Here is a 131,303-nt window from a genome sequence, read left to right as displayed (position 1 = left end):
AGTTCTGCTTTACTTTTTGGTAGAGAACTGAAAAAAACCTCCACAACTAAACTCAGGAAAGATGTAGTTGCTGATACTGTGATAATTAAAAGGACTGTAACCATTGAGCTAGTATACAGGACCTGCCAGATTTTGCCCTCTGAAGAAAGGCAAAATCTATTATTAGATGCATTGTCAACATTGCTGTCTTAGCAGGACATTTGTTTAATTTTTTTGCCATGTGGATGCATTTTAAGCTATATTCTTTTTTTAAAGAAATATTGCTATTCCTAGGAAGATCTTAAAGTTTCTAAAGCAGGACTTATTTCCTAATGAGAGGATGTATGACCCGGTTAGGTGACTTTCAGTGGTGTGCCCTCTGTTAATCTTCAAAATGAGCTCCAGCTGATCTCTGATTTCTGTGGAAGAGTGAGATTATGAACCACAGTCCTCTGACTCCCTAGTGAAACATCAAGGTTGTGTAGTGAGTGATAACATAGAAATGAATGAAATGGAGAGCAAATGTTGAATATGTGAATAAGAACTATTGCAGAGGCAGTTCAGAAACTGGTAGTCTCTTTCTCTCAAATCCAAAACCATTCAATGGACTCCTGATGCACAGTGGCTAAGTCATCCAAAGCTTTTCCCTCTAGGTTTGATGCTGTTTCAGTCTGTCATTTTATCATTTGCTGAGGGTCTCATTAAGAAAAATAACTGTTAAGAGAAACAGACTGCCATTTTAGAAGTTTTCACATTTTCAGGGATTTGGAATTTCATTCCAGTAGCAGAAGTAAGTGAAAAGAAACACACGGTCTTGACATTTCCTTTTCCAACAGGACCAGTGACAGAACTTTTGTTTTTGAAGAGTTGACACTATTATTGCTGATACTGGACTTTGAGCCAAATCACCTCATGATAATCAAAATCAGACAATGAAGAACCTGGATATGCGGATTTCTGACTGTACTGAAATGTCACTGCAAACATCTCATGCCTTTCTTCTCTTGCAGGAGGCTGGGTACTGTAGTCAAAATGATGACCTTTGCAATTCCACAGGTTTATTAAATGCCCCCTTTTCTCTTACTTGAACGTAAAATTATGCTCCAATGGAAGATTGAAAGAAGGCTGTCTTGCTTGAGCTCAGCCACATAGATTTATGAGTTGAGATAATTTGTTGAATTGAAAGCGTTGCATGATTTGTGTCAAGTAAGCATTGTAACCACCTTGCTAAACCTTTGGGGACTGCATTGGTGTCTCTGGAGAAGGGAAAAAATGTGACTTGACACATTTACCAGAACTGTGAATTGCTGCTGTTATTGTAGATGTGTTTTCTTTCTTTATGAATGGGAAACAATAGGAAGGGGAGAACTGATAACTTCTCCCACAATATATAGCAATCTTTCCTCTAGCTTGAAAACCAACAGAAATACAATTAAGATGGAGCTGCATATGTCCATTTCTACACAAGGATTCCTCTTTGTGAACATTTACAAATAATAACAGTAATAATAATATAAAATCATGGTTGAAAGTATAAGCTGTGTAAGCCATGGTTCTGAGAATGAGTTTGTGCTCTTTTTCATCACTGTATACAATAATGAAGCTTAGAACACCAAACAATGTTGATAGTGCAGAAGGCAGAATAGAACTCATTTAACACTACATGAGTGGAAAACAGTTGGTCATCTTTGTTTGTGTTGTCTTAGTAATCAATGTACAGCAATTCTATTCCATTTCAGAACTGACTAATTGCTTCTGTAACTTGGCTTCCAGTTTCCTGAGGGGACCTGCACATAAAAAAAAAAAAAAATCCTAGAAAAAGACCCAAAAGAGAGAGAGAATAGAATTGTTTACCAGTAGTAGCTAATTCCCTAGTAATATTTCGCCTAATGTTTTTTGTTGATAGTGAGCGGTGAAGACTGTCTTTAACATAATTTATTTGATCTGGAGGATCAGCAATTATGAAAGAAAATTTGGGGTCAGAAAAGTCAGCAGAAAAGATGGGCATGCCAGGTGCTGGAAATATTAAATACATTATGTAAATGCAGAATGCCTACTCTCTTACATCAGGGCATATACAAAGGATATACGCTCTGTCCACATGAACATCAGAAGACGAAGTTATAGGAGACACCAGGAAACACTTTAGCTACTTCAAAGAAACTGTCTCAGATTGGGAAACATCAACGACTGTAGTCACTCAAAGGCAAAGCACTTCAGCTATACTGTGCTGCAGGTGTGGACTGCCTCAGGATTTGCAGCAGTGTGCAGCATTTTCGGATATTGGTATATTCTAAGATTCTGAAATAGTATGGTTCCTCTGTGCTGTTGTGAAGTTTCTTTCCTGTCACTCCTAATGATACTGCAATTATTTCAAGACACACATTCCTTTCCTCATTGAAATGATTGATCTCAAATAATCTTCTAAGCCAGTGAAGTAACTTCTGAGTTTAAGATAATGTATTATGGATGAATGTTTTGATCCAGTTGCTTGAAGAGAAAAGAGAAGTATTTTGCTGAAAATAAAAGTATTAAATATATGGAATGTCCTGTTTGCTTCATTCCTTCTAAAAGTAAGTATTATGGGCCAAATTTTGTGTTTGTTTCTCTTGTAGCAATCATAGACATTAGTTGACAAAATGTCTGGGTCATCACACTTCTGCAATAAAACTTTTATTTTTTTCACTGCAATCTGTTTTGGAAATTCCTGTATACAAAATTAGCACAGTGTGTCAAATACTTATTTCCAGTAGAAAATAAGGACTATCAAGTTTCTTTTTTCTTTTTTAAATCATTGAGTGTTTAGAAAAACTGCAATACAAGCTCTTTGGAGAAGGAGCCATATTTTCATGTAGTTGGAATGAGCTATTTTGGACAGCAGAACAACAGCTCTTGTGGCAGCTGCTTAAAATAAAACAGATGAAGGTACTGGGAATTGTTTCTAGTCATACAGCTGCAAAATCAGATGCAGAAAACCTTGTTTTGTTTTCATAATCATGGTTCTCTGTATTTGATGTTTATATCATCTCTCAAAAAACCATTTGCTGTTATTTCTCTTCCAGCCTAGTTAAGGGCTTTATATGCTGTTACGCATTCAAGTAGCCAGTTTGGAAACATTGTAAGTCTGATTCTAATGGGATGAATCCTGATAGATGAATTTCCACAAACTCCTACTGACATGTATTCTGCATTCTTAACAGACTCAGCTATAACCAAAGGGTCAAGTTCACATCCTGCTTGTTTATTAGATATCAACCACAATTGCTAATGAATTGAAACAGTAGTTTAATTTTGCCTTGTATTTTTCTAGTACTAGTTTTTCTTATTTGCAATAGCTAACTTCAGTCTCAGTAATATGTATTATTTTTTCAGATTTGAACATTCAACATAGTAACAATCCTTATCTATGTCTTGGATGGAAAAAGTTAAAATAAAATGCAAACACAATCCAACAAATACATGGCTTGTATAAGATTAGGACACTATTTAGAACCATTTACTCTTGCCTTTAAGGATGAGGCTGTTTTTATTTTTTTAAATTATAGTATTTTAATCAAGTTCTTGACTGTGCACAGAGAACTCTTGAATAAGAATACTTGAATAAGAACTCTTGGGTAAGGAAAAAGTCTGCAAGTCAAATAAAACAAAAAACCAGTGAAGATGTAAGAATCTCAGAGATAGACCATATGTTAAGCCTGCAGTCTTGCTACTGTTTTATGCTGGGTTGATAACTGCAAAACTTGTTAAGTTCTGCTGCTATTTATTCCACTCTTCTGCCCCCATGGAAAAACACTTTATCATCATCTCTCTGCACACTTGAAAAAAAGGAAGAATGAGGACAGGGAAAGAAGATGCTAATGTTCAATAAGCTCAGCCAGCCTATGGCATCACAATGAATGATTAAAAAAATGTCTAAGCGGTCTTAAGTTGGTTTAGGAGTTTCATATTTAAAATACTAATAAATAGTAATATGCTAGGGGGGATATATCTGCAACACAACCTAATCAACCATATTATTAGTAAAACCAAACTGGACTGACAGCCACTTGGTAAAATCATACTGGGCATTGATTCTGGCTCCACCTCCCTTGGGGTGTAGGAGAGAAAGTTAAAGGGAAAATGGTAGCTTCCTAGACTTTCCAAGGGCATAACTAGTCAAATGAAATGTCAGCAACCAGCTTGAAAGAAAGTGACAGACTTCTTGTCAGAAGTGTTGATTTCTGTGGCATTTTGAAAAGGAAGTTGATGAACTGCCCAGCTGATTAAGCAGAGCATATAAAGCTTTGCCTGAGATGAATGAAGCACTTCACACCTCCTGTAGCTGTAGTTTCAGGCTTCCAGTAGACTCAACCACATGTCAGGGTATTAGTTACTCTCTCCTCACAGTTTCAAGATTATCTCCATAGACAGAAAATTTAGAAAACGTTTTTAATTAGAAAAAGATGACATCTAATTATGCATCAAAAAGAATTTGATGGCAAATTCTATGGGCCATAATGCACAGTCCTGTCTTTCAGGAAATAACAGCAAATTAGGCACAGAAATTGCCCTGTGTTATTGTCCTCTTCTGTTGCAAAATTGTTCTCTGGCTTTCCCCTCTTGCTTCTGAAAAACATTAAAAAATTCACCAGCTTGCCCAGGAAATCTCTTCTAGGAGTAAGTTTTGTTCATTCACCCCTTCTTTCTTGTGTTCAGTGATTGACAAATAAAGTGCTAGAGTTTCACCTAGAGGTGAAATAGACAAAGTCTTCCCACAGATAAATGCTAGTGATTCTGGTCACAAACCAGTGACACCCTCCATGGGAGAATTTTTCAAGTCAGCCTAGGTTTGTAAGTTACAAGAAAAGCAAGTGATTAAAGGAATGGAAGATTGGAAATTATTTTAAGGAGCGTATCTGTTAAGATTTATCCATAGACTCATAGAAGAACTGAATGGAAGGGACATCTGAAATCATCCACTACAATCTGCTGATCAAAGTAGGACTATTACCAACACCAGATTGTGTCAGCCATGACTGTCTATCAGAGACCTGAAAATCATTAAGGTTGGAGACTCCTTCACTCGACTAGGCACCGGCTCCAGTGCTGCACCACCCCTGGCGGGAGAACTTTTTTCTAATGTCCAGTCTGAACTTCCCAAGCCACAATTGATCATTGCCCCTATTTATGAAGTCACGAATAGCCTTGCAAGACACAATCTTTTTTGAATCCTCATTCCCTCTAGAAATGAAGTTTTTAAATAAAAAAAAATTATAAATCCATCTTTACTGTGTCACCTGTCAGATCCTCTTTCCCATCTGGCCTTGTGCCTATATTTTTTCCTCCACAAGGATTTTACTGCATAATATGAATCTGTAAAGTCATAAATACATATACAAGCCTCATTAACTGCTACAGTACTAAAAGATGAGTTTCATTTTTACAGGTGAAAAATTAGAACTAAAAAAAAAAAAAAAAAAAAACCCTAGTACTACACAGCAAATAATATGAAGTAGGACATTCGCTTTAGTGTTTTCTGATCCCCACTATGAACAATAATCTTGTGTCCTCTGGGTTAGGAACATATGTGATGGTGGTATTCAGATAGCCTTAGGAGGCACCTTACAAACTCTAGTTGAAAGAAATTTCATAGATAGCTATTGAAAGACATTTACTGAAGCATGATGAAAGATTTCTGAGGTCATCTAGAGGATATGAGTCTTTATAAAGTTCCTAGTGGGCTTCACACAAAACATTGTATATGGATAGGACCATGGGGAGTTTGGAAAATTGAACTCCTGAGAATCTTGTTTCAAGCACATGGACAAGACAATGAAAGGCTGATTTTGTTTTGTAGACTTAAAAAACAGTCTACAAACTCTGAGGTGCTAAGCTTGCCATATTTTGCAGTGCTCCCTGTTCATGCACTACAGAAGATAAGACTGAATGTTTTGGACTGTCATTAAAGAAAGCATGAGTGTTTCCTTCTAGGTCAGTGAATCTGCACCCCCACCTTGCCTTGGCATCTTTTTCCTACATTGAAGTTCATATGCAATTTTTCATGACTCAGTCTTTTCCTGGCTTCACTGAGCTTACAGTATACATTAGATTTAGTGTCACCACCCCAGGGTCTATGACAAGCTCATTAGCCGTGGTTGAACTTAGACTTATGCAAAGATACCATCTTTGTCAGCTAGGCCTGTATATTCTGGCTAAGAAACTCAGTTTCTGTCTTCAGGGTAGTTTTTTTAAACTTTGTAAACATTGTTTAAAAGCTTTGGGACAACAACAACATCTATAAATGCTGAAGAACAACTATGAAACTCCTGCTTGGTGAGGTCAGGCTTATTGTAATTCTCAGATAATATTTTGTGCTGATATTCTTTTCATGTGACAACACTAGCCACTAATCAGATATGATAGTTTTCAGACCAGGTGTGAAGAGAATTAAGCAGCATAACAGTTCAGTCTCCCTCTGTTGATGGAGGCCAATCTTCTGTTGCAGCAAGTCAGGAATTTAGAAGTGCAGGGAGGAGAAAGGAAAACAGTATTAAGTTGCTCACCATTTTTAAACCTTACCTAACAGCAGGAATGCGTCTTCATGATACTGCAATGTGGCAGTACACTTTTAAAAACTTTGAGATGATATATCTGAAAAAAGAGGAACACTTTCTTGGGTGGAATATGGCTGGAATTTATTGAGCATAAAAAATTAGGCACTGCTGACACAGACAATTGTGGTTGAATGAGGGACAGTTTCAGACATAGGGGTTCAGATGTCAGGGAGTTTGTGATACAATCAAATCATAAAGGGAGGGAGGAAAGAAGGAAGGAAGGAGAGAGGCAGGAAATAAAGGAGGACTATATGACTTATTTTTCATCTAAAGTGTTAAGGCTGAGCTAGTGGACCTTTGCTTCATCAGGGCAAAATAAATCTTTGGTAAATTATGACAGTAGGGACACTTTAACACCACAGAAATTGCCCATGCCTCCTTAAAGGCTTTTTTCCCTCTCTCACTAGAGAAAGACTTTCACAGTATTGCTATAGGTAGAAAAGGGGAAGAGCCACAGACACCGAATTCCTGAAGCAATTTCTATACTAAAGCAATGGGAAATGTGCACTATAGGCTGCAAGTTGTCTCTTAATTATTTAAACTCTTCATAAACTAGTCTTTGAAGAATCCTGCTATAAGTTTTTAGATGTAAATGATAATGATGATTTAGATAGGAAATGCCAGAAATTGAACTAAACTTGACAAATCTGAACATCACTGCAAAAATGAAAAGGCTGAGAGGGATATAGTTCATTTTCTTGCACTGAAATTGGAAGATAATAAAATGTAAGTATAATTTTTAAGGAGGTATAAGGCAGATATAAGCAGAAGATGTTTGAACTATGGTTCTAAGCTTCTGTTTTTTTAAACAAAGAAATGTCATCACAGCTGCTCATAATTTTGCCCACAATTCCACATATGTGCTTCTGAACATAGATGTACATAATGCTTCTACATATTATTCCTTACACCAGTCAAGAAAGAGAACCTAACTGATACAAGTAAGAGTTAGTTCTTTATTCAGATTATGCTCAGGAATACTGCTAGTTTGCTTCATCTCCTGGGGAAAGTGCTTTCAACTGTGCAAGCAGTAGAGACCAGCTTGTTCTAACATGATGCACTAGGGTGATGCTGAGATGCTTGCTGACTCTGGCATGCTCATTCCTCCTATGTCTCAAGGTTTAGGGTGTGCCTCACTGACACCCATTGATAAGATCATATCATTTTCCACATATGAAATGATCAGGAATAGGTTATAAATGTTGAAATGCAAAATGGCATCTTTTCTGCATCATGTCAACAGTCAGCACTAGCTCTGGACAGGCTACACATCCATATCTGGGTGTTGACCACAATCCTAAAGCAAGTGGCCTTTAACTAATACTGATCTCATTAGGGAGGAGCTGATGAAAGGAGTGATTTACTGCTTGCAGATGGTGATCCTAGCTGGGCTTGTAGTGTAACACTTCCACCAATCTCCCTTTCAGCCCATGCTGAAAGAAGGTATGTGGTTAGTCCAGACAGGATACGTGAGATTTTTTGCTGTCATCTTTTCACAAGCCTGGATTTTTGCTCCTATTCTCTGTGGAGGGCAAAGATGGAATATTTTGAAATACTTTTTACATAAGGTAGGAGTGACTTTCTCTCTCTTATGACATTATTCAACAATCCCACCTTCATTAAGAAGCTACCTTGAATACTGCTGAGGTTAGGCATCATTGGAAGTGTTTCAGAAAGTATTTCAAGGGCTTTCTGGTATCAGCAGTTGGTGAATTAGGTATTAGAAGAGCCTGAAGGAGCACTCTGTCAGGAAAGTATAAATCCAGCCACAAGTTCTGTTATTTGCAGAACAAAGCAAGCATTATCTAGTTTCAGAACTACCTCCTCACAATACAAGACAGGTGACTTACTTAAACTTGAAGACATACAAACAGTGAAAAGTGAAGGTATTTTCTAATTGTTGCATAAGACTTTACTGTTAAAAGCAAAAGGATAATTCTGTATAGTCAGAAATTGTATACTCTCTGTGAAAGATTTTTTTTTTTTTAAATTTAACATCACCAATGCCTTTCAAAGGCCTTGCTAAAGATTCTAAAGGCATATGGAAGTAATTAAATGCCAAAGTAATAAGAACTCAGTAAGTAAATGTGTCTGCCTCTGGAGGCCAAATCTCTTTTTGGCTGTTCAGAAGATATTGCTAACAGATAATTTAAAAAAATCTTTCAATAAATTCTGACAGGCCTGGGTTGGGCTGAGTGGTTCTGGTACCCCTAGTGATCTATGCTAAGAAGTATTTCCTCTACATGTGCATCTATCTTTCTTCAGATTTTAACTTCCTGGTTGGCTACATTTTCTTTAGTAGAAAGAAAGAGGTATTTTTCTGTCTATGCCATTCTTCTCTTTGTTCACTACTCAAGCAGTTCCTTCCCTATATACTGCCATACCTTTCTTTGATTATGGAATAGTCCATCAGCTTGTCTTTTAAAATTCTCTATTTTCATCCCAGAGGTCCTCTTGTCGATGAGGAACATTGGGAACACTCCTGGCAGGAAAGGCATGTTAAATTCTTCTTCTAACTTTATTATATGATAGACTTACAAGCTGCTTGAGAGAACTCTGTGGCTTCTGAATTCTGTCACTTTACATATAGATCTCTGTGCATGAGGTCCAGGCAGCCATAATGTACAGTGATTGGAAGAATGAATGAATATACTACTGGTAGTCTAAAAGAATAGTTTGCATGAAATAGATCTTTGCCTCGACTCCAGTGGGCCATACTTCCCACTCAGTAATAAAGGAGACTAAATTCTTGCTCTACTACATTGTGAGGATGAAGTAGAATCCCACTTGAAATGCTTTTCTGGGAAACCCTATAACTGTAGTTTCCTAACTAGTTAGTATTACCTATAAGATGTAGCTGTGATAAATAAGCTGTAAATAAGACAGTCCTGAGAAAAGAGAAATATGGTAAAGACCATCGTATAATTGTTTCAGGAGAGAAGGCAGCTACACAACCTCCAAGACTCAAACCCCCAAAGGACAGGTATAATAAATGAGATGTTCTCAGGAACACACTAGTAAGTCTAATAGATAACTCTGATAGTATTTGGGACTGAAGAAAGAGTAAAAACCTAATGGTAAAAGCAAAAAAAGAGGTTACATCTCTTCCCTGACATCACCAACCAAAACTGCACAGCTGAATTTCACATTATCTTCACCCTACCTAGGTAGCATTCTACGTGTTACCTATGTAAGGAAACACTTGCAGAGCTTTTCCATAAGAGTACTGCAATTGTGCTCTACAGTTCTTTGTCAGCTCGACATGCCAGCTCTCTCTTTTCCTACTTCTTTTTTTTTTCAGCATAATCTAGTAGCTCTAAGCACCTTCACCTTTCCACTCTGGACATGGCTAGCATTCCACCTTCTCACAATGTAATGTTTTTGTCTGCACAAGAATAGAGCAGACTTATAGTGTAAACAGAACAGCCAAGGCAATGCATCTCTTCACTGCCTCCAATCACAGCTTCAGTAATTAGTGTTTTCCACAAACCAAGCACATCAGGTAAAGATGCCTTAATGTCATCACCTTTGTGACCCAGCTCAAGGAAAATTTCCCATGTAACTGTACCACCAAACCTAGGATATCTAAATGACTGAATGCAAAAGCTTACATGGAACTCCTTTTCACTGATTCCCTCCAACGTGCTCAGTAGGTATCAGACCCTAGTAACTCTGCAATGCTCTGTACTGAGCATAAATGTCAGGGTTTTGGTTGCTGGGAGTTGCATGAACGACCTCTGTGGGAAGAGATCATGAGCTGCCCTGTATTAGTCACAGCCAGTTCCAGACAGTTCTGTTATGAATTAAAAACAACAGACCACATGTCAAAACTTAACCAATCAGAGGAGCATGCAATGCCTCTGCTCAAGCCTATTTAAGAAAGGGCAGTAGCTGCTAATGGTAGGAGACATATGAGTTTGCTGTATGCTGGTAGCTGAAAACATTGAGAACAGTTTCTAACTCTACAAAACCAAGAAGTGCACGAGGAAAGCCAGAATAGACTGTAAAGCTTTCAGATACCACTGTATCTGTTTGTTGGGTTCACCTTCTGCAGCTGAGCTAATCTACACAGTAGGATACTCCATTAGGAAAAAAAATCATATGTTTATTTGCTTCTTAGGAAGGTATGGTACTTCCTTTGGGTCTTCTCTTTTTCCTATCTGTAGCTGACATTTAATTTCTACCTCTCTCTTCCATTTTCAAATTAGTATGTTTGCTTTATGAGTTTCTGTCTTCTGAAGTAATATTTCTGAACCTTTGGAGGCACTTGGTTGATCTATTTCTTTTGATAATGGCACACCCACCCAATATACACTAGCAGGAATTTCTTGTTTGTAATCACTCTGCATTTTCTTCACTTACTAATTTAATTTTTCTGTTTGCATTTGCAGCCTGCATGTTTATTTCACTTTTGAAATTGGAAAAGTCTTATCACAGATGCCACATAAAGTTGGCAATGGTGAAAGCCCTGTTTGACCAGTTCTACATGTCACCAAACAAAAGAAAACACATCAAGGACAAGAAAGTTTTTAAAAGGTGATTACATGGAAGACAGAGGCATGAAACAAAACCAGAAGTGATTAACCACTGATATGACCATTCTGTGGGGGATGTGTCCTCCATTATCTTGGCACTGAAAAGCAAGATGAGAAAAGAACTGTAACCAGGTGGAACTATTTAGTAGGAAATAGATCCACATTTGATGATATGGATCATAAAGCTACAAGAGAAGAGTTGACTTAGCTTTCAAAGAGAGTTTGATTTTTCAAGATTAGGAACCTGTTGCCATACGAAGTCAAAAGCAATTGTCCAGAGAAGCCTGTGGATATGACTGAGAATATTCTTTCTGACCATCTTATCCTGTATCTGTAGGAGGTGATACAGAACATAGATAAGAATAGAGTACATTTTTTTTTTTTTTGACATTGTCTCTGTTGGGAAAAATTCCTGTCATTAGAGAACTAAGATCATAAGATTATAAGATAATTCAAGTTGGAAGGAACACCAGGAGGTCGTACTCCTGCTCAAAGAAGGATCAGCTATGAGGTCAGACTAGGTTGCTCAGGGCTTTATCTAACTTGGTCTTGAAAATCTCTGGGGATGGAGACTGCAAAGTCCTGCTGAGAAACCTGTTCCAACATTTGATTATCCCCATAGTGAAAAGTGTTCTTTTTGTATCTATTTGGAGCCTATCTTGTTTTAACCTATATCCATTGCTTTTTGTCCTCCCACTATATACTACCATGAAGAACCTGGCTCCATCTTCTAAATAACCTCCTCGTAGGTGCTGGAAGGATAGTGTTAAGTCCCTTTGAAGCCTTCTCTTTTTCAAGCTGAACAAGCTTGGTTTCTTCAGCCTCTGCTAATAGGGCAAGTGTTCCAGTTCTCAGACCATCTTCATGGCCCTCATCTAATCCTGCTCTAGTCTGGCTTTCTGGTATTGGGTGGCAAAAAAATGGATGCAGTATTGTAGATGTGCTCTGACAAGTGCTGAGTAGAGAGAGACAATCATCTTCCTCAATCTACTTTGTCCTCCCACTATATACTACCATGAAGAACCTGGCTCCATCTTCTAAATAACCTCCTCGTAGGTGCTGGAAGGATAGTGTTAAGTCCCTTTGAAGCCTTCTCTTTTTCAAGCTGAACAAGCTTGGTTTCTTCAGCCTCTGCTAATAGGGCAAGTGTTCCAGTTCTCAGACCATCTTCATGGCCCTCATCTAATCCTGCTCTAGTCTGGCTTTCTGGTATTGGGTGGCAAAAAAATGGATGCAGTATTGTAGATGTGCTCTGACAAGTGCTGAGTAGAGAGAGACAATCATCTTCCTCAATCTACTTGCTATGCTACAGTACAGCCTAGGATACTGTTGTGTTGGCCTTCTTTTCTGCCAGGGTACATGGTCAAAACTCCCCAGCAACTTTTCAGCAGAGCTCTGGCCAGTCAGTTCCCAACCTGCACTGTTCCAAGGATTTCTTCCTTCCCAGGTGAAGGACTTCGAATTTACCCTTTTTGAATTACGTAAGCTTCCTTTTGGCCCATTGCTGCAGCCTGTCTAGGTTCTTCTGGATGTCAGTCTTGCTTTCATGTGTATTCACTGTTTCTCTCAATTTGGCATCATCTGCAAACTTGATGGGCAAGCAGTCTGTCACCTCCCTCAGGACACTGATAAAGATACTGAACAAGACAGGTTCCAGGGCAGACCTCTGCAGTACTCCACCTGGGTAGAATATGACCAATTAACCAGTACCCTCTGAGCCTGACTATTCAACCATTTTTTCCTTATCTGGTTTTCTACCCATCTAGACTGCGATGTCCTAACTTGGACACAAGAATACTAAGGGAGACAGTGTTGAAGGCCTTACTAAATGCAAAGTAAATGACATCCACTGCTCTCCTTTCACCTACAAATCTAGGTATTTTATCACAGAAAACAATCAAACTGGTCATGTATCATTTAACTTTGGTAAATCCATGCTGACTGTTACCAATAACCTTCTTCTTCATGTGCCCAGAAACATGTCCAACGGCAATTTGGACTTGCACCATAATTATCCCGTGAACTAAAGTACGGCTGTCCAGCTTGAAGTTCCCCAGACTGTAATCACTAACTCAATCTTCATCCACTGCTAGTAGTTCTTCTTGAACTCTCCTGCTAAGCCCAGATGCCTGGGAGACTGAGGCAAAGACGACTGAGTCTCTCAGGCTTATTTGTGTCCACTGACAGTATGTGACTCACCTCATTCAATAGCAGGCCAAAATTTCGCTTGTTCAGGCCTTTACTCCCAACATAGCAATAGAAGCTCTTTTTGTTCACATTGATGTCCCTTGTGAGGGTCAACTTCAGTTCAGCTTTGGCTTTCCTAGCATCATTCTTACAGGTTCACACAATATTTCTGACTTCCTGCTTTGTAGCCTGACCCTGTTTCCACTTCCTGTATGCTGTCTTTTTGCATTGGAGCTCCATCATGATTGCTCTGCTTATCCAAGTCAGTCTCCTGAGGTGTCTGCTTCCTGAGGACTGGGATGGACACTTTTGCAATTGGAGGCTGCTGTTTCTTAAAGACCTGCTGGTTTTCCTGAGCTCCTTCACACTTCAGAGCTTCCTGCCTTGGAATTGCATCTACCAATTTCCTGAAAAAGCTGAAATCTGTCCACCTGAAATGCAGAGTCTCTACTCTGCTATGCTTTCTCATAGCCTTCAGTATCTTAACTCCCCTTGACTGTATAATATGACATTGATTATCACATCCCAATGAGTTCTTGCTGCTTATCACACCCTTCTGGAAACATTTTAATTGTCCCTGTATAATAATTTAACAAGACTTTAACTGAAGACTTGCTGATCAGTATCACAAAACAGGGGCACTTTTATGTGGGCAGCAATGGGTATGGGTAGCCCTTCCACTCAATAAATTTTTAAGAATCTCAGAGAAGTCAGTTACTTATGGTGTGCACTCAGCCTGTCATCTGCAAAACACTTACGAGAAACAGCTGAATGCGCTTGCCAGATGTCAGCTTAATCAATGAATCAGTGATGTCACATTGTTTTGACATCACAGTAGTTACTACACATCAGGAACTGTCTAGCAAAGATACATTTTGCTGAACTGGCATCTATTTGTTATTGTTCTTCCTAAACAACATCACAGTCATGCTCAAGATTTTCATCCTGCACAAGTGAGACCTCCAAAAGATAAAGTAAATATCCTCCTTCACTAGGCTTAAAATCATAGCTGTTCCTCATGCAGATACATCCAGGGTAGCACAGATTAATATCTCCCAAATTATTCTACAAGTACAAATCCCCTTAAGAGGCGATTCCTGCCACTACTACTTATTTGAGTACAGTCACAGATGGCAGATACAGTGTTTCCACAATCCTAAGTATTGCACTAAGAGTTTGTCTTTCTGGTCATTGATTTGGCTGGCAATTAACTGTACTTAAAGGCTGTACAGTGATCAGAAACTTTAAATTTGAGTAGTCTAAACTCTCGTGATATTTTGCTATTGCCTTAGCAAAGCCAAGATTGTGTCATTTTTCAAGACTGTGTCTTACTTTTCGAGTAAGAAGATATCCTGTTGCACATCCTTCCATGTTTTATTGCTGTAGTTTATTTGTTGCTGATGGAGATGAGTTGGAAAAGTTTCTGTGAAACTAGTCTGAATTTCTCACTTATGATGGAGGACACTCTGCCTTGCACAGATCTGTCTTGATGGTGCAGTTGTCAGCCTTCTACTTTGCAGCCTAAATTCTTGCTCTTCCTTTGGTACCATCTAGGTTCCGGTACAAAGACTGCTGTGCTTTGGACTGTTGACTGAACTGTATGGGCAAGGAGGAAGAATTCTGCATAAGCGAAGTTTCAGGGCAGCCACTTTGTGCTGAATGGAAGATAAATAACCTTTTGTTTAATTTCTTTGTTTTGTTGCTTCCCACGGAGCTATAATTTAAAGACATTCCTAGGTAATTTGTTGGAGACCACAGAGAAAGCAAAGGGAATTTTTTTCTGTGTTCTTGGGATGCGATTTTGCTCGTTTAGTCTGTGGGCAGGCTTTATGCAAATTCTCCTCTTGACCTACATAACAAAAAGAGTTCGCGTTCCCTAGGGCCTGTGGAAATGATTTAAAGTTTTGGGACCAGATTTCCATAAGTATTTAAGGCTCACATCCTTAAAGCTCTAGGTTGGCATTTGTGTCAACAGCACTTAATTACCTAAGAGATCTGGGGGATTTGATGTCAAGTGAAATAAATAAACACAAGTTGTTGGCATGATCAAGCCATCTCTGTTCTGTCTCCAAACAGTATTCTTTGTTGTTTCTGAACAACTGCTCTAGCCAGAATAGAGGAGTGATAGGTAGGTCACCTTGACTACATCTCTTGTCCAAGATGAGCTAAAGGATGGCTTGTCGCTTGGAGACAGGAATAGATAAATCAAAGATCTATGCCGAAGTACAGCGTGCTCCTACTAATTGTAGGCTGCCCTGTTTGCCTCATACTTTTTCACTGCATACAGCAACTAAGAGGGAGTATCCACAACGTGCATGCACTATTTGCACTATTACCTAGTGCTGAGCAAGGCAAAATATTATGAGATATACTTGGCAGTAGACTTCAACTAAGGAAGGACTGTGTCTGACCAATCCATACTCTAAACAAGGGCATTCTTGGGTCTGTGCTGTCTGCCCTGTACTCTTGCCCAAATTCTCACTGATGGGTTGTCTTCTATGCAAACACTCTGAATGAGCCTGAGGTAAGTCTGTGTCTGAATATGGACTTGGTCATGTGTTCTGAGGACAGGCTAGACTTGGTTGTTAGTGCTACTTACCTTAAACACCTTCTCAGGGGGAAGGGGATAAATAGGATGATGTTTACCTCTTCTTTAAACCTGGTGTTAATTTATCCACAATAAACACACAGCTGGGTAACACAGCATGAGGATTTTATCAGCCTGAGTTTGGTGTAGCTGAATTACTTAAGAATACATTACATAGAGCACATACAGTTAATGTTCCATTAAATTTTTTATAGTTAATTGCAATTATTGTTTAAAATTTTTATAGTTAATTGCAATTGCAATCTATGGTCCTGTATGGATTATGGTAAACTTGGAGCATAAAAAAGTTGTTAGTCCAGTAGCCTATTTCCTTCCACTGAAGAAACCTTAGCTTTAGGAATCCCATTGCCAAAGTCAGCAGAAGGACACAGAGTACCAAAGATGGCAAAAAACATTTTTTTTTTTTAATCTCTGTAATGTACCTGCACTACCCTTTTGATGTATAACACCTTTTATGACTAGAAATAAAACCCAGAGTTTGCCTATGTAGAGCTTTGATACATATTACAAGATTATACTTGGTATAGGATTTATACTGCTATATATTGTGATAGTACTTAAATATGTTATTTTATTTTTAATTGGCAGTTCTATGGAGTACTTCATAAGTCTTTTGCTTTAGATGTCTTTGTTAATATTGCCTATTTAGTTGTTTGCAGTGGTCTGTTTTCTTTGTATTTGTCTATTTCTTCAAGTTTTACAGAGTCACATGTGAGTAGAGGAGTGTGCTGGTGCTGACTGTTCTCACTGTGGTCACTGCAGGCTAACAAAAAGGCAGAAGTCACGTGGCAGATAGCTCAGTGGGGAGAATACAGAAATATTACCAAAATCATTTTAAAATAATTTTATCACGTGATAATACAAAATATTCTGGGATTTTTCTTATCCTTCTGAGCCCTAATTCAGATCCATAAACATGTTAAGTGCTGATGAAATCGGTAGTGTTACATCAAGAATTGTTTGGTACTATTCTTATTAAATAATATTGTAAAAGTTATCCAGAAAGCTATCACAGATAAGTGCATTTGTCATCCAGACTTTTCTACCAGTTTTTTCCTCTTTGATATTGGGGAGCCACAGACTAGCTTCAAAGTTTCTTCAGAAGGTGATGATCAAGTTAGTATCTCTCCTTAGTGGTAAAATGAGGCAATCATTTCAGCCCAGTGTTAATGTCATTTTCCTTAGTCTTTTTTCATTAAAAACAAACAAACAAAAGAAACCACTTTACCGTTACCTCTTCTCTCTCTCTGTCCTTTCCCCCTTTGATGAAAGCAAATTGGAGTTCACAACTCTGTGGCTGTTATTCTGAATACAGATGACACAGAAAATCTGAAAGATACTCCTTCAGAAATTTTAATGTCATCATACTATATGGGTGGGTAATTTTGTCCTGGTTGGTCACTAATGGACGGGTGCACAGTCCATCCTGCTTCAGCACACAAACGTGCTCTTACTTTCTGTTTAACAGATGTGCAAACATTTGAATCACAGTCATTCTACCAGTACATAATAATGGATCGCAAAAGCTAGAAGTCAGCTTTTCTTCAGCATCTTATATGATCAGTAGTGTTTTAGGTCTATTCCAGAGAGAACTTCATCATAGGATCATATGACTATTCCTACCATTGAACATCTGTTTGTAAAATATTAAATGTGTAAGACTAACTGAGAGACCTGGTGAAATTTGAGTAGAAATCAGAAAAACTACAGTCTGGTCTTTATGTAAGAGTGAAAACCTGGAGAATGCAGCAATATAGAACAAGTAGAAATGAATGAAAGCAGGCTGAGCATCCATTTTGCTGGAGCTGTAGAGAGGAAAGATGTCAAGTAGTTGAGAGACAAAATAAAGTTCAGTACAGCTGCAAGATGAGGAGATTACACTTACCATTATCATTCAGACCATGCTAAAGATAGTCCTTTGTTACAGCAACCATGTTACAACCATGAGATTCTACTCACTCTTGACTGATTACAGCAACTACTTATGTTAATGTAATTAATGTAAAGCTGTGTGGAGAGATACAATGTTTTGGATCCACAGCTACGTTAAAAAAAATATTTCTTCCAATAAAACACAGATGAGTTAGAAGTCCACACGCAGTCAAGGAGAACTGTAAATAGTAAGATCTGATAATCATGGGAGGAGGTATACACCATCTATATCAGAGCAGGAAGAGATTCCTTGGACAGGAACTCACAGTTACTAAAACAGCTATGGAAAGATGTCACACCAGACTGTCGGCAGATGTAACACTGTGTTGACCATGCATAGGTAAATTAAAGCAAGGAGAATTTTGTGGAAAATAAGTATTTTTCCAAATATCTTGGGGGAAAAAAAATGTTTTTCCAGATGCTAGTGAGTGCAGAAAACATACTTACAGGAACTGCAGTGAGGGACTGCAACTTCCTAGTAATTAGTTTTTAGATAGTAGTAGAAGTAGAGTCCATGATGAGTTCAGATCCTACTAATGCAGATAGTTTTACAGAGTAAAAATACCACATGTTACTATAATATAAATATTTCTTGAAAATAAGCAGGAAGAAGTACAAGTCCTTTTATACTTTTAGCTGAGGAAGAACATGGAATTATTCTTATAACATGTAACTCTTTTCTGGAGAATTTAGAGCTAACAATATTAATGTTAGGATTTAAATATTGATGCTAACACCTGTTTGTTAGGGCTTATTCAGGCCCTATTTTCCAGCTCCTCCAATAGTCACAGTGGCTAAATCTGAGGCCTCTGACTCACAAGTCCTTTAAATGTACCTGTGATTGTTTAAAACGCTACAGCCTCCAGTAGTTTGTCCTACTCTTTTACCTGTAACTGAAGCATCAGAAACCTGTGTGAAACAGCTCCCAGCTGCTTCAAATCACAGCTGTGCAAAACTAGTAGTTTAAACTAATATACTGGCTTTTGAACTGCATCAGCTGAAAGCTGTTCACACTCTTATGAACCTGCTTTAGGGCCAACAGCCTCTTACAGGTAAAAATGACTTCTAAAACACTATTGCTAGATTCATTGTTGCTTCTAAGCCATCACTGCTTAAAAACCAAACTGAAAGTTGTCTGTAATCACTTGCTGTCATAGTTTAAGTCAGGACAGACTGGACATTTGCATGAGTTACTTTGCAATAACTGAATCCATGTGAAGGAGTTTGGATGTTTATTCTCTCTCTGAAAGACTAATTATTAATGCACAAAGTTGGAGAAACCTTGTTGGCAAGGTGGCAGTGGTTTGCAGAAGTCAGCAGAAATAGGGTATTAAATCTGTCAGGTCAGGCTGCGTGAACTTGATCTCAGGCATTTCTGGAGGTCCTCTACAGTCAGGCACTCCTGAAGATAGAGTCATCCTGTTCCCTGTCATGCTGAGGTGAATGACTTTTTTAAGGTGGAGAGCATCTTTTTATTTGATTTTTGCCAGCTGGTAGACTGCTTCAAGCTGTCACTTCTTAGAGTAGAGCTTTACTAGGAAAATATTCTTGTATAAATTTGATTTTACTGTTTCTGCCAGTTATGAGGATTTTTCATTAATTTCATTAATTATGCTTATCTAGCAGTAACAAAAGTGAATCCTTAACACATACCAAAGGTTAAGATGTTGGCCTCTACCATTAGGTTAACTGCTGAGTTAGCTCAGTAGCTCAACAGGCCAAAACACTTGCCACTAGAAATTATGACTTTGAGTGTGACTGACCAATAACCCCTACAATGGGAGAAGGCTCTGATGGCAAGGTGCCCCATGAAGTTCAGGAGTAGTGTAGGATGTGGCTCATTAACCACAAGTGTTGCACAGAGAACTAACTTTATCTAAACACAAAGAGGACCAGAGGATGATTTCTGTTTCAGATAAACAGTTGTATCTTTTGAGGGAATCAACTGGTGTAAACTTTTCATGAGTTTACCAAATGAATGAGAATTTTCCTGAGACAGCCAGAGCAGCATTTCTGTTCTCTTTGCTCTGGTATATTCCAGCCACAGAACTGTCTTCCCTTCATGACCTTCCAGGACAATATCTTGTGGTCTAGCTTTATTGAGATCTTTCATTTATTTCTCTATAGCCAGTTAATCTAGACTACATTATGACTAAATAGCATATCTATTAGGAAAGTGAGTATTTCTTGTACCACAGCATTTGACTTAACATAGGAATTTGGTACTTGATTTCCAGGAGCTGCAGGTGAGAGTGAGGTCTTTTACTACTGATTTTCCATTCTAACAATGCATTGCTCTCTTCAGTCCATAAATCTCTGAGTACTGTACAACCCACTGTTATTGAAGCATTGTTTTGCATGTTGGACATACAGGGAAATTGAAGTTCTGCTCCTCACAGATATAAGAGAGGCTGGTGCCAAGTTGTGGATAAGAGATTAGCCCAGGCTTCCAGAATAGAGAGGCCCATATACACTGACTATCCTTAGTTGATCTGATGTAGTCTGCTTTCCTCTGAAGAACACTGGGTGGTCCATTTGTTGAGCAATGGTGTCTAATGTAACCTCATTTTTTTTTCATGTTGGTACTACTACTTTGTTGTTAGCACTGGAGATATGGTGCCAAGCTGTAAGTCATGGACACTTTTGCCAGATGTTTTTTAACTGAATCTCCAATGGGTTCTTAATCTCAACGTCTTCAACAGCCACCTTTTTTCATTTTCAGATCCTTTGTTCAAGCAGTTACTGCTCCAGACAAGAACATTATAAATCTTTTCTTATATAGAAAACAACTCTGTCACCACATGCAAACTTAAAAGTATTATTTTCTTCTCAATGGTGGATATAATATGGCCAGAATCATAATTTTTTAGTCCGAAAGTTCAGGCACCAGCTGTACAATGCTAATGATGCACAGATGAGCAGATGTATTTCCATCTGGTAAAAGGTAAAACATTGACATAATAAGCCACTGGAATAGGCTGGTACTATATAACTGAGTTATGTAGAAACCGAGATTCCGCTAAAGGGAGTAAAAGACTTTTCTTTGCACAGAGCCAAATCCAAATACAGTTTGGGGACAGGAAAGGGGGAACATATTATCACAAATTTAGAGTTATCTGATAATAAATTGGAAAATTTTGTATTGCAGACTATATGTTGGTTTGTATATATTAAACCTTATCTTCAGTTACACAGGAAGTCACATCACTGAAACAGATGTAAAACAGGGATTCCACTACTTGTTAATGGTTAACCCATGGTTAACCCCGATGATAATATTAAAATGACTTTGTGGGCCATTATTTTTACATGAATAATGTAGGAAGGTTGATCATGCCAAAAGCTGTGTTTTGGTACTCCGGTTTTATGGCAAGAACTCACAGTGAAGCTAAAAGCTGTTTTGATCTCCTAGGCAAGGAGAATCTAAGCTTCACAGTAGGGGAATGGAAGAGATGCATATCAGGTCTCTGCCCCAACCCAGGTTAACATCCTGGCTGCATCCAAACATTATGTCACATCATAGTCAAGGTATGCACATAGGCATCAGGACTGTGAAGCACACCTTGAAACATACCTGGTTTCTAGTGTGGGTGAAGTAACTGATACTGAAGAAAAGAAGAATGTTAGAGTGCTGAGGCAAAGTGTTTGTCAGGGAAAAGGTAAAGAGAAAAGTATTTATGGAAAGAAATCCATAGATGTAAATCCTACTTACAGGTTCCTATAAATCATCTTATTAGGGACCAAGGCTGCCAGCTCTGTGTAATATTAGCTTCAACTTAGCAGGTAGCTCAGATAAGGGTGATTTTCTCTTCCATACCATACTCTCTGTTCAGAGCAGTGATGACATAACCTAGCAATGCACTCAGTGGATTTTGTTTCCTCCAATAGCCCCTTTGTAATTGCCCTGTCTAAAGCTTTCCCCCCCCTCCCCCCGAGAAGCAGATGTAATTGAAGACCACAATAAAATATTTTTCTTTCATTCCTTATATACAGATTATGTCAAGGTTTGTTCATGTGAGTGTATTCAGAGGTTGTTTTCAAAGCTGAGAGGTATGTTAATTTTTTGTTCAGTGAAGAAAGAGGAAGAATTTCACTGTACGTAACTACATAGCCATAGAAGCTATATGTATTGTGGGCCAGGAAGGGTCACCAAGTTTGATTCCTCACTATCAGAAGACTATGTTACCATATAGACCCTTTCATAAATAACAAGCTTTAAAGAAATCACACACAGATTTAAAAGTAAAGAAATCTCGTAAACCAATGCAGAACAATAAAAAAGCATATTCACCAAACAATTGTAATGGAAAAATTAGATGAATGCCTGGCCAGGGAACATAAGCATATTTCTACACACACAGTCATCTGCATGATTCCAGCTAAAACTACTCAGAAGTCCATTTCTGACATCAGGTGGTTAATTTCCTGCAACTGTGGTTAATTTCCTGCAACTTTAACAACGTAAATATTAGGCAGCTGCTCTGTGTCAGGTTTTCTCGTTGGTCAACAGTGGGAGACTGTCCACTCCAGATGGGAACTCATCCTGTCTTGGAAACCTGTCTTTCTGAATTACAGAGGTAACTGGATGATTATCAGGCTTCTTAATATTTAGATGTCTACCATTAGATTAAATGTATACTTCTGTACTGTATCAAGACCTAATAAGTTGATCTTCTAGCAAGTTTCTTTATTACTCAGGTACTTAGCAGGATTCTACTATGATAAGATACTTAGCTTTTAAAACATAGATGGGAGGCTACTCTAACTAACAGTACTTACTAACAGTAACTGCAGGTTAATGATTACTTAAGACTTCTGAAATTAGCTCAGTTGATTGGAACTTGGTGCTGCTAATGCCAAGGTTGGGGGTTCAGTCCCCATATGGGCTATGCTGAGGTTTGGACTAGATGATCTCCAGAGGTCCCTTCCAACCTTACAATTGTATGATTGTAATTATTGATTTACATTTGAGCTTTGATTGCTCTGTAAGTCATTGACATTTAACAATCATTTCACCAACTTAGGAGATTTTAATTTTTGTAGACAAACATCTAAACATCTATTACAAGTTGGCAGATGCATTTGACCCAGAAATACAATAGCATTGAGAGACTAGGTGAAATTTCAACTTTCATGTTTGCCTTTCAGTTGCCATTTAAAGGAAGTTTATAGTAATTCCGCTATCTAGCTGGAAGTGCAAAACCACTAAATTGATATCACTGCTTTCTTTGGGGGATTATACTGAAAATGTCCATTTGTTTGACAACTAATGTTCACATTTATTTTATAATTGTAGGAAATACAAGGAAGTCAACCTTACTGCCTTTGGAGAGCTACCTTCTGCTTCCAATTTAATAGCCTAGTTTGCAGTATGAGCTGAATGCTTTCAGATCTCAAAAGTTAGTGCTACTTTTCAGTCTGAAATCCAGGGTGGATTTGTAACATGTCAAGGAGGTCTACTGGAAATGACTGAACACATTCCAGCTCTACTCTAATGCAGAATGTTATTCTGAGGAATATGAGGCCCGTATTCTCAAAGAATAACCATCTTTCAAGTAAGACCCAAGTTTAAAATATTGTAAATACCACCACTCTAAAGCATAATTGGGAGACTGTACTTATGTTGACTTCCAGAATGGTTTCTTATTTTTATTCTTGTTTCTTAACTTATTTCTTCAGATTTGCTTTGTTTACTTATTTCTAAATTTTTCTGGGCCGTGTCTTCATTACTGTTTACTCACTGAATGTTTTCCTCATTCTAAAGGGGATTTGTTTTCTTTCTGCCTATTAAAATCCCTCCATTACCAATCTGTTTTTCGTTAGCTCAACGTGCTCTCTTCACCCACAGATTGCTATTAGATTTTACTTTAGCTTGTTCTTCTCATCCTATATTTTAGAGTAGCAAGGCTTGCAAAAATAACTGGCCTTGTTAATGTGGTTAGCACTTCACATTTTTGGGAATACGATGATATAACATCCAGTGATGTTGTCCTGCCTGTTCAATATGGTAGCTAGAGGTGGCTGAATTCCCCAGGCAAGAATTTGTGAATAAACTTCGCATCCATCACTTCGCTGTTACTCCTGGAATTCTATTTTCAGTTAAGAAGATTTTTATAGTCATGCATTTTTAGATTTCTTAAATTTCTAATTTCTTGAATTCTAATTATTAGGGTCTGAAAATTTGCATCAAAAAGATTTGTCTTTTTAGGATATTTGTTATATCAATGTTTAAAAAAACTCAGTAATCCAGTCAGACAACAGAGCTATTACTATATGAATTTGAAGATTCATCAAAATAGGTAATTGTATTTATTTAAAACCATGTAAAATCATTGTCCTCACTGAATGTAAGAGTTGTCATAGTACAATGGTGCTCTATGTTGCTGTTCTAATATCTATCATGTTTTGCAACATTTTATTTTACATCACAGAATCACAGTTCTTCCAGTTATGGGAATATGAAGTAGAGAAGCACTGTTTTTAGGACTGTATCTGCATTCAGTTTTGAGTCCCTAAAGGATGTTACAGAATCACTGAATGGTTGAGGTTGGAAGGGACCTCTGGAGATCATCTAGTCCAACTTCCCTGCTCAAGCAGGGTCACCTAGAGCATATTAGACAGGATCAAGTCCACGTGGGTTTTGACTATCTCCAGAGAAGGAGACTCCACAGCCTCTCTGGGCAACTTGTTCCAGTGCTCTCTCACTCTCACAGTAAAGAAATTCTTCCTTATATTCAGGTGGAAATTCCTGTGTTTCAGTTTGTACCCCTTGTCTCTTGTCCTGTCACTTGGCACCACTGAGAAGAGTCCGGCCGCATCCCCTTGACACCCTCTCTTTTATTTGGTATTTGTAGATATTGATAAGATCCCCTCTCAGTCTTTTCTCCAGGCTCAACAGGCCCAACTCTCGTAGCCTTTCCTCAAAGAAGAAATGCTCCAGTCCCCTTAACAGCTTCATAGCCCTACACTGGATTCTCTCCAATAGTTCCATGTCTCTCTTGTACTAGGGAGCCCAGAAGTGGACACAATACTCACTGGGACTGAGGAGTGAGGATCACTTCCCTCAACCTGCTGGCAACACTCTTCCTAATGCACCCCGGGATACCATTGGTCGTCTTGGCTTCAAGGACACATTGCTGGCTCATGGTCAACTTGTCCACCAAAACTCCCAGGTCCTTCTCTGCAGAACTGCTTTCCAGAAGGTCAGCCCCCAGCCTGTAGTAGTGCACTAGTTTGGTATCATCATCAGACTTACCATGGAGACACTCTGTCCCTTCATCCAGGTCACTGATAAATAAGTTGAACAGGACTGGACCCAGTACTGACCCCTGAGGGACACTACTAGCTACAGGCCTCCAACTAGATTCTGCGCCACTGATGACAACCTCAGTGTCAAAAACCTTCCTGAAGTCAAAGTAGACAACATCCACTGCTCTCCGCTCATCTACCCAGCCAGTCATTCCATCATAGAAAGCTATCAGATTACTTAAGCAGGATTTCCCCTTGGTGAATCCATGCTGACTACTCCTGATATTATTCTTTTCCTTTACATGCTTGGAGATGACATCCAGAAGGAGCTGTTCCATCACCTTTCCGGGGATGGAGGTGAGGCTGACTGGCCTATAGTTGGTTGGGTCCTCCTTCTTGCCCTTTTGGAAGACTGGAGTGACATTGGCTTTCCTCCAGTCCTCAGGCACCTCTCCCGTTCTCCATGACCTTTCAAAGATGATGGAGAGTAGCCTAGCAGTAACATTCACCAGCTCCCTCAGTACTTGTAGGTGCATCCCAGCAAGGCCCATGGATGTCAAGTTTGCCCAAAAGATCTCTAACCTGATCATTCTCGACCAAAGGAAAATCTTCCTTTCTCCAGACTTTCTGAGGAAAGTCTGGCCCTCTTTCCTGAGGACCAGTCTTAGCAGTAAAGACTGAAGTAAAGATGACATTCAGTAACTACACCTTCTCTGTGTCCTTCATCACCAGGGCCCACCTTATTCAGCTGCCAGGAGCTTTTTGCTCATCCATGCATGTCTCCTGCCCCCTTTGCCTGATTTCTTGCTCATAGAGATGCATCATTCTTGAGCTTGGAGGAAATGATGATTCCCCAATAGTATATGCACCAATCTGCTATGAAGATTGTGGCGCCCAAAATGTGTCTTGTTTGTACTCTGTCATGGATAAGTCTGTCCTTTGATTTGATAGCTGCTGAACTGTGGGGAAAGCAATTTCTGTCTATCTGCTGTGTCTGATTTGTCTTTTTCAGATAAAAATAATGGGCCAGTTGTTTCAATGTCAAATGGTTGGTAGGGAGTGAGACAATATTTGTCTTGGGAAGGAAATACAGGATTTTACTCCCTCCCCCAGACCTTCTCCCTGTCATAAGTCAAATCCTTGGTATTAAGCCACTTTTCAAAAGACTATTCACCAGTTAATAGAACTGGGACAAATGCTTTTTGTCTGTTTTTTCTGAACAAGTGTCTGTGGGAATACAAGCATTATAATTGCCCTTAATGGAAAGGAAGGGTTGGTCACAGCTATCAGCAGAGCAGATATGTGTACAGTAGCTTGCTGGTGTGAACATCTGTTCCCATCTTACTTGAACCCACTTACAAAAACCTTCATATGAAAAGGAAGGCAGGAAACTATACAGATTGAGCACATGCATTTTTCCTCCCACCTTAATGCTGTTCATCTGTTTGCACAAGGGTAGCTCTGCCATCCTGATTGACCCTGATGTTAGGAGGAAATAGAGGTTTATGGTCCTGGCCACTAAGGTTCTCACATCTACTAATATAACTCCCCTCCCTCTGGACTTTCTTTAAAAGAAAACAGCCATCTTACATCTGTCAGACTGGTGAAATTTTCTGAGTTCATGGAGTTTAGACTCACACAGTTCAGTAGTGAGGCTGCCCTGAGAGACCACGATCAGGTCAGCCTGTCAAACCTGCAGCAGTTTTATAATCATTCCAACCCATGCTTCAATGCCTTATGGGTCACACCGAGCTTTCTTTGATTTCTGGTCATTATTAGAAAATTAGGCTGCCCTCCATGGTTTATGGTGACAGCTGGACCCTATTATGGCTCTGCTATCTCTGTTTAACAAGAGACCTGTCACCTAACTCATCCTCATATACCTCTTTTAGGTTGGTGTGCTTTTTATGTTCATTACCTCACTTGTCTTGGTAGGGTAAGAGAGAAGAACTGATTATCTGTTCCTAGGTCCTCTTTTGTTTTTATTGCCAATCTAGCATGACCAAATTTTCATCCAGGGATAGCAAGTTCCTGCAAGGATATAAAGGAGGTCTGTATTAAAGGGAGCTTATGGAGAAAAGGCAAATGAGTCCTTTTCAATCCCTTTGCTGCTATGCTTTTGGCTTGACGACTCACAGAGGGGAAATTGAGTAGGCCAGGAGAGCTGTAATGCTTGAGTAGCTGCTCTGCAGGAATAGGTTTTAAGCGGATGAATATAGGCTTGCTTGTGGCAGAAAGGGACTCTAGAGAGAAGTTTGTGCCTGGAACTTAAAGCAAAAATGCTTCAAAGCAAACTTTTCCATTTGTTGTCTCTTCACTATCATTCTCCCCTCTTCTGCAGGCAGGGACAAAATATATCTGAAAGAGAAAGAAAGGAAAAAGGTAAGAGGCAAAAGCAGCCCCTAACATCTTTTGGCACTGTTCTTAAAACTTTATCTGCTGTTTCTCTAAAAAAAAAATATTCTTTGAAATACATACTGGAAGCCCTATGCAGAGTATAAACAAGACTTCAGTGAACACATTAGACTTCATATACCCTCCAGACAAAGCCTTTTCTAATTAAATCAGGAATTAATTTGGAGAAGTGTGTGTTTGCTTTCTTTCACGTATCAAATCTCCATCAGGTTTTATCTGTCTCTTGAACTCTGCCAAGTTGCATGCATTAGCCAAATGCTGCAACTGTCTTGTTCTCTTCTGCACTGACCTTTTCTGCAGACACATCTGTTTTCCATTCAGGTTGCCATATCCCAGGTAGAGTAAAAAGTGTCATTTACAGAAACACATCAGAGGGAGAAAGAGATGGAGGTGATAAGTTGAGTTCAGCTGAGGGAAAGCGGAAGGCACAGGACAATGGAGATGTTCCTGCCTGAGGACCATGCTCTGGAACATCTTGCACAGCTTATAGTGTGAGAGAACTCAGGCTAGGTGCCTGGATGAAATCAACACACTACAGCAAAAAAAGCTATGTCCAAGACTTCTTGTTCCCTTCTGCCTTTTGCTTCAATTATTTTTCTTGCCTGCTGTGGCCGCCTGTTTTTTAAGTTGTTTTCTGCAGTAAGCTTGGATGCGGGGAATAGTAGTTGTTTCCAGGCAGCTTGGAAGCACTTCTTTTCATATATTGTTGGTTATTAGGAAATTGACATTCCAAAAATACTGAGGACAAACTAAAAGATGCTCTGGCAAAATAACTCAGCTGATTTGACAACTGAGGCTTCAGCAGCTTCAAGTTATTGGAGAGAATACATGAGAAATCATAGGAATCTTTTGCCATTGCTTATCTTGGGCAAAGTTTTAGGAGAAGAAAATTAGCTACTGAGAAACTTTATAGTCTCTTCAGTGAGTCAGTGCTACTCTAAATGATATTTAGGAGAGCGGGAGATGCTCAGCAGGATCTGCTGCTCTTCCAACTCATAGTAGGTGATCAGAATACAGCAAGAGATGAAAAAACTTTTTGTCGGAGGAAGAGTTTTAATAATGCTAGCACAGCAGCTGCTGTAAACTATTTTAATGTAAGATATTGAGGAAAACTGAGTAATGCACTGTGGATGATAATTTCCTGTGGTTGGCCAAATAGGTGAATCACATGACTAGATTGATCAGCAATATGTTCTACCATATCCTAGGGTGTGCCACTGTAATTATATTTGGCCAAACAGGGATGGCTGGCATCTGAAGAAATTCACAGAGAGGAAGGCAGTAAAACTGGGCCTGAGATTTGCATTTCCATTTTACAGTTAGTAAAACTGTAATCCAGAGGGCCAGTAATAATACCTATAATTATAATTATTTATAAATGATAGTTTTAATAATGATTATTAATAAGTAGATATTAATACTTTAAAAAATAATAAATAATAGTTCATTATTTAATTAAATAATTTTAATTAATTATTTAAAATTATGTTATAGGTAATTATAATTATTCAGTTATTAACTGAAAGGGTATCAGCTGGATGTCTCTAAGTTATCCTGCTCTATTACCAGATAATTTTCTCAACTACTAATAAAATGAACAGCTAAAAGCTAATAATTACAATAATAAATTGTTTGAAAACAGGAAAGGAGTGAGATATTGGAATATTTCTGCTGTTATTCAGTAATTATTCTGTATCTTAGAATATTTAAAAGTAGGAAGGGAGTAAAAACAAGAATATTCTAATGCTTAGGGCTAGAGGCAGCCACAAGCTGAATGGGAGGAGAGAGCTGTCACAGAGGCATCATTCCTCAGAAAACTTGCTCCCATTCTGAAATGAATGAGAGAACTTTCTACTGCAATGATACGTTCAACCTTGGTTACACCATGAGAAAAAAAAAAAAAAGAAAGAAAGAAAGGAGAAAGAACATCAGATTGGGCACAAAAACCAATTAAAGCATGAAGAATCTGTGATGTGAGACAGAGTTGATTTTTTTTGGTTCAGAGAGAAGATGAATAAGTAGGAGGGTGTTGTACGTGGAGGGAAGATGTCCTAAAATAATCAGTGAGATAGAGAAGGCTATTCCTATTCAACCCTTCATATAATAGAAGAAAAAAAGAGATGTTGCCAGCTAAAAAAGAGTACTTTTTACACAGAGGATAATCAACTTATGGAACTCATGGCTGTAAGATACAGTGATGTAAAAACCACAGCACAATCAAAAAAAGAAGAATAGAGCATCTAGAGTTTTGTTACTTTTTTGCGCCATATTAAATCTATTGCATGCTTAATAGCATAAGCCTACTGTATAGTCTGAGCTGTACCTTCTTGAGGTGAAGCTCTAACAGAAAAGGGAGAGTTAAATCTACTGCAATTCTCCCATCACCAGTGCTGTTATGTTGACTTACATGATACCCCTTTCCCTCTTCCCCCATACAGGTTTATTTAACTAATCACCTCCTATACTTCATGGGTGGATCTGATCCCAATATTGACATTTAAAAGACCTCTAGACATCTTCATCACACATCTTAATGGACACATTCCCTAACAGAGCACTGAGACGGTGGGTTGCCTTGCAACGCAGTATAGCAATGGCTAGATTATCCTATTTTCAGACAATAAAAAAGGAAATAATTTTGTTTGTTGAAAGGAAGTTGTGTTGTCCAAGCGTCATGTAAACCTGAATTTTAATTGTGATATGTGGCCTTGAATAACTTGTTTTATTTCTCCCCATTTTCACTGTCACAGTCTGAAGGTTAGAGCTTTCGTATTTGGCTAATTCATTTCTTCCAGCACGTCAACATTGATTAAAGGCTTTGATTGTATCATATGTTATAACTTACATTGCGAATCTTGGATACATTAGAAATAGGAATGACTTGATCTTCCAAGAACTTTTATTACTTTAAATTTTTATGAAGTGTTAGCTTTTGGCAGAGCATTTTTTCTACAGTACATGAGTTCATGTTGTAGGTGAGGCCAGCTGCTATCAGTGGTGAATTCATGTTTCATGGTACAGTAGTGCTGTTTATTTGGCTATCTAAAAAATGCCCTGCTACCTAGCAGGAACTGGAATTTCATGTAGAACTGTCTGACACATTTTTTAGGTGATTATATAAATAATATGCTGAAGAATGGAGCTCTGCTAATAGAGTTTTAATGACTGTAAATGACTGTAAATGACCATATTTTTAAGAATGACTTTTTCTAGCAAGTTTATCTAAAGGTTTATTATGTAATGCAAACAGCTGAGAGCCATTGCATTTTTTGAGGGGGTTAAATATTACTCTCTGTGGTACTCTGTAACCCCAATGACCTCAGTTAGCCTGTCCAAGTGTATTTGAGAAGAACATTTGAGCTTTTGACCAATATTCACCCTATTCCATTGTCTCATGAGACTACACAGCTGGTTTTTTGTCCTTGTTTGCAATACAGTTTGATTTTTGTTTTAAATTGTATCGAGTAAACAGAAATACATAATAATTATAGTGAATTGAAATAAATGTGGTAAAAAATCTATTCAAACACAGTTCTGTGCTCTATTTGACATAATTGATGTCTTTAGCAGATTTACTTTTTTAACAAAAGCTGAGAGAAAGCTTTATGAATTCTAAAGAGATGAGTTTTCCCTAGCAAACACAGCAGTGGGAGAAACTCAGGTTCTAGTATTCTTTATCCTTGATTCAGAGTAGCAAGACACTGAAAACAGTTTAATATGGAATGTCATGTAGATGTCTGGTCAGAGTCATTTTCTGAGGTTTTGATTTAAATCCTGCTCTGAATCACGTAGTGTATGGTTTTAAATTCAGGGTTACTGAAAAGAAGGTGACTGGATTACACAATAAGATATGGTTATCCTTTTCTTTTTATTCTTTTTCTTTTTTATTGTTTTCCCCTTTCTTTTAAATTTTGTATATGATAGTTCTGTTATCTGTGCCTTAATCTAAAAAACCTAGATGATTCATATTTCTGTGTTTTAAACTAATTATTAAATTGGTTCCAACTTCCTGAATAGCTTTAAGCTAACCCAAACTGCATTTTTCTGTGAATAAAATATTTGCAAAAAATTGCAATACCCTCCCTGATTTTCATTAGCTTAATTGGACTAAACTCAAGTCTGCTTGTTACGACATGCTGAGTATTTTTGGTTATGATGGATTTAAAGATCTGATGTACCTCACACAATCAAGAGGTCCTAGGAAGGGATACCACAGTTATCTGCAAAGATATTCTCTTCATTTGGAAAGCTACCCCTGGTTCTTGCAGTGACATCTCACCAACTTTGCTATAGAAGAAGCTTGTGGCCAAAAGAGAGATAAAACTGAGTCCTAATTTATGAGCATTAGGTCTCAACCTTAACCTAAACTAAGGTTTATTTTTAAAAAAGAAGGAGCTCTCCTGTGTTCCATGTCAAGTATCTGAAGTGTGATACTCTTTTCCTTGACAGCTGTTCACTCCAGAGACATTTTATTCCCTCATCTATGTTCTTTTTCTAAACATAAACATTTTTTCTGTAAACGAAGTATAAAATGTTGCATGAGCCTTATTCTGTGGTAGGTCAAAAATAATGAAGGCTACCTAACAAGAAAGTGTGAAGAAACTTCCTGTAGGAGACATATTTTATGTAGGAATGTCTATGGTATGGCAGTTGCCTAGAATTTGCTAAGCTTTTTGAGCATGTCTTCACACCTATATTGATATTTGTGCTGCCTTTAAAGCTAGCTTTTGTAAATAAGCCTGAAGAAACAGCAGTGACATCAGTTTAAACTCCCCTAGCAGGTTAATATTTTCAACTACTCTGAGCAAAAAGTAGCTGTATTTGCAGTTCAGTTCATAGCTCAGTTGTTTGGAATTGCAGTTAATACACAACAGAGTCATGGAAGTGTTAAGGCTATGCTGCCTGCACAAAGAGCCATGATGCATTTTGTAGTAGGATTTTTATTTTGAAGTTGGACTTTTTTTTTTTTTTTTTTTTTTTTTTTTTAATCCCCGCTGAAAGAGAGAATGCAGTAGGTTTGACGTTCCTGACATTAGTACAGATAGTGCTGTGATGTGTTAAGAAGGCACATATAGCAGTCCCCTTCAGGCAATGGCACTGAGCAGCTCTTCCTTTTCTGGTGAGGCAGCCTGAAATAACCACAACGGTTTCACCAAACTGAGTTTGCATAACTCAGTTCACACAGTGGGAGGATACAATATGGAGAGGAACTCTGTTAAACTTGCAGCATTGTCCTGAATAGGCTGAGAGTTTCAGGTCCTAGAGATTGACAATACAGTACTTTTAATTGGCAGTAAGCTCGTTTAAATGTCCATTGGGGGGTGTTGGGAAATCTTTATTTCTATGTCTGCTCGGTTCTTTACAAATCAGACAGCACACAGCTATTTGTTCAGATGGGGGTCTGTGAGGCACAGGAGGTGCTTAGAATTTTAAATAAAGCTCAAAGTATCCCTCAAGGAAGAAAAAAAAACTCTATTTTTTTATTCTCATCATCTGACAAACTTTTCGTAGTTCATCCTTACGATGCTGGCAGCCTCATAGTTCTGCATGGAGAAGGCAAAAAAGCATTAGAGCTTCCCCTTTCTCCCCTCTCCTCATGCAACACTGAAAAGTTGATTCACTGGTTTCCTGAATCACTGACCACATTATTTAGGAAGAGAGAGAGAAGGGATGTGGAGGAGAGAGATAAATCTGGTCGATTCCCCAGTTGGGTGAATGGAAGCTTCTAAAGAAGCATGTTTCAGATGAAGTGAAATTGCTGATATTCAGCATTCCCTGTTCTACAAATAGCATATTAAGGGAAGTTGTTTCCAGCTCTTTGAGTGGGACAGGTCTATTCGAAACAAATTATCAATTTGTTTCTATTGTAGACATTGATGTCTAGTTTAGAGTATAGGCTTAAACTCTGCTTTCTTGGTTTTCTAATACTTGTTTAGTTCTTTTAATTAGTGTATTTTGGGAAAGCACTTGGGAGCCATTGACATGTGTTGTCTTTAACTTGAATTTCACTAAAATGAGGGTAATTTTGATTGGGATGTGCCTATCAAAGAGAGGAAGACATCACTAATAAAAGGAAAGAAGCTTCCTGGCGTTTGGAATATACTGTCTGCTTAATACCACTTAACACTCAGTTGTTCAGAGTATGAAGTTAGCACAACCAGAGTATAAAACCAAACCAAAAATGTTTAGGTAGCCAAGCTATGTAATCCTTTAGGTTGGAATTTGACTTTGAACACAGAATTTAACTGTTTTTTTCTGCAAAAATAAAGTATATATTTGAACCTGGGAGTCCTGTTTTGTAAGAATTTCCTCATTATTTTCTGCAAAAATAAGCTCCTATGTAAAGCATTAAAGTGTATGTTCTGTTGATGAGAAGGTTAAAAGACAATATAGCTAATGTGATTGTTCAAAACAAAAGGCAATAATTTTCTCATAATTGTTTAGTACATCACTGAAAAATGCATCATCTAAAATTAAATGGGATGTTTGCCAAAGTAGCTTGGCCTGGCTATCCTAAGCTTTAGACAGAAACTTTATTTTACTTGGTCTCAGTCTTTTTGAAAAACTAGTTATGAACATAAACAAATTAAAACTGAGACTGAAAACCGTTTCCCCAATGGTCTTCTTGGGGAACAGGAGAGTAAAGCAATCTATACAATGGTAGATAGAACTGAAAATTATAAACTTGTCCCTCATGCTAAGTCTTCAGGACTTGAGGCCCTTGACTAGCACATCAGCTATCTTTTACCTTCTTACCTTCCTTCAGTTGTTGGCATGACTTGAGCATGCAGCCCAGATCAATTTCTTTAATGCTCAGTGATAGTGTTGGTCTAGGGAAACCAATGTTAGCTGTTGGGACTACATCATTTCTCTTTAGCTGGGATGGCCAGCTGTGGTACAAAGCTTTATGATCAGATTTGTGCTTGAGGTTTCTATGAAGAGCTTGACCAGCACCTTCACTAGTTTCAGGCTTGTACTGAAGACGTTTTTTATTACTGTGCGGTGCTTGACCACCTACAGCTGCTATGAGTATGTCAAGAATGTATTTGAAGTCAACTCTATGTGTGTCTAGTCTACATTTCTATGTGGTCTACATCACTGGTATTCCCCAACTTGTCAGAGGGTTTGCCTGGTGTGCTTTACCCTTCTATACAAACATATGGATAGGCTATCCATAGCTAGGAACCCAGATCTAGTCTTTGACCTGGATGTGGGGTCTACATCTATATTGACTTCAGCATGGCTTTTGACACTGGATCCCAGAACATCCTCCTCGATAAGCTCAGGAAGTGTGGGTTAGATGAGTGGACAGTGAGGTGTATTGAGAACTGGCTGAAAGGCAGAGCTCAGAGGGTTGTGCTCAGTGGTATAGAGTCTAGTTGGAGGCCTGTGGCTAGAGGAGTTCCCCAGGGCTCAGTACTGTGTCCAGTCCTGTTCAACTAACTCATCACTGATCTGGATTAGGGGACAGAGTGCATCCTCAGCAGATTTGCTGATGATCCCAATCTGGGAGGAGTGGCTGATACACCGGAGGGCTTTGCTGCCATTCAGGGAAAAATAACCCTAGGCACCAGTACAAGCTGTGGGCTGACCTTCTCTGGAGCAGCAATGCAGAGAGGGACCTGGGAGTGCTAGCGGATGATGAGTTGACCATGAGCCAGTAATGTGCCCTTGTGGCCAAGAAGGCCAATGGTCTCCTGGGGTCCATTAGGAAGAGTGTTGCCAGGAGGTTGAGGGAGATGATCCTGCCCCTCTACTCAGCCCTGGGGAGGCCTCACCTGGAGTACTGTGTCCAGTCTCAGGCTCCCCAGTACAAGAGAGCCATGGAGGTACTGCAGAGAGCGCAGCACAGGGCTACAAAGATGATCAGAGGGCTGGAGCATGTGCCCTATGAGGAACAGCTGTGAGAGCTGGGCCTGTTGAGCCTGGGGAAGAGAAGACTGAGGGGGGATCTTATCAATTTGTACAAGTACCTGAAGGGAGGGTGTCAAAGGGACGGGGACAAACTCTTTTCAGTTCTCCTGTGTGACAGGACAAGAGGCAATGGGCAGAAACTGAACCACAGCAAGTTCTGCCTGCACGTGAGGAGAAATTTCTTCACTGTGAGAGTGACGGAGCACTAGCACAGGTTGCCCAGAGAGGTTGCGGAGTTTCCTTCTCTGGAGAGATTCAAGGCCTGCCTGGATGAATCCCTGTCTAGCATGCTCTAGGTGACCTGCTTGAGCGGGGCGGGGGTTGGACTAGATGATCTCCAGAGGTGCCTTCCAACCTTACTGATTCTATGATTCTACAGATGAGACCTTAGACTGGGTTAGACTGATCTTTGTAGCTGTATATTTAAAAACTAACACTCAGTCAAATGAGTTATATTTAATTGAGATTATCTCATATATGTCTTCTCTAAACATAAATTTGTATTGATACACTTTAAAGTGAGATTATGTGTTAGTTTTATTAATCCAGTACAAGTGTGTATGGATAATAAAATGTCTTCCCTATTAAATCTGAGATAAATTTCTAGAAACAGTTTTAAGATAAGAATCTGTAGACAAATATTTCAAGGTGTCCAAGAAAACATGTGACATGTACTTTTAAAATAAGTATGAAAATGTTACTGTAAAAATCAGAGTGCTTCTCTGTCAAGACTCAACATCATAGCTGGACTATTTACAAATAAAATCCAAACTTTCCTACATGCCACTTGGATACACTTGTCCTGTACTCTGAGTATAGTTCCAAGCTCTTCTGCTTACTTGTTTTAGATTTAAATCTAATTAAAAATATAATTTCAGATCTATTTTACATGTCAAATGTATGCAAGTTGGCATTTCTTTACAACCTTATTTGTACTCATGTACTGAGCAAGATTTCCATATCAAAAACGTTCATTTTCAGGCAGTCATGAATTTCCTCAAGCCCTTCTTTTTTCTTTTTTCTTTTTTTTTTTTTTTTTTTCCGATGAAGATCTCTGCTGCTACCTTGTGGTCATTTGGTAGGATGGATTTCTTACATTTATATTATATTCTTATCACAAAATTGTCTTGTAGTCTTATAGTAATAATCCACATTGATATTTTGAAGTTCAGAGACACAAAAAGAGGAACTATCTTGACCTGTCATTTGTCATAGAGGCTTTTGTGCTAAATCACACTTGATATTTCTCAGCTCAGCAGGTTCTTTGCAGATTTTATTCTTAAAAATAAAATATATTAAATTATTTTTCTTGTCTCAGACCAATTAATTACATCTGTTCCTTTAAAAAAATCACCTCAAAATCTAACTCTTGAGTCTCTGCATGGAAAATGAAATGCAGGATTACCTTTTGGACAGTTATCAAATTTAGGTAGATTTATTAGTATTAGTTATTCTCACGCACCTGAGTTTTTGCATCTGTCTTTGCATTTCTTGGAAGTTGTATAAAAGGGAGACCTCCCATGCAAGTCAAAAAACATTGTGTCTACCCATGTATGTTGCCCTGGATGCATTTCCTACCTCCTTGGCAACACAGGAGTAACTTAACCTATATACTCTTCTCAGCCCAGAGGGAAGAAAGAAACATAAGTTTTGTGCAAAGTAAGTGTACTCCTGTGAAACTCTCAAATAAATATTTTGTAGTCCAGAGATGTTCACATCTATCTATCCTCATCTGGTACCTTTTCCATCTGGAAACAGATTTGCTTCTGTTTCCATGCTGGGTTTGTTTTCCTAGGGACAGTATTACTAAGGCATACTATTATCACCAATCCTTTGAGGAAACCAAATTAAAGCATTATAATATTAAACTGCTTAGTATATATATCTTGCTGCAAAATCTGGGCAAAATCCAAACTACTGAGCTGCGTGTCCTTACCAACAGTGAACTTGTCAGTTCAGGATGCTGTCAGGCCTGTCCCACCTGACATGGATGTCATGACGCACTTATTTGGTGATGAATGGGTGAATGAAGTGACATGACTTCTAAGACCACCGTTGAACTGTTGTGTAGAAAGATGCAACTTTTCTATCCATAGGGAGTAGATCCCCTGTTTGTTCAAATGAAAACAAGGTTGAGCCATGGGACTTTGGGGGCCTGAAGTTTTATCACTGTGACTTTGTTACAATATTTAAACAAATATACATGGAATGGCAGTCCTCCATTCTGGAAAGGCCATCTGGCAGTGTTCAAGTTACCAAGTCAAAATCAAAGTACAACAGCCTTCAGACTGCAGTTATCACTGCCTGTAAAACTCTATCTTCATCTTCCAATTGTTTGTAACTACATAATGCTTCAAGTGTCCCCTTTCTTCACTCTCAGCAAGGTGTTCATGATGCTAAACAATCTAAAATGAAATTTGAAAGCCTATCATTAAAAATTTGTGAAGATTAAGTAAGTGCAATATCCCTTAATAAAATGTTAATAAAATAGCCATAAAATGTATTACATAGCATTTAGAATAATTCTTAAAGCAATATTCATCTGCTGGTTGGATATGTGCACATAGCGCTGAATGACTATATAGATCTAGGACATTTGTCTGACAGCACTCTGGCAGGGTATGTATGCATGTGCACTACTTACGGCTAGGAATTAAGAACATACTTTCTGTATTAAGAAAGTAAGCTTACTGTTAGAAGGCTGAAGTTAACTCCAGAAGGATCCATCTATCCACTGAAAAGTGTATAACTGGTGGACACCAAACTGAGTATGAGTCAACAGTGTACCTTTGTGACAATGACATTTAACTATATATTGTACTGTATTAGGAAAAGCATAGCCAGCAAGGCAGGGAAAGTAATTATTTCCCTTTAGTCAGCACAGATAAGGCTGCACCTAGAAGCCTATTCCAGTGCTGGCCTCTCCAATGAGCAAGAATGATGAACTAGGTGGAAAAAATACAGTTAAGGACCACTAAGATATATTTAGGAAGCTGGACTGCGTGGTATGTCAGGAGAAGCTGAGGGAAGCTTGAAGAAGCAAAGTTCAGAGAAAATCTATTTTTTTTGATCAAAAACCTAGGGAGGCGTGGAGTTACAGAAAAGGAGGAGTCAGACTCTTCTCAGAACAACTCAGCAAAAGCAGAAGAAAAACCAGGAATCGTCACACTAAGGGAAATTCTGATAGGATATAAAGAAAAATTTATCCCCTCATCAAGGATGGTTCAGCTCTGGAACAGGTGCTCAGAAAGCCTGGGAACTCTCAGCCCTTAGACATGTTCAGAAATCACCTGGACAGGGCCCTGCACAACCCAATCTGGTGTGATTGGGGGTTAATCTTACTTTTCTGAGTGGGTGTTTGGAGTAGAGACCTCCAGAAGTCCCTCCTTCCCTGAATATTTCTATAATTCAAACTAGACAAAATTTCCCAATCCCAGCTTGTCTCTATATCAATTTTATAGGCTTTTTTCCAGTAATCAAAACCTAAATTTGAGAATAGTTAAACAAAATGAATATTTCAATAAAGAAATGCTTTACTTATTTTGATTAAAAATATAATGAAGAGTTTCAAAGAAATGAAAAATATAATTATACTGCCAGTATTTCGTGATAATTTTGACAAGTTTAACTTTAAAATATTATTACCTGGGAAAAATATTGAAAGGCTTTGATCCACTTAAAACCTCAAAAGAATGCAAACCCTTGCAAATATCTTTTTACGGTCTCTTTTTGCTTCATGATATTTTATTTTGTTTTTCTTCTCTTTGCAGATAGCTTTTAGAAAGGATCAGTTCCCTGTCTCTGTATGGATGAATCAATTTTATGAAAATGAGATACACAATTACAAAGAATAGGGAGAAGTAGCTCAGCCAGGTTGTCTGTGCTGACGTCAGTCTATTCCTTTTGTCTTAGGCCAAATCTCTTCCTTCCTATCAAACCACATATTAGGGTGATGCCCATTACTCTTTAATTAAATGACAGACAGAGAGGAGCTCAGGGCTGTCCTCTGTTTCCTTTGACTAGCCTAATTTCATTGGTAAGGTTGTTTTCTTTAGGCAATTCCTGCCTGTGCGAGGAGAAGGTAATACTTCCTCAGCCTTTGGGTCTGAACTGTGTATGGAATTTCCATGCTCCAGAATACTACTGCTAATCTGTAGGGAGGTTGCAGGCAATGGAGGAAGAGGTAGAAGAAGAGAGGGAGAAAATCCCTCCCTTTTTGTCCTTCCTGCTTTTCAAGAGAAGAATTAATCTCAGCTCATGCCTCACTGGACTTACTCTCCTTCCTCCCAGACAGGTTTGACTGATTTATGGATTGACTGACTGATAACATACTGGCAGGTTCACTGGAAATTCGTATAGAGCTGTGTTACTGGCCAATGCTGCCCAATTATTCTTAACAGGATATTAAGATGACTCAAGCAATGGGGTTTTGACACTTCTCTTGGAAGGTTATGCCCTTATGAAAGCTTGTCATTGTTTAATTGTTATTGGTTTTTGTTTGTTTTTTTGTTTTTTTGTTTTTTTGTTTTTTTGTATTTGAAGCTCTGAGAACCAAATCTTCCTAGTTGTTTTCAATACTGGTCTCTGCATGCATTGGAGTCTGCCAGTATTCCATAGAGTAAGAGATTCTAAAACTGTTTATAAGACCAAAGACCATTTGAATGATGCAAGAGGTAATCTGAAAATGTTACAGGGTAAAGGAGAAAAATCATTAGGAAAAAGTGATAGGAGGTGAGGCTGTACTTGGCTTTTCAGTGCATGAAGGATTTTTTAATTATGTTTTAGGCACCACGTTGCTCACTGCTCCAAGTTCCAGGTGGGATATTTTGGTTCTGAATTATTTTGAAGATACAGAGACAGCCTTACAGGACTTGCAGCACTTCGATGTTTCCCTCTGCGAAGCATGGGTGGTAAGAGATTATTCAGGGTCATAAATTTCAGTCATTCTGCCATAATCTGGGTACTGTTGTCTCTCAAGTTTGAAAGTGAAGAAGTTTCTTCGAATGTCACTTGTGAGCAGCACTTCTAGGGTTCTTATAGGAACCTTCCAGGATTCTTGTAGGAGCTAATAATCTATGTGCATGATGACTAAGAGTTCAACATATAAGTGAATGCCTTCTTTGCTTGAGCTAACTCAATAACAGAAACTATGAATGTTCTGCTGTGAGCTTTAGTTTTGTACTTCTGGCAGTGTGGTCATATCTAGCCATTTTATTGCTTCTTGACCAGCGAAAGTACTTCTTGATAGCCCAAATAAATTCTCTCTGAGACTTACTAGACATGTTTTGTCCCCTATTTCTTATTATGTCTACAGTTCTTCAGGTTCTAATTTGTGCTGTAAAAGGAACAGATTGATGTTTTTATGCATTATGACTAATAAATTTATTTGCTTCTATTTCCTTTCCCCACTATATTTTTTGTAGCATAAACACAAACACCTACTTACTTATTTTTGCTGTTTATCTCAGCGAAGCCTGGGAAAGGAAATGCAACTTATATTTGTCAGAATATAACAAAGTTACTACCCAAATCCCTATGCATTGGTATTTGGCAGAAAACAGTGAATTAAAGAGCTATCTGAACTAAAGAGAAATATGTAGAAAGGTCTTTTACCCTAAAAAAGCTCCTAGTACTTTTCAGTAGTTTTTTTCAGAAATATATGTACATGAAATTAGGCTGATTTTTGTAGGCACACACAAATCTTTAGCACTATTTGTTTTTATACCTTTTAATGTTAATGGAAGACATATGTCATTATTTATATACTCCCTTTGCATAAGTGTATATATGTATGTATGCATGTAAAAAGTTAGATGATACGTGCTATGTATATATATGAAAATGCTTATATTAACATATATTATTTCATAAATGTTATACATATATATATGTAAACATACACTTTTCATTAAATAAGTAAAACCAAAAGAGTAGTGCTCAGAATGCACAATAACTATATGGGTATTACTGGGATGTAGAAGAAGCATCAGAAATTGTTTAGAGTGAAAAACTACAACAAAGGGAAATAATTAGACAAAAAGAGAAGATTCAAATGGGATACTGTGAGATCCTTCTGCACAATTACAACTCTATAAGGCTATGGAACAGTTACCTCAAGCTCAGAAGCTCAATCATTTGCAGTATAACTGCACTGGACTTCAGAAATTGCAGGAGGTATGAATGTGGATTATCTATGAGAGGTTTGGGCAGCTGCAGATTACAATGACATGCCATTTTGGAATTTCAGGCTTCCCTGCATATTTTCTTCTCCTGAGAAGGAAAAGAATTTTTCCAGCTTAGCTCTTTAACCATTATTTTCTTCCTGCCACTCTATGTTCAAATATTTAATCATGCTCCATTCAGCCTCGAATGAGCCTGCAGTTTTCTTCTTTATCTCGTATTTAGATCAGACTTTCATAAAGTCATCAGATTCACTCAGTAATCTCAGAGATGTACTGGTTCCATTGTTAAAATTCCAAACTGGTTGGTTGATAGTGAGATTCAGGCCTTCCGTCTTATTCTGAGGCTATTGGGTGGCTATAATTCTTTATAGGGTAATAATATTTTATTTAAGTAAGGAAAAGCAGACGATTTGCTGGCTGAGACTAGGGAATATCTGCTACAGAGGAAAGCTGCTTTCTCGCTTTCTTTCTTTCTTTTTTTTTTTTTCCCTCTCCTTCTCTGCTCTGTGTCTTCACAGAAAGTTGCAGATGACCTGACCCATTTTGAAGACTGGGAATTCCTATTTGGGAGATTAATTAATTTTAGATTATTAGTTTTGCAGAGAATTTACAATGTGCTCATAAAATTTCTAAAGCTATCTGGCTCTTGTAAGGTCTCTCTGCAATTTCTCAGTCTCCTCTGCTAGATGCAGAGTAACCTCCAGTGTTCCCTGGGCCACCTCTCTTCAATACCTTTCGTTAATTCTTTGCTTTTTCTAGGAGAACCAGATGACAAGACTGGTAATTTTTAAGGCTTGATCATCATGCCTGAGGAACATTCCTGAGAAACCTACTAAATTGAGCAATGTTAAAACATTTCATAAATGTCATCTGTTACTGTCATCTGGCAGTGAGTGAAATCACTATTCCTTTTACAGTTACCTGAGGCAACTACAGGTTGAAGGTAAATCCTAAAAAGGTATGTTAAGGGACAACTATTTCTTTTTCAGTCACTGCATATCTTGCCTGCCTTCTGCAGCTACAAGGCTGCAAGCTGCATTTCTGCCTAGAGTTCTAATCTTGATTTGTGGAAGGATGCAACCTACTTGTTTGTTGAAATATTATTCCATGCAGCTGCTGAAGGATGCAGCTATACTTTGCTCTCTTCCGTATATGCATTGCTATTCAATCCTTATCACTGGAGTCACCATGGGTAGAGAGAAGCAGTAAAGCTTTTAGAGCAGTCTCCTTGTCCATGGGGTGCATGGAAACCAAACCAAAACATACAAGGTGAACTTCTAAGATTCAGGTGGAAGGGTTTCTCCCACCTTTTTCTAGGATGCTTGATTAAGATCAGGACCCATTTCCCACAGCTGATTCAAGGGAAATGATGATCCCCATGCCTTCCTTTAGTGTTTCATATACATTAACAAAGCTTGAGACTGGTATCCAACTACACACACACGATTAATCTTGTTTACTTCTGCTCTAAGCAGCAGTAGAATAGAGGTTCTGGACTGTTTGTATTACCCACTGAACAATTTAGGGACTATTACAACCCTTCTAGCCTGTCTTTTTAGTAAAGCAGATATATGGCTCATAAAGCTGAGCAGCTAATAGCACTACGTAAGATGTTATGCAGTGCCAGGTAATGCTGGGCAAGTGTTCACCACAATATATCCAAGCACACTTCAGTCCTGCTCTTCGTTCCTCCTGTTCTTTCATGTTTGGTTTCTACATGTGCTTTTGCAGATGCAGATCAGCAGAGAGATGTTGCCCTTTTCCTAATTTAGTTCTTTGACCTCACACAGCTCCAGTGTAATATCTGTTAGCAAGATTCTTTATTATTCCAACTCCATCTTTTCAGTAGGCCAGTAACTTTAGGCTTGACTTGTCATTTTCTTAAGCACAGCTTGATCCATTAAAAGCAGATAGAGTGGTTTTCATTCTCTCTTTATGAACTGTGATGATGCATGTTGTTAGTACATTTCCTTAGGCTATCACCTTATTTAAGTTAATAAGCTGTTGAAGAGGAACCCTTTTCTTTTTTACATTTTGGCAGACTAAGCTGACTAGGTGCATATAGAAAGAACGCCTGTGGCTCCCAACATCAGAAATAACTACAATGGGCATGCAGCCGACTTTCATTTTTTCTTAAAATTATTTATTGCTATTAACAATGATGTCTTCATTTTCAAACTTTCCAGAAGGACCATTACACATTGTATTCAGCTGAAGCTCCCATGCTGGGATGGAGCAAGATAAAATGTTTGAATAATTAATTATGATGATTTTTCCACCTGGTTAGTTTCTTGGTTAGAGGAGAGGGATGGAAGCAAGGAGAAAGTGTTTTGTTCTGCCAGTATATTTCTATCTGTCAGAAAGAGAGAAGTGTGTTATTGAATTCTGTCGTTTGACAAGAATCAATGAACTAGTCTACATGAGACTAACTGACATGACTGAAATTGGAATGGAAATCCAGAAACAATGCTTGGAATTCATGCAATTCCTGAGTAAAAGCTCATATGTAACCTGCTGGAAAACGTTGAAGCCTAGCAGTAGAAGAACTGAAGGTAATTTGACACTTGACTAGTCTAGTCAAGTATGGTAAATGTTGCACAATTTCCCTGGAATCATAAATCAATATCTGAGTCAGAATTATATTTCCTTTGTGAAATTTTTACCAGCTCTCCAGTTATTTAAAAACTGAACTGTGAATCTCCTGGTTATGAAAAATGTCTGCTCTTTAAAAGCTGGATCATGCATACATGTTTCTTGTTATTTTTCTAAAGTGTCATCTTGAGAACAGAAAACTTTAACCCGTTTTGAAGTCTGTTTTGCTCAGGCAACAAAATTTGCTTCTTCTGAACACTTCATTCATCATAAGGCTATTAATGGGCAATTTGTATTCTTCCAGGATCTGGGAATCACCCCTGCTGCAGACCTCCAAGGATAACAATGTCCAGGCTATTCAAAAACTTAAAATTGGTAAAGCCTGTGGTACTCATCAGAGAGGTAGAGCCCCTTCTTGTGCTAGCCTTGTTGGAAACACTTTTGAGAAGAAAACATCTGGGGCCTGCAGGTTTGGAGAATGGGTATATAGCTGTATCTGTACAGAGTGGAGCGGAGCTGGCTGGAGAATGGAGATTCAATACTGAATTTGTTAATTTGATATTGTCTCCCCAGGAGCATTGGGGGAGACAGACCTTCATGTGGCTACCTTGTATGACATTGTGGAGACTGTTCAGGCTCTGGTGGAGGCAGCCCCCCCAGAGCTCATCAACGAAGTAATGACATCTAAACAGTATGCAGATAAGAATATTGAACTGAAAAGACATAGTCTCAGAACACCCAGATGGTCCAGAATGCTGCAATATCTGGGTCCATTTACAGATGTATCTAGGATCCAAAGCAGCCACTGAAAATGAAGTACACAAGGAAGTTATATTTTATTGTCCTTTGATTTTGATGCACGACAGCTCTGGATACTCTACTTTCACTCCAGGAAGTAAATCTATGCTGATCTGAGATTGAAAAAAGTAAGGAATATCATCTAATAATTTGTGTGGGAAACCTAAGTACTGACAATTTCCCTGTCATTTCCCTGCAAGGCTCTGCATTTTTTTCTTCTGGTGTGTCTCAGTTCCTCCATCTTTAAAATATTATGTTTTTTTCAGCACTATAAATAAAGGCCAATGAAAAATTTGATGAAAAATTTTAACATTTAAAAAATTCTTTTAGATACTTAAATAGAAACTGTTACAGATGTGTAAAGTTTTAGAATTTTATACTTTTACAGAAATGTAAATTTGTTTAAAAAGCATAGAAAAATAACCAGAATAAACAAAACATGAAAACACTTTAATGAGAAATTAATGAGAGTGAATATAGTTCATGGTGAGTGGCAGTTCTTTTCAACATCGTAGTGTCTGTCTTTGGGCCAAGATAAATTAAAGACTGCGTGGATGAAACACTGGGCCAGATCCTGTGCTTCTTCTCATAGGAGAAAATCCAGCATGTCTTCTACTAAGTCACTCCCAGCAAGAGAAGGAGATGAAAATTTTTGCTGAGGATTTCAAGAGAGTAAAGAAATTAGCCACTTCATCTCCACAGTTCCAGGCATATTCGATGTTGTTTCCCACAGAAATCTTTGAAACTCCTGTTTTATTTTCTCAAGCAGCTCTCTTGATTTTTCACTAATAAAATATCCCTGTCTGTATTATGGGTTTCTAATTGTTGAAATACCTTTGGCACCCTTGGTATGATGTGGTGAACATCAAGGAGATTGTCTATGTATTGCAGGGGAGATTGCTCTTCACATTGCTGTAGTGAAAAGGATCTTCAGTCTGGTGAAAGTAATGGTGGAAAAGGAGATTGATCAATAGTCCTCGGGCCACTGGATGTGTTTTCAGGCACAGTAGTTACAGTCTTCTCTATCTGTGGGCCAAACTGTTATGATGTCTTTTTCTTTGACATGCTCAGGGTTTCATAAGGTAGCTGATATCTTTGCATCTATTTTCTTTTTCTTTTTTCTTTCTAGCTATCTCTCTACTGAATAGCATGTCTGTGAGTCTTTTATAATTCCTTGCTTCAGAATTGCCAGGGAAGGCAAATCTTGTCAGAGAATTGTGCTCCAGGAAGTCAAACTTCATTAAAAAAGAAAAGGGAAGAAATACTTAGTCCCTGTACTAAAATTTTCCAAACTGGAACTAATTGTTACTTATGGGCAAATGCCTGTCAGAGCTTGCAGATGGCCTGATACAGCAAAGGGAAGTGCCAAATTTTAATCCTGGGCGTTAACTCCAAAATATAATGATATTGGCAAGAACTGTTAATGACTTCACTTTTGCCCATTATAGCAGCTTCTTAACCAATCCAAAACATCATACCATGTTTTCTCATGTGCCCAAGAGCATCAGCTCTTCCAAACTTCAGCAACCACAACTGTGAATACAGTTACACAATACATAATTCTGAAGCATGTGGAAAGTAACACTAAACGAAAACCAGCTTAATAACGAACAGAAGAACAAAAGAGAAAACTGTGCAAAAGTCTTCTTTTTGTTGAATCATTTCTCTTTCTCAAATAGACCTGTCGTTCTGTGAGCTCACACGTGGTGTAAGGTAATATCTGATGTCAGCCAGAGCTTCATAGTTTGACCCTTAAAATAATGCAGAGAGCTTTGTGTCAATGATAGTATTCATTCAAAATACATCTGTTTTAAGAATATGATATGAAATATCCACCAAATTTCTCTGTACATGGTGAACTTATCACACATGCATGCTAAGTAGGTACATCCACTCAGATTCCATTTCACCCGCTAACAGTGATCGTAAGTAGGAGTTAAGATTATAAATAGGAGTTAAGAGTAGTATAAACCATTCGTCTCCCTTCCTGTTTGTCCTTTCTGATGTCTGTACAGAGTTAAGTCATCTCTTTGTAACCCTTCAGTTCAGCTTTAAGGTTTATATTTTATTATATGAATCAATTGTCCTTTCCATCCCTTTAAAGCAAGGAGGATTGCTTCTTCCACTCCTGTCTCCTTAGCAAGCACAAAGATTAAAGTCTGAGAAAAAATATGTTATAAATTATGTCTCTAGTTGTGCAGACTATCTTCACTGCTGCTTCTATGGCACGCTCTTAACCACAACTGTTTAGTCCTGTTTTTGAGGGCTTTCCTGCATTTTCAGTCATTTTAAAGCTATAGGTCCAGAGCAACTTCTCAATCTCCAAATTCTTTGTGAATTTCTTCCATGCAGTTTCAAATGATTCTTATGTGCTTCCTGCCCATCCTGGAAGGTCTTCGTACTCTCTCTGCCTTCTTCTCTGAAATACATATATTTTTCATTTGCTGTCCTTCACTCTAAGATTCTTGGCAAAACCATTTTCTGTCTTTCTGAGGCAATACCTCAAGATTCCTGTGCTACTTTTGCTTTCAGCAAGTCATTTTGTGATGCTGTTGCAGGAATTTTAAATGAAGTAGTGTTGGGTGGGCGGAGACACTTTTTTGATACGCAAGTTTTTTCTGACTTTTTACACTATTTGTTTAACTTCATGTTACTTTCTCTGTTCTCTTTAACTACTCTTCAGGGGAATACTTCATCTTTTGCTGCCTGTGCTGGGAGTGAGGAAGTTGTATGGTTACTCATTGACATTTGAGCTGATATGAGACCACAACACTCCTTGGGTAAAAGCTGTTCAGTAGCCTCTTTCAGTTTTACTTGAATGATGTGCTATCAACCAGTGTATCCCCTGTTGTCAAACTGTGACTGCAGTCATGTCACTTTAAGACTGTTGAAGCCTGAGATTCAAAAGGTGAAGTGAAAAGCAGTGAAGAGGGATGGACATGACTTATATATAGCATATGGCCCTTCCATAAGAATGTGGTCCATGTCACAGAATCACAGAATCATAGAGTGATTGAGGTTGGAAGGGATATGTGTAGATCATCTAGTCCAACCCCTTTGCTCAAGCAGGGTGACCCAGAACACATTGGCCAGGATTGTTTCCAGATGGCTTACATCAAGGCTTATGGAGACAATCTGAAGGCAAAATTGGGCATCTGAACTCTCCAACTTCCAGAAGTCCAAGGTCTGTTGATGTCCAATGCCTTTGTGAAAGAAATCCTTTAATATTCATTTTGGTTTAGTCAAGGCTGTACCCTATGGCAAGGCCCAACACTGTAAGGATGTGCATGGAAAAAATAATACCAAAGACTGGAATTTCGAAGTTATAAACATAATCTATGCTAGGGAAGCTATGAACCTAGAGCTGTCTCGATAAAGAAATGCTCTACTCCAGATTCCTGTTCCTAAATCAGAAATGAAAGAGGCTTTTTCACTGGTAGCCTATCATACCCATTCCAGTTCAGCAACAAACTACCCTTCTGATAATATATTTTTTGTAAACTGAATGCCTTTAGTTGGCAGTTGCTGTCATCATGTTTTCAAGAGGATGTGTTTGCAGCACACTGGGGGCATACAGAGTGCTACCAAATGACTCTCTCTTACTGGAGCTGAGTGGGGACTAATCAGAGTCTGTCATCTCTGAGAGGAGTTTTGTTTTCTTATTGTTTCACAGATCTCATTTTCTGTCTGATTCCTATAGGGAACACTGTTCTCCACACCCTCATTCTTCAGCCTAATAAGACCTTTGCCTGCTAGATGTACAGTATCATCCTCTCTTATGAGAAATATTACGTAGGGCTGGAAGCCCTAGACCAGATTCCCAGCAACAAGGGAATTCAAACTGGCAGGGATAGAAGGCAACACCATGGTGAGTATGTGCATAGCATCCAGCTTACCTAGAACTATTGTCACCCTATCTCCTCCTTGACTGAAGGAGTTGATTGATTACCTGCATATGGGACCACTTAGCTACTGAAATGCAGCTGTCCAAAGGCAAATGTGATAAGACTGGACTGTGCTGATCCAGAGAGAATTTCTCAGCTGCAGCATCATCGTTAGCAGATATACAAATGGAACATATTGTTCCATCAGGACACAATAGTAGGATGTTGAACTTGGAAGCCTTGAAGACACTAAGAAGGGCTCACTGAAGAGGCTGTAAACATACAAAGGAAGCATGGCTACCTTGTCCTAATGTTTCGACGAAAATCTGATACCGTAGTTTTTAAAGACAATCAGGTTATACTGGTCAGGGCCATGATAACACAGTCTTTGAATTTTTTCCCCCTCCTCTCTTTTTCTGTTAGCTTTTTACAATGTCTTCCAGGCACAGGATCCTGATGAATTGGGTCATTTCTGCAACTGCTCCATGGCCTCCATGGCACTTTTTAGCATCTTTGAGCTCTTTCTCATCATCATTGATGGACCTGCCAACTATGAAGTGAACCTACCTTTCATGTATGGCATTGATTATTCAGTCTTTGCTGTTATTGCCACTCTCCTTACATTCAACTTGCTCATCACTATGATGGGCAAAATCCGCTGGAGGATTGATTGTGAATGGTATGCACTTTGAAGAGCACCAGTGAGGAAACAATCCAGCTACATAACTCAGTGTTGTGAAGAGTGTGTTGGAAAGGACAGAAAGCTTGTCGGGTCAGAAGAGTCAGAGTTGGGGTCCCATTGCATATACGGAATATTTATTTGAGGAGAATTGTGGATTTTCTTATGAAGAGAAGAACTAAATTCTTATGAGCAAAGGTGGAACCTCACCAGATGGGCAGTACATATAGATATTTCATGAATTCAAAGGTGCTTAGAAGGGTATATTGTATCTTGGATACATAGGTCACATTGCAGTTATGAGAACACTCTAACAGTGAGAACAGTAACAGTGCTGTGACCTGTAACAATATCAAAGTTAAAAAAAAACCACAAACTTTTAAGGTCAGAATTATTCAGTTTATAAATGGATCATATAAAATGGTGTTCAAAATAGCAAAAGATTTATTTGGTGATCCAGGAAGTCCTGGTAGCCTTATGTACATATTTAAATTCTATTAAAGAAAAAAAGACCCAAAGCATATCTGCAGCCTTTCTGTGGAGAAGGCATCGTCTCACAGCTATGAGAAAAGGGAGAATACCTAAGTCGGTAGCACTAAAGGCTAACTTTACATTTGATTTGCCTATTGTACTGCACTCTCGTGGGGCATGAGAGAACTCACATGAATAGTTCATTGATTTTAAGACATATATTCTAGCTTAATAACTTACTGTTCCTTCCCAGAAAGATCTAACACGCATCTTAAATTTGAAGAAATCATTTTCAGTAGTCTGGACAATAAACATTATATCCTTACTAAATTCTGTGTGCATGAAGCTAAGCAACTGTTCACATGAAATTAAATACATTTCCTAAACTGACCTTTAGTTACCTAATGGGTAGGTTTGATTGACTGATTTTTCAATTTGCAATAGTATTTCTACAATGAATTAATTAAATTGATTCTCAGGACAAATTACAGCCAGCCCAGCTGTACTGCAGAGTACTGCTATTTTTACTGTAGTTCTCTTCAATGGGGAAAACCATAATTGTTTTTGTTGATGATTAGTATTTTCATTCATTAACATTTTATTTTACTTCTCACTGCATTTGAAAATAGATGCAAAGATTTTTCTCTGTATTCTAAAACAGCTTCCCCCCTACTCAAATTAAACCAAGGCCTGAGAAAATTATACCTGCCCTAAAAGAGAAACCTTTTGAAACGTTATTAGTCTGTAGACATAGCAGATAATAATTAGAAGACTTAGGATTGTTATAAATATTGTTCTTTTAACAAGGCAAAACTAATAGCTCTATTTTTAAATAGCTTCTTTTAGTGCCTTCTCATTCACGTCTGTAAAACTAGCTGATTTTTCTGAATAAAATGTATTTTATTTCTTTTTTTATCTTCTGTTTTCTTGTAAAGTCAGAGTAGTTCAAAAGGGACTAGAGTCTATTCTCATCAATAGAATTGTTTATAAATGGTCAATCTGTTACAGCTGTCCAAATGTATGGACAACCATAGATTTGCAAAGAAGTTAGCAGAACATAATGTGAAGATAAGTGAGTCGTATGGACATAATTAAAAAAATCTAGTTTTAACCTGCAGCATGTCTAATTTCTAATGCCATTGTAGACTAGAAACAGTCCAACTTTACTTAGTTTGGCCTAACTTTAAGGGATTCTTTTTCAGAAGCAAACAGTTCTATCCTTGTTAACTAAGTACAGTTGGTCTGCCATCAGAGACATAATTATCAGCCCAAAATTCATTAACTAGGTGAGGCATAGATGTCAACCCCTTTAACTCGTATTTGGAACAGTACCTGCTCCTAGAGTAGCTGAAGAAAAGGTCATACTACTCTGATTGCTCAAGGAAGGCCAGGACAGAAATTAGAAAGCTTGGTATCATTTCAAGATGCATATATGAACTGAGAATATTTCAGGAAGAGAGTTTTCCTTTTTCATCCCCTAGAAAAAAGAGAGAAGATATATAAGCTAAAGGACTTCTGCAGAGTGGTTAAGCTTTTTCTTCTGTGCCTCAGGTAGCAGGGTACCAAGGGGAGTAATTCCTCTCTAAACAGGTCTAAGAGTTGCAAAATGACAGGCTATAGAAATAGAGCTAATTTCATATTATCTCAGTGCAGCAATTTCATTAATACTAAAGTGGAACTGTTTCATTCAGAGAATATTATGACTGAATGCCAGAGAATAATGTAAATTCCAGGGGAGGTGCCATTTCTTCAGTACTGAGTTGGAAAGCAAAGGATTATACTGTAATTCTTTGGTTTGCCCTACTATGCTCCCTTTTAACGACATTCAAATTCAAAACTACATGTGATCTGCGATCCCTAGGGTTCTCCTTAGTTATGAATGACTAGTAATGTGGGAAGCATGTGAACAGCTCATTGCTTTCCCCCTCTAGCCTCAACTGGTTTCAGGGAAGAGAGAACCAACTATCTTCCGAGCCCAAAGCTATTGCTTAGCTCCACCTGTATGTACAAGAGCTATGTAGTGACTGCAGAGAAATCCTGCCAAAGGCAGGATAGATTCAGACGGTTCCCTTCACTTATATCCCTGAATTAGAGTCACTGGCTGTAATCCCTGACCAAAGGAAATCCAGCAGGAGGGACACCCCCATCTTTGTCTGCTAAGGTAGGCTCCTTGGTGCCGCTCTTCATTTCCCACCATACACAGAGGTTTCATTCAGCTTAATAAAATCTGAATTGTCTCAGACTAGGGGAGCTGCAGCAGCTTCTTTCTTTCTAGATAGTCCTAGATGCTAAAAACATTTATAATAAGGTACAAATACTCTCTCAGGTCTCCATGAGAGCTATGTAGTATTAGTCAGCTGGGGTCCCCCCCCCCGCTGGCCCTAGTATAGTGCTGTCACAGTAAGCACTAACACTACATCATCAAAATTTAAAATCGAAGAAATCAAAAAAAGGATGCTGCAGCCCATGTCATCTGTACATGGACTTAGGAGACATGCATGTCAAAAACACAGAAATCACTGTGTAAGTCATACCACCAATGAGCCTTTCTGTAACATCATTCCAGGTATGAGTGCAAAATCTTAGCTTAAGAGCTTGTCTTCAAATATGCTGGGGCATGGCCTACTTGCAACATGAACAAGCCATGACTCAGTGAGGCAGAGGTGGACTGACAAGTAGCTCCTGGCTCAATTTCATTTGGATATCTAAATACAGTAGGTGTGAACTTACTTGGTTGATGTGCTCTTTGGCAGCATGATACATCAATTGTGACACTGCAACAGATCCAATTGTGTATTTGGGAGGCTGTCTGGTGATAGACACCAAAAAAGTGAGTGCAAGAAACCTCATGACAAGCAATTACGAAACAATATACCCTAAGGGGAAATTTCTTCCTATCTCCAGATAGTAAAAAGTTGGTAGGACAGTTAAAGCAGGAGAGTTCTTAGTCTTTGCAATATTTTCTTTTCTGCTACAGACGTGACTTTTCTGAGTTCCCATGCAAATGCCTGATGCCCTCAGGAAGGTCTAGCCCTTGATACCTCTGCACATTACTTGGTATTCTTACCATATATTGTAAATAGCATGTGGAGTAACTGTGGGCAGTAATTTGTCATTCTGATCTCTCAGCTTCTTATCTGTTAGGCATTTTGAACCTGTAACAGTTCTTTGCATTGTTTATCACTATTATGGTGAAGGCTATATAGACAGATAGCAGGATCTTAGGTGAACCCCACTCCTTTTCCTCCTTATTCTCATCCTCAACCGTTGAGGGTCCTCACATACTACAGGATATCATAGTTGATGTCTATAGGAATAGAAGGTAGGATTTCTGCTTTCACACAGGGTTGAGAAAAGTGAGATAAGGCGATGATAATGCTTTTGCTATGACTGCCTTTTTTCCCCATGCTTGCAGAGTCAAGCAGCAATGTCAAAAAACACCAGATGCATTGCTACACCAGAGTCTTTGCATCCCAGGGTACTGAAGATACTAAGTATTATGAAAGCAGTGAACACTCTGAGAACAGAGGATGGAGAGACTTACAGAAAACAGTCATTCTTTTCACTCCATCTGTGACCCTAAGCCTGTTCCTGTGCAGTTCTACCCAGAGCCAGAACATCTTGAAACTTGACCCTTTAGACCAATTGCAGGGTCATTTCAACCTTGCCTTAGAATTTGAGGAATAGGAGGTTTACAATATCTGATCACTACTTGCTTGCCTCTGTATAGTGAGTAAATCCCTTTCCTGTGATTGCAAAAAATATTTCATACCCTTGGTATGCAATAGTAAATGTCCTATTGCCTGCACTCCCACCAAGCAGCTTATTTCACTGCAGCTCCCTCTCAGAGGATAATAAGCTTCATTGGTATAGGATTCAAACAAGGATTCCATTTTGTCTCCCATTGCATTAATGGCTCCTACATGTACTTTCAGCATATAAGTTTCTACTAGCCTAAAAAGACGCCACAGGACTTGAACTAGGTCACTAGCTTCTTCTCCACTAATCTTGACCACCCAAGATATGGAAAACATGTGTTTCCCTACATTGCCTGTAGTAGCTCATGAACAGATGAACATACATGCCTTGGTCCTCTGGTCAACACATATGGAATACGTACATATAATACATATGATGCTAGAGACTACAGGTTCCCCTCAACATCTTGTGCAGGATGTGCTTTCTGAAGAGGATGACACTTCCTTAGCCAATGATGCTGCAGGTGAAGCTGACAGTCAGCATAAATGTAACTGTGGATTTGTGAGTATACAAGTTCCTAGAAACCCTTTAAAAAGCAACAAACTGATTTTCTAGTGGTGGACAGACTCTAGTCTTTTTTTTTTTTAATCTTCACACTCACTTTCTACTGATACAAATATTTTGTTCTTCCTTCCCTGAATTGTTTTTGTACTAAATTCTTTCATATCTTGAAAGAATGCACTTCTACTCTCCCTCTTCAACTGAAAAAAAAAAAAAAAAAAAAAGTTGTTCTTATGCTGCAATAAAGAATCTGAACTGTGTTGGCTATTCTAGTGCAACTGTTTTGGTGCACCTCCTGTCATATTATGGGAGTCTTCACTAATTATTACGTGTATTTTCTCAGTCTTCAATTGCTGGATTGACTGGGGATTTTTAAATCCATACAGGAGTAGTATCTGCAGAAGTTGTGCTATTCTAACCCTGCCTGGCAGCTGGAGAAACAGAAAACAGTGGATGACTAATTCATAGTGGACCAAAAGATGAGTACAGATCAGAATAACCAGTGTGACTCCCTCTCTAGACACAAGGATGACAGTTTTTTATGCAGTGGCTTCATGGGGTTTTTGGTTAACAACGTAATCTCCATTTCCTTTCATATGGGTTGGTGAGGTAGACAAGTGCATTATTTATGAGTTTTCCTCTCAAGTTCAATTTCATGTTCTTGTACCCCTGCATAGGGACAAAGAAAGTCTCTGCTCTGCTCCTCTGAAACAGATCTTTCCTTAATCAAGTACTAGTCTATCTGAAGAAGGCAAAACCTATGTCCTCTGGTCTTCCTCATACACCACCACCAGAGACCATACTGTATGGTTGATCCAGAGGATATTCTTCTTTTTAAGATCTGAACTGACTGGTCAGACTGGTACCTTTCTCTGTACAAGGTACCAGTGCTTGTGAAAGAGGTTCAACTTTCTTGATCCAATACTGTATTTGGAATTGAGCTCTGCAAGTCTGCATTTTCTTCAAAAACAACCTTCAGCACATAGTCTGTGCTCAATGTTGTTCAGTTCATCAGTATTTTAGGGCACTATCTGGAGAGGGTGAGAAAAGAGGCAAGCATTTTTCAATAGCAAAGGCCTTCAGATTTTTCAGTCACTCTCTTCAGTGTCTGTAATGGGATCAGAAGAGAACAAGAACATCCAATTTCTGGGTGCTTATGATTTGGAGTGTTAGAACTTCTGTCTTTCTTCATAAGTACAGGCTGGATGGAACAAGAACCTTTCTGGTTTCTGTCTCCAATAGCCTACACAAGAAGAATGGATTTTGGGAATCCTTACTGTTTCATTTTGGTTCCAGTCCCAGTCCCATAGAGAGAGCTGCACAACATCAAAGATTTGCCATTCCTTGTCTCAGCACAATGGTGTAGTATACATCCCTCCTGGATCATAGAGGAAATTCAAGAACTGTACATTAAATAGTATGAAATTTTAAGCCCTTTACTCTCAGCCTCTGGAACATTACCAGGTGACATATTTCATCTCTTAGCACGTATTGTGCACTGCCTGGAACTTGAGTTCCCCACCAGCTGTAACAGCAAAAGATAGCCTGATGCTCATCACCATCTGACTAATAATCTCACACACCAGGATAAAATTCTTCTAGGAAAAAATGGCAACTTTTTTGCCTTTATTATGTCTTTGCAACTTTGCTGGGCTTCCAGCCACAGAATAAGCCTACTGAAGGCTTCATAAAGTTGTCTGATCCCCTTTGTTGGCAGAGAAGAGTCAACAGGTGCTTGTGATCTGTTGAAGCTATTATTCCACTCCTCCCCACATTGTTATAACTTTCCCTACCCCAACCCATTCCCAGTGTACAACATCAGCCACATTCTAAATATCCCCAGAGCCTTTCCCAGAGTTTGAGACAGGTGAAATGAGGATGGTGTAAACATCACACTTCAACTGGTTCAAGTTGATTCAAATGGACTCTCATGAGCTGGATACTGTTTAGAATCTTTTTCTGGTGACCGATCAGGGTGATGCCAATTCGCTGGATATCTCTGCAAGAGAATGGGAGGTGTGGAAGGTGTTAAAAAGGAGTTTCTCATTTTGAATAGTCCCAGACCATCTCCCTGTAGCTCCCTATCAGTTTGTGTGAATATCATCTTTGTGTAAGAAACAATTGATAGGTTTCTGCCTTTGCTTTGCAAATGTGAGATGGGGTGGGATAAAAAGAAGCCATTTTAGTCTCAACTTTGTAGGTTATGAAACAATAAGAAGCAGCGGGGTAATGTTCCTTCTCCTCGCTCCAGTCTGCTACATAACATTTCAACCCAGTATATGGCATGGCTGGTTCTACACATTGCCCTGAAAATGGTTTTTACCTATGGCAACTGTCATGAACATTTTGATGTGACAGTCTCTCAGTAACAGTGACAATATGTTTTGTAGTGTGCATGGGATGTCTAACAGTGCTTATGGAAAGAGATTAAAAATGTACAACTGTATGGAGGGTGTCCATAGGTCTAAAGAGACGTAAGAAAGACTTTGCTCTGGATTCCCTCTCCTTTGTCATGTGTGTGTTTTCTCCAGGCAGTTCTTACTCTGTATCTCTCAACCTGCTTTTGCTTTGCAATAGGGTCTTTTCTGCATAGAAAACTCAGTGCCTTATTTCCTGCTGTCTACCCCTCTACTTACTCCAAAGTCATGCGTGATATGACATCAAATGCGATCAGACCAGCCTGGTCAAAATTCTCCTTGTAGCGGCCCATCTTGATGGCATCCAACCACTCATGAGCACTGCTGAGTGAAGGGAAATCTGGAGGAGAGTTGCTCAGCAGAGGCTGAGATGGTCTGAAAAAGAGACAATTTCCAAAAGCCCAAGTTACCAGGATGACCACACCATTAAGCTCAGAATTAAGAGAAAGATAGAATGCAATCTCAGAACAAAACAGAATGGCACAAGGCAATTGTGTTTGTTCTTCATGCCCTGATTTCCAGAGGCCTAGCTTGACGTGTCTGTTTCAGGATACCTGCCTTCCCATTTCTGCTTAAAAAAAGTAACCCAACATAAGGAGCTTATGCTTTCTTCTCATATTTTCTCAGGCATGTTCTCTTCTTGTTGCTCCAGAACCTGTCCACATTTTCTGAGAAAGGGTTGCAATTGGGAGGTTTCCAAGGAAGAGAGAAGAGACCCTGCATCTTTCTGCCTTTGTGACTCATTCCCCCTTTCTAAGATGCTCTGCTTAGACCAAACATAATCTATAAGAGAGGAAGTGGGTCTTCTGGGCTCCAACACCCACTACATTATAACATAACAGTCAGAGGGTAAAGAAACCACTGTTCATAGATGGCATTCTCAGTTTTCCCTGCCCTCTGAATCCAAAGGCTACAACTCTCTTTGTGTTCTAGTTCTTAGTAAACCAAGCACAACTACGCACTTCTCTCCCCAGCTATGAACTGCATTGCAGTAGGTTAGGGTTTTATACCCATTGGAAAAATTCTCTAGGATGACAGGACATACTTTCATCATCAGCCTGACAGCTATCTAATCTTGGTTTTATTTATCCCCCCAAAGACTTTGGCCTCTGGTTTCATGAGGCTGAAAAATACAGATGAGAAAATATGGGATGCAAGCTCTAATGACTGTTCTAGCTACAGATTTCCTTTCCTCCACCAGCTAAGGTCTTCTTTCCCTTGATCACCTCTTTTAATACCTTATGCAGCTATCCCTCCCTCCATCTCCAAGTCCCTCACTTATGTTCATCGTAAGTGCACACCATAATCAGCACTCACAACTCTTAATTCATCCTGATCATCCATTAAGTAAATCAGACTATACAGTTCTTCCAGTCCTCTCCCTCATTTTTTTCTTCCTAATTGGTCTCAGTCTCAGATGAAAGGACTGGATAAAGACTATATAGCTTAATTCACTGTCATCTTTTCCTCATGATGCCTACCCAGAGACCAGCCCTATTATTTTGCACTAAATCCTTATCTTACCTGCTGTTCCCAGTGCCAGTGGCTTTGAGTGCTGATGGCTTGCGAATCATTTTATCTAGGGCACTGACTATTTGCTCAAATTTGGGTCTCTGGACACGCTCCTTCTGCCAGCAGTCAAGCATCAGCAGGTGTAAAACAGTTGGGCAGTCTGGGGGTGGTGGCAGGCGATAGTCCTGGTCAATGGCATTAATGACCTGCAGGAAAGGAAGAACAATGCTTGATCATGGCTTGGAAAATAAATTAAAAAAAAAGAGAGAGAGACAAGCTGCAGTCACTGGGCTGTGCATGACTTTCTGCTACTTAAAATGATACAGAGGACAGACAGATGAACATTCTTACCACTTCCAAAACTTACATCCTGATTGGACATGTCCCAGTAAGGCCTCTCTCCATAGGACATCACCTCCCACATGACAATGCCATAGCTCCACACATCACTGGAGGAGGTAAATTTGCGATACTGGACAGCTTCAGGGGCAGTCCAACGGATGGGGATTTTGCAGCCCTAGAGAGCAGTGGGAGAGCAATCAGAAAGTTAGTGAGATATGGACTATTTGAGGAAGTGACATTACCAAACTGATCAGTGCCAGCAGCATGGCACAACTCTGAGCACAGGATGCAGCTCTATTAACATTGTCATATTGCTGGTTTACATTCAAGCTATTTTTTTAAGGTTTGCACCTTGTTCTATTGAGAGATGCAGATGAAGAACCCTGACTGCTGTAAATTCCATTATATAGTGGAATTTAACCTTTATAAAGGTTAAAGACACACCTGACTTCAACCTCTCCTTCATCCTTTATACTTCCTGTAAGAAACTGATGAAAGAGGAAGATAACACCTACTTCAATTGATGGGGTTTGTCCTATTCATCATTATTCCATGAAGAATTGTACTGACACCTCAGTTAACAGGGCATAATGGATCAAATTTTCAGTTACTCTTTTTCTTTACTGATTTGAAACAGACAGCCCCATGGTGAAAGGCTCCACCTTACTTTTCTCTGGTCTCAGGATGAACAAAAAAGAGTATGCCAAAGAACTCCATACCACAATCTACTGAATGTTCTGTGGGTATGAAGAACACACAAAGACTCTACACAGATCTAATCAAAGAGAAACACAGAGCAAATTTATGCTTGGCAGCACAGAAGTAACTCCTTCCACAGTGGTAACTCACCAAAGCTCCAGTGTAGGTGGGGTTTGAAGCATCATCTTCCAGAAAGCGGGACAGACCAAAGTCGGAGACCTTGCACACAAGGTTGCTGTTGACTAAGATATTACGTGCTGCCAGGTCACGATGCACATAGTTCATGTCTGAAAGATAGCGCATGCCAGCTGCAATCCCTCGCAGCATTCCCACCAGCTGTAATACACTGAACTGTCCTTCCTTCTGCTGCAAGTGAGGAGGCAAATAAAAGGTTTTTATGACTACAGGAAATGAAGCCAACAGGGGATAGCAAAGAGCAATATAATAAGGTGGATTTATAAAGTTAGAGTACATATGTCTTAAATTCAGCCAATCTCTGAAGGTTCAAGGACAGCAAGTAAGAAAGGAAGATGGGCTGCTTAAGGCAAAAAATCTCTGATGAAGTGAGACATCAGCAATCTACTTCTGAAGACAAATCTCATCTTGTAGCTATACTCTCTGTTAGCATTCTGTGCCTAGAAAGTCTGTACCTTGTTACCTAGTGAGCTGGCTAACTGAAGGGGGGCAATCCATTGACAGCTCTGCTCTTTACAATGAGTTCTATGCAAATCCATACAATGGGTTCATGTGCTCTTCCAAATACACTTGCTGAAGTAGTTGTGATTGAATAAGCATTTATTTTAGTAGAGAAAGAAATGAAAGAACTTGCACTACAGAAATATCTATATTATTGTTTCATTTTTAGAAAAAAAAACAACTGGAAACTGAGAGTGCTAAAAAATCTACAGTTAATGGGAAATTTAATTAATTGAAGTCACCTGAAACAATCAGTGGAATAAAGCCCCCAAAACATTACTAGAAAAGCAAGTTTTGGAGCATGCGTATAGTAACTGAAGGGCCATGAGCAAAGGAAAACAATTTAGTATTGATTATCAATAAATATTCGAGTTGGAGAGCTCTATCAGAGTATAGAGATTTTATACGACGAGCAAGCATTATCACATTGTTGGCCCAGCAAACATTTAACCTGATAACTTGCTAATATATCTATTGCCCCTGTAAAGAACATTAGAGATGTTATGGGGACAGGAAGGAAGAGGAAGGACAGATGAAATTAACAGATCTGAGAGTGGCACAGAGCAAGGTGAAGAAGGAACAGTTGTTGGGGACTCCATCTCATGGTACCCTGAGGAAGGAATCCAGCGATCCATTCTCCATGAACTCTGTGACAATCATGACTGGTCGGCTCTTGGTGACCACACCCTCCAGGTGGATGACATTGGGATGCTCAAACTGCCCCATGATGCTGGCCTCGCTCAGGAACTCCCGCCGTTGTTCATCTGTGTAACCTGACTTCAGGGTCTTAATAGCTACTGTGTATTCACGCTTCCCTGGAGGTTTTAGGCGCCCAAAACACACCTCTCCAAACTCTCCTGCCAGGGAGGGAAGAAACACAGCTCAAGTAAGGTAATACAGCAGAGAATTTTAGTTTTGTGCAATAAAATGTTCTAATATGAAAAACTCCAGGCACTACTTGGGAATACGGTTACTAGGCTGTTACTGAAAGCTCTGAATTCAGCCAGCTTGGAGGATACTATGATACATCTTCAGGGTTCAGATGAGGCACTCTGGGTCTTCTCAGGGTGTTTTCAACTTGCCTTGGGGCCAGCATCTTATGTTAATTATTCTAAGGTGGATTTGGATAAAAATGAAGCTTAGCCATCCAGAGAGACTTGATGTGCCAGGAGGGAGGGTGGGATCCATTTCAGGCCAGCAGGGTGTCAGCTTTCAAGGTAGATAAGAAGGCACTTCAGAATCTGTAGTTTCTCACACTACCTGATCCAATGACCTCCTCAATCTTGATTAAGGACACATCAATCTCCTTGGCAAACTCTCTAACAGCTTCATTGGGATCTTCATAGGTTGAAGGGTCAATATAATATTTCACTCCAAGCCCTGCAGTGGAGAAGACAGTCCAAAATATCACAAGAGTCAGTCCTTGAGAGAAATGGGTGCTACTGAGTTCTGAAGAGAAACAGGCCCTTGTCATCTGTTCCTCTGGGACACTTACCTCGTGCACTGATATACTGCTGCAGGCGGTCTGCATATGGAGTCTCTCGTCTTTTACTGCAGAACATATAGGAAAAGAAAGTCAAAACACACACAAGTCTCCGATAGAGTACTGGAGTAGGCTTCTCAATGCAAGACTCAGAGGGTCCTTGAGCTTAGAGATAGAAGATGGGTATTAAGATCCCAGCCTGCCCATCTTTTAATAACCAATGCAATCTTGTTTTCTACATGGTCATTTTTAACAGCACTGAGTGCAATCCCAGTTTAGATATGTCAAATGACAGAGTCTCCAGGACTATCCAGAAAAAAAAAAAAAAAAAAGACCTATGGTTTAGCACTACTATCTTGGAAGCTTTCTTTCTATAGAGGCTAAATTTGCCTCTTAATTTCATTCAACTGCTATGAATTATTCCTTTCAATACCAACCTAAACCCTCTTCTTCAATGCCTTTTAATTTCTTCAGTAACATCTCTTTTTAATAGCCATTTTCTCAAATTTCACATACTTAATGTATTTAATTAACCCCAGAGAGGTTGATTCTTGATCTGTACTCTTTGTCTCTTAACAGCATTTACTTTGGTTAACCTTTTCATAAGTATGGTACCCCAAACCAATTGCACAGAGCCATATGGACAGAAATCTATTCTATGATATGACCTCTGTATGTGCAGCTGAAAATAGGTATGATCTTAATTACTGTAATATTTTTTACAAAGATGCATCTGACTTCCAATCAGCATAGGTGCTTCTCAGCATAGGCTCTTCTCAAATTTTATTATCCCATTAACTGTGTATAATTCAAGCCATTTTTCCCATATGAGCTAGCTGTTTTCCAAGTTTCATCCTATTCTTGGTTTGCTGTTAATATTTTCCATTTTTCATGTCACTTTCTTTATTTCCAACAATGTTCATAGTTCTTTCCAAAAAAGTATAATTTATGTCAGTTTACATGATTTTCTAAATCATATTACTTAGAGTAGATCCTAAATCAAACCTATGGTATCCTGCAGTATCCCTGTGGTGTAAATGGATTCATGTCAACTATGCTTTGCTGCTTAATATCCATCTCACGGTCACAACTCTCCAGTCTCTTCTGAGTGAGCACAAGACCTTCTATTTGTTTCAATTAGCATCTGAAATCAGAATTTCCTGAAACACGATGTTACTTGGTTTTGTTAATAATAGGACCAACCCTATCATTCTGCAGGAAATTTTGTCCATTATACATACTTTTTTTTTCCTTAAAATTCTGCTAAAATACCATAAGTGGAGTTATTTCTACCTTAAAAATCTGTTCTTTTTACTGTGGGAAGAAATTGGCTTGGGGGCCTTTACCTAAGATCTATAAACGTGCTATTGCATCTGGCAAGTCAGGTCTAAAGTAGCATTTTTTCTAGGTCAGCCATCATTAAAACAAACAAACAAACAAACAAATAATTAGCTTAAATAGATAAATCTTTCACACAATATATTGACAGGATACTGTGTCAATATCATTTGCAAAAACAAATTAAAATTATTGTATTTGTCTATAAATACATTCAGTCTTTTAAAAAAATCCTTTTATATAGTCTTTCTTCTTTCCTAGGTCTTCAAGCTCACTCTTCTAGACAAATTTAAAATACAAATTTGATGTCTCATCTTCTGAGCCACTGTTGATTGCACATGCTCCCTCAGGTATAAATGAGTCTACCTTTTATGACAGAGTTTTTTACATAGCTATATTTATAGAATCCCTTTGACACCCTTTCTCAATGCCGTTTTGATATTATAAATTCATTCTAGCTTAGGTTTAGGGGTTTTTTTTTAGAAAAATATATGCTTTATTGAGTTGTGCACATAATAACACATTTCCAGCTGTAACAAGAAATCATATTTTAAGAGTTCAAAGCTACAAAGGGAGACAATAATACAAACATAACAATATTAGATAACTCTTGTCTTTCCAGAAAGAAAAATAATAAAATAGAATATACACAGAAGAAAAAAACAAATACAGAAAGGGGAAGAGAACAAATCCCCCTCACCCCACAACTAGATGTCACTTTCTAAGGTTAAGCAGTTTATAAATTTCTTTCGCTCATCAGAAAGAAAAACTATTAACTCCCTCCTGTTTAGAGGCAGAATAGAGCAAACATACAGAAATCCACTATTGATAATCTAAGAGATAAAGTTCAAAACTCATTAAGTCCAAAAAGTGAGTGATGATTGTTTCTTTTCTTCAACTATCAAAAACCTCCCTGCCTTACTTTTATACCTCTACAAAGATCTGTGAGTGACCCTTATTTTTCTTTCTGCCTTTTAAAAAATCTATCCTTCTTTTGCCATCACAGACTATCTCTGCATTGACTTATCTTCCCTTTCTTTTCAAAATGGCAGGTGGTATTTGCACTTTTCAACCTAGATTTTATCTGAGCCTGTGTTTCATGGAACCGTGTGGGATGTACATTTTTTTTTCTTTAGCAAATGATCTATGGTTTCTCATCATTCTTGATTAAAAGATACTTTGCAGCTCCTTAGCATCTTCTAAATAAGAGAGTCTAAATAGTTTTTCTACCAGTCCTCCTTCACTACATTGTTTCATTCTCCACTTGCTTGACCTATGACAATTTATAGTCCCTTTTTGAAGTAATTCATTTAAATAAATTTTGAGCACTATCTTTAAAAAGCTCCAGTGCTACCTAGCTAAATCTCAGCTAAGTATATGAGTGTTTTACCAAAGGACAGGCACCTCAAATGGGAATAATGAGGCAGGATCTTCATTTAAAATCAGAATAGGGTCTCAAGGGCATTTGAATGAACGTCCATCAGCCTGTCTCCCGCAGGGCAGGGTTATGTAGCAGGGGTAAGTAAGTTCCACTTTCTGGGGTGCAGGCACTGGCACATGAGCAGGTCAAAGAATTCACCTCTTGAAGATGATGGCAAGGATGGCAATGGCAGCAATTACCAAGAAGGCTAGACCACCAAGCGCTGAGCCCACGATAAGCGGCAGTCGGTCCTGCATCATCTCCGAGCGCTCCCCTAGCAAGGGAGACACACACACACAAAATGCAGAGGACAAGGGCTGTTAGAGTTTCCCTTCTACTCAGCTAGGTTTCACCTATAATTTCATTCCCACCAGTCCTCTGCTTCCAAGGCTATTCCTGGTATCTCAACATATACTTTATTTTATTATTCTTCTTTCCCTTCAGTCACTGTGCTTCTCCAGTGCTTTCCTTTCTACCTCTGAAAATCCAGTATTCCCTCCTACCCTCTCTTCCCTCCCCTGATCCATTGATACCTTACTGGCTATGTCAGTACAAGTCCTCAGTAAACTTAGGCTGTGAACCCACTGTCTCTTCTTAGTTCAGCTTGTAGATGATGTACATTAATAACTTTGACCCAGACCAAAGATTTCACAAGATGACACATTACTCTTCGCATGAATGAATGGGAATACTGTTGGGAGGCAAGGTTTGGTGCATAAGTCCTCTGTCCCACCTGTCCTTGCAATTTAGCTGTAACATGTTCTGTGGCAGCTGGAGGCCAAACCATACCATAACATAGCATTGTGTACTGTAACACTTTCCTAAACAGAACTGCACTCCGTTCCTTCCTAGTCAGAGGCACAGAAGCATATGAAAACAAGGAGTAGGAATGGGGAATATGGAGGTATCAAAAGCTAAGGGTGTGTGAACAACGTGATCTGATGGCGTGAAGTTTCTGTGAGTGGGCAAATTTGCATATGCAAATCGTGGTATACAGAAACATATGAGTAGGAGTGTCAGGTAGCAGTCTTCTGCAGTTTTCTAATACATTCAATGGCACACATAAGTGAAAAATGAGTATGTGCAAGTCTGAATACAAAACAGCAGCACTCACCTCCCATTAGAGTTTGGAAATACATCTTTCCACTGTATGGCCCATAGCCCACTGCTGTTCTGGCTCGTACTTGGAAGGCATAGATCTTGCCTGGGTTCAGATTTGAGATGGTAGCCATGTTGGTCTCGCTAGTCAAGGTCAGTGAATTATCCTCCTCATCTGCCTGTGAATGCCAATGGCCAAAAAGGAATATGAGACCTTTGCCCACACCAGTGGCTGTCCTCATCAAGGAATGCTAGATTTTATGTGGACCCAATAGTCCTTGATTCTCCCTCTCCCACCTCCTATTCCAGACCTGGGTTCCTCACACAGTACTCGTGCTCCTCACTACTGCCCTCCACTACTACAGGTCTGCCAAAGTCCCTCAGTCCTGATCTAAACAAAATGAGAGACAAAAGTATCTTGTTCTGTGGTTCCCTGCAACCTATTCTAAAATTTTACTTTCTACAAGCTCCAAACTCATATATTCTCCTTGAAAAATCTAGTGTTAGAACATGTGTAATACTATATCCAGGAAGCTGCTCTTACAAATTACAGGCAGCTAAACTGCTAGGAGAAACAGTAGCCCTGCATAATTCTGCACATACGTGGGAATATGTTTGAGCAGCCCTATGGAGCTCCTCCCTCAAACCACTTAGATTGGGAGTCATGAAAGAGGTGGGTGGAAATGAACTTTATGGTTGCCACCCTGTAATTCCAGCACATAAACAGGAGATTGAAACCTGCCACTTAGTGAATGAACTTCTCTCCATTAAATTTCTCAGAGACGTCTTTCCAGGCATATATGCGAGCACAGGACATCACTCTACAATGCACAACAAAACGTTGCAGTGAGTCCAACTCCAGCATACACCACATTTAGAAACTTCAGCTCCTTCTGCTGTTACCTGTATCAACTGATGCTAAACTTATTCAAATGTTTTAGCCACAGCTTTTTAGCTTAGCTACAAGTGTCTTCTTTTTCTGTCCGCATCACTAGATGGTTCCAAGCTGGGAAATGCAGATGGACAGATGTTAGATGACACATACATTATAAACTTCAGTGTTTGCTACAGTGTGCTCTTCCCTCAGAATTTAAGCACTTTTCTCCACCTTATTCATCCTGATCCAGAGGGACATCTCCCAGAGAGAAGATTTTCCTATTCTTTCTTGCATTACAGCTATATAACAGCCTGCATTGCATCATTCTCTGCTCACCTTGTTGAAGTAGCGAAGCTGGTAATCCAGGATGATCCCATTAGGTTGGTCTGGCTGAGGCCAGGACAAAGTAATGCTGCTGGTAGTACGACTCACCTGATGCATCATAGGAACTGCAGAGGGGACTAGAACAAAGAAAGAAAGGAAGAAAGAAAGAGAGATTTCAAAGAAAAAAGCTTAATGAGGAATGATAATTTAATATTTACTGTGATATGCTAATATATTAGTTCATCCCTTCCTTTCTCTTAATTTACATCAAGAAGTACTTTATAAAATGGCCCAAAGAAATCCAAATATAATTTCACGCTACTGGGAGATAGAGTAACCTACAACTTGGACAGAAAATGAAGAATACCCCAGACAACTGATAGTGCACATGAATTTTGAAATGATCTACAATATAATTGGGACATTATTCTGGTCTTAAAATTTGCAATTTGTACATGCAAGCTAAAATACCACCTTTGACAGTGCTACTATCCTGTTCTAGGATGCCCCTCTTGGACAAACAGTGTGAGAATTCTATCAGCACAAACAAACTACAACATCTCTGTTCTGTTTCTCCACCAGATTATAATTCTTTCTTCTGTGGGGAAAAAATAAGGTACAGGCTGTCTGAAAAAACAGAGTCATTCATTTTAGGTCACAAATTGACCCCAAGGGTTAGGTTTAGGTTAGGTTGTAAACTGAAAGAGAAAGGAGGATGAGGACCCTGGTGACTTAAGAGATGGACTTTGAAGCCTTTCTCAGTTCACTGGTCCCAGTTCAGCTGCTGATCATAGAGAACGAAAGCATCTTGCATTCCTATCCTAATATTCAAGAGTAGATCCTGGATGCCAGGCCAATCCTGGACAGAACATTTGCCCAGATGGCAAAACCATATGGTTGTTCTATTTATTTTTATATTGCCCGCTAAGTTCCTGTCTTCTGGAGAATGGGCCAGGCTAGTATACTACCTACTTGGAGCTGCCACCTCTATTCCATTATGGTATTCAGTGCTTAAACTCTGTGGCAGATATTAATTATTGTGGGAAAAATTCAAATTTTGTTTTTTGGTTTTTTTTTTTTTTTTTTTTTTTTGGTCCAAAGTAAGGACCAACTCAACTTTTTTTTTGCTTTTCACTTATTGGCTTCCTAGAGGCCATACCATTCACAGGTTCTGAAGTCAAACGAAGTAGGTAGCATTCCTTATAATAGGAGGTCTTTGCTGAAGGAGGATCATACTTAGTTCTTCTAAAAATAGTTCTCAGAGTGGGAAGGGAGATGAATAGCCACTTACTAGTGAAGCTTTCTGGAGAACGAAAATCCACTTCTGCAAAAAACATCCATGATTTTAGGAACACATTTGGGCTAAGGCTAAAAAAAATATGAGTTTCTTCTTAAGAAGAGACTTCCAAACAAATATTTCAGGATAACTGATAGAGGATCTTTCAGCTTGCCTTTTCAGTCTGCCCACAGAGTTGTTCTCAGTTTTATTTTCTCCCTGCAGGCAAAATGTCATGTTGACATGAGACCTCCAGGTAGACAGCTAGGGAATCCTCATTTCCATTTTACTAATGGAAGTAATATTTTCAGTAGCTTTAAATCTTCAAGAAAAAGCATACTAATGAAAAGTCACCACCAACTCCACTGGTTTTGCACAAGAGACTTTTAAACTTACTAGATGGAAGATTCATGACTTCCAGGTGAGGCAAGTGGGAAACAGTTAAAAACAACAATGAAACAATAAGTTAAGAGTAGCAAAAAACATTTTCTCATCCTTACTCCTTTTATTTCTTATAATTATTTGTGTCTTGAATAGTTTTGCACACCTTCTCATTACAATATTGCTGACAAGAATAGAAGAGGGCAACAATTAAACAAGGCCTTATGTAGTTTAAAACATGAATGAAGAACACTGTATTCAGATAACAGTGTGAGAAGAGCAGGATAACTATCTAGTTCATATTTGATCAAGAAAGATTCTACAAAGCTGTAATGCTTATTAAAAGGCAGATATCTTTCTGATGGGACATACAGGACATATGGGACAGGAAGAGGTGTAACCCTAAATACACAGATATACTGCAGAGGAAGAACCCACTCCCTTGTTCTAGTTTTTAATGAAGATTTTGCAGAATGATCACAGTTAAATGTACTCTCCATGCTTCCCCTCCACGCTCTTCCCAGTCATCCGTTTTCCACTCTGAACCATTGCTTATTCCTGCTCTCCTCATTTCTTCCGAAGTCATGCTTTTCCCCCTACCTGAAAGGCATATTCAGGATGCTTAAAATAAACTAGTGATATTGACCTATATTTTAGTCAGTAAATACCCATTCTGACATTAGCATATACTGTCAACTCTCAGGTATCCATGAACAGGCTATCTTCTGCAAAAGATACACAGACATCAGAGCTGGCTGTTTATAAAGTAAAGCACAGCAAAGCCTGCACAAGAACAATAATAATAAATTACATGTTACCCAGATATGCTGTACATAGAAACAGGCTACATCTAGCAGAATCAGAAATATTGGGAAGCATAAAAAAAAATCACTGGAGTGGCTTTAGTCTGAGTTACAATACATGTATCTCTTGATCATGCTCCTGAGCATCCTAGAGTGCCCCTATTATCTGTGTTTGTCTATTACTCAGGCTAAACATGGGGTGGATACCTAGAATAATGTCGAGTGTGCTATATTATAGGTGGTCATTTCAGTGACATGCATCTATTAAGCAGATATTTTTTAAGGCAAAAAACATAAACCAGCAAAAATGCTCAGTAATGAAAGTATGAATTAATCTAAGATTGAGTGTCTTTAACCTGCCTGAGATAGTTTTTCCTCTTTGATACATACATTTGCCTGTTATTTAAAGATAAAATCCTCCCATCACTTCAAGTGAGACCTCTCCCACCACTTCAAGTAAAAATTATATAGATTTTTGCTTTTAAAAGCTTATATTAATATTAAAGTGATTTGAAATGTGAACATATTTGTGGGTGGAATAACAACATTTTTCCTGTCAAGCTTTTTTTGAATAAAGTTACTCTCCCAGTAATTATGGAACATAAAGCTCAAGGTTGTATACTTCAAACCAACGCTCAAAGTACCCTACCTCTACTGACACAGAAGTACTAGATGAATGTTTTTCTTTCTTTGTATGCAGACTACTAACAATGTTTATCACAAAACACTGGTTTACTAGCTTATTTCATATTCTATGCATAGAACATATTTCATGTTCTATGTTGCTTTGTCACCTCCATGCCATTTTTCTTTTTTTCACATGAGATTTATAAATGGAGATACTTAGGTCTGTGTCTAATGACACTTGGACAATTGGCTGACAGCTGAAATCACAGGGTCTGATTTTATTATTCAGTGAATGCAAGCAACATGTTATAATATCAGATCTCTAAAGATAACTGGAAAATGACTGCTTTTTTAATTCTATTTGTCTGAGTAAATATGAGGAAAATTCTTGTACATATAACCTCTAATGGAAGCTTTAAAGCCATCCAGCCACTAGGTAAATATGACTCCTGGGTTCTACTTCTTGCATGCTTGCATTCTTACAGCTCTCCTACATGGATGGACATAATACAATAATTTTCCTGGATCTTTTGTGGCAGCATATGGGGGGTGGATTAAGGATATTTTGAGCACCTTGAAAATACTGCATTCTCTATGTTACTTTCTTTTCTGCTTTACTTTCTTTTAATGCTAATGTCTGTGACAGTAGTATCAGCAATGTGTGCCTGCAACCTTAAAAATCTACAGATTGGGGAAGGAAGGAATCTGAAGGGAAGGGGGCTGCTTCCGCCTTTGCTTCTGCTTCTTCATTGTTGCAAAAGAAGAGCCCACTGATGCAAACTGCCAAAGACTCTTAAGAAGAAATGGTGTTCTCTAGATATAGCAAGTTCACTGGAATAGATCTGTACTTGAATCAATGTAATTTGCTTCATTTATTTTTTATGAGTATAGCTGGAGTTACAAAATCCAAGTTTGCTTTAAAGGCTATGCTGAGTTCCCTCAGCATTTCCTCCATTACCCAAAGAGGCCATATAGTTTGGGCTTGCAAGCACTAAGTAAGAGAGTAAGTCCAGGATTAAGGATTAAGTTTTTGATTGGAGAAAACTGGGAGTTCTGCAAAGATCAAAGGAAAACAGGTCATCTTCATCATTCGCTTTTAGCTTCATGAATGCAATTGACCAATAAATGTTTAGGAAATCTTCCCCTTTTTATAAAATTATACAGAAGATAAAAAGAAAAAAAAATGTTTTTATAAAAGATTACTTACCTATCAGTATAGATAGTACACAAATGCTACCTGCCTGTAGACGTGATAGACATATCTTTTCCATAGGATAAATCACAAAGCCTTTATTTCCGGGGAGCCACTTTAACACTGAGTGGAATCATAAAACTTAATTACTGCACAAATAAAGTACATCTACCTTTTTTAAAGTAAGTCAACTTTTTTAATAGAAATCACAAGAAGATTTTTTTTTCAGACTTGCAAAATGAACTCCAGTTCACACTAAGGAATCTCCAAGTAACCCAGGGGTTTTACCACTGCAGAACTTTTCTAAAACAAAGAAAATGCATCCACAAATGATGACCAAGAGTGCTCTGATGAAGATTGCGTTCATTCTATCTGTACTTGCTTGTACTCTGATTTTCTGAAAGTAGTAAAATAAATTGTCTTAAATACTTGCTCCAGACATAGACTCCACCTTAAGGGAATTATTAGATCTAAAAAAGAGCTACATGTTTACTGTAGCTTTTTAATCTTACCAGAGAGAAAGAGCGAAGAAAAAAAACTTCAGTTTTACTAAGATAGAATCTTGGGCTGCAACACTTCTTCAGACTCCTTTCTGTTTGTCTTCTATTCCATTCTTTCCCTGAGTCATACTCAGCATGGAAATAATGAACTACTAGTAATGGGTAGGGTAACTCAGGTGAAATTTAAATTCACTTTGTCTTCCAGACATTCTCTTTTTTTTGAATCATGTCATTCTTATCTCCCCTATTCAAATTATCTCTTTACTCCAGATCTGACAACTCATTTCTCCCCTAGATGTGTGTCTTCCCCACCTTCATCAGTGAGGACTGAGGTAGACATGGTGATGACACTTAAGAATCCTCTTACTGAAGTCTCCTGCCTATCTGATTCTTTAAGTAGGCTCATCTTGAAAATAAGATTATGTTTCTTTGTCTACCCTATGTGCTACTTATTTAAAATAATCTTGTAGTCAGCAGAGATCTAGGGTTTAATACGGTTCTTAGAAATAGACATTTAATGCTATTTAAGATAGCCTCTGAGATTCAAGACATAGTGCTAGCTAATTTGACTTAGGTCTTCCAGGAGACTAGTAAACCTCTAGAGAGCTAGATGGAGATAGGATATGCAAGAGTGCCTGAAAAGGCACTATATACCTATAATTATGCAGCTGTATCCCTTGCACTCAGTGTAGCCTAATGAGCAACTCATCTCACTCTAAAGCAAATGTTCAAGGTGCAGCTCCATTTAGCTTACATTTGTGAGGCCTAGTCCTCCTACTCCTCCTGGGTCTCCTCATGCTCCTGTATCATACCTGCTAGCCCTGGATAGATGTCTTGGCTGCCCTTGGGTGTCTCAGATGGCCTAGATGCTTATACGTTGACAACTGAATGGAGCTGACTGATCAGTTGAATCACTTGTTTAGTACAACTGGCTAGATCTCCATGGACAACTACAGGAGCTCAGACAACTGGATCACAGGAGGCTGCTTAAATGGGATTCAGACTGAATCCTGTCACTTCAGACCAAGAGTCTGTGTATCCTTTATAGATACCTATGCTTTTTCTTTCCCTTCTTTCACTCCAGAAGCTTCTATAAAACATCTAAATTCTTTACATAATCACCTTGTCCAACTCCTGCTTTAATTTTGTCTCTCCCACTATATCCCTCATTTTGTGATCACCTTCAGTTAGTCCTTCCTCTCTAATACTAGCCCCAAATCTACCACTCTCAAAATATCGCTTCAAAATATTGGAGGTATGTTTACCTCCTCAGCTATTTTCTTATACACATATTCTCAGCAAATGGCATGAGGACCTTAACTTTGTTCCCCACACCTTCCCACATACCATAGTCCTGAAGGGAGGTCTGCTGGAATGCAGTATAGACACTTCCTTCTCCATGCATTTAACATCAGCTCTTTCTTTTTGAAATTGTCCTCTCTGTGTCTTTACTACAGACTTCAGTTTAGTTCTGCCCCTTTCTCTAAAATATCTCCATCCTGTAAAAGTCTCTTGAGTTCTTTTCTATCATGTTCTTGTACTTTAATGCCTGTAGATGAAGAATGCTTTAGAAAGGCAAATTAGTTAGTTATTTTCACTATCATTATCTCTACTCTTACTGTTTCTGCTGGTGTTCCACTCATGCCTAACAAACAATGGAGAATTTTCCTTTATACCACAAGGTGCTGTCTTTTACTATGCACTTCCTATTTCCTCTTTCTCAGAAAGCTTCTGTCTTCATTTAAACAATCACTGAAACCTGAAAAGTGAAAACAAGCACATTCATTCTCTGCTCATGCTGCAGAGACAGAACATATTAAAAAGACAAAAATGGAACAGATCCTTATTTTGGAGTGACCACAGAAATTTTTATTAGGTTCCAGTCATACCTGGGCAAATCCACTGAAGACAGCAAAGCTGACAAATGTCACTAAAGGAAAAATGTAGCTATAAAAATATTTCTGTTGTTGCTATGTAAGAAGAAAAAAATCTAGTGTAATTCCTAGGGCCCTATGGTGATTGCTCAGGGCTGGTGATTAGAATCAAAAATAAGCAAGCAGATTATTACTTTAGAAATTAGTGCAATTCATCCAATGGACAATGGACAGAGAGCTCACACTCCATTTTGTTTAACTGATTATTCCATTCTGATAAAACTCAGTAACATATAGGTTCTAACAGCTCTCTTTTTTATTCTTTGATCCCTGCTCCTGTCAACTAAGTATATTGGATTGTTGTGCCTCACTCTGGAAAACCAAGCACCTTCAGACAAATTTCCCTCATCAGCTCAGCCGTTTGCATTCATAATCTCAACACATTGACACTGAAGTCTTTTCTTTCTCTCACACATTCCCCCTAAAAATCTTATGACAGGTTCTCTTAAATTGTGTGGCACTATCCATACTAGTCCCTGTCTCCACCCAGTCTCTTACACCTACCTTCATACTCTCTAGCTTTGACTAGCGTGGTTCTGCAGATCTTTGATATTGCCAAGTCCCACTACTCTGAATCCAACTGGTGTAGCAGGCTGCTACATAGAAAGATATACTTTTCATGGGTGCATGGCAGCCTGGCTACATCATCTTTAACCTCATATACCTCCAAAAACTCTTTAAATGTCTGAATTCAATCAAAAAAATCGTACTTTCTTTTAGAAATCTCTACGGACTTGCTCCAACATTTGAGGCCTTGCCTCTCCTTCTACCTTTTGGGAATGTAATAAATAGTCGGATGAATAAGTTAAATAGTGTGTCTCTGGAAACAGACATGAATACATGCTTCAGTGGTAGGTATAGGAAAAAACATGGACAGACAGTTACAGTTATGTATATAGAAAGTTTTTTTCATGGTGCTTTAAATGAAAACTTGAATTATGTCATAAGGCAGGAGAAAAGACATTTGTTTTCCCTGATTAATACACTTGAAGATGCTAAAATCCATTAAAATTTAGCCCCTTCTTGTTTTTTAATAATATGACAGTTCTTTTTTATATTTTTTGGTTTCTCTGTATCAGGCTCCCTCTCTGTCACAAAGCATAACTTCAGTTATATAAAAGCTTTCCTTCCTGCAGCTCGTGCTCTCTGGAATGGCTTCCCGGTATCTTTCCAGATAGTCTGACATTTAGGGATACACCCTTGGCACAGCATACCTGAGCTGAAAGAAACTCTTTCTTTTCTCTCTCTCTCTCTTTTTTTTTTTTTTTTTTTTTTACCTCTGGGTAGTTTTTTCTTCTTGTACTTTACCTTAGCAAGCCTGTCAAATTATTGTTATCCAGATAGGTCTGAGATGTGTTGTGTCATAAAATGCAAAGCCTTATTGTTACAAAGTAAGTTTTTCTGTACTATCTCTTTTTAATCTATTGTGAAATATAGTCACTGAAGAGGAGGGATGTCATACACAGGCATCACAGAAAAACATGGTTAAGTAACCCATGGATCCCATTGTACTGTGAAGCAGGGCAAGTAGGCTGTTAGGTATAAGCAAATTCTTAGAGGAAGGGTGATTTGGAGATAAATATGAAGAGTGATTATGTAACAGGTGAAAAAGAGAAGCAGAACTGTTCCAGGACAGAATATGTCTCTCTGGGACAGAAAGTATCTTTAACAAATGGGCAGAAGATGGGGAGGAGGATTTCATGGATCAACAACTGAAAGAGTTCAGAGAACTCTGACTGATGCAGGAGTAAGAGGAATATTCAGAAGCTGCCAGGGCTGAAGGGTCACTTTTAATTCAATGGGTAGCAAATTAATGTTACAGTCATTCATTCAGAAAGCTTGTAATTCCCCAGCTTTTTCTTTTTCCCCAAGCTCTCCTGCCCCCTCCCTGTCTCTGTTAGAATATAAGAGCCCAAAGTATCCATCTCTGTGTGTATAATAATAATAAAAAGCTAAACTAAAGTGAAAAGATGCTGAGGGGATTGAATAGAGGAGGGCATGAGTAAGACAGGCCACGTGATGGAGGAACCAAGGCCTTGCTAGCATGAGCTGTCACTACAAATCAAGGGCAGCTCATCTCAAACTCACTCTTAATGATTTCAGGGAAGAGCAAGAACACACATGCACACACAGAGACACAGACACAGACACAGACACACACACACACACACACCCCGAGTGCAGTCAGAACAGCCATCCAGGACATCCTGCAGCTTCAGGATGCTGGCCTCGCCTAAGACTACTTCAGTGCACAAGAGACCACCTTCACGTACACAAGGGAGTAGGAGGGGTCATAGACAGAAGAGTCAAACAGTACCAAAAGAAGAGGGCACATTTGGTAATTCCAGGGCAGGAGGGGAAAGCAGCTAATCAAGATTAAATCACTTTGGATATAGATGAAAGAGGTTGAATGAGAAGCAATGAAAAAGAGACTTTTTCAGGATGTTAATAGAACACCTGTCATTTCCAGTAGAAGCCAAAGAAATTCCCTGGAATTACCATAGGAATTACCCAACTATATCTCTTACTGTAAACTAAACTAGAGCAGTCACTTGTAGGCAGCTTCTTACGAAGTCAGGTATCCTATCTGTGCCAGGCTAATCAGTGCCTCTGAGATAGTGTTACAAAGGGAAGAAACAAGCATTGGAGAACCCCCAGTATCTGTTAACAATAGGAAATTACTTGGCGTGTGCATTCTCTTCTTTTCCATGGCATAGAAGAAATAGAAGGATATTTAACAGAGATTCTGAGCTAGTCATAACACTCCCCTGCCTTCAAACAGCATTGTTCCTTCCACTTTCTTTCCAAAGCACTACACTCTGTAGAATCCAGACATCAGAGCTGAACTAGGTCTATTATTTCACCTCGCATCTGACCTTGCAGCATTTCTCTTGACCTTTACTGAAGCCTGTTTTTGCAGCTTCCACAACTACAATGTGGAATCTAATGAGAGATTTGAGTTAAACATTTATATTTCTGTAAATGTTTACAGATGTTTTCTGTCACTTAAATTGCTACCCCTCTTTCTCTTCTTTATCGCTTTACTTCTCATTGTATGCTCTTAAGTAAGTCATGTACAGTTCTTCTCTATCCCTTACTCTTTATATATGCTTGTAAGGAATAACACATGCTCACTCTCTTATTGTGAATAGTTAGCTGAATTGTATGCCTATATGCATGTGGCTTTCTCCAGCTGCCTCTGTAAGTCAGTCCTTGTAAAGAATACTTACAGAAATTCAGAGTTCACCTGGTGTTATTTTCCTTTTCCCCCCATATATAAGCCTTCCGTATCCCATCCATCAATCTGACAGGCTCTTCAAACCTTTAATCTCTCCCTTCCCTTGTCTGCTCACACAAGCCATTAGTATTTTAGGTCCTAGTCAACCCTGTGGCTTAGTTTCTAGCTACATGCATCACAACATCTTTGTTAACACTGTAAGACATATTCTAATACTACCATGTGAAAGCAAAAAAAAAAAAAAAAAAAAAAAAAAAAAAAAAAAAATCCTCATTTCCTATTGACAGGAGAACAATATTCCAAGATCATCTATCAGAATGGTGAGGCTGAAAAGGTGAGAATAAGTAAATTCATGGCTGGTAGAAGAACCCAGAACAACTTTAGTAGACAGTAATGTTGACTCTATTTCTGGATCCTTTATCAAACTTCTGACTAACACATCCCCATCAGTTGTGAAAATTGTAGTTTTCATATCTATTTATGACCCAAAGGCCTGTACTGTATGAATACATGCCATGCCAGGGTCAGATGTATTTCAATGATGACTAAATGTGAACATTGTTTTTTTGTCATACAGTGTCTATCTGTCTCTTTATCTTCAGCCTCCTTACTTTGATACACAGTCGGGCAAAGGCGGACAGATTTGATGAATCACTCAATACCCACTTGTTAAAGTGCAATGCAATATGAATCGAAACAAAGAGGATGGGAGATGTTGTACAGGAACAAGAGAGCATGGAAAAACAAAGTGACTGAAAGAATATAAAGGTAAGGAAGAAAAGTAAAGTTAATGGGGAAAAAATGCTAGAAAGAGCAAGTGAAGTATGAAAACACAAAATAGAGAAGAGTAGAAGATAAAGAAGATGGAGAGGAGATGAAAAGGTGAAGAAATACTCTCTAAGTGCTGTGGAAAGCTGATGCTTACAAAACCTCCTTCAAGTTAGTGTCCCTTGTCTCGTACAACAAAGCAACATGCTTTGTCTGACCCACAGGACATCTCCCATTGCTCTCTCCTTCAGGGAACCTTCTGCTTTGACAACTCCTGTCCATGCATAATCATATCAGCTGCTAAATCTACTCAGTTTCTCTGTCAAGAGGAAAGAAGGAAAGCCAGTTCAAGGGAAAGCAGGAGAGAGAAGGGCAGAGGTAAAACCATGGAAATGGCAGGGCAAGATAAAAAAAGGCACAACACACAAGCAAGGAGGCAAAGTTGCAGGATGTGAAAGACCAAAGCAAATAATATGAGACATAGCGGTGGAAAAAATGGGACTCAGAAAAAGGGGTCTCCTCACCTGACTGGCTGGTGCTAACATTGATGGTTGCATAGTGTGGTGCTTCCGAACTCAACTCAGTCACCAAGTTGACAGCCTGGATCTCAAAGGTGTATTGCACACGGGCCAACAGGTTGGAGACTTGCACACGACTTTCCGTCAGGCCCACCTGGCGTGGTTCAAATTGTACACTGTCCCCACAGCGCACACATGGCCCTGGAGACCCAGCTGGGCACACTTTGCAGATAACATTGAAGAAAACATCCTTGCGGCCACCCAGGTCCTTGGGGAGGCGCCAGGTCAGAAGTACGTTGGAGCCAACAATTTCATAACTAAGATCACGGGGAGCTGAGGGAATGCCTAAAAGACAGAATGAAAGATCAAAATCCTATGAAAGAATGGGACCATATTTTGAGGCAAGAGAAGATAAAGTAGTAGAAAAAGAACAGAAGTTGCTACTGCTTCTCATTCTTGCTCTTCTCCAACTGTTTCTCAGAAGAAGACTAGGAAAATCTTTGCTACACTGAATATAAAATTAGAGACAAGGAGGAGCTACTGTACTATCACATTTTAAAGACACAAAATGGACAAGAAGGGTCATTTGTTTCAAGGGCATGGCTTTTATTTTTCCCTTAAAGAAATGCCAATAGCTAGGGAATTTCCAAATCTTTCAAAGTTTTAGTTTTGCACAAGTAAGATTTCTCCCTGTGGAGACCTCTAAAAATCTCATTTGTACCTAACACATCAGACTTCAGTGAGCCTGTTGCAACTATTGCAGAAGCTGAGCAGCACTTTCCCTATGATTATTCTTGCCATCAGCCATATTCCTAAGTGGCATCGAGAGTAATAGCTGAGAGCAGAAAAAATGCCTATTCTGTGTGTCCAACACTTGTCTTGCTGGCACACAGATAGCGAAGAGATGGAGGAACAGGCACAGGGGTAAGAAGATGGCATGGGGATGAGAGTGGGACAAGATACTGGAAGTTTAGAAAGAAAGGCTCAAAAAGGTAAAACCAAAACAAAACAAAATGAAAAAGCAGCAGTCTGGCACTGCTTAACCTTGGCATGGAGGCAAGGCAAGACTGGAAGGGGCAGAGAGGCTGGGCTTAGTAGCAGGGAGGGGCAAAGGAAACATGAACAGAACATTTCCCTCCAGAAGCTAAAAGGAAATCCAAGAATGCTCATTCTCACTATTCCTGCAGGTAAAGCCTCTTTTCTGCCTACTGCTGATCAATGTTATGGATGACATCCTCTATTACTGCAAGCAGAGGAGGTCTTTGTGGGGGATCTCTCAGGCTGCAATCTACTCAATTCCTGGAGCATTTGAGTATTTTCACTTGCTATAAGTTCTTGGGGACTCTTTACTTCCAATGTTGCTAAAAAAATGTTGTAAAAACTGCACACAGAAGACTGTTAAAAAGAAATGAAAAGTAATATTTACAAGATCAAGCATTTGGTTGTTAGGGAATGCCAGAATTAAGCTTGCCTTTGTGAGCTTAACTGTGCACTTGGCATTTGCACCATGATTCAGTTTTTCATTGCATAATCATGTACTGGGTTTTCCTGAGGGTTCTTACCACAGTAAATGCAAAGGTTAAATAACTGGTCAAGAAGTAAATCAGTGCTGTGAAATAAAGATATTACAACTTGCTTGATGATGCTGAAGATGGATTCTGTGCACTATATAGGCTATACAAAGCAAGGGACTACAGAAAAGAAAATGATCGTATATCTGAATTTCTGAGCACCTAACTTTGCAGCCATAATGTGATTGCAAGTTGCTTTAAGAAGTGGATTCTTTCTCTGTCACTTCCATGAAGTTGATAGGTAATGTTGGATGTATTATTTAAACTAGATTTTTGAGTACTAATCACATACCCTATTTCATTTTCTGGGAATAACTCTGAAGCTATTCCTTCCTGACCAATTAAGGTTTTGAGAAAGTACCTTTATTATGAAGAAGTCATAACTGATGAGGATCAAAGATAAGCCAATGAGAAAATTAGTAATTTCCTATAAATATAGTTCAGAGAAGAATTTGAATTCTGTCCAGTAAATAAGTTCTTCACACCTTCAATAGCAAAGAAAAAAAAACATTGGTCAACTCCTTTAGTGAAATATACTTGTCCTGTATATGAAATGAGATTAAAATTTTGTGAGAAAATTAATACATTTTTCTCTCATCAAAAGTTGCATCTTAACTTTGACATGAACTTATTTAAGCCTGCATGAGCTTTTTTAAATTTGGCCTTTTCCATTTTGAGTGTTTGATATTGCAACACCACAGCGTTTCTCAAACACAGTGCCACCAATGTATCAGCATTGTAAATAGCACACGAGAGCACTTCTGTCTTTTCATCTTCATTTACTAAGTGGATATACCCTATTGTTAGCTGGAGATGCAAATGGAAGTTTTGCTCTCATTTATCAAGGACCTTGAGAAAGGATGAGTCAGAACTCCCTGCCATCTTAACAGGCACATTCCTTATCATCAACCACCTTCCTCCTTGCTTTCAAACACTCTATCCAAATACTTACCAGTGCAGGGAGCATCAGAAGTGTCAGAAGCAGATCGATAGTAGTGGTTCTGACAAACACATTCACTCGATCCTGGCACTGGAGCATGGCTGTGGGCAGGACACTGGTGGCATGGATCATCTCCCACAGATACTTTAAAGAAACCAATGGAGCAGGCTAAGAGGAAGAAAATGAGATGGGTAAGAGCAGGAAACTCATTAATTCAAATTTCACAAGGAATGTGATCTTATTTACATTTAATTCATGCTTCTGATGTTGGGAGAACTACTCACACAGAGTAGCTACTAAGGTCTGTTTATGACAGTAACTTTATGACAGTATAGATGACATTAGCTCTGGGCTAGAGGATGCACTGTTACAATTGCAAAACCTTTTTTTTATTATTCTATAGAAGGCAACAAGTGCTTAAACTGATTCACTGGCAGATGAAAAGGGATCAGTCCAAAGAAGCAACTTTGGCAGTTTGAAGTATTTGTCTTCTTATTACTCATCAAAAAACATTAGTATCGGAGAAGGCAAGGAGCACAGTCATGGGATTTATCTTAAACCAGTCATAACATTTACAACCGTTATCCACACCTCCTTCTCCCCACCCAACAGAGCCACAAATTTTTTATGCTGTTTTAGACAACTTCATTGCTGAAGGTAATGTAAACTACTACAACAGATTTTGCATCAAAATGAAAAAATGAAGAGGCAGCATTCAGCAGTCCTCTTGTTTCCCCCTAGGTCTGGAAACTTCCCAGATACGGGATTATAATATATAGAAGCCTCTTAAAAATGAAGAATTTCGAATTGCAGACACTAAAACTCCACAGTCTTACTAACACCATATCACATTCAAAGGTAAGTAAGTCCACCTCTCCCAAACCTACACATTATTTCCTTGTTTACAAATTTAGTACTGACTAACAGACTGAAAACTTGCTCCTCAAGAAATTTGCTATGCTATCTAAATGGGACTGGGGAAAGCTCTGATTTCAAAGCCCATCCTGTATTTTTTTGATGCATACTGTGGACATGGTAGGGACACTTAACTTCCACTTACCAAGGTAGACTCTGGGGAATGGTTTTGCTTCTTCATTCAATCCTACAGCCTGACATCAAGTTGGTCAATGACCTTGCTGCTAGCCACAGTAATGAAAACACACAAATGAGCAGATGATCATAATGCATGCAGTTTGTGTCATGCTAAACAGAATTTTTTAGAAGAAACAGACCTTTTCCCCATGGTGTAAAAACATGTTGGCCTACAAAGGTACTATTGAGAGAATTCAAGTAGATTCAGCCCTAGCCTGCAAATCACATGGAAAGCTGGGCAAAGCTGTGAATGAAGAAGGGTGTTTTTTTTTTTGTTTGTTTGCTATTTATTAAACAACACTTATTTAAAAATAAACGTAATTGTTTACTTTGAAGACTTCTCATGACCTGCTGTGAAGCTTGGGAATGCAGTGATGAGGTCTGCCAGGATGACACACTGTTGAGGGTCATGCAGAAGTATTAAGCAAATACACAATGTTGTAGATTATATATAGTGGAATGAATACACCAATAGCACCACTGTCTCAGTGAAGAAAGACATTTTTTCTGAGGCAGAGCACGTGTACTGCTTAAAAGGTCATGCAAGATTTCATTAGTGCTGTGGACAACCACTCCAAATGACCAGAAGCATTCAACAACTGCTAACAGAAACAAATCAACCAACCAATGCAGCAAGAATACAGATTTATGTCTGGGGACATGGTGTCTGCTAACGGAGAACACTGGTATCTGCTCATATCACAGATGCTGTACAATAGTACAGAGATAACACTTCGGAAAAGGTGCTTACATAACAAATACTAGAGATCAAATACGTAAAATCATTCTTTTGGATTTGCCTGACTAAATCTAATTTCTGCACCCATGCATTGTGCCTACCATCAGATATTAATAGCTGTTTCATACAGGCAAAAACAGGTTACTACTGCTTCTTCTGTCACTGCATAGTGTGGCATGCTCTTCAAGCAACCACAGTTATGTGGTTTCTAGCTATCTGTCCCCTCTCCTAGTCCCTGAGGCAGCAACTGTTCCTGAATGCAATCCTGGAAATGTAAATTTAGAGAATGAGGAATCTGTTATTTAAGCTGAAGAACAATACCAACATGAAAACAAATGTATTATTCAAATGTTTGAATAAGAAGACCATTTGTACCTATTAAAGTAGCAGGCTTACAAGAAAGCCTTTAAATATAAGCAGATAAAAAAAATCTTTAACAACTTTTAAGATTGAACTTTTCTGAAACTGACTGTTTTGAAGTGATTTTGTGATCTGATTGCTTTTGAGAGAAAAATACTAGACTTAATTCAAAAGAACCTGTAGTGTCTCTAGATCCCAGTACTCCCTTGTCCTATACTTTGCTCTCTGCAAACTGACTAGAGAGAAAGCTTGAATGAAATCTACAAAAGAATATAATGCTACAGTCTAATGAACTTCTCATGTCTGGATAATTGCCCTACTTTTCCCTGGTGGTCTCTCTTGTGCTCATGTGTCTTTCCTGTCCCATGAAAACTAAGAAGTTTGAAGAACAAGAATCTGGACATGTGGAGCTTTAGGATAAAGGTTCCATTCCTACTGTAATTATGAAATTCTCAATGCTTATATATAGTAGTGATAGCCCTTGACACTTTGGGTCCGTAAGATTCATTGCATTCTTTATAGTGATGATTAACTTGACTTCTGTGGAATTCGATAAGTTAGAAACAGCCATCAATTCTGAATAAAGCTGAATTTTAAAATGTAATTAGTAGGTGACATTTTGTCCTTGAAAGTTCTTAGTCATGCAGTAGCTTTCTAAACCAAAAAGCAGGGAAATGCTTTAGCCCATAAGAAGAGTGTGAAGCAGCCACACAGGCTGACCTATAAGCAGCTGGAATCCCACTGCAGATGAGTAAAGTTGAAAAACAAAATGACAAGGCAGCCTCTTTTCACCATCAAACACAATGTCACTAATATGTATCTATCCTGGCATGTTCCTTGCCTTTTGGGAGGAGAGGTGGAATTTCTGCCATTTTGGGTACCATGTTGCTCCTCAGTGACTCAAATAATGAGATGAAAGAGGGGTTCACACAATGAACCCAAGTCTCCACTTGGCTGTACCACTTTTACAAGGTGATACAAAGTAAGTTGTTGAGTCAAGCACATAGAAACATTGACTATGATGGCTAAGTTGTTTTCTGATAAAAAAAATCTAAAATGTTAAGTTATTGCACAATATAAAGAAAAAAATGGGTGCTACAAAGATGTGTAAGAAACAATCAAGAGGGCAGACAAAGATAACAGTATGCAGTGTTTTATATACCCCACTTATTCAGAACACCATCAAGCATCTTTCACAGAAGACCACGTGGATCTCTGGCTTAAGATGCTTATTCTGTAGACTCTGGTCAGGAGTCCAATAGCCAACAAATCTGCATTGACATGTGCTGGAATGTTTCAGAGATAACACCAACTTAAAATCAAAATGGGCAGTCAACACCTTTCAGAACTGTGCTTTTTTAGTTTTTGTTTTTATTTTTCCAACTGCCCTAGCTCTGGTTGACCACTATCTCAGTAACATTCACTTCAGAGTGAAGGCTACTTTCACAACCAAAAAGTCAGAGAAGGAAAGGAGGAAAAGAGGAGGAACAAAAAACTGGGAGGGAGAAGTGTATAATATTTGTATTTTATTTGTTCACTCTTTTTTTGGTATTTTAAGTGAAAGTGGAGACAACCATTAGGAAAAGGGCCTCACAGTAAAACCATCTCAGACTGATCCCTAAGATTAAGACAGTAATTTGGGAGTAATTAGTAACAATTCATTCTATTCTCATGCTTACTTGAAAAGGAGCTATAATCCTTTCTTCAGATATTTTTAGACAGCATTGAGGACAGAATGAGGAGGTACAGGTAAAATAAAATACAAAGAGTCTGTGTCATTTAATCTAGATGAAAATCTCCATCAGTCTCTAGAAATTTGTTTAGGTGATACCATCAATCATTTGAATGCTTTCTAAAGAAACTATTACCAGTACAGCTAAATGCTTCACAGTAAAGATATTTTTGACAGATTTTCCTTATTTACCTCAAAACCATTCAAATTCATAGTATCTGCAGTGTGAATGCAAAAGTACTGAAGGTATCCCAGAGAGCCCTCCTAAACCCAGGCCTGCACGCTGCCTATTAAGACAGGCTTTGTTTGCCACATAGAACAAATTCACATCTTGCAAAGCACAGATAGTGGGGAATCACACTATTTTGCCTTTGTTGATTTAGATTCTTCATATATTAAGCAAATACATACAGACATTAGAAATCACATTAATATTTGTTATTTGTGGTGTCTACATTAAATCAAATCTTAAGAGAAAGGAAATACGCTTTGTATGAGCTAAGTTGGTCAAGCCCTAAGTCAGTATTTTTGCTATTTAATGCTAAATCAGAAGGAAGTCTGTGGCCCTCTGTGAAAGATGCTGAACACAGACTCTATGGTGCCATATATCCATGACTGCCACACTTGGAACTTGGAATTGTCCTAGGCACGGGCAATTGAAACTATCTGGATCTTTGTGATTCTGGCTGCCCCATCACCAGAGATTCCACCATATATATCTGGCTGTGGAAGTAGAAGGAACAGTGAAACGGAAAGCTCTTGCTGCTACGTTACACTGCATTTCAGACTTCAGAAGCAAAATGAGAAAGGGAATAGCAGATCCTCTCTGAGGGAGGTACCTGAGAAAGGAGTTCAAAGGAGACAGAGAGAAAACCAGTAGAACAGAGACGCACCTGTCTAGTTCAGCCTATAAGACAGAAGTGGAAGCTGGAATCCAGAGCAACTTAGGAAGAGAGATCTCTTCAAAATGATTATTTTTCTATTGCCTAGTGACATAAATTAATCACTACCCTGTTCCACATGAGTCTGTGAGCTCATGCTAGTAATTCCAGAAGGGCTGGCAAAAACAGAGAAAGGATCAGGCTTGAAATTCCCACTTTTGCCCCTTCCCCTGAATGTCTTCTTCCTACAGTCAAGAGGAAAAGTATCAAAATTGAATTACACTGCATAGCACAAGCAAATTCATTTGTAGAGATTAAACATGATTCACAGGCATGCCATCTTCCCCACCTTCCTAAAAAAATAAAAAGAAGGAAAAAAGAGGCTGATGCAAAATTTCTAGCTACTTAGCAAGTTTGATGATGAAAGTGAGACTTTAGCAATATAGTGATTTCCATGTAGCCAAAGAATAGTGTCCATGGGCAGGGGCAGCAGCTGTCACATACCTTCTGCCTCCACCTAAACACTGACCCTTGCTGAAGAGATGCTGTCTCTGCATCCAGTCAGAGAGCTAGTTACGTGCATGAGCACATCTATCCCTCTTCAAAACTGCATAAAAGTCTACTAGCTCATTGCACTCAGAACTGTAGGACTAGCCCACAGACTGCAAAAATAATTGTTTCCATGAGGCAGAGCATTTTTGGCATTCCCTCAATCCAGTCGCTCTATAAATAGGATACCAAAGGTTAAGTTGAAGGAAATGAGAAAAAAATCTACTAGCAATTTAAATATTTAAAAGCTATCACCTTCCAGTACAGCAGTTACAGTTACACACACACAGAGTCTAGCTCAACTTCTTTCTGCAGGATCCCTTATTCTACATCATAACAAGATTTTTAGTTTTTGTTTGCCTTACATTTCCTTCTTAATACAGATCATGGCACCACATTTACTTACTGTGGCACTAAAACCTCTGCTCTGTGTTCCCTGGAGACAGTCATGAGGAACCCTGAAGCTGGAGGGAACCTACCTTCCTCATCAGAACTAGCATGTTTTCCTTTAGTGAATCTCAACATCTTGGGACCATCCCAGAGAAAGTTTTAATGGGAGCAGCTTCTCCACCACTGCACACTTGCAGAACAACTTCACACAGAACACTAGCACCAGTTAAGCCTTGTCACTGGGGATAGCATGATTTGGTCATTCCCCAGGCACCAGTACCTTCTAAGACAGCACAGATTTAGCGCTCACTTATTCACAATATTGAATGCAAGGACAAAGGATTGCAGCGTTAGTACCTCAGGGAGCAAAGCAAGCTGCCACTTCCCATTAAGTCAAGGCTAGTATGAAAGGAGAAGGCAGAGTATGTACTGGGCAAGCGCTTTTCTCTCAGCGTGTCTTGGTCTTGGTCTTCTTTCTTCTTCTTCTTCCTTTTTTTTTTTTTTTTTTTTTTTTTTTTTTTTTTTGTGGATCTTAGCAGGATGTCAAAGTGCCACTATGGCTCTGCTGGCCACAGCTCATCTCGGAGATGCTAACCCACTTTTCCTCAGCTCCACTCTTGAGCCCTATCCCCTACATTGCTCGTGTTTGCCTATTCGTTCACTGGGGACAAATTCCACTCAGCATGCCAGAGGATTGCTTTCTGAAGGATTTTAATAGTGACAAATATTAAAGACAGCACAGAAAAGTCCTGCAATCATGGACTGTGAATGTGATAGGGAGATGAAGAAAATGGAGAAGAGACAGAACAAGAGGCAAGAAAGTCAAGACAGAGGAAGAGACAGAAAGGAAAAAGTAACCGGAAAATAAGGGCAGAGTGGAAAGTTTCTGAGAGCAAAACACAACACAGCAAAGAGAGAAGGACCAAGAAGGATAGACAGAGACTTAAATAGATTTTTTTGTACCCTGAATTGATATTTTAGAGTATGGAACACAAGTAACACTGTGACTTTTTTTGCTTAGATATGATTTGGAAGTGAGCTGGGACATAGCAGGGCATTAAAAGAGCATAAAATATCTCTCTGCTTGACTGAGATAGTGACAAGAACTCTGGGATAAATTTCCTTCCTATACCTCCTTAGGGAAAATACACGTTTTGCTTTTAAAATATGGAGGTTTGTTGGCTGGTAATCAATTCTAAAGCAACAGACTCACATGGGAAAGATGATGGGCTTTGACTAGAGTACAGGAAGCAAAACAGTCCAGCAGCTAAATTGCAAAAGCAGAACGAAGACCAATATGCAAAAATAGAGAGCAAGGGAAGAAATGGCACATCTGAGTAGTTCTTGGTCCTCCAGAAAACCAGATGCATAGGGAAGGCTGCCCAGCTCTTTCACACATATGCATGCTTCCCACAGATACCTTCTCATCACTGAAAATAGCACAAGAGGTTTGGGTAGCAGAGTAAGGGGAAGTGAAGGGTGATTATTGGATGGGATTTAACAGCTTTAATCAGAACATTCTCTTCAAATCACTGATCTGCTTCCATCTGTTACTATATTATGAGGAAGGGCAGAACAGGAATAAAGGACAATCCCATTGGGAGATTTGGTGGAAAGGGGTCTAGAAAGAGCAGAGGGATCTATTAGATTTGATAAAGATTTCACACTCACTAATCTGGAAAAATTCCTCATTTCAGTTGCGCTTATAGGATTAAAAGAAAGAAATTAAGCTCTTCCAGTTATGGGAATATAAAGTGGAGAAGCATTGTTTTTAGGACTGTGTCTACATTCAGTTTTGGGTCCCTCAAGGGTGTTCACAGGATCACAGAATTATTGAGACCATCTAGTCCAACTCCTCTCTCAAGAAGGGTCACCTACTGCATGTTGCCCAAGGCTCTTTCCAGGCAGTTTATGAATATCTCCAAGGATGGAGACTCCACAATCTCCCTGGGTCAACTCTTCCAGTCACCCTCACAATAAAGTTTTTCCTCACTTTTACATGGAACTTCCTGTATTTATGCCAGTTGCCTCTCGTCCTGGGCACCACTGAAAGAATCTGGCCCCATCCTCTTTACATCTTCCCTTCAGATACTTACATACATTGATAAGATCCCCCGTCAGTCTTCTCTTCTCCAGGGTGAAGAGTTCCAACCATCTCAGCTTTTCCTCATATGAGAGATGCTCTAGTCCCTTAATCATTTTAGTAACCCTATGCTGGACTTGCTCCAGTAGCTCCATTTCTCTCTTGTTTTGGTGAGCCCAGAACTGGACACAGCACTCCAGATGTGGCCTCCCCAGGGATGAATAGGCAGGGAGGACTTGCTGGGAACACTCTTCCTAATGCACATCAGGATATCATTGGCCTTCTTAGCCATAGGGACACATTGCGGACTCAAGGTCAACATGTAGTCCACCTGAACCCCCCGGTCCCTCTTCACAGAGCTGCTTTCCAGCTGTTCAGCCCCTAAACTGTACTGGCGCATGGGATTATCCCTCCCTAGGTGCAGGACACTGCACTTCTCTTTATTGAACTTCATGAAGTTCTCCCCTGCTCATTTCTCCAGTCTGTTGAAATCCCTCTGAATGGCAGCACAGCCCTCTGGTGTATCAGCCACTCCCCCAAGTTTTACGTCCTCAGCAAACTTGCTGACGGTGTGTACTTCAGGTCATTGATAAATTGAACAAGACTGGAGCCAATATTGCCCCCTGCTGCTACACGCTTCCAACTAGACTTTGTGTCACTGATCACCACTCTCTGAGCTCTGCGATTCAGCCAGCTTTTAATCCACCACACCACCTGCTTATCTATTCTGCACTTCCTGAGCTTGCCTATGAGGATGTTATGGGAGACAGTGTCAAAAGCCTTACTGAAGACACTACTCTCCCCTCATCTACTGAAACAACTTGCCCAGAGAGGCTGTGGAGATATTCAAAAGAGATCCTTGGAGATATTCAAAAACCCTCTGGATAGAGTACTGGGCAACATGCTCTAAGTGACCCTGCTTGAACAGGGGAGTTGGACTAGAAGATCTCCAGAGGTCCCTTCCAACCTTTCTGTGATTCTATGAACTGGAAAGAGGGATATAGTTTGGCAGTTACAGAAGGAAAGGGCCTAATAGTATAGCATAAATTGGATCTAGAAATGTTTATCTCATGATGCAAGAAGGCATAATTAGTATGCAGAAAACATATCAGAAAAAAGTCTAAATAAATTTTAGATATACTTTCCCTCCCCCCACCACCACAAAACAAGCCAAAAATATATTTACAGTGACAGGAGTAATTGCCCACTGCTGCATGTTACTCCACAGTTACTATTGCCATATATCTTGCATCTTGTTCTGAATGAAGTGGGACTAGCCATAGTTAGAAGCAGGACATGTGAAAGGATAGAGCCCTAGGCTGGTCTAGAGATTCAAAGTTTCTACAGCTGGTCAAGTGGGGAGAGACAGCAGAAAATGAACGAAACACAAGGAGAAAAGACTTTTTTTAAAACAGGAAAGGAGTAGAGCATCAAATCAAATGAATAAGAACTGTTTCTTGCTGAACTGTTCGTAGGAGATCACATAAAATTCATGGAATTAGATGTTGGACATAGGCAGCCTGAATTTCCTGACACAGATGAGAAAAGGGTTCTTAGGTAAAAGAGGGAGAGATGGAGCAATTACTAGCTAGTGTTTTACTGGGAGGAGAACCAGGAAATGGGCTGTGAGAAGAAAAGTGGCAAAATAGCAGAAGAAAGATTTGGGCAGAAAAAGGAGGGAGCAGCAGTAGAGAGCAAACACTGAGTTTAGAAAAAGCAGCAAGTTCCTTGAAAAGCACCAAATGTGTGTGTGTGGGGGGCAGGGCACAGAATAAAGCTAGAGAAGGTGACAAAAGGGAGCAAGAAATTTATATACATATACATATATATATATATATATACACACACACACACACACAATCTAGCACAAAACTGTATTATTACCAACTGCGAGTTACCTTAAAATTAAAGATTTTTTCTCAAAGCATAAAGGCTAAGAGCAGGGTGCTTGTTAAGTTTTAAGAACAGAAGGTTATAGGGGAATCTTACTGCTAACATCTAATATCTAATGGGATAGTATAAAGAAGACAGAGTCAACTACCTCTTGAGGTACATGGTGGTAGCACATGAGGCAATGGACATAAACTGTGATATGATAAATTTTATTCATATATTTGGAAAAAAAAATCATCATGAGAACAGTCAAATACTGGAATAGGTGCTCAAGGAAGTTGTGGGACCTTCCTTCTTGGCAGTAACCAAAACTGAACTAACACAAGTCCTTTGAGTGATCTAATCCAAGCTGGCCCTGTTTTAAGTGTGGGATTAGATCACATGACTTCCACAGGTCCCTTCCAAACAAGATTATTGTATTGTATATGTATTTTATAGAAGCATCCTGTAAGTGATAAAAGTTTGCAAGGTCTTACTGTGCATTTTTTTTACTGATAGTATATGCGTACATTTAACAGGCTATTGAAGCTTATTTTCTGACATAGATCTTAACATTGAATTAATATCATATACTTAAAAAATACTAATAATTTTAACCAGGCTGGTGCAGAAGGAGATCTTTTCACAATACAAAAACAAACATGCAATGAGGGCATTATTGAAGCCCTCATGCAAGTTTGAGGGCTTCCATAATGAGCTCTCAAACATCTGTCTGCACTGTCAATAGTTCCTGCAATTCCCAGTAATACAACTGTGTCTCTACTGCTACCAGAAAGGACCATGTATGGCCACAGGTGAAAGGCGATTTTGTAGAATCTTCTCCAGCTGACTTCTTCACACATCCCTACATCTGAAAAAAAGAGGAACTAATTACAGCTGCTACAGATAACAGGCAGATATATTGCTCCCTCAGGACTCCTAGAACTGTCTAGAGAAAGAAGAGAGGAGAAATGGCTATAGTACTCCAACAAGGGAACAAACACCTCCCCCATTAACCCCACAAGCTAAATAGCTGCCTCCTCTCCACCCTTTATAAACACGGTTCAATCCATTGTGTTTTTCCTACACTCGTGCTATCATCTCTCCCTCAGATATCACAGCTGGATGAAGGCAGAAGTCAGACTCTGAGGTATAGAAACAGCAGGTAAATAGATGAAGAGTAAATGGCAGTCAGTGGTACAGTGACAGGAAATAACACATTTTCAATGATATGAGGTAAAGGACATCCTGGATACTGCTTTGGGCCTAAGGAGAAAGATACTGAACACAGCTGATGGAATTGATTTGAAATTAATTTCTATTTGGGACCTGAGGGGAAAAAGATAAATTCCGTATGATTAATTTAACAGTTTTATTTCAGTGAAGTTTCAAACTAAGAGCTCACCTTACTTCCCTTGGGAATGTCAGCTAGTATTTTATTGATCAGTCTTTCCTTTCCTTTCCTTTTCCCCCCCCTGCATTCTAATTGTTGACATATTTTTAAAAAAGCTTTAGTAATTGTGAATTTTAAGTACCATTTTCAAAAAGTTCGGTAACTTAGAACTTACATCCCATATGACTTCTAGCTAAATGGCTGTGATAAGCAGTTGCCAGTGCATCCCAAGAAACATATTATGCATGGTTTGTGGGCACAGAATCATGGAATTTTCATGTAATGAAACTAGATGGCTTGTGAGAGAGTTAGGGAGAATAGCTTACCAGTCCAGAATTTTGTAAACTAGTGACTTAGAGTGCCTAATCACACAGAACTTTTCACTCCTGGCCCTTTGTGTGAAAAATTCTCACAGTTGCAGGGTACCCTATACCACCATGTACCACCATTACTTCTCTTGGATATTATTTCACTCTTGAATTTAGCTGAGGAAGTTGGCCATATAGGAAGAAGCAGAAGGCAGACTTATGAAACGAATGAAAGAAAGAATATGTTAGCTCATGGTAGGGGCAGGAAAGAAGAAGGCTTTCTATCTGCCCTAAATGCTTCTTCTTAGATTCTTTGTACTAGATAAAGAGGCAACAGCTGGTCCAGGAAGGACTCCACAGGCATCCATATGGTGAGGGGGAGGCAACGCCCACACACTCTTCTACTGAAGAAAAAGACAGGAACTTGTCTCTCCTTCCTATCCCTGGTTCACTCTTCAGTCTTAATATTATTAAGAACAGCTCTGTGTAGGATCTTCAGTAGAGATCTGCCATCAGGCTAGGACTTTTACCCTGTATTTCATAGAGAACAATGTAGCAACTACGTATCACTGTGTCCTCCTGTTCTTAGGAAGAGAGAACATACACAGAGGAGAAGTCCTGAAAAGGATGCCCTACTGAGATAACACAAAGAACACCAACTACCCTAACTGAATGTGTCTCCATTCAGACAGGACAGCAACATGTTTTTAGCAGGAGAATAGATCAGGAATGGAGATCAACAGCCAGAGGAGCTTATGAAAAACACAAGGAGAAAAAATGCCTTCTAGTACTTGAGTTCACTGTTTGGTTGCTGTTGGCTGTTCTAAACTGCTCATGGAAATTCAGGAAGCAACTGATGGAGCATGTTTGGTAGTTTAGTAGATTCTCATTATTTCAGTTACAAACCACAAATTATTTGCCATTCTTACCTATGTCCAGCTCCTGCAAAAATGGGGCTGCAAGGGAATATCAGCTTTCCTTGAACACAACAAAAAGGGGAATCTCCATGAATCTAAAAGATGGATTTTTAAAAAAACTCTGTATTTATTTGCTAAACCTAATTTCTATGTTTTAAGAGCGTTTAAGGCCAGTAGCAAATACTAAACTATTTACTGGCAATTTATTTGGATTGTGGATTAATCATGCAACAGAGGCAGAAAAAGCTACTGCCATCTAGTGCTACCTTAGATCTGGCTGGGCTTGCTATCTCAGGAGCAGCACAGTATGAATGTAGCTGTATTTCTTTCGGGACTACTTTGCATGGTTAGTTATCCAGCTAGCAATATTTGTGTGTGAATAAAACCAAACTTTTATGCCCTTCTAGACTCTAGACCACTGAGAAACATGATGTGGCTTTGAAGTCACATAATTTGTGGCCTCATGAGTGGTGTTGCAGAAGTCAGCCTGTGTCTAGCTGAAATTGTGGTGGGACTCCACAGTGATCCTGGGCTGGATCCATACAATAAAGTATTTTTGCTGTGTTGTCCACAATATCTGCCCTAGCTGCTTCTCCCCATTTTCATACCCAATTATCTAGTGTAGTTGTTATTTTCTCCCAATAACAGTCAAGCAAAAGGGATTTCAGAAATAAATGATACTATAATTTTTCATGATTTTGTTGTTTCAAGGAATTTTTTGCAACAGAATTGTGTTGCTTGGAAAGGCACAACATCACAAATATTTAAAGAGTTATAGCTAGAATAAAAATGTGATTCTATTACAGTAGGAATACATAATACTCATGAACTGAGAGCTGCACTAGTTGCCTGCTATTCCTCAGCAGAATTTAAGATATTTTACCAGTGAAAACAATTAGCTTTAGGAATAGTAAATCTTCCAGTTTTCCATACAATTTCTCATCAAATCTTGAATGTTAAAAGGGAATTCAACTCTTTATTAAAAGCATATAATTTATAATGCTCACATACTGAAAAGAACAATATTTAGGTGCATCATAACAAAGAACAGTGAGACTTAATAATATGATCTGGTGACATACTACTTTCCTTAATAGTTTCTGGTGGTCAGAACATAACCAAAGGTGTTCAAAAGAAGAAACTTTCATTAGATCATCCCACTCCTTTCTCTAGAGGCAATGCAAGACTATTTTTTGCAGTACTTTGCTTAGGGGCTATTTAACCTTTCTTTTAGAAGTTCCAAGAAACATGTTTTCATCCCTTTCCTTGAAAAATAATCTGTACCACTCACGGTGAGAAACTCTTGAATTTTAAACATTTCTATACTGCTGTTTTACGGTGAAACACAGTGCATGTCTACATCTTACAAAATATGCTAGAGAAACCACCAGGATTGATGATGCCATTTCTGTTATTTTTCCAAAAATGTTCCCATGCCAATGCAACAAGCATTAATAAAGATTTCAGTGACTTGTCTCTGTATATTCCCTAAAAGAATACATAAAAGAGGTGCTGCTGAAGCTACTATATGTAGTCAGAAAAACCCAGGTCTGCATACTTAAAATTATTTCATCATTTCCAGCATTCTCCTACCATTTCTTCCAATTTCAAAAAAGGCATTGAAGCTGCAGTTTGACTATACTGAATTATCATTACAAAACGAAATGGTAGCCAACATATTTGCAAAGAGTAGATTAGCATGCACTTTCTTTTTAAATCAGTCTTACTTGAGCAGGACTAAACAAAATGCCATTTGAATTTCTTAACCCAACAAATGATTATTCCTGTCTCAGCAAGAAGCCCAGCACTCAGATTATTATGAGTATTTCAATAAAATCAGAAGTCAAGAAAACAAAAATGCCTGTTGAGCAGTCTAACAATCAAATACAGTAAAAGTTTAAAAGTCCTTTTGGAACATTTTAAAAATGGTGGATTTGTTGTTTTGGCATATACCACTCAGAGGTAGTTAACCCATCTCTGAAAGGAAACACAATAGTATGAAATTCATTTACATGTCCTAGCTGAAATATACCAAGCAGACTTCATATCAGATGAAGGACAAGGCAGAACAGACTTGCAAAAGTGGTGAGAATCACAGAGGCCAATATTATAAAGGAATTTTACAATAGTCTAATGTATGAAATAGAGAAGATGAGGTGGATGACTTTTGTAGGTTGACCTGTTGGAACTTCTTGGCACAAAAGGAGTTACCATCATAAAGGTGTATCTTTGCATAAGAAAGATAATACTTTGAGTACTGCTTTCATTTACACCAGTGATTTTTTTTTGAGATTTTAATAAAGCCCTAATTTCATGCATAAATCCTTATAACACAGAATATCTGTTAGGATGTTTGGAAAAGAACAGTTACTCAGCTATGAGATTTTCTCTGTATTTCAAATGAAATAGGTGGAACTGACTGCTGTCAGAGACACAACAGAACTCTTCCTCACCTGCTAATTCTCATTTTCCATCTGTTTGGCAGCCAGTATCTTTGTTGCAGTGCAGCAAAATATTGTTTTGAACTGAAGTAAACCATATCATCTGGTAGTATGTATATGCTAATTACTCCAGCTGATGAGCTTTGCCAACCTTCAGAAATGAGGACAGAGGAGCATAAAAGGAAAAAAAAAAAAAAAAAGAAAACCTTCATGCAGAGCTGTCTCATGTGCATGTATGTGGCATACGATGCTTTAGAAAACCTCCAAGGACAGAGAATAACATCTAAGGACAGAGACTACACACTGTCTCTGGACACCTATTCCAATGCTTGACTCTCCCCTTTAGGAAGTTTTCTTTCTTATATCCACTTGAAATCTTCAATGTTTCAATTTATGACCAATTTTGATTTATTGTCTTTATTACCCTGCTTTGCACATCAGGAAACAGCTTGCTTCTTAAATCCTGCCTAAGTCTTCTCTAGGCTAAAGTCAGCTCTCCTTGATCTCTCCAGAGAGATCACACGCTCCAGCTCCCAGCCTTCTTGGTGACCCTTTACTTGGCTCTTGCAAGTTCATGAACATTTTTTTTTTCACATTGGAGGCACCAAGCCTAGACACAGTATTCTAGATGTGGTCTAAAAAGGGCCAAGTGATGGGGGAAAAAGCATTTCCCTCAACTTCTGGGCTATGGTTCTGTTGATACAGCCCATGATGCTGTTAGCCTTCTGCCATGGTGTAATGCTGATTAAAATCTAGCTTACTGTCTGCCAGGATTCCTGGGTAGAGCCACTGTCCAGGCAGTGAGCTTCCAGTCTGTATTGGGAGAGCGGAGGGCGCAGCCTGAGTCCCTGCCAGATGCCGGACTTCGCATCTGTCCATATCAAATTTCATTAGGAATTAATGAACAGCTAAATAACTACAATGTCAATGTAAAAAGCTTTTGTAAAGGCATGTCATGCTTTGCAGACCTGTAGAGCTCTTTGAAGGGGTCAAAAGCATTCTGGAAAAGTGTAATCTAGTCAGTGTTGTGTGACTGGAATTTCAGAAAGCTATTGAAAAAGTCTCTCAAAGACTGTTAAGGAAACTAAATGGTCACAGGAATAAGACAGAAGATCCTGGTTGGAAGCTGGGAGTGCTCAACGGGAGTATCATGTCTTGCTCTTGCTTTTTCCTAAACATCTCTTACAGCTATAAACAGAGACAGGGACTGGGCAAAATGGATGTTTTTCAAAGAAATAGGCATGCAGGTTCTAGGACTTTGCAAACTGATGTCAAGATGTACTGCTTGTGATGGCAGACAGAGCAGGAGATTTTGATTTATTTTCTTCCTGAAACACAAAAATAGTTCTCGGTCTCACAGAGCAAAATCAAAGGAAAATAGTCTATAAATTTTCTCTACGGAGTTTCCTTAAGAATAGTTAACCTCAGAGAACTCAGGGGACTTTTTTTATGGTTAGGTAAATGCAAAAATAAACCATAGAAAGTGAGTACATTCAAGCCTGTATTCAGAGTGAACATAATCCACATGGAATCTATTCTCTAGACATCTCTAGACATCCTCTCATTCATATTCTCTCATCCTAATATTCAGAAACAGGAAGATCATAGTCATATGACCTCCTACATCCTAAAGAATGGAACAGGATGGACAATGATGGACACACATTCACTTTACATGAGTTAGTGGGTCTACATTGACTTATTTCTTGTTTGGGGATGATAAACATCTAAAAGTCTAAAAGCCTCTCAGAATTAAATTTAATATTTTATAGACTCTCTATCTTAATTCAGTAGCTGTCCAGCAATTAATAAACAAACCTCAAACCATGCATATGGGAAATCATATGATAAATGCCATATATTTCTGTATGACTAATCAAGATAATACAGAACTGATGATGCTCTTTTCTTTAATCTAGCCCATCTTTATGAAGGATCATGATGACTTACTGAAAGTGAATACAAATTATAATACGTTTTGTAAAAAATAGTCTACTTGTTTTTTATTTATAATGTTACTTTTATGACAAAAAGTCCTTAATAAGTGACACATCATGTAAAGAACAGCAGCAACAACACAAAGTACACGCTTTCTGTTTTGTGCTGATCTAAGTTAAAAATTGCTTTTGGAGGCTAGATCAAATTGTTTCACAGAGGGCCTACTGCCCTAAAGTTTAACTGCAATAGTGTAGAGGATAACTCAGGAAGAAAAGATCTTTTGTGGAAACAGATACAGACATAAAAGGTAAATCAGGCCACACCAATAAGTAATAGGCAGGTCAAGTACATAAGTAGAAGATTGCATACAAAGTTTTTACAGTATATTTGAGCTTTTTTTCCTTAACACTACAAACTGAGAAGATAACAAAGGACATGATCTACTATCAAAAGAATGACTATTGTCCTCTTTCTCTCTCTCAGATGTTCACTGCATGGGATAGTATTCTTTCCTTTGTAATTGCCTGATTTTACAGCTTGAAATTAGTGAAAAAATTCCACTAAATTCAGTTGTATAGGATCATGCCATACAGGCATGTAAAGTAAGTTGGTCTTTTAGAAAGTTCAAGGATGAAACTTTTAAGAGAAGGGTTTTTTTCTTAGTTACAAGAGGCATCCAGGATGCCCAATGTGCTTGAAATATTTAAAGAGCAGAGTAGTAAAAATTATATGAAATCCAGGATTCAGTCAGAAACCAAGCTAAAGCAAAGTTTGGTGGTAATAGGAAAGTCTGCAAACCAGTAAAAGCAAGTGCAAATAAACACGTGATTTCTTAGGGAATTTCTCTAATTCTGCTGTGGAAGTGATTTATTGGCCTGTATAGGAAAGTAAGGAAGAAAGGACATGAGTATCAACCAGTAAGAAGGACAAAATCCAGTTCCCTACAAGTGTGTCCTATTATTTTCAGAGTTTAAAACCAACAAATATATCAATTTTCCATCTCATCAGTAGGATCCATGCAAGCTTAATAGCAACATGATACTTATCCTGCAACTTTAAAAAATGCAAACCTCGCATTAATATTTAAATCAGTTTTCTGAAACACATAAAAGCAAGTACTGCACATGGTAATTGTTTTCTTTACATTGTTATTTTGGAAAAATAATATTTAATAAATGTTATGCATATTTTACTAAACATATTAATTCAAGTCTAGCTTGAGAAGTCATTAATGAACAAATCTACAAGGAGTTAAGATAAACTACAGGTGCCCCAACACGCCATTTCAGGAGCAGAACAACTATACATAAAAACGCCCAACATTTGCTTGTGTTTCAGCTGATAAAAAGCTGAACCAAGTTCTTTAGAGAGTAATAGTTTTGGGATCATTGAAATTGCCCAAGACAAAAACTTTAAAACAGAAAACTACTCCTAAAAGGGTTACTTGAAGAAAGATGTAAGAATATATTATATTTGTAATGTCCTAAGGTTTTACACATTTACCTATGTTTAACCTAAAATACAGAAATAATTACTAAATAAAGCATCTTAAGAAAATATTAAGGTGAATGGACTATTCTCAAGGCAATGGCACAATCTCCAGGTGCAGTTTGTCCCATCTAAAATTCTATCAATCTCTAGCTTGGGGAATGCTTGCTTCATCTGAACAACATCCAAAAAATAAACCAATTATTACCTATTTGATGGTAGATTAAATTGTTGCAGCACTGAAACAAACAAGCTGGAGTTCAGAAATGCTTAGTATATCACAGCTTCAAAAGAAATGCCAGATGATGATTGAATATTTAGGTACCATAACATGAGTTTAAGAATCTCATTTTAGGTACTTTTTTTTTTTCTTTTTTCCCAGGAAGTTGCTATACTAAACACAGTGCACTGAAATCAAACAAATAAAAATCTTAATCCGACTTTCTCCTGTTATGTTTTCTTGAAAGCATTAAAGAGTAACAAGACCCAAAGGCTTTGCTAGGAAAAATTCAATTATGTGAACAAAGAAAAATACAATTAATGTGTCTATCAAAAGGACATAATGAAAAATAAAATGGAAACACCAAAAATATTTGGAGGATCAGAACTCTGAAGTGAAAGATGTGCTTTTTAGGAAAGACAGGACAGGAAGGCGAGGTGGTGGAGTTGCTCTTTATGTGAGAGCAACTGGAATGCATCGAGCTCTGCCTAGGGGTGGAGGAGGAAGCAGTCGAGAGCTTATGGGTAAAGATCAAAGGGCAGGCTAACAGGGGGGACACTGTTGTGGGTGTCTACTACAGGCCACCTGACCAGGAAGAGAAAGTCAATGAGGCCTTCTACAGACAGCTGGAAGTAGCCTCACGATCACAGGCCCTGGTGCTCATGGGAAGACTTCAATCACCTTGGCATCTGCTGGAGGGACTACACAGCAAGGCACAATCAGTCCAGGAGGCTCCTGCAGAGCATTGATGATAACTTCCTGTCACAAATGGTGGAGCAGCCTACGAGAAAGGGTGTCCTGCTGGACCTTGTCTTTACCAATAGAGAGTTAGAGATGTGAAGGTTGGGAGCAGTCTTGGATGCAGTGACCACTAGATGGTGGAGTTCAGGATTGTGCAGGAAAGAAGCAAGACAATAAGCAAGATTGCAACCCTGGACTTCAGGAGAGCAGACTTTGGGCTCTTCGGAGACCTACCTGGAGGAATCTCATGAGTTAAGGCCCTAGAGGGAAAGGGGGTCCGTGAGAGCTGGCTAATATTCAAACATCACTTCCTGCAAGCTCAAGAGTGGTGCATCCCTATGAGTAAGAAGTCCAGCAAAGGTGGCAGGAGACCTGCGTGGGCGAGCAAGGAGCTCTTGGCCAAATTCAGACAGAAGAAGAAAGTACACAGCATGTGGAAGAAGGGACAGACTATTGGGAGAATTATAGGAATGCAGTCAGAGTATGTAGAGATGCTGTGAGGAAGGCTAAGGCCCATTTGGAATTGAGTCTTGCAAGGGACGTCAAGGACAATAGGAAGGGCTTCTTCAAATACATCAGCAGCAAGAGGAAGGCTGGGGAAAATGTCGGCCCACTACTGAATGGGGCGGGGGTCCTGGTGACAAGGGATACAGAGAAGACAGAGTTACTGAACGCCTTCTTTGCTTCAGTCTTTATTGCTAAGGGCAGCCCTCAAGAATCCCAGAGCCTGGAGACAACGGAGAAAGTCTGGAGAAAGGAAGACTTTCCCTTGTTTGAAGAGGATCAGGTTAGAGATCTTCTGGGCAAGCTTCACATCCAGAAATCCATGGGCCGGATGGGAAGCACCAACAGGTACTGAGGGAGCTGGCAGATGTTGTTGCCAGGCCACTCTCCATCATCTTTGAAAGGTCAGGGTTACCAGGAGAGATGCCTGAGGACTGGAAGAAACCTAATGTCACTCCAGTCTTCCAAAAGGGCAAAAAGGGGGACTCAGGGAACTACAGGCCAGTCAGCCCCACCTCCATCCCCGGAAAGGTGATGGAACAGCTCATTCCGCATGTCATCACCGAGCATATGGAGGAAAGGGAGGAGATCGTGCTTCATCAATCTGATAGCCTTCTATGATAGAATGACGGGCTGGGTAGATGAGGGGAGAGCAGTGGATTTTGTCTCCCTTAACTTCAGCAAGGCTTTTGACACTGGATCCCAGAACATTCTCCTCGATAAGCTCAGGAAGTGTGGGCTAGATGAGTGGACAGTGAGGTGGGTTGAGAACTGGCTGAATGGCAGAGCCCCAAGGGTTGTCCTCAGTGGTGTGGGGTCTAGTTGGAGGCCTGTGGCTAGTGTAGTTCCCCAGGGCTCAGTACTGGGTCCCGACCTGTTCAACTTATTCGTCAATGACCTGGACGAAGGGACAGAGTGCCTCCTCAGCAAGTTTGCTGATGATACCAAGCTGGGAGGAATGCCTGATACACCAGAGGGCTGTGCTGCCGTTCAGAGAGACCTGGACAGGCGGGAGAGCTGGGCGGAGAGGAACCTCATGAGGTTCAACCAGGGCAAGTGCAGAATCCTGCACGTAGGGAAAAATAACCCTAGGCACCAGTACAAACTGGGGGCTGACCTGCTGGAGAGCAGCTCTGCAGAGAAGGACCTGGGAGTGCTGGTGGATGACAAGTTGACTATGTGCCAGCAATGTGCCCTTGTGGTCAAGAAAGCCAACGGTATCCTGGGGTCCATTAGGAAGAGTGTTGCCAGCAGGTCGAGGGAGGTGATCCTGCTCCTCTACTCAGCCCTGGGGAGGCCTCATCTCGAGTGCTGCGTCCAGTTCTGGGCTCCCCAGTACAAGAGAGCATGGAGCTACTGCAGAGAGTCCAGTGTAGGGCTACAAAGATGATCAGAGGCAGGAGCATGTGCCCTATGAGGAACGGCTGTGAGAGCTGGGCCTGTTTAGCCTGGGGAAGAGAAGACTGAGGGGGATCTTATCAATGTCTATAGGAACCTGAAGGGAGGGTGTCAAGGGGATGGGGACAAACTTTTCAGTAGTGCCATGCAACAGGACAAGAGGCAATGGGCAAAAACTGGACGACAGCAACTTCCACCAGCATGTGAGGAGGAATTTCTTCACTGTGAGAGTGAGAGAGCACTGGACCAGGTTGCCCAGAGAGCTTATGGAGTCTTCTTCTCTGGAGATACTCAAAGCCCGCCTGGGCGCAACCCTGTCTAACATGCCCTAGGTGACCCTGCTTGAGCAGGGGGGTTGGACTAGACGATCTCTGGAGGTCCCTTCCAACCTTACTGATTCTATTATTCTATGATTCTAAACAAAAGCCTCTTGTAGGCTGTAATTTGTACCTTCTAATTACACATAATTTCCTTATAACTAACCACCACAGTTGAAAAACTTCCTCTAATGGATCCTTCCAATTGTGTACTCTCTCTCTCTCTCTGTATATATATATGGATATGTATATATAAATAAAAGAAAATTGAGCTATTTGGATCATCTTTCTGCTCAAGTAATTTGATTTTGGTCCTGTGATTCATATAAGTCCTCTAGCTACTAGAAATGCATCCATTCCATGCCATACATTAAATAGTATTCTAAAAAACAATTTCATATAATGAGTGCAGGTTTAGTTTCACTGCAGACTGAATCTTTACTCACTATCACTGCAACCACCTGCACTTAGATTTTTTCCAAAGATTGACAGTGCTTCAGCTGAGGCTGCATCTTTGCAGGATTTCTGCAAACTATAATACAGTTACACTAAATAAGTATCAAAAGTCTTTCAAAGTCATGTAGAACTGATCCCTTCTTTCACAGACAGTAGTTTCCTACTGTTTTACCCCTTTCCTCTTTGGAGTTTCAAGGCAGTATTTAAAGCCCATATTCCAAATGACTTGCTCCACTTTTTTCACAGTTCGACTAGAGTGGAAACATCACTGTACAACTCCATGTCCCTCTAGCTACTCTAAGTTCCTCTAGAAACACATGATATTGTAGGACATTTCTGATGCAAAAGAAGAAGTATTATTTGGGGAGGCGTACATACCAAACTGACCATCCATTGAAGAGTCCTTGCAAGAAGCTGGCAGCATAAGATGAGATGGCAAATTCAACAAAAGGCAAGTATAAATGGCACATATCACTGAGGAAGTAAATCCAGCACCAAGTCTGGATACCCACAGAAAAACTACTTCTGTTGACAGGAAAGGGCTAAGCAAATTGGTGATCTAAATCTGAAGGATGTTTCAAATAAATTAAGACTGCTTCTCTGGACTAACTCTGAAGTCAAGCTCCATGTATACTGATCTAGAGAAGACCTGAATTGGCCAAGAAGCCTTCTAGTAAGAGAAAGAAAAAAAAGAAACTTGCCATTTCAGCTATTTCTAAATTAAAACAATGAGCAGGATAAAAAGGCACACACATTTTAATAATTCTTAAAGCATAAACAAATGAAAAACACCTACCAAATTTAATTCCCTTTGTAAGCCTCCAGCACAATGAACTCCATGACTTTCAGACTACTGTGCTTTAATAATGTTATTTTGCATGACTTCAATCACTTTATGAAAAAGGAATTTAAGGTAACATATAGACAACCATTAACTATATCTTGTAATTTTTCACTGAGGGTTAACCAGAATGTTTGTAATTCTCAATATCCCAGGCATAGTCTTAATTGAATGTACTACACGCTAACTTTAGAATTGCTCCTGCACTTGAAACCAGGTTTTACGTTACATTTATTCTTTTTTTAAAAAAAGTCCTGAATTGTAGTGGAGCAATCTTTTCATTGCTAAGAGATCCTGGTGATGGCACAGATACCTGTGATAGCATAGATGCCTATCAAAACTGAGGAAGCACCAGAAGTACATTATACCCAAAATTATATCTTTGTAAGCAACATACAGAGCAGTTTGTTCTAATCAATTGTCTTAAGCTTGAAAAAGACAGTCATGACATTAGATTGGCTGTTCAGGTTTGGCCATATTTTGGCCTAATACCAATGCTGGGTGATATAAAGCTGATTCTACTTCCACGAGGACCATTTTATACAAAATGCCGTGCGCTCCAGGGCAGAAAGCATTTTACAGGTCTCATGGCAGTAGCATTATCATGGTTGTTTCTTACCCTCCCAGTCTCACAGATTCCTGTGGCATGCTCCCTGACCAATGATCAGGCTTTTCTTTTCTCTTGTTACCAGTGGTTCCAACAGTACTAGAAAAGGACCCAAGCCATTAGAGCATATTAGTTCTAGGCTCAGCTCTTGCACCCTATGGCATCTCCCTTTTAAGGAGGGTGAAACTTAGCAGAGAAGTGGAACCACATTACCACTGGCTAGTTACAACTTTTGCCCATTTTGCAGACGAAGCTCAAAAGACTTTCTCTTGTCACAGCTTCAGCTAAGCTCTGAATAGAGTTTCTAACCATGTTCTTAAAATCAAGAAGTGTTCCCTCCATCTTCAGTCTGCAGCACTAGGTTTGAGAAGAGGAGGCTGTTAGTACGTGTTCTCTGTGAGAAATGATTTAACTTTCTAGATCTGTCACCTTTTGGCAAATACCAAATACTAACACAGAGATTCAACAAGGAATGGGCTGCCTAAGTAGTGGAGCAAAAAAGTCGCTCACCTTGGCAGGCTCGTTCATTATCAACAGGCTGGTGGCCAGCCTTGCAGGTGCATCGTCCAATGGCCACCATCCACTCGCCTTCTCCATTGCAGTGCAACCGAATACCTGAAGACCCAGCTGTACTTTCCTCTTCAGCATTTGCTACACATGTCCCTACTGACTCCACCAGGGAGGTCCTCTCCCCTCCAGCAAATGTTTCAGGGAAGGAGGCAAATCCTTTCACCACAGCTGGGCACTTGTAGAAGAAGACCTGAACCGCCACAAGGGACATGCAGGCTCCTGAGTCCTGGAAGGCCAGGTAGAAGCCACGTTGGGTGAGTGGCCCAAAGCTACGGACTTTAACATTCATCTTTACCACCTTCCCAGTGCTGTCCACCTGGGAAAAGCTTTCATCAGCTGCAATAGTATCCACCTTGGTCCAAGGGCCCTCGTGCCACTCTGGCAAGTCCTGAGAGGCTATGTCAGCCTCTGCCTGGTGGTAGTAGAGTGTGAAAGTCTCCTTGCAGGAAGAGGCCACAGTACGCATGCTGGCACAGTCTCTCACTGAGAAACGGAGGCGGACATGTACTCGGTGCGCCCCATGCCGCTCAATGAAGTGAGTACGCAACCAGTTATTCTGACCTGGTTCAGCCACATTACAGACTTCAAAGGTTCGGATCAGGCGCTTCTTGTCATCGAGGACACTTACCTCATCCCACTATAATGGACATATGGGAGGAAAAAAAGAAGAATAATAAAAACAGGGATTGAGTGTTTGACTGTGCCAAAAATACAGGACAGGCCTTCTTCTTCCCTTTAAAGGAAAAGTTTCCACATCTATGACAGGACTTGAGCCCACTGTTGGCACATGCAGTACAGCAGTTTAGACAAAATAAAGTATGATGTTGAAAGGAAGGGCTGTTAAAGGCTATAAGGAGGTCTGTTTCCATGTAAATCTATCATACGGTGTTGAGGATCTTAATGTCAGAAGTTCACATCTTCCCCCCTCCTTCCCATACTTCCTATCTCCAGAGGCAAGACAAAAAAAAAAAAGAGATAGAAATGAAAAACTATCCTCTGAACAAAACATTACAGCAGAAGTCCCTCCTATCCAGCTGTACCACAGTTAGGCTGTATATGGGAGCGCTGGAGATCTCATGAGTACTGCTGAAGGAAGAGGGGGAAGAAAGAGAGTAAAGAGGAGACAATAGCCTCCTCTCTTAACAATCTGTTTTTGCACAACGCACAGTGTTCAGATTGTTGAGATGCACAGAAAACATAAACCATGCCTCATTGGCTCCAGTCTCTCCTTTTTAATTGGCTACATACTTGTCTTCCCACCAGAGGTGAGGGCAAAAAGAGGACAAGGAAAATGCTTACCCCATCAGGAGGGTGGGTGGTCCAGCCGATCTCTGAGGTTTCTCCGGTGGTATCCAGAAGTATTTCTGTTTACATTAAAAATAATTAAATAAAAAGAGCATTTTGTGCTTTTCCAAGTCATGGTAAAATTTTATCTGTCCCTCACAGGACTCTCTGGAGAAAACAAAACAAAACAAAACAAAAACCCCACTTCTCTTGTGGAGGGCTTCCACACACCCAGAATATACATTCATGTTTTGAGATCAAGTATGACAGACTACATCTATAGTAGTAGATTAAGCAGGGCCAAGACAGGGTCTTGGGTACTGGCACATGATCATGCTATGCCATAGCTAGCAAGTTGCTGGCATTATTTTGTCAGGACAAACAATTTTGCAGGTAGTGTGTAGCTAAACTCACACCATGGGCCAGAGTTATCATAATGAGCAGTACAAGTGAGGACACCCTCTTTTTGGAAAGAGTGGGACAGAAAGATAACTTATATGGGTATGTGCCAGGCTATGCCATTCCCCATAAGGCCTTACTTGCCCATTTTATTTACTAGTATAAATACGGACACAAGGTCAGGACACCTTTGTTTCTCCTTTGTTTCTAGCTCTGTAACCAAATGTCTGTGGGACTTTAGGATGACGACTCAGCTAATCCTCTAGTGGATTCACTTTACTCTGGGGCTGAGCATTAGGCTGCACATTTATATTCCAGTCTCAGCTTTATCAGAAATTAATTATTAAATAGCCTTTTGTATTATACTGCTCAGGAATAAAGCACACACAGAACCTTACAGGCCTACCTTATTCCCACAACTAGTCTGCATTTCCCTTGTAAATGAATCTGCCACTGGAGATAAGCACCAGACTGACTACTGCAATATAGAACAGGTTGTGGCATAGCAAGCTATACACATAGTATTCTCCACAGGGAACATCAGCTCTGAGAACACCCTAGAAGGTACTGGTATGCAAGTATGCAAGTGTTTATATGTATGTTTATAGGCAGGACACAGGAAAAAATGATCTAGGTGTTTACATGTGCTGATATATACTGTACATGTCAAACTTTTTTTTCCCCTTAATTTTGGAAAACCAATCTCCTTTTGTTTGCTTCTTTCAATTTTCCTGTTTCTATCCTGTTGCTTTGTGTACAAAAGGAAAGGGAAAAGGAAAAGGAAAAACCACCAACAATTCTTGCAATTCTCCTTAAGGATGTGATGATGTGATTGCCCCATCTTTTATGCAGATATTCTACATTAGTAGTTGCTATTTTCAGATCACTAGATTGCTGATTCCACTGTCCTGATCAGCACTCCTTGGATTCAATCTACATTAAGCAACATAAAGAACAGGCCAGATTCATCCTAAAACAGGGATGGAGTCGCGTTTATCTATGCCTCAGGCTTCCTCAAAGTCCCAGAACTGATGTTTTGTGTATTCCTACAGGAGATCATATATTTCTTAGGCTTTTCTGAGGAGCAGTTGCAGCAAGCTGCCACAGTTCCCAGCTTCAACAGAAGGGTAAAATATCTGGCTTGCCAGAACTAGAAAGATCTACTGCTTACTGCTTAACCAACCCCCTTTATAGAATTACCTAGCAGACCTCAAGGAATACTGAGCAGCTCTGCTACCCTACCCTTCTCAAGGGTAACCTGGCTCACATGGCTCCTCTGAGATACGAATGACTGGGAAAGGTTTACGAACCTTCTCGAGGCATGATCCTTCCCCAGGCTGTCCCTGAAGCAGGGGAACTTTGCATTCTCCCATGCACACTGCTGTTAGGACTGCACAGTCAGGGCTAGGGGGCTGGACTCTGTCATGTCAGTACTTTGCCACTAGCTTCTCAGATACAGCTTTGGTATGTTGGAATTTACAGCTGAATTTACTAGCCTGGAAGAAAAATGGACTATACTCTTTCAGTCTTGCTCAGAATCAAGGATATGGAGATTAGATCAGACTCAAGATTAGGACTGTCCTAGAGATAACATCTTACCAGGTGACCTCAGAGCATCAGCCAAGCAATATTTCACCATGGCTTAAAGCTGAGGAGTAGTCAGGATATCTGAGCAATCTGGAGGCTTTAAATAGATGAAATGATGAAAATTCTTCCTTGACTCTTGTTTTAATCTTACATTTTGGAACAATGAGATTCCATTTTCTTAAGACTGCTATTTTGGTTCAGACCAGAAAAAAATAGCTGATGAGAGATTCTCCCCTATTTTGCTTCCTAAATTCTTCTACAATATCTCATACAACAGTGAGTCAAAGAGATTATTTACACTCTATCTTAAGCACATTCAAAATCGACTACACTCTTATTTCACAATGAACCTGTTCTTTCAAACCAAAGAGGGATAAAAAAAATGCTGAAGGCTTATGTTGGTACCGCACTGTGGTCATGTCGTGAACCAGTCTCTTGATTGCCCTGTACTATGATGTCAGCTAGAGAAAAGTTGAAAGTTACCACTGTAAGACCAGGCTGTCCAGGACAGACATGTTAATAATTTTCAGATCTTGGATACACCACACATTCAGCAAGACACTTTTGTGCCTGTGTTACAGGCAGGATGTTTCCCTGGGTACAATATGATGACAATTTGCCCAAGGATGACTGATCTTGGGATAACATCTATGAAGGCAGAGATAGCCTACCAGCTTTCTGGATTGAGGAAAACTTGTCCTCAGCATCAGCCCATATTTCAGTGGAGCAGTATAAGGGGGAAACATACAACCCAGGTCTAAGCAAACTACAGCCACCGAGGAGAAAGTTGATCCTGAGAAGACAAAGAAACAATTCCTTTATCTGTGGGATTAGAAGATTGCTGATAACAATCACCAAATCACTGTAAGGGAGGCTTGGAGATCATCTGGTCCAACAACCCCCTAAAAGCAAGGTCAAATTACAGTTGGTTGGTCAAATCCTTGCCTATTTGAATTTTGAATATCTGCAAGTATATATGAACATTGGAAGATAGGGTCTTTGCAAGGGGCACAAGGGTCAACGGTAACTTTCAGAGAGTTTGCTTTGCTATGCAGCTGAATGCCCTGAGCAGCAAAACCCTCTGGCTTAGAAAAGGGTCTTAAAATAACTGAAATGTTACTGGGCCTACGCTGCCTTGTACAACCATGCCTTGTGCATGCACAAGGGGGAAGACTGAGCCTGCCCCCTTAGATAAAACATTCTCTGAGCTTGTGTGATAATATTGTTAGGGGTTGCTGAATCCAGAAGCCTGACAGAAGCAAGGCTGCTGCTGCTCCATACCCCTAGCTCCAACCAATAGTGAGGCTGAGTGTGTATTTGCAACAGGCACACATACAAACACACATATACAATACATATATAAACAGTCAGCCACAGCCACACAGATCAGCACGGACAAAAACACTCACCAGTCATGCAAACACAAAGAACATCAACGGCCTCATCACATTTTCCTCTCTGGCTGATCAGGATGTAGGTCCGTTAGTAGGAAATACATATATATTTATACACAACGTGGATCCCTCCAGTAACTGGTCTTAGACTCTCAGTATGTCCAGTAGCTGGACCTTGAATTGTTTTGCTTCCAGTTGCAGAGAGATACACATATACAAATGCATTTCTCAATCAAATTCTAGACCTTACAGTCTGGTCTTGACTTCCTGGCACCCTCAGTGGCTGACTCCTCCAACTGCCTCAGTAACAGAGACACTTGCATATAAACAGGTCTCTCAGCTGACCCCCAGGATGTCAGTTTCCTTACTAGCTGGCTTGAACCTCCTAGTTCCTCCAATAGCCAGCTCATAGATCCTCTGGTCTCCACCTAGCTTCCCAAGCCACTTACCCTGCTCACTAACTTACTCCGACTTGATACTCACTAGTAATCACACACTGACATATGCACTCTCACTCGCTCCAGTTGCTGGCACTACAGACACACAGGCCCTGCATCCCTTGGTCCAACTCCCATTGCTGGCACCTGATCTTCATCCACTCTTGTCTCCCCAGTTGCTGGCACCACAGACACATAAGCCCCTATGACTTGTGGTCTGACTCCAGTGCCTGGCACTCAGACTACCATGCACACACATAACACAGAGCACCTTCACCCAGAAGGTTGGAAAATGGCTAAGAAATGAAGTTTAATAATACAGGACAGACTACACTGATCAGGCACAAGGAATTGCCAGACAAGCATACTGACCAGCAACCTGGTTACAAGCTATCGGCCCCTTTTATCCTCTTATCCTCCTATTTTCCTACCTTTGTTCCTCCCCAAACCACCCTGATCTCTCCCTTTCCCCACATATGGTTTGTCCCCTAAACAATCCATAGTAAGTTTTGTACAGTCTGAAAAAGCTCTTCCTCGAATCCCTTAGTAAATTCTGTAACCCTCTTGGTAGTAACCCCCCTCAGTCTGAAAGGTGCTCCAGAGAGAATTTCCCATTGACTCATCTTTATGAGTTTCATCCCCAGAAAATGGGACCAACCACTGTCCTGTGATAGACTTGGGAGAATCCAGGTCAGGGTGCTCATTTCTTTAACTCCATTATTCAGGTTCCCATGCCTGTCATTGGTCCTTTGTGCTCCTTTGAGTGCATAGAGACAAGCACATAACCCACCAAATAAAACTATATAAATGTGGGCTACCACTTGGAGACAGAATACAGAGAAACCTTTAGGAAGCCTTAAATACACTAGAATTCTCCCTAAACACACTAGAATTCTCCCAAAACTAAACAGTAGTGTGGTGAAATAAATAAATATATCAATAGCTAGTGACATATGCAGTTGTAATAAGTATTTTATTCTTCAAGAATGAATGAATTAAACAAGTAAAAAGCAAGCCAAAGTAGCTGTGTATAGTTCAAAGTCTCCACTTGTTCATACTCTATATAAAGATTGCTGTTTAATTATGTAACAAAAATGTCTTTTTATAGTTCAGCTATGATCTAACATGACAAAACAAGCCCAAGTTATAAAATATGCCTCCTTATGTAAGGGAACATATACAAACCCAGTTCACATGAGACAAATTAATCTAATTTAAAATAAAAGATGAATCTTCTTTAAAATATTGCTAAGTCATTCCTGTAATGAACATTCCTGCATCAGTTCTGTATTCACATGCAATTAACAAGAAAGCAATTTGGAGGCAATGGGACATGTATTTAGTGCATTCCATGAGGTATAATTTCTAACTACTTGCTATGTCAGAGCAAAATGCTGACACTGTCAGAATATCAAAGTTGTCATCAGCATGGAGAAATTATCACACTCCAATCAGGAGTTATATATCTGTCAAAGACAGTAATGTCAGCCAACTAATTGAGGATATGGAATGGAACAGTTATTTGCAATGTAGCAGAGCTTTCAAGCTTCATGAATTACTATCCATTTTCCTCTGTGCCTTCCCTATTCTTGTGTTAAAACTCTTAGGAAACTGATAGGATTTAAATGCTGCATTAATTCTTTTAAAACCTTCAGGAAATGCTGAATTAAGGCAGGAGAATCAGGAAATAATAAGTTTTTATATTAAATGTTTAGTTTCAACTTTGCATATATAACCTAAATAAATGATTATATACAACTTTCCTAGTGATACCATATATTTTCTGTCCCTGCTTAAGGGCTTCATTGTGCAAACACTCACTATTGAGTCTAAAACTTATCTTCTGTGTAATTCTATTACTGTCAAACTGGTTGCTTCTGATGACCATATGATGTGATTTTTAAAGCTTAAGTTTTTTTGCTTTTCTTTTCCTTTATAAACAGTAAAAATGTCAGTTTGGGTCTGTCTGGGTTTTACTGAAGCATATAGTCCCAGATATTGCATACTATAAGAATGTAAAACTTAACTGAGAAGCTCTTCCTTTTCTCTGAAGCTTTAATTAGCTTTGAATATAAACAGTTTTAGTAGCATCCTGACTATTGCTCTCTATTCTATTCATCTATTCTCTATTCATCTATTGCTCTCCAAACAGTGAAAGCTATCCTGCAGCTCTTGAACAGTTTCATTATTGAGCTATGACATATACCTGGAAACAGTGATGTCCTAGCACAAGAACTAACAAGTAAACTATTATGGGGGGAAAAAAAAATCAAGTTTAGCTGCTGAGCTGGACATCTGGGATAACCTGGGCTTCCCTCCCCTTCCAAACAAGTTGTCCATCCAGCTCTGTCCCATCCATCTCCACCTGTCTGCTCCTGGAGATTACTCTACTCTGGGCTCCCCAAACATGTTGAAAAGATTCTGGCATGCAGGGTATTTCCTGTGTTTTTCAAAAACAGGAAACAGAAAATGTATCCTTTACCTAGCATGTAGCTCAAAAATAATAGCCCCTCCCCCGAAATTAAAACCTTAAAAACACTTGAAGAAAGTCATAATCTTGGGCAATGCAGTTTTAGTGAGAGTGCTGTGCGATATTGTTTCCTGTTATAAAGCCAAAGTAACCAGGTTACAAATGTGTTCTGTTTCCCAGAACAGCTTTATTTCATTCTTCCCATGCAGGCTTTTCTCTATTCTAAAAATCGTACCTGGAAAATTTTGTATAACATGCTCATTCCTAGTGAAATCAGTGCGTGCAAACACTGGATCTCTATCAAAACAGTTGAGCCTGATGATTGTTTTTAAGCATAAAAAAATCCCCCTAAATTCTAGAGTTCATTTTAAATTGCCACGAGAACTTCCTTACTTCTGAGTCTCCCACGTCTTGTAAAAGGGTACTGTCTTTACCCCACCTTAAAAGCACTCTGCATAGAAAATATTTTCTGTCTTTATAATGCATATAAATATGCTTTGCAGATTTTGGCTATTCCCTCCCACCATACCTCCTTTCATTTTTTAACCATTTACATGAAGGTTTGTTTTATCAGTATTTTATCTAGTTCTTTTTTCACTACTAGAAAATAATAAAAAGAAATATTCAATTTGAGAGAAAAAGTGATTTACATTTAGCCTGTTCAAATCAAATTCAAATGCCTCAGGAACACTTGCAAGCAAAATTACCCTGACTGACTTTTCCCATTGAGTCAAACCTCTTCAGTCAGAGGTAAGAGTTATATTAGAGGCACTACCTAAGGCTTCTAAGAAACCTCCCAGAAAACAAAGATCAAACTTGATATTCCTTATATTTTTTTCAACTTAAATCTGAAATTTGAAGTTTCAAAACTCTGTTGTACAGAATCATGATTCAACAAAACTGCCATTGGCCTATTTTCTCCCTTACAGGCAAGTCTGTAATAAACCTAAACTTTCCACAAAATTATCATCAGACTTCTTTTCCTTCTAATGTAGAATTTTTCCTTGCCTTTCCTTGCCTTGACCCAGCAAAAATGCGTATCTCTGAAATGCAAATTAGATTTGGAGTGCTATCTTTGGACCATGCAGTACCGTCGTAGTGCAAGGATCTGACCTCCCAACCCAAACCAGCGGCTCACCAGCACTTGTACCTTTTGATTTGTAGGCAGAATTTCATTTTCCCACTCTAGTTCAAGTGACTCAAGCACATGATCTATGAAGTTGTATCATGTAGCATTCTCTAAATTCTTTCATCACTACAAACTTAAAGGAGTGATCAATGAATTCTGAAAACGTGAGTTTCTACAGGAATTGAGTTATTTTGTAGTTGGAGAGCATGGACATTTTCCCTCCTTTCTCTGTCTCGTTTCTCCATCAGTTACACTGAGGCATAAAAACATTTGCAGTATTTTGTAAAACCATTAAAAATTTTGCCATAAATACAGCTGCAGAGATTTAAGAATTTCAATTACACTCTTGCATGCTACAATCCCAATGAAATGACATGAACTAAAACGCAGAAAGAAAAAAATATGTAACACTTGCTTGTCCTCTGTTAAGCGAAGGTGTTACACTGGTATTTACTTTCAGCAATTTTCATGAACCCAGGAAACCTAGGGCCCAAAGACACCACAAGAAACCTCTTCCTCCATGGTAAATCCTGAATAGTAAGGTCTAGTGACACAGCCTCAGATCCCAGCGCAGGGACTTGTTTCCTTTCCCTTCTTGGAGCTTTTATTGTATTTCAGAGGAAACACATAATAAATACATAACAAATCTCTTTCCATTGACCGTCTTCTCTCCAACACTCCCCTCCATATCCCACCACACACACACTATTCTCTTCCTATTTAAGATAAAGGATGTTTTAACAGTAGTCCTTCCTCTTAATTACTGAAAATTAATTACTTAATTAAAAGTTATTTTTCATTCCCAATCTCTATCCTCTTTTTCTTCATATCTCCCCACTCCTACTGCTCTCCTTTCCCTCCCTCCAGATCTTTCCTTCTCTGACTCCCTCTGGTTTCTCCCCTTTCCTCCTCTCCTTTTTTTGAAAGCTTTCATGTGTGAGAGATGAGCATTCATCACAAAGCAGTGCAGTTCAGTAAGCACATGTGGCTTCAAGGATATCTCTTGGAACAAACAAAAGGGTTGTTTACAATATGTCTACCGTTCTCTGATGCTCTCCCGTATCTCCCCTCTCACTACTCCTGCACTCATCACCCTCCATCCTACCACTTGTCCTCCCTTCTCCCCTTTTCTTGGCCTCTCTTCTTTCCTGTCCATCTTTTCTCTACTTTGTCTTCATTATTCTCTCCTTTCTCTCGTCTGACTCAGCACAAACTGCCTCCTCTGGTTCATGCAAAGCATTCCTTCATATGGGAATTTATACAGGACAAGTGGTTCAAACGGGAGAGTCAAAAGTTCCTGATTTCAGCCCACTGGATACAGCTGTGTAGAACAGCATAAACCTTCAGGGACTGCTTCACAAAGCGAACATGGTACAAAAACAGGAACACAAGTATCAAAATATATGCAAAGCATAAAGAAGCACCTTATTGTCAGAAGCAAAGATTTATTTTCCAAGACTGTCTCACTTCTGAGATATCCAGTATAAATGCTTATTAATGCAATAAGTTCTTCATATAAGGGGTTGTTTGTCTCCCTAGAAACAATACTGTATCTTTCATATCTCATGAGACAGCGAACAACCATTAAACAGTCATTTCCTAAAGCCCATGTAGACTAGGATAAGTATACTAGAGAATAAGTCGTTTTCTCTACAGAAGATGTTTGGAAAGTTAACACATTATATAAAATCTGCTCTTACCTTCCAGTGAGGTGACTAGATGAAAGAAGCAGATCATCCACAGGCAACCCATCCCCGCAACTCTTCTTGCACTGATGGCAGCATTAGAATCCATGAAGGTTATCTGTAGATTCCACCATCTCCAAAACACACACCCCACGCCCTTCAATTGTTCACAGGCTGCTTGGGGTGTTTCAATCCCTTCCCAAGTCAAAGCAGAGAGGTCTTCACACAAAAGTGCTAGTTAAGGCAGAAGATAGAAGCAGAAATCAGGTCACAGTAATATAGAATTGGCTGTTTTTATACAGCTGCCCCATCATTTACAACTTCTAAGCTACAGGTAAAGAGAGAGCAGCACAGATTCAGTATGAATCATACTAGCACTATCCTACATGCCTTACATTGGCCCTCGGTCCCAGTTGTTTTATACACTGCCAGCAAATACAGAAACATCCATGGTATCATAGGCAGTGGGGTTCCCCAAGTCAATGTTAAACTGTCTCACAGTATAAGCTGTATTCTTACTGAATGGCTTAAGTCCTGAGCCTTTGAAGCTTCAGCAAAGTCCCTCAGAAGGTTTCCATTCCAAATCCCTCGTAGGCTTTCCAAACTCTGTCTCTCATAATTGTACTTTGCCTGTTCAGGACTCTTCAGTGCAGTATTCATGCCAGAAGAGTTCTTGCCATTCATAGCAATACATATCTGCACTGCTGACATACTTCACTCTACAAATAACTGCATTTCAAATGTAGGCATTCAGCACCACAAATATCTGGCCTTACAACATTCTCAAAGCTGGACAACATTATTTCAATAAATAGGCTTACAAATGAGGAAGCAGATTACAGATGAGTATTTTTCAAGGCAGTCTGTATCAGAGGCAGGAAAAGAAACCAAGTCTAAATTTATTATCTTAAGCAAAAAAACAAACAGCAAACAAAACAACAACAAAACAAAACAAACAAAAAAACAAAACCCCCACTGTTAAGAACCTGACATCAAAGCTTGGCTTCACAGTCCTTGGAGGAGCATGAAGCTTAATCCAGCACTGAACTGAATCAACCCAGTACAATAATTTTACTAAGTAAGGTATTTCTATGCCCACCTACCCAGTTAACAGCCTACCAGAGAAATATTATGGTAGTATGTAGGTTATGTGAAAAACAGTATGTTTTGTTTCTTTAGGTAATCTTTGTGCAGAGCACTATAAACACTTCAGGGATGCCAGTCAAGTGTAGTTAATGAGAAAGACAAATGTCTCAGGCAAGACAGAGGAGAAATGACTTAACTCTGCTGACATAAGAGAGGGAAGAGTTGTAATTAAAATGAGCAGCTTCACTGCAGTGGCCTTGCTGTCTCTCCTCTACTACCTCTAATGAAAACCTAGAACACCAAGTACAAATGAACCAACAGCACCTCAAACATCAGAAAATGATAAACTAAAAGGACATCAGAAAGAAGCAAAAACTTTGATTCAGTGAAATTATTTACGACGAGAGAGAAAAATAAAATCAGTCAAGTGTGACCGAGGAAAAAGAAAGATTAAATGAAAGAATTGGAGGTAATACAAGTACTACATTCTAGTTTAAGAGTGTAAACACCATATAAGAAATAAACACTGCAGAATGAAACTATGAAAAGGATAAAAATTCAGGCTGAATGATCAGAAAACCCTTCCTTTCAGTGAGAACTATCAGAGTATAGAATGGTGTCCTCCAGGAAAAGGGCAGAAGACCTACTACTTAAACCACTTCAACCTAGACTGGGTAATGTCTACATGAATATTCTAAACATAGATGTAAATATTCAGCATCTTTGCTCCCAGCTGATCTTTACTACTATGATCCTAAAAGCCCATTTTTAGGCTAGACAAATCCTGAGAGGCAGGTACTTATAAACATTCATTTTGGAAGCCAATAAATGCAGAAACAGAGGCCAAATCAAGTGAAGAAAATTCTCATTACAGTCAATGGGACTTTATTCACTTAGGTAAGATTTGAAAACAATCCACAGTTCAGTGACTTTCTTGTTGACATATAACATAGCAGGGGCAGAGCAGGAAACAGAACCCATGTATGCTCTAGCTGCTAGATCTCAGACCAAGTCTTGAAATTGTTAGGTAATAGGAAATGAAATTACTATCAAGATAGATAAAACTATAAAACCCTATTACCAAGAAACAGTCACAAAATCTTTTCTGGCCCTTAGGAAATCAGCTGTTCTCCTTCCATCCATACCTGCACAACCCTCTTAAAATGTCTGTTCAGTTTATCCTGCTGAGTTCTGTATCCCAGTGAAGTTGCACTGTGTTTCACATGGCAGCACACATTATTGGTCTGGATTAGACCAGAAAACTATTTTCTCCCTTAAATAAATTGTGGCTAATCCAAAAACCTGGGTTTGTTTTAGCAGTTAAAAACATAAAAACATAAATACATTCTAATCCAGTTTGCAGAAAACCTGTAGCCATAGGTCCAAAAGCAATCCACACTGCTCCTATTCACCTCTGACAGACACCACTTGCAAAGCCTGACAACGCCAAATAACTTTTAAAAACTGACCTGAATCATGCACCTATCTGAGTTCTGCGGGAGGAATTTAGGCATGCGTTTAGGATGAAGAAAATAGCAAAGAGTATTTGGGCACTGCACAAGCCTCTCAGAGAAGAGATGAGGGCTTGACAGGTTCTTCCTCCTCAGCAATGACATGCATTTCTTTGAGTTCTGTATTTCCCCATTAAATTAGCAGAGCAGAACAGAGGCAGCAGGAAGAACTGACAGTCTCATAGCCTGCTATCACCATAGGAGACCTAAGATCAGCTCTACTATTCCATTTCCTAAAAGCTGACAGTAGCTTGATCTGGAGCAGAGGATGCTCCTAAGGGGTTATCATCCTGCATTCCTTTGTAGAAATCCTAACTCCAGGATTGGTCAAAGTATCTCATTCCCAGGAGGCATGGAGGCGAATGGAAAGAATGGGGCTGGCAACACAAGGAAGAAACCATCACTTCTTAAAAAGAGTTTCTGACAGCCTAGTAAAGAAGAACACTAATTGTTTTTAGGGATATGAAGCCAACCGTTTTCATACTCTTGTGCAAACTAATTTCAGCACATAAGAAATGCTCTCCACAGAAGAGCAACTTATCTAAGATATTTTTCTGAGCCCAACAGTGGCAGAAAGTGATGATACCTGGAGAGAGCTTGCAAGTCTGGCCACTCTGCAGTAAATTCACTCAGTACTCCTCCAGCACTCACAAACAAAAGACTAGAGTTGCTTGAGCAATGAATTTGTCTAGTCTCTGTTTCTGAATTTGCTTATGCTCTTCTATGTACAATTTCATTGCAACTTATTTCAAACTATCGCTAACCCTGTGCAATGAAGTACTTTGATATATTTTAAACCGATCTACTAGTAGAAGGTGAAATCCTAACAATGCCAAACTCTTTACTGTTCCCATTCTTCTAAACTATCCCAAGAACTTTTCCAAAAACTTTTCTTCTTCCTTCATTGCTGACTATGACCCCTCTAGGTCTAGTTCATAGTAGAAATCTTTTGAGTGTCACTACAGCTTCCCTCTGTTATGCTAGATCCAACCAATCTTCTTCATATTTGTCATGGTTCTTTCTCACACAAAGCATCTAGATGCAAAAGAAAGCATCTCAAAAACTCTTCAAGGTACAGAAAATGTTTTAAAAGACTTTACTGGTGCAATCTTGTCTTCTGTTCCACATTTTGCACTGTGACTCTTAACAGCCTAATGTTATCTGTCACTGAAGAGCATTAAAAAAGATAAATGAGCACACTATTAGGAGAGTCAATAAACTATTATGTCAATTAATTTGTGCTGTACACCAATTCATCATATTTAGGCAGAATAGAGTAAAAACAATAGGAGCTAATATTTCATCTGGTTGATGATAAACAGAGGATTGTGCTAATGTCATGCATCAGATCCAAGGCCATTTTAAATTTTTTCTCCAGTTCTCTTCTTCTATAATTGTTCTTTTACCACTGAAATGCCCTTGTGGTTCCAGACCACTTGCCTCACTGGGCTAAATCTTATTTATCCATCTCACAAGACCTGTGAAAAATTGTCATTCAATGTCTGTGCAACACTTTGAATGCAGATACAACACTGCCTAGCTCTTACACTTTCATTTGTAGGCCATAATGACAGTAACTGCTATTCCGATCTTTCTTTATGCTGAAAAGGAAACAAAGAGGGAGAGAGCAACACACAATCTACAGAACAATGTTTTAATATTACGGAGTTAACTTGATTTTCTTCAAGATTCATCACTGGGCACAGTGATGTTAAGTTACATACTTAATATGTAACTCATTTCAACAGCTGCTATATATACTTTGTTCTCTGTTACTATTTAAGATTATTTTAAATGACTTCAAAATACTTGAAAAATATCTCTGAGGAGAGTAAAATTTGCAACAGACCTTTGTGAATAATTTTATAGTTACTGTAGTTTATTAATTTAATATGGAGAGAAAACCTCTAGTTGCTAAAGTATAACTAAAGATATTCTTTCCTGACAGTGCAATTCATAATAAATTTCCTCTAGCTTCTTTGATCATTTGTTCATTACAGAATATTTGCAAAGGAAAATCATTGTGTCTATGTCTTTTGGGATTCTTTAAAGTTTACAACAACAATCCAAAGGCTGGTTGTGAATACTCTCTGAAGAACGGGATTTACTTGCTTGTTTACTGTAGAAATATCCACACTCTGGAAGTTGTTCCTCCATGCTCTGACTATAAATTTCCTAGTAGGAGCCAAGTGAAGAACTCCCACAGACCTTAATGGAAACGGCCACATATTTTAATGAAGTTTTATTAAGCCTTTGAGGCTCAGATCCATTGCATCCAAAGGGGATGCTGAAATTAGCAGAGTAATTGCTCTAAACAATCTCTACAGCCTACTAAATAAAAAAGAGAATTTTGGACAGTTAAACTCCCTCTCGAGGTGCCTCTATAGGAGCTGCCTAAAGCTGTGTGGGGCAATTCTCAGTCTTTGTGTTTTCTTCTAATCCATCCTATACATAAAGTGGCCAATTTAGTGCTTAGCTAACCACACTACTTTCCTTTAAATCCCTCTTCTCTGTCATGACAAATACACATCCAAGCCTCACTGCTAGGATGGTAACCCCAGCTTATCTTCCTAACTAATATTCCTTCACTGCTTTCCTATGTTTCCTCAGACACTTTCAACGCTTCCTCAGACACTCTCAATGCCTTCCAAAAATGTTTCTGCCATGCCTGACAGGATGGACATTGATTTCTCAGTATTCTTGCAATAAATTCATCAAATATATATATTTTTTAAAAAAATAAAGATTCAAAAGCAAATCCTTTCTTCCACATGTTTATTAGGTATTTGAACTAAATGCATTATTAATTACAGAAAAATGTATTTTGAAGTTCCTAAATAAAATCTCTTCCTACCTGAGAGCATTTTACGTAGTAGTTTTTCTTTTTTTTTCTTTTTTTTTTTATTAATGAGGATTCATGAGTTCCTCACATATTTTTCAAAGAAATACTGGTAATCACACTGAAATTTTTAGCATTAAAACCTACCAAAAAAACTCCAACCCACTTCTGAACACATTATGGAGCAAAACATGTGAAGAAATTCATTGCTGTGCACATTATCTATCACTTGACTGATAGAAACTGCCCTAAAATATAATAGGAATTGGACAGATGTAGAAACTATTCCATTTTAATTTTCACACAGTATATAAAGGAGGCTGTCCAAAGAAAAGGGAGGAAAAGAACCAGCAGCTGTCCATTGCCTTTATCTTCTTTGATGGAAAGAGCGGATAACAGCTGTATCTACTGGCTATGGCTTCACTAGGCTCTAACAATCAACTTCACCCTAGTGTTTCTCAGGAAACTTCTCTCAATACAACAGTGCACAGGTCCTTAAAATGCAATTCTGTCTAAGTGGAAATAAACATGATGTTCTTAGCTTAAAGGCTTATTTACCTTTTGCATAGGTCAAAGCATATTGGCAGAAGGAGGGTCTCGAGGCTAGAAAGAAAAGAAAATGGGTAATTTACAGTCTTTTGGACATAGCATTAAACCTGTCTCAGGCAGTGTGCAAAAGGTTTTATTTTCAAAATTCTCAGCACAGACCTTTATGTTAAGGGGATCTGACTTATCTTGAGGGAGGTCACATTATCAACTTTAGGTGAAGAAAGCTGAATTTTATACTAGTGAAAATTCTTTGAAAATCGACATTTCCTTTCCTGTAAAACTGGCAAGAACTAAGTACAAGCAAACACTGACATTTTTAACAGATTTTTTTTGGTAACAGCATCTCCAGTTGAATCATATGAACAAGTTTGAAAACACTAAGGAAAAAATTGTATACTATCTTGGCATTAAAAGGGGAAGGAAAATAAAGCTTTTCCATAAACAATACTCAGAAAAAGGAGTGTGACGTAAATAGTACAAGTCCCTGAAATCAAGTTCTGATGATTCCAGTGAGGCTGATTTTGCTTCTTTTGTCCCTGAAATTAATGTTTTATTATCTGTCAAACTCTGATTGCTGATGGATGGAAAATGATAAAAATGGCAAGCACAGTGTTTGTAATGGCAAGACAAGAAATGGCACAGATCAGACAAATAACCTTGAGGTCTGCTATAGATGTCTGGGAGATCATCTGCAAATCTGCATGGACAAATCAAATAGAGACATGCAGAATGGCCTTAAAAGCATTGTCAAGAAGCGGGAAAAGAAAATAAGGACTTGAAGGATTAGGCAGACACAAGAGAGGAGGGCTTTAAAAGGTAAGATTTGGATTGTGAAAGCTTACAAGCATGAAAAGGGGGATATTTCATATTAAAAAGGGAAGATATTTTATACTAATGAATTCCACAATTTCTCCTTTTAATTTAAAAATATGATAATAAATTAAGAATATAGCCTCACACAGCACATCTGGAAATGTATGAACCAAGATATATACACAGGCACTTAAAAATACAATAGAAAAAAAATGATAATATCTTTCTTTACTCAACTGCTCTTTGTGGACAAAAGTTTGCAAAGCACTTTAGTAAGGATTAAAATTTTTGTAAGCCTTAATTTTGAACATCCTTTAAGATTCCAGCTACATACAACATGCTAGAATGCTGAAAGGGAAACTAGATGTTTTCCTGAAAGTTAAATTAGCTTCTCTTTGTAGAGCAAACTGTAGTAAAATATATTTATTTAAATTTATAAATGTGTGTATTTACTCTTTTATAAAAATTAGGGAGAAATATCTAGCATAAGCAGTAAGTGTATGTTATTCATATCCACAGTATTCAAATGTATGTTGTCCATTAGGAGACAGTGGTACCACTTGAAGCTGGCTAAAAGATGCGGACTTCCAGCATTTTGAAATTACCTTTCATTCCAAGAGAGAAATTGAAATTTCAAAACTGACTACAGAAAATACTACTGTTTTTATAAACTTAAAGAGCTCTCCTTTTTGGCTCCTAGGAACCACTTCTGGGTTTTCATAAAACCTACTCTGTGATTTAAGGGTTAGATTTAACTACAACTGCTTCTTGCATTTTAACAAGCTTTATGTCTTTCTGCTATCATATGGCTTGGTTCTTGAAGTGCTGACTGCAATCACTTGCAGATAAAAGCTGGTTTTATTTTTAAAAATATGCAATTATTAGCATTATTCACCATTACTGTTTTGATTCATGTTAAGAGAAGTAAGCAGAACGCTTCTTTGCAAAACAGCAAGGCAGAATGCACTGAACCATAATCTCTTCACTGAATTTGCTGTTACCCTGATCTTGATGTATCAGTCTCACTGATTCCCTTAAATTTTGCTGACTGCACCAAAAGGCTACACAATACACAAGCTTTAGCCGCAGCATATAAATTAATGTGTTTGATATGGAAATACATGTACAAAACTAGGAAGCTCCAAGAGAGGGAGAAAATGGCTCAACAAAACGTCCCGTCACGCAGCTAGCATTCTTACACGACCACTGCTTGCCAAGATGGAAATTCTGTCTGCTCTACCTTGGACAGGCGGGAGAGCTGGGTGGAAAGGAACCTCATGAGGTTCAACTAGGGCAAGTACAGAGTCCTGCACATAGGGAGAAATAACCCTAGGCACCAGTACAAGCTGGGGGCTGACCTTCTGGAGAGCAGCTCTGCAGAGAAGAACCTGGGAGTGCTGGTGGATGACAAGTTGACTATGAGCCAGCAATGTGCCCTTGTGGCCAAGAAGGCCAATGGTATCCTTGGGTACACTAGGAAGACTCTTGCCAGCAGGTCGAGGGAGGTGATCCTGCCCCTCTACTCAGCCCTGGTGAGGCCTCATCTCGAGTAGTGTGTGTAGTTCTGGGCTCCCCAGTACAAGAGAGACATGGAGCTACTGGAGAGAGTCCAGCGTAGGGCTACAAAGATAGCCAGAGGGCTGGAGCATCTGCCCTGTGAGGAACGGCTGTGAGAGCTGGGCCTGTTTAGCCTGGGGAAGAGAAGACTGAGGTGGGATCTTATCAATGTGTATGAGTATCTGAAGGGAGGGTGTCAGGGGGATGGGGACAAACTCTTCTCAGTTGTCCCATGTGACAGGACAAGAGGCAATGGGCAGAAATTGAAGCACAGCAAGTTCCGCCTGAACGTGAGAGGGAATTTCTTCACTGTGAGAGTGACGGAGCACTGGAACAGGTTGCCCAGAGAGGTTGTGGAGTCTCCTTCTCTGGAGATATTCAAGGCCTGCCTGGATGTAGCCCTGTCTAACATGCCCTAGGTGACCCTACTTGAGCAGGGAGGTTGGACTAGATGATCTCCAGAGGTGCCTTCCAACCTTACTGATTCTATGATTCTATGATTCTACCATTAGTAAGAGCCTCACATTCCCATTAGGCATTAAGGCACTACAACTTAATCCTGCACTGCATGTAGATGCTCCATAGAACTGCACACAGGACTAACTACAGTCTGTGTGAAGGAGGTGTATGGCATTGTGCAGCAACAACCAGCTAGTGAGCTAACTCCTCTGTAGCAATCCCTCAGGGCACAGTAAGAACATAGAGCCAGAGACTGTGAAACCATTCACATATTCTGGGAAAACTGTGAGAAAATAAATGATTCTTTGAGGATTCCTCTCTCAGCTCAGATGAGGGAAGCATCGTAGGGATCCCCTGTGGAGGGAAGATGGGTTAGTGAGCCTCACCAAAAATTTGAACTTGCTACTGCCAAAGCCTGCAGAGCAGTTAAGTGCATTCTCATATCCTTCCCTTCTACTCCTCTTCCATCCTGCATTTCCAGTGCATTGTCTCCACCCACAGAAAATGAGATCATTATGGGCTGGCCACAAATAGGAAGAATAATAAAACAAGTCTTAAGAGGAAGAGGGAAGACCAAGTGGGTTAAGGTAAAAATAGGTATTTCAGGCTTATAACATCTCTTTCTGATGTATGCTCATACTATTTTTAGCACCAGGGATGAATGCAGTAAGTTATAAGTCTCAGAGTTCATCCTGCCTCCTCTCTGTCTCAAAGGCTCATTTATATTTCACTGTGAATGCTAGGACTCACTGCTGTTGTTACAGGCACATCTAACTTCAAGTGGCATACACCACTTGCTCTCACCAGTTTCCAGTCTTGTATTGCTACAAAGCATATCCAAGATCTGCTGTCAGGATGGTAGTCCCTCCCCCTATTTGCTGGGAATAATAGGAACTGAAAGAGGGGGAAGGGCATCTTTATTTAGATGACATCTGGCTTACAGTCCCCAGTCAACTGCAGGATTTGTTCTCTGTTTATTCCTTAGAGCTTTTCTAGTCATATTTTTAAATAACACAAGCAACTGGGATTCCATCACTTCCTCTCAGCTACCTTCTACAATCTTCTTAGACCCTCTTTGGAAGAAAACATTCCTCAATACTGAACGTGAAATCATCTGCTTTGGGCAATTTGAGCCAGTTCTATTACTGTAACCACACTACCTAGAATTCCATAAATAGCAGATACTCTAGAGCAACACCTTTTTTAGTCATCATTAAGCTTATACCTGTAGCTCTCAATAGCATGTCATAAATTCCGTAAAGTCTTCTAATCACTTCTGGTGTTCTTCATTGAGGTCCCAGTTCATCACTGTCTCTGGCACTGAAGCCCACACAGTCAAATACAAATACTCCAGGTGCTTTTGCATTGGTGACACAGAGAGAAGGACTATCGGATTTCAATACCACAGTTCAGAAGCAAGAGAATAAAAAAAATAGCAGAAATACTAGACTAACCTGCTATGATCTAGGATAGAAAGAAAAGCCTTTTAAAGAGAATCGTTTAAAAACTAATATTTAAAGAACTTTCTGAGGTTCTAGGCCAAGTTCCCTCTTTCCCCTGAGGCTTCTGTCCATACAGCTGTTTTTAACACTATTAGAGCGGACCATGTTATGGACTGGCACACAAAGTCAGACAGGAGAAGCACAAGAGGTGTAGCAGTGCTTCCCTTCTGATCCTTTCAATTAGAGACGTCTAGTAGGTGCCATTTTACCAAAGATGGGAAACTAAACTAGATAGCTCTAGTTTAATTCTTTCTTTTAAAGGAGTAACAGTTTTCATTTTTTTTTACTCTGTTCTCAAAGACTAATTTATTTTTTTTACCCCCTCCTCCTTTTGGGTAATTAATTCAAGAGTCAAAATTAAAAAAAAAAAATCTATTTAGGAAGCAGTTTTTAAAGCCATTTTCTCCGAGGGATAATATCTAGTCACTGACTTGATTTCCTGAGTTGCAGAAACCTGCAGTTCTCTCTGAGACCATCCAGAGCCTCTTCTAATTCAATATAGATAAAATTATCCATGAGAAACATGCAATTGCCAAGCTGATTCTTAAAGCCAACATTAGCAGGACTTTTGATTGAAACAAGGAGCACTTCATTCTCATTACATTACTTCATCAGATGCCTTTCTGGTTCACAGCCTAGGGCCCTGAGCAAAAAGGTGCTATATTAAGACACCAAAAGCAAAATAATTACTTTTCAACATCTAACTCCACCTCTATGTCCCTGCAGAACACAACACCAAAGACAAATGCAAATTATGGAAATAACTCCCTTTCAAGCCTCTAATTGCTAGTATTTACACAGGTCAGCACAATTTCTTCTGTCTCTCAAATCCTTAGCATGTCTTACTGCAACTTTGCTGATTTCTAACACAGAAGACTGCTCAGTGAGGTACTCAAGGAAGAGAAGACCAGGGAAATCCTGTCTCTATCAATTATTAAATGAATATGCCTCAGTAGAACTATTCCATTCCTGACACCACAATGACGGCAGTGATAACTGTAGATGTTGTGGCCCCTTTATGAACAACATATGTTCCAAATAAGATTAGCAAACTCGCTGAAAAGTGAAAATGCAAGTACATGTTTGCATTCCCAATGCTGCTGAAAGCGTACTGCCATTAGCATGGGAAGAGACAATTTGGGAGACAACTGCAAGCAAGTAGCACAATCTGGCTGTGCTTCTAGCAACAATTCTTCTTCCTGGCTTAGAGCCAAGGAGGAGAAATTCAGAACAGCTTCCCTGGTTCAGAAAATATTTCTGATCCTGCTTACTGAGATAAAATTCATCCTAGCAGTGAGTGAAACTTAACATTTAGAAGTTTAATTTTAATAAACATTCCAAAGCTTTGATTGCCAAACTGAAACCTGTCCAGAAATACCTTTGCGATAATACTCCCTCTCTTGTGAAACTCCATCCTTTCCTAAAGGACAGTTTGGAAGAAAAGACATTCTGCCAAGGAACTCTACTTCCAGTTGTGGATATTTTTAGAATCTGAGGGAACCTGTGGTCAGCCTGATGCTAAGGGTCCCCACACAGGGTTCTGTACCCACCCAGTGCCTCTGAGTAGTCAGATGGGCCAAATAGGTTCATATCATGTGTGTGGTTTCTGGTAAGTGGGAGAAAGATCAAATCATTCAGGGAGCTTTGAAAACTTTGAAATAACTTGGAGGAACATTAATATACTATGTTTCACCTTGAAAAATCAAAATCTTGTTAAAACAGAAATAATTAAGAAAGACTTAGTAGTCCTCAATCTATAGCTTATAGCATGTAATTACATGACTTACACACATGAAGTATTTTTCCGAGACATGTAACAGAGAAAAACTGCACTTAGAAACTGCCAAATCAGCAGAGGATTCATTTACATGGTGAGCTTGAGGAGGGAAAAAAAACAAGAAGACTGGAAATGAACTGGTGTATGTTTCCATATACAGGTCTGGGCAGGTGAGAATTTCCATCCTAACATAAATCAAGACCTTAAGGACCTATGCCTCACGTGCAGGCTACATTTTACACAGTGGTGTGTTCTTGGTCTGCCCGGCATCTGCTTTGCTCCCAGGATAGCACTTTATTCTTCTCTTTAACTGCGTATTCGGGCATCTGCATGCATGTATGTGTGTATGCATGAATTGTTTGATCAGAAATTTCCTTGACAAGCAAGCTCTGAGACAAGCTCTGAGACAAGTCTGTACATCAGAATGTACAGGGGCTGCTGCAGGCCTAGAAATTTGAAATCAGTCTCTAGAATAGTCCTCAGATAGCACCTCCCTGATAGGAGGAGCCTGCTCCATGCTGACTTTTTAGAAACAAGACAGCATTTTCCACTAAAATAAATAAAACTGTATCAGTATCTTTACAAAATATATTTGCCTTTTTAACACATGTATTAATAGTGTACTTAAAATAAAATGCTATCCCCAGAAGCAGAGGAATATTTCTTGAAAGTGCAATTCATGCTTCTGAAAAGAAAGCATGGGTTCACTTCTCTTTGTTAAACACACAACTTCTGATACTAAACAAACGCAGTAACAGTGACCACATAAAATGGCATATTTGCTCTTCATGTATCAGAGCATAGTGGCTGACAAGTAGTTAAGGATCTTTTCCTCCCTCTTTTGGGGTCTCTTTCCATTGCAGTTTGCACCACTCAAGAGACAGTTTCCTGCTTGTACAACATCAACAGAATTACTTACTAAATCCCGGTAAGTTATACTTGCATACACTCAGTGAAGCCCATGAGGTTGTGCAGTTGCCAAAGAGAGCGAATAGAGAGAAGAGGGATATCTGCCCCAATACTTAACAAGCAAGAACTTAATGTTAAGGTTTCAAGAACTGGAAAACTATGGAATTTGTAGTCACTCATTAGAAAAAGTAAGTTTTTAACTGTATTGCTCTAAAATGACATAAAGCTTCCTGACAAAATATAGATTTTTTTAACAGCAAAGTATAACAATAACATGATATTAAAGCGGGTTTTTAAAGAAAAAGAGGAAATAAAGGCAAAATTGATGGGACAGGCTGATCAATTTCCTCCTCAAGCTTCTCTTTAGTCAGCTTTTCTCTTCATAGAAAATATTCTTTCAGCATTTTGAAAAAAAATCATAATATATTTATGAGAGGAGGCATCCAATCTGTAGAGTTCTGAATAAACACTTTTCTACAATATTGTCCTTTTTCAGTCTCTGTGGCAAGAGTATGTTACAAAGATCAAGCTTTGCCATACGTATCAGCTTCTATGCCTTGCATCTTCTATTGTTTGTGTGTGCAGTAAACATATACATTGGACTCAATATGGCCACAGAAAGCAAAAATTAAAATAAGCTGTGCAACCCGAATTGTGCAGTAATAGTACTTTTGCACTCATTTGCAAGGACTTTAAGAGAAATTTCCCCACAGAGGCTGCAGAGGAATAATGTATGCATAACAAGGAAGAGCATGTTTTAGGGGGAGTGGACATGTAGAGGGAAGTATTCATAAGGCCAGAAGAAAAGCATGCATAAATCTCCTAACAATGCAGGTAGCAGGGAACATAAGCTGGCCAAAGAGGGACTCTCTCTTGATGGAGGCACACAAGGTAAGGGGATAGAAACCGTAAGAATCTCTATATGATTCTATGCACATGCAGTGTTTCAAAGAAGTGGAAGACATTTGCATGTGGGCAAAAAGTGGAAAGTCCATAACGAAGCTCTACAGGCATAAAGAGGATGATCCTCAATAAAATGAGGAAACAGGTATCTTTGCAGACACATACAGGCAGCCCGTGCGGGCAAGACATGCTGAAGAATAAGCAGCTGTCTCCTTGGGGCCAGCAGCTGCTTTTCCCCTAAAAGCATGTCACTTGTCAGGCTGCAAGTCAAAGGCAGAAGGTGAGGACAGAGGCAGCCCTGGGCAAAAAAAAAAAATTAGAGGAGCCATCCCCCCTCCACTCCCCTCCAAAAACAGTCTCTATAAACCCAAGCTGTTCTCGCCACAGAGAACAGCTTGGAAGAGCTGAGAGCCTCAGAGTAAAGCAAGAACACAAGTCATTCTCTGCAGGATTTTAGTGCTCAGTTTAAAGAGGACACAATCCTGCTTAATTACAAGCTCTAACGCCCAGCAGAAAAAAAGCGACAATCTTCCCTAGTATCAAAACACATGGCCATATCTACAATTCTGTGTAGCTCAGTGAAAGAAGATGTTAACAAATAGGAGGAAATTCAGAAGACAGCATGAAAAAAATGTTCAGAGGGGAAGTGTAATACATAACAAAATTAAAAACTGCACATGTCTAACTTGGCTAAGAGAGCATATGTGCAAAAGGCAGTAGAGGAAAGCATGCAATCACCTGCAGTTATCTGAGGCTTGCTAAAAGCCTTGCAAAATTAATTAAGGTGGCACAAGGGGTTGAATTTAGAGACCAAACTTCAAAGAAAAACTTTTTTTTTTCCCCACAACAGATATGAGGTAACATCTGACAAAAAGGATTATTAGATTGTGGACTACCTCCTTTCTTCCTGCCCCTAAAGGAACCTCAGCACTGCAATGATTTCAAACTACTAGTTTTAGTGTGGCTCAGAGGCAGGTGGATCAGCTGTGATTAAACACAGGTGCATTCATGTCCAGTTTCCATGCTTCCGGTAAAGATCAATGTAAGAGCAAAAAGGAAGGGAGCCTTCCTTGTTCAACCTAGCTGAGGCAGCAAATCTGTCTCTGTAACAAAGGTGACTGGTAGTTTCTACTGTCTTGAATTTGTTTCCATTTAACCTCTCACTTTCCTACCTGATCAATCTGCATAACTTTATATGACTGCTAACAAAAAATGATTTAGAGAATCATCCTTCATTGACCTTGGGAGATTTCCTTCATCATCTTTGCTCTATTTCCAGAACTTGTAGCGGAAGCAGGTGAAATTCACTTTTCTCCCCAACTAAATGAGTGTGGTATTAGCAAGGAAGACTTCAGAGTAAGTGAATTACCTCAGTGGATCCATGAAAGGCAAAGCTAAAACTACCTATCACAACAACAATCCCTCCCACATTCACAGATTTATTTAGCATTAGTAGTAGTAACTTTTACCACCTCCTTGAAAATAGGTTAGTATGACTTCTTCTATGGCACAAACACTCACAAAATCTTCTCCCCCACAAAGCATTAAACAATGCTGCCCATAGAAAGGGCCACAAGGTATTCCTGTTACTATTCCACCAAGATCAGGGAACAGTATACACTACAGTACACATCTACCCCTACCTCCTCGTGTCAGGGAATGCAAAGGCAGCATTTAACTATTGCTCCTGAAGGAGTCAGGGAGAGATGGAAAAAAGCAAAGGAGTAGACCAAATGAACCATGCATGCGTGAACAGTGTCTGCTTTTGACAGTAATTTCCACAAGCAGCAAGCCATGACCTAATTTCATACAGCTCTTCTCTCATTGCTCATACACAGCATGACAGGAGAGGTGGGCTGGGGAGTGGGTGGGGAGATCTCCCTGGATGCTCCAAGCCCCGGTAACACAGATTTTAAACAGCACAGATACTCGTAAGGGGGAGAGGAACAAAAAAACCAACCAACCAACCAACCAACCAAACAAACAAACTCAAAAAAAAAAAAAAAAAAAAAAAAAAAAGCCCAGAATATCTACAATGTTAGGAGTTTGATTTTTGTTCAGAAGTAGTACCTGGTTTGTTCTCTCTCTCCCCCTCTAGGGCGGCAGAGCCCCGAGGATATCCTGGGCGATGGCTCTTCTCAGACCTCTTCGGCCAGGCTCACAGTGCCCTGGCCCGCCGCAGTATCTTTTGCCGGGATCCAGCAGCACTCCGTTCTCCTTCTGGTGTTAATCAGCTTCGCCAGGAACCCTTCTCGCTAGAGCCGTACCACGCTGCGCCCCAGCATCAGAAAAGTTGGACAAAGACCGTGTTCGCCGTGTGAGCTACACCATCTCTGGTGCTCCGCGCCGGCCCCCTCGCTTGGCGCTCACTGCCGCTTTGTCCCTGGGCGCTGGGCACTGCTGCGGGGCCGCGGCTCCCGCTCCCCGCCCGCGATCCTTTAGCGACGGCTTTCACGGAGGCTGAGGCGTTAGAACAGCCCTAATCCTTGAGCTTCTCTCCAGTCCCTTCTTCAAGATCGTTTTTTTTTCCTCCTCGCCTTGCCTCTCCACCCCTCCAAGCACTAGAATCTGCCGCTCTCCCTTTCTTCGGGCTCCTCTCCCTTGTCGGGCCCCTCCTCCGCTCACTGGGCTCCCCCCACGACCTGTGCGGAGGCCTAGGCTAGCGCAGCACGCAAGGAGAAGAGGGGGAGCCTATGCGACTGAGAGACTCCGCATTTAGGGGTGGGGTCATTTTAGTGTTGGGGTCACCCCCCTACCCGGCCCCCACCGCCCCCGGCGCCCCTCTCCTGGCAGCGGCGGCTGGCGAGGCGGAGCCGGGTGCCGAGCCGCCCCCGTCCTACGCTCTCTCCCCCTAGTAGGCTCCGCCGTCGATTCATGTCTCTGCCTGTTCCCACCCCAATGTCTTCCCATGAGGGAACGGGACTGCCCTCGCCGCAGTGTTCCAG

General features: G+C 39.3%; 1 protein-coding gene across 1 annotated transcript; it reads right to left on the bottom strand.

Annotated features, from left to right (window-relative positions):
- Positions 1–55,916: 55,916 nt before the first annotated feature.
- On the bottom strand, positions 55,917–131,041 carry EPHB6 (EPH receptor B6). The gene is made up of 17 exons (XM_062593836.1): positions 130,429–131,041; positions 114,469–114,687; positions 105,368–105,432; positions 104,009–104,705; positions 80,244–80,399; positions 77,727–78,065; positions 66,496–66,620; positions 65,299–65,461; positions 64,344–64,458; positions 61,439–61,494; positions 61,204–61,323; positions 60,553–60,800; positions 59,398–59,613; positions 58,574–58,723; positions 58,219–58,412; positions 56,914–57,069; positions 55,917–56,276 (listed from the first exon to the last, which is right to left on the bottom strand). The coding sequence occupies exons 2-17, from the start codon at positions 114,560–114,562 to the stop codon at positions 56,168–56,170; spliced, it is 3,003 nt and encodes a 1,000-aa protein (XP_062449820.1). The 5' UTR covers positions 114,563–114,687; positions 130,429–131,041; the 3' UTR covers positions 55,917–56,167.
- Positions 131,042–131,303: the final 262 nt, after the last annotated feature.

Source organism: Rhea pennata, chromosome 1 (assembly GCF_028389875.1).
Source record: "Rhea pennata isolate bPtePen1 chromosome 1, bPtePen1.pri, whole genome shotgun sequence".
In the NCBI taxonomy this organism is placed as follows: Eukaryota; Metazoa; Chordata; class Aves; order Rheiformes; family Rheidae; genus Rhea; species Rhea pennata.
Note: the sequence above shows the minus strand (reverse complement) of the source record. Positions and strands in the feature narration are given on the sequence as shown.

Excerpts from the sequence above, each read along its gene's own strand:
- EPHB6 (XM_062593836.1), bottom strand. The coding sequence starts at position 114,562 with ATGGATTCTAATGCTGCCATCAGTGCAAGAAGAGTTGCGGGGATGGGT. Across the intron at positions 58,413-58,573 it reads GGGACATGTCCAATCAGGAT|GTCATTAATGCCATTGACCA; the intron begins GTAAGTTTTGGA and ends CCTTTCCTGCAG. Across the intron at positions 56,277-56,913 it reads ATATCACGCATGACTTTGGA|AGATATCCAGCGAATTGGCA; the intron begins GTAAGTAGAGGG and ends ATTCTCTTGCAG.